The sequence below is a fragment of the Acomys russatus genome, chromosome 26 (assembly GCF_903995435.1).
Source record: "Acomys russatus chromosome 26, mAcoRus1.1, whole genome shotgun sequence".
In the NCBI taxonomy this organism is placed as follows: domain Eukaryota; kingdom Metazoa; phylum Chordata; class Mammalia; order Rodentia; family Muridae; genus Acomys; species Acomys russatus.
Window position 1 is genome coordinate 30,072,514 of NC_067162.1, and position 103,773 is coordinate 30,176,286.

A 103,773-nucleotide genomic window follows, 5' to 3' on the forward strand; every position below is an offset into this window, starting at 1 on the left:
GCAAACCTGACATCCCTCCAACCCTCGGTAGTGCAGAACAGTTCATTCCCTCAAGGCAGCACAGCATTGTTGTCACAACTACTCAGGCAAGCCTTCCCCATATTCTCCTAAACTAGGGCCACTTTCCGACCCTCAGACCCCAAAGTTAGATTCCTAATCCTGGGCATCAACTCCCGCCATTCGACAGGCTCCATACCATAGTCCTAACTTCTGTGGCAGGCGGACAGGCTCGTGACCAGTCCTCTAACGGCTCCTAGACAGCAGCAACTAGTGGAAGGGGAGGGGCCTGAGCCTGGGGCGGGGCCTGGCGCAAAGGGGCGTGGTCTGGCGAGCGCGGGGCGGTCTCCCGAGCCGCGGCAGGTGAGCGGCAGGCGCGAATGGCGGAGCAATGGGATCTGGACGAGGAGAGCCTCCGCCGCCTGGGGGCGCTGACCCTCGAGCAGCCAGGTAGGGCCTGGAGGGTGTTGATCTGGGGCGTGGCTCAGAGGCTGTGGAGGAAACCGTGGTGGAAGCCTTGGGAGCCCGAGGTAGAGACAAGGCAACTGCAGAGGAGCGGTTCCTGAGACGAAGAAAGAGGAAATTGTGGCAGAAGGGTTACACTGAGGTGCAGAGCCGGATGTAACGGGATAGTCTGAGGGAGAAGAGAAATCGGAGAGGAGTGTGAAGTGTTGAGAAGGGCAGCTGTGGTGGTGGGCACTCTTGGGGCACAAGGGGTGTTAATTTTTGCAGTTTCTTAAATCCCTGCCCAGGAGGACTTTTACAAGTTGGATGCGTTGGAAAAGGACACCCTATTCAGTCATTTTTTGTAAAGAACTTCAAGAACTAGAGTTCTTTTTAAGGCTCCAAGTGACTTTATGTGAAATACTAAGCAGTCCACCAGTCATTTAGTTCAGTGCTCCAGCCTTGCCTTCATCCTAGAGGTAATACTGAGTGAAGCCGAACCCTGCCTTTGACAGGTCTGACGCACATAGCTTGCTCTTTGAGTCTCTTAAGAAGGAAGAAAGCTGGGAAAGGCTTCGATATTCCTAATTAAACTCTTACCTCCCTCATAAGTTAGCGATATCATTATTGTCACTCATTGGGTTAAGTGCCTTACCTGCATTTAATCTGTTATGCTATTAGGGTTCCCGTTTTACAAATCAATAAAATTAAGTTAGAGCCCTGAGTTACAGCTGGTGGTACAGAGAGGGTTTTAAAATCCAAGACTGGGGCTGGAGAGATGGCTTAGGGGTTAAGAGCACTGGCTGTTCTTCTAGAGGTCCTGAGTTCAATTCCCAGCAACCACATGGTGGCTCACAACCATCTATAATAAGGTCTGGTGTCCTCTTCTGACCTGCAGGTGTACATGCAGGCAGAATACTGTCTAAACAATAAATAAATAACATTAAAAAAATAAAATAAAATCCAAGACCAATTCCAAGGCCTGTGCTATAACCATAACAAATACTGATATGTCAGCTATTACATGAATAATAAGGAAGGTGCAAATCTGTCTTTCTGTAATCAAAGATAATAATGCAATTAGTATATAAATTAATGCTATATATGTGTGTGTATATATATATATATATACACACACACACACACACACACATATATACATACACAAGGTCTCATGTGGCCCAGGCTGGCCTCAAACTTAACACTATGCCCAGTTTTATGCAGTTCTGAAAAATCAACTCTAGGGCTCAGTGCATCAGGCAAGCATTCTACCAATTAGGCAACACCCTCATATATATTTTCTTTTTTAAAGCTACTGTACACGCCCCTATTTTATAAGTCAGATAAAATAAACTTCATTGTCTTGGTACACATCTGTGTCTTCCCTTCCATTAAAATATTTTGGTTAATTAATTAATTGGTTTTTGTAGACAGGGTTTCTCTGGGTAGCCCTGGCTGTCCTGGAATTTGCTCTGTAGACCAGGTTGTCCTCGAACGCGTGCGCACGCACACGCGCGCGCGCACACACACACACACACACACACACACACACACACACACACACACACGAAGGAGAGATAAACCTGTTTTTCGGATCCCAACTGTGGGATTGGAATGGTCTTGTGAGAGAACAGGTGAAATTAATTCACTAGAAGAGCAACCACCATGTGTGGGAGCTTGATTGTTGCCAGCTGAAAAGATCCCGTGACCAGCCTCTGGGAGGAGATATATAAATGAGCCCAGAACTGGAGGCAGGGCTTTTTGGAGACTTCAGACAGTTTTGGCTTTTCATCGCTGCACTTCGAGACGCTCCTAGAGAGAACTGCTCAAGGGAAGGCTTTGGGGCTCCAGCTCCTGCTGAGGTTCCGGGTTCTTGTTACACCAGGTTCCAGCAGAAGAAATCCTGCTGATTACTCCAGGAGAATCACTCCTCGGAACTGATATCCTTACGGTTCTGTTACTGTGTTCCTTAATCCTCTTGTACTATTGTTTTGGTTAGTCGGGTTATAAGTGACATACGCTCGGTTAATAAGTTCTAATAAAATATTTTGGTTAAGGAAATTGAACCAGCTGGGCGGTGGTGGCACACGCCTTTGATCCCAGCACTTGGCAGGCAGAGGCAGGTGGATTGCTGTGAGTTCGAGGCCAGCCTGGTCTACAAAGCAAGTCCAGGACAGCCAAGGCCACACAGAGAAACCCTGTCTTGGAAAAAAAAAAATTGAACCTGTACACACACACACACACACACACACACACACACACACACACACGCACTTAAAATATTTCTATGTAATGATTCACCTTGATATTGGGAGTGGAAAGGAACAAAGCTAGGTGTAGTAGTGCATGCCAGTACTCCCAGCAACTAGGGAGGCTGAGGTACAAGGGCTGAGTGAATCCATAAACTGGAGATCTAGGCTTAAAAAGAAAGAAAGAAAAAGTAATGATATTTGAGGAAAAGGGCATATACCCCTTCTAGTCCCCAGCTAGAAAAATATAGGGCAGCTAAACCTTTTTTTTTTTTTTTTTTTTTTTTTTTTTTGCGGGGGGGGAGGCGTTATTTGAGACGGGGTCTTTCTATTTAGACTAAACTTGCCCAAACTCAGAGGGATCTGCCTGTCATAGGATCCCAAGTGCTGGAATTAAAGGTTTACACCACCAAGCCCAGCCAAATAACAATTTTAATTCTTTAATAAGTATACAAGAGATTAGATCAATGGCCTGTAGACCGGCCCTTTGTGCATTAGTGCATTAGTGCATTGTGACAACTTACACAAGAACGGTCTCAGGAAAGTAGGAAGGAAGGAAACCATATTCAGATAGAATGAGAAGGAAAAAAATATGTTTGAGAGAGGAGTTAGTAAAAGAATTGTTTATGATTGTAAAGAAGAATACAAAAATAAAATAGTACCTGGGGGGGCATGATATGGGGTCAAGAACAGAGCATAAACAAGATATGCTAAAGGGCATGTTGTAGGCTGATGATGATTATTTGGCAGAGAAAGGATATGTAATTATGTAGCTTTTAAAAAAGACTGTTAAAGTAACTAATTTGGTATACACCGGTTACAATAATTGTTAAGCAAAAATTGTTAAGTCTTTACCTTGCCTGTCTGTCTTATAGGCCTAGTTCCTCTTCCTAAGGGCAATTACTGTTACCAGATTTCCAGAAGTATCTTCTCTCTATATAAGCATTTTATATTTATTTACTTGTTTGTTTGTTTGAGACAGGGAGTCACTGTGTAGGTCTAGATGTCCTGAAATTCACTATGTAGATTAGGCTGGTCTCAAACTCACAGAGATACACCTGCGTCTGCCTCTTGAGTGCTAGGATTAACGGCATATGACTATGCCTAGAAATTTTATAATTTTTATGACTATTTTCCATTATATAAAAAACAAAAATAGCAGAATAATGAACTTCTCTCTCTCTCTCTCTCTCTCTCTCTCTCTCTCTCTCTCTCTCTCTCTCTCTCTCTCTCTCAGATTATTTTATGTATGAGTGCTCTATCTGCATTTACACCTGCATGCCAGAAGAGGGCATCAGATCACAGTATCTGATGGTTGGGAACCACCATGTGGTTGCTGGGAATTGAACTCAAGACCTCTGGAAGAGCAAACAGTGCTCTTAACCTCTGAGCCATCTCTCCAGCCCTAATTCCTGTCTCTTTACCTCAACTACTGTCAATTTATAGCCAATCTTTTTTTCCCACACATACCCCTCCTTCTACTCCTGAGCCTCTGCACCAGAGCAAATCCTAGATACAAAATTTCATCCATAAACACCTCATCACGTATTTTCAGAGGTAAGAACTCTTCAAATAATGAGCATGGTGGCACACACCTTTAATTCCAGCACTCAGGAGGCAGAGGCAGGCATATCTCTATGAGTTCAAGGCCAGCCTGGTCTACAACTCCAGTCCAGGACAGCCAGGGCTACACAGAGCAACCCTGTTTTGAAAAGCAAACCAACCAAAAACAAAAACCCCTCTTCAAATAACCAAATATTCAATCTAAAATATTTAACAGGAGCTTTGTTCTTTCACATCTGTGTGGTGTATGAGCATGTCTGTGGAGGCCCTAGTATAACATTGGGAATCTTCCTCGGTTGCTCTCCACATTGAGCTGGTGTCTCCGTTGAACCCAGAGCTAATGAAATGGACGAATCTATCTAGATCATTTGCTCCTGGAATCGCCTGTCTCTGCCTTTCCAGTGCTAGAATTACAAACAGGCCACTCCATCTGGCCAGCCTCTGTGTGGGTACCAAAGATCCAAAGGCCAGTCCTCATGCTTATTCAGCAAGCTTTTAATAAACCAAGCTCTCTTCCCAACCCATAATTTATTTTGTTTTAAAAGTGTTCTGTTCATCTTTATTTGCCTATTTAATGCCCTTAAATGTAACCATATTGCTACATTTTTTTCTCCAGAATACATTTCTGTGCCACTCCCATGAGTAACTGTATGTGTGTGTTGCTCAGGATTGAATCCAGAGCCTTCTACATGCTAGGCAAACACTTTACCACTGGGCTACGTCTCTAGCCCCAATAATAACTTCTCTTGGGGGAGAGCAGGTTGAGACAAGGTCTCACATAGCCGTGGCTGGCCAAGAACTCACCAGGCAGAGTAGGCTGGTCTGGAACTCATAGAGCTCCGCCTGCCTCTGCCTCCAGAATGCTGAGACTAAAGACATGGGCCACCACACCCAGCTATTGTAACTCCCCTAATGTCAAATATTCAACTAGTAGTATCATTTCTCTGATTAGGCCATACTTTTTAAAAGTCTATATAAAGTACATATGCCAGTTTATTGATATGTTTTAAATCTTATTTGATCTAAATGTTCTCCTCCTTTTTCCTTGAATTTTCATCATATTTGGGGAAATTTGTTCTGAAAAGTTCATTACAGAATCTGGATTTTACTCATTATATCCCTAAGATGTTTGTTATTTTTTTCTTGTTTGTGTATTGCCTGTGAACTAGTAGTTATGAGGGTTGATTAGGCTGAGGGTTGGTTTGCGTGTGCCTTTATCACAAGCTGCTCCTTGATAATACTGTATACTTCTGTAAGGAAGTTCTTCGTATTTGGAGTAGCCATTGAACACGCTTGCCCAGGTCTGTTCATTCACTAGGCATTACAGAAATTCCACTGTTCTTTATTATCTCAGTAATTCTATAAAGACAAAAATCTCCACACCAACCATTTGTTGTTACAAGGTTTCAGTTATGTAGGAAAGGCAGGACTGAAGTTTGATTTTGGTGGTGGTGGTGGTGGTGGTGTTTCACCCAGTACTTATCAGTTTCAAAAGCGAGTTTATTTCTTAACATCCTTTAAAGGTGACTTATGAGGGCTGCTTTACTTTCTCAGAATCTTTATAAACTCATTGACTCAACACTATTTGGTGTGATCTAACCCATCCTGATTTTTACTTTTTTTGTTGTTTGTTTCTTTGTTGTTTTGGTTTTGTTTTTGTTTTTTCGAGACAGAGTTTCTCTATATAACAGCTCTCGCTGTCCTGGAACTCTCTCGGTAGTCCAGGCTGGCCTCAAACTCACGGAGATCCACCTGCCTCTGCCTCCCAAATGCTGGGATTAAAGGTGTGCGCCACCACTGCCCAACCCTTGGTTATTACTTTAATTGATGCTAATGGGAGATCATTTTACTTTGATTCCTGAGAACATTTTTTTATTAATTTACTCTTGTTACATCTCAATGGTTATCCCATCCCTTGTATCTTCCCATTCCTCCCTCCCTCCCATTTTCCCCTTACTCCCCTCCCCTATGACTGTGTCTGAGGGAGACTCTGAGAACATTTTTAAAGCTTTATTTGCTTGAAATTATTTTTTTTTGTCATTAGAAACAAGCTCTATGATAGGTTACTAATTCAATTTCCAAGTGTAGTTATAAATGGCTTTCTTTTTTCTCTTTAGTTTTATTTTTTTTATTAGTTTCAAAAATTAGAAGAGAAAGTATCTGGCTTTGTTAAAGCATTTGCATCCAATGTTTCTTTGAGTCCATTTCACCCATCCCCGTGCCTGCCACACATTGACCCCCTTCCCTGCCGAGCAGCTCCTCTTCCTGTTGTCATGGTTATTTAGAAAGCAGTAACTTGATTTTTTGTTTTTACAATTAAAATGAGTTTTTGCCCATTGGGGCATGTATTATCTCATTTACATTTTGTTTCTGTGTGTATGAATTCTTTGCCTGCATGTGTGTCTGTGAACCACATGTGTGCCTGGTGCCAGAGGAGGCCAGAAGACGGCATTGGATCCCTAAGAACGGATGTTAGCTGTCATGTGGATACTGGGAATTGAACCTGGGCCCTCTGGAAGAGTAGTCAGTGCTCCTAACCACTGAGCCATCTCCCCAGCCCTTATTTTATTGCTCTTTTTTAATTAAATATTTTAACATTTGTGTTTATATTATTACACATATATACAATAAACTACCTACAGCAAGAAGAACCATGAAACCATCAGGAATTTTATACATATATATAATGATATATTATATATATCATTAATAGTGTTTTGGCTATTTGTATTTGGTAGCCTTAAAGAAAACATCTTTAATATCTTGGTGAGTCTAAACTATTCTATTGTTCTTAATATATATGATAGCAGAATTTGATTTGTTCTTTGATCTAACACTTTCTGTGTGCTGGCACCAAATACACATGTTCTTACAGCCTTGCACCTCACGCAAATCTTCAGAGACTACCTGTCTCTGTGACAGTGTATTGGTTGAATGATAATCCTGGTGTCCTCTTGTCTGTTCTTCAAATGAGGATGCCATGAAAACCGTGAGAAATCCTGCCGATCGCTGATGGAACCACTAACTGCCCTTAGTTTTTGCCCAATAGCAGAATTTTAGAGTATTAGATTATTATGTATCACACAGTTACCAGTGCACTGACATCAAAGTCAGGGCAAGTTTTTTGATACTGTAAAAAAGATATTTACATACTACAGAACTCAGCATTTTAAGGTATGTAAGTTAACGTCCTTTAGTACATTTGCAGGGTTATATAACTGTTCTAGTTTGCTTTTTGTTGTGATAAAATATTGTGGCCAAATGTAACTTAGGAGAGGGTTTGTTTGACTTACACTTCCAGGTCACAATTCATCATTGAGGGAACTCAAAGTAGGGACCTGGGGGCAGGAGTTGTGGAGAAACACAGCTTAGTGGCTCACTTCTTGCTTCTCTAGCCTTTTTTACTCTGCCAAGGACAATCTGTCTAGCGCCTTCCTAGGCTCATTAGTAACCAAGAAAGTCCTCCGCAGACTTTGCACAGGTCATTCTGATCTAGACAGCTTTTTAACTGAGGCTGTCTTTAAATTGACAGATAATGCTAACTAGGACAACAACCATTTCCACTATCTAGTCCCAGAATGTTTTCATTGACCTATTAGAAAAACCGCTCTGGTTTTCCCACTTTCCATAGCTGCTGGCAACCACTAATCCAATTTCCATCTTTGTGAATTTGCTTCTTCTGGATATTTCCTACAAATGGATTAATATGTATCCTTTTCTGTCTGGCATATTTTGGAGGTTTATCTATATTTTAGCATGTATCTATAATTTATTACTTTTTATTTAAAAACTTTTTAGGGCAGCTTTAGATTTACAGAGAATGTGAGCATAAAATGCAGAGTTCCCACACACCCTTGCATTTGTCTCCAATCCTCCACCTTCCCTGATTAGTAAGAATCTTTCAGTAATACAGTTGTTATAATTAAACTAATATTGATACATTGCTAGCTGAGGTCTATGTTTTATGTTAGGGTTCTGTAGCTAATGGTTGCTACTATGTGGGTTCTTCTTTTTCCTATCCTTCATTCCCCTCCCCACTTCCCACTCCCAACACTAGATAGGAGAGAAACAAGGATAGAGGGGAGGGAGAAATTTGGAAAATCCCTGAGTCTAACTTCTTGCCTTTTATTTCTTCTTTGACTATGGCTATTGGTAAACCACAACCAACCTCCCTAAACTATCAACAACCATCTACCCCTCCCCTCACCTTTATGTACCCCCTGAAAACTTCCCAGAATTCCAAATGGTACACAATTGTCTGAGGCTGGCAAAACCATGCCTCTGCTATAGCATGAGGGAAATCATAGCTGCTGCGGACAGTCTGAATCAGTCCTGTATTCACACATCTGGGATTAAAACAAAAACACATTCTTGTAATATTTCTGCAGTTGTTTTGTTTTTGAGGGGTTTTTTGGGGGGGTGGGGGACAAGAGGTTGAGACAGGGTTTCTTTGTGTAGTCTTGGCTGTCCTAGACTCGTTTGGTAGACCAGGCTGGCCTCAGACTCACAGTGATCCACCCGCCTCTGCCTCCCAGAGTGCTGGGATTACAGGTGTGTGCCACCACACATGGCTCATATTTCTGGTTTTTTTGTTTTGTTTTGTTTTTGTTTTTCGAGACAGGGTTTCTCTGTGTAGCCTTGGCCATCCTGGACTCACTTTGTAGACCAGGCTGGCCTTGAACTCACAGCGATCCCCCTGCCTCTGCCTCCCGAGTGCTGGGATTAAAGGCGTGCGCCACCACGCCCAGCTTGTATTTCTGTATTTTTAAAGAAACCAAATTTCTGAAATTGTCACTACAGGGTTCCCTCTGTATTGTATAGTTGCGTGAGTTTTGACAAATCTAGAATGTCCTATGTCTAATATTACACTATTAAACAATGGTTTCAATACCTTAAAAATCCCTTACTGGTTTGGGGATACAGCCTAGTGGTGGAGAGCTTGCATAGTATGTGCAAAGCCTTAGCTTAAGTTAACAGTACTTTAAAAACTAATAAGTAGGAGATGGAGAAATTGCTCATGGTTCAAGAGTAGTTACAGGTTGCTCTTAAAGAGAACTCAGGTTTGATTCCCAGCACCCACATGACAGCTCACAACCATCTACAGTTCCAGCCCTAGGGGATCCGACTCCCTCTTCTGGCCTCTGTGGGCACTGTCCACACACGATATACAGACATACATGCAGACAAAATACCCATATTTTTAAAAAGCTAAAAATAAATGAATAATTGCTGGGCCTCACGCATTTGTTTCTTCCTTACCCCAAGGTCCTGACAGCCTCTGATCTTGTTTGCTTGCTTATGTGATACAGGACCTCACTAAGCCCAGACGATTTTAAGCTGAATATATATATAGCCTAAGATGGTCTGTCAAGCTTGTGATCTTCCTGCCTTTGCTCCCAGGGGCAGACATTATGTCCTTCCCTACCACTGATGATTTCACAGTTGACTTATTCAGAATGTTACAGAGTTGGAATCACACACTTTGTCACCGGCTGGTTTCTTTCACAGCAGCTGTGGATGGTGGCACACATTTCCAATCCCAGCACTGGGGAGATGGCAGAAGGAAGCTCAGGAGTTCAAGGCCAGCCTAGGCTACATAAGACCCTGTCCTAAACAAAGACGATAGAGCACTTGCTCAGTGTGCTTAAGACCATAGGTTCAACCTGAGTGCTGCAAAGAAAAGATGGTTCTCCCGTGTCTTTGCGTGTTTTGGTTACTCATTCTTCTTAAAGCCGAATGTGTTCCACTGGGCAGATGTGCCATGGTTTGCTTATACACTCACCTACTCAGAACATCTTGGTCACTTCCAAATTTTGGCAACCATGAATAAACTTGCTCTAAAGACCTGTGTGCAGTCTTCCTATGGATATACACTGTCAATTCATGTGTGAGTGCTAGATGATATGGGAAGGAATGCTCAGCTTTTTAAAGTGCCAAACTGCCTTAAGCTGTAGCTGCAGCATCGCATTCCAGCCATCAGTGAGGTTCCGGTTGCCCCATAGTCTCATTAACATTTAGTGTCAGTGCTTTGGATTTTGGTACTTTTAATATGCACTGGTATCTCATTTTTTTCAATTTGCTATTTCCTAGTGACTTATGATGTTGAACAGTTTTCATTTTTTTTGCATTTGTGTATGTGTGTGTGTTGGTCAAGCATTTGTTCAGGTCTTTCTACTAATTTTTCAAAGTGGATTGTTAATTTAATTAGTGTTGAATTTGAAGACTTTTTAGTGTACTTTGGATAGACTCTAATCCTTTATTGGAGAACATAGTTAGCAAATAGTTTCTCCCGTTGTGTTAGTTAGCTTTCCATTACGTATCAAATAGTTAAGATAAATCAACTTCTAAGAAGATAAGGCTTGTATTAGCTCATGGATTCAGAGGTTTCAGGCTATGAGCAGGGGTCCTATTGCTTGGGGTTCTTGACGGTAGTCTGTGTGCCATGTACAAATAGGATGGTAGAGTAAGCGTTCAAACTCATCTGTGTTACAGCATATATCAGAATTTCCTTTGTTTTCACAGCTGAGCAAGATTTCTTTTTGTGTTTATTACATATTTTGCTTATATGTCCATGGATTAACATTGTATTGTTTTTACTTTGGGGCTAATTATGAGTAATGCTTCTGTGAACACTGAGATACTAGTGTGTGTTCAGTCCTGCTTTCAGTTGATTTGGATAAAAAGTATACTCAGAAGTAGAATTTACCTATTTTTACTTTTTCCTGTTCCTGTTTTCATACTTTTCTCTTTTTATGTGTATGTATGGTGTACAGGTGTGCTTGCATGGAGGCCAGAGGTTGACAAAGGGTGTCTTCCTCAAGTACTCACTTTTTTGAGACAGGGTTTTGCACTGAACTTGAGTCTTGCTTATTCAGCTTGGCCATTCAGCTTGCAAGCCCCAAGGCTTTTTAAATTTTAAACTTTATTATTTAAAAAAATTAAGGATAAAAAGTCAAACATAATTTTTTAAGTGTGTGCATGTGAGTACAGAAACTCTCAGAGGCCAGAGGAGTTAGATGCCCTGGAGTTGGAGCTACCTGTGAGCCCCCTTAAATCGGTGCTGGGACCTGAACTCCAGTTCTTTGCAAGAACAGTACATGTTTTAATGGCTGTGCTGTCTCTTTAATCCCTTAATCTAATATTTTAATGAAAATCACCTGCTTTCTAAAATTAAAAAATCACAGAGTATTAAATATACACATATATATTCTTTAAAAATCCTTAATATCTGATTTAACACAGGCAGCCTCATTCTCTTATTTGCTTCATTTTAACTTCTATTTTGATATGTTGTTTTATTTAAAATATATTTTTTTAAAACCTGGCATTAACAGTACATAGTTGCAAAAGGGAGGAATATTTTCATAGTCTTTGTAAGGATTGTAGATATTTTTCTTCTCTGGTAAAACATAAAAGTTGGAAACTAGTAGTTTCTTGAATTTTAGTTGTGTAGACTCCAAAGTTATATAAATGAACTTTTTTCACTTTTTTATAGTGAAATCCACTGATACATCTTGTATTTGAATGGAACGCCATGCACTGGTCATTTAGAAACACTCAGCCACTGAATTACATAGCTCTAAATACTGACAGGCATCCATTATACAACCCTGTCTCAGCATTGGCAACTCAGCATTTAACTGGGAGCTTGCTTACCGTTTCAGAGGTTTAGTCCATTATCAACATGCCTGCACCCAGGGCACTGAAGCTCTAGCTACATCCTGATCCTGCGAGAGAGACTTTGAGCCTAACGGGGGTGTGGGTGGGATGGGGGGGCTTTTGAAACCCCAGTGACATACTTCACCCAGCACCTTTTGGATCCTTTGAAATAGCGCCACTCTCCGGTGACTAAGCATTCAAATATATGAGCCTATGGGAGCCATTCTTACTTAAACCACCACAAACATAGAAAAAAATTTCAGATCTTTTTCTAAAGATATATTTATGTATATTAGGTTTTTTGTTGTTAGTGGTGGGTTTTTGTTTTTGTTTTTTTCGAGATAGGGTCTCTCTGTGTAGCCTTGGCTGTCCTAGACTCACTTTGTAGACCAAGCTGGCCTCAAATTCACAGTGATCTGCCTGCCTCTGCCTCCTGAGTGCTGGGATTAAAGGTGTGCGCCACCACGCCCAGCATGTCTGCATGTGTCTGGTGTCAGCAGAGGCCAGAAGAGGGTTTTAGATACCCAAACTAGAAATACAGATGGTTATGTGGGTCTTGAGAATTGAACCCAAGCCCCATGCAAGAAGAGCAAGTGCTCTCAACTGCTGAGCCATCTCTCCAACCAGATCTTTTTACTATTTCCAAGAATCTCATTAGAAAAACAGAAATATTGGGAAGTATTGAGTTCATGGTGAACATAGACTTCTTTGAGAATTCTATTTTAGGGAAGAGTGTTAGGTATCAAACCTAGAACCATGTACATGCTAAACCTCTGTTCTACTGAGCTACATCTCTAGTGCCTAAATCATATTTGAAAAGAAATTTTGGTAACCGAATTATTATCATAGACAGCAGTGACTACCAGTTGCTTTCCTGAAATGACAGGCTTACTTTATTTTTAACACAATGTTTACTGTCAGGCATGTGCCACACATCTGCGGTTCCAGCATGCAGGAAGTAGAAGCAGGGTGATTACAAATTCAAGGCAAAGCCGGGAGTGGTGGCGCACGCCTTTAATCCCAGCACTCGGGAGGCAGAGGCAGGTGGATCACTGTGAGTTCGAGGCCAGCCTGTTCTACAAAGCGAGTCCAGGACAGCCAGTGCTGTTAAAGAGAAACCCTGTCTCGAAAAACCTAAAAAAAAAAAAAAAAAATCAAGGCCAGCCTTGGCTACAAATTAGTCTGGGACCAACCTTGGCTACATGGGACTCTATCTCAAATTTTTTTTAAAAAGTAATAAAGCCTCTTAGATATCTAGTTGAGATAAGTGTAATTTGTTAAGATATTTTTCCTAATAAAAATGATGTTTCACTAAAAAGTAACTAAGGGGCTGTAAGATGGGTTAGTGGGTGAAGATGCCTGCCACCTAGCGTGACAACTGAGCTTAATCTCTGGGACTTGTAGTAGAAGGAGAGATTCTTCAAGATGTCCTCTGACCATCACATGTGTGCCATAGCATGTACACAAGAGCGCGCGCACACACACACACACACAGAGGTATGCTAGCAAGTGCACTTACACATACAAAATAAATGAAATAAGTGTCTAGGTGAGCTTGCACACACTTTCTTCAGTGTATACATAAGACATTAATTGAGATATCACTCATGAGTCGTGCATTTTGGGGACAAGGTACCTGGCAAATACTGTGTCTTGAAGCTACCCACTCCCGATGGGCACTGTCCTAAACTTTATGAATACATTAACTTAATTCTTACGTTTTATGAGTTAAATACATTACTTCCTTTCATTTCCAGATAGGAAACTGTTACACCAGGAGGTTAGGGGCCAAGCACATGGTCACAGACATTGTACCTCACTATGTAGACCAGGCTGGCCTTGCACTCACAGAGATCCGCCTGCCTCTGCCTCCCAAGTGCTGGGTTTGCAGGCATGCACCTCATTCTTTGTATTGTTGTGTGTTATTTAGGTGGCCTGATTCTAGCTTCATTTGAAGAATCCTTGGTGGTCTCAACTTGCTTGCTGCTTTTATCTGAAAACCTCTCTGGAGCTGACATTGTGTGCCATATAGTATAAATCCTAGAAAAATTCTGAGAATATTTTCTAAAAAGCTGAATTCTAACAGTGCAAAGTTGTTTTCAAATTTTGTTTTGCAAGTGTGACTGGCTCGTGCCTGTAATCTGAGCATTCAGGAAGATACAGGAGGAGTACTTGGAAGCTTGCGGACAGCCTGGGCCACCTAGTAAGACCCAGCCTCAAAATTAAACTGGGCTGGAGAGACGGCTCAGTGGTTAAGAGCACTGCCTGCTCTTCCAAAGGACCCGGGTTCAATTCCCAGCACCCACATGGCAGCTCACAACTGTCTGTAACTCCAAGATCTGACACCCTCACACCAACACACAAATTAAAATTAAATTAAATATTTTTAAAAATAAAAAAAATAAAACTAAACTAAGCAGACCAAATATCAAAAATCCAAATGAATCAGTACATTTTGTTTTGAGAGCTTTTAGGGACTTGCACTACAGCTTTCAGGTAACTAGGGAACCCAACAGCTGTTAGACTGTGGTTTTGTATCACTGTCTTTGGCCATATGGACATCTCAAACAGAGGTGACTTTTTACAAGTCTTATCTAGGGTCCCTTGTTATTTTTCCTAACCAGACATGTATCCCTGCCCAACAAACACAAGGCACACAAGCAAAAGCTGTGATCTTACGAGGCATGGGTGGAAGGCCTTGCACACGCTCCTACAGGAGGAAGGAGAGCCTGTTTTCACTGGCTGCCGTTTACCCAGCAGAGATTGTAACGTGTCTACTGATGATCTCTTTTCAGAACTGGTGGAGTCTCTTTCATTGCAGGGATCTTATGCTGGAAAAATCCATTCTATTGGTGATGCCTTCAGAAATTTCAAAAATCTCCGGTCCTTAGATTTATCAAGGAATTTGATTACTAGCCTAAAGGTAGGTTCCATATTCCACAATCAGACAGGTCAACTCAGTTTATAGTCTCATGAGAAGAAGGGATACAGCTTGGGAAGTACAGGATCTTCTTTTTAGCTGTCCCTAACTACATTTTATCATGTTCTATAAATCCTTTTACCTTTATGCTTAAGATTGTTCTTATAAAATACTAGGTAAAGCTGGGCAAGGGTGGTGAATGCCTTTAGTCCCAGCACTTGGGAGGCAGAGGCAGGCTGATTCTTGAGGTCAAGGCTAGCCTGGTCTACACAGAGTTTAGGTGGCCTGATTCTAACTTCATTTGAGATCAAGTTCCAGGACAGCCAAGGCTACACAGAGAAACCCTGTCTCAAAAAAAGAAATATATATACACACACACATACACACATAGACATAGATATATATATATATATATATATAGATATATATGGCAAGGTTTATTCTGTACTCAGGGAAAACTATGACATTTGCATTACCAAGAGCAACAGTACACATTTCAATGCATGTTAAAAAAAAATCAGTCTGACTTGCAATCATACAGATTCTTAGTCCCCATTCTAAGAGAAATACCATGTGGGTTTAAGACATGCCCAGGAGATTCTGGTAATGGTGGTACATGATACACATGGAAAAACACTTGACTATGTTGTCACTGTGGACTTTTTTTCTAGAAAAATCAGAAAATGGTGATCTCAATTAAAAAAAAAAAAAAGTCCAAGTCAAGGGAGCAAATGACAATACAAGAGGAAGAAGGGCTCAGTTGGTAAAGTGCATGCTGCACAAGGCATATGGTTCTTATTCTAGATCCAGAAAATCATGAAATCCAAGCCGTGGGGAAGCAGAGATGGCATCATGCCTGGGGCTTGCTGGCCAGCAGTCAGTAAGCTACCAGTTCAGTGACAGACTCTTCTCAAAAACAACAAAACAAAATAAAACAAAAAACCAAAGTAGTGCCGGGTGCACACCTCTAATCCTAGCACTAAGGAGGCAGTGGCAGGAGGATCTTTGTGAATCTGAGGTCAACCTTGGCCCATATAGTGAGACCCAGGACAGAGTTCCAGGGTCGTCATAGCTAGACAGTGAGACAATGTCTCAAAAACAAATGGCAACAAAATTAAGGACGTGAGAAACTGAGGAATGTCATCCTTTGGCCTCCACATGTGAACACACACACACACACACGCACGCACGCACGCACGCACGCACGCACGCACGCACGCACGCACACACACGCACGCACCCATGCACCAGGGAGGGGTGCCAGAGGGAGAGAGAGGAAGGGGCAGAGAAACAGTCTTGAGCAGTATTTCTGAGGATCAGCAATGTACAGTTCCTTAATGTACTTTTTCTTTCTTTCTTTCAGGGCATCCAGTATTTATGTTCACTCCAAGACCTAAACTTGTATTACAACAATGTCCCTTCGTTAGTGGAGGTGTCCCGACTACAGCCCCTACCCTTCCTCAAAGAACTAGATTTGAGACTCAATCCTGTTGTGAGGAAAGATACAGATTATAGGCTTTTTGCTGTGTACACACTGCAAACTCTGGAAAAGCTGGGTGAGACCCTCCTCCTCTTTCATTTCTCCTCTGAATCCTACTGAAATAAGCTGCCTCTCAACCTTTTGGACTTTCCATCAAAGCGTGCACTGGCGGAGACATTTGTTTACTAGTCAGTATTTATGTAACCCTTTGTGTTGGCAGGATGTATGACAAGGACCTTTATTGTTTGTTGAATGACCGTCGATGATTTTATCAGTTACTTCCCAGCTTTAGTTTTCTTCAGCTGATGGTTTATCCACTACTTCCTCCTCAACATAAAATTTCCAAGTTGAAACTTATTTTTCCAGGTGTTCAGCTCTATAAACTACAGCAGTAATAGAAATCCAATGCAATTCATTGGGAGCTAGTTGAAAAGGAAAAAAAAAATCTTCAGAACAAGCTGGTCTGTGTTTCCTCATAATTTCCTTGTTTAATATATATTTCCTATTGCCATAAAATTTAATTTTGCATGGCCCTGGAAAAGTTATTGTTAGGAAACTAAGTTAAAAGTTACTTTAGAAATATGTGGCATTCAGCCTTAGTATGAGATTGTTTGCTGTCCAAGCTTCGCTTCCCCAAAGGAGTAGTTGACCTGGTGGCAGTTGTTGCTATGACATCTGAGTTACTGCTTGCTCCAGTGACAACATAATAGAATTGTGCTGTGGCCTGTCTAATGCATGAGAGGAGCCTGGTTCAGTTTTTCCTCTGTAAATATGGTTTTCTGACTTACTACTATTGACTGTGAAAAAGAAATATGCTCAGACCACGATTTTTGCCTCCAGATGACCGAACCGTCCGTGACAGTGAGAGGAAAGCGGCCAAGCTGCATTTCAGTCAGTTGGGCAACAGTGAAAATTTTCTTTTAGAGGTGGACAAAAGGTAAGAAATTTTTTCTAATTTTTAGTTTGGTTGAAGGGAAATTCTAGCTTACTTTCTTCGTTTTCCAGCAGAATTTTCAGATCTGGAATAAAATTGTATTTAAAAACAGGTCCTGACTGTTGTTTCCTCTGGTTGTAACTGTTGGAAATTCGCCAATGCTGTCGTCACAGCTTATCGACAGGCACACTATAAGTTTTTCATTGCATAAATTTTTACCTACCCTCTCTGGGTACCATCAGTGCAGTCTTTTCTCATGGCACTAGGATTTCATGACCATAGGCAGGACTTTTGTTGCTTTGGAAAATTTCTAACAAAACAAAAACTACAAAACAAAGACTAAAGAGACCTTGAGGCTCTCAGGTATCTGAATGGTAGAGTTTCAATTTTCTTGTAATAAAATCCTATTGAAGGGAGATATATACTCTAAACTAAACGCCTACTTTTAAAACTTAGCCTTGCTAGGTGGCAATGGTACACACTTTTAATCCCAGCACTCAGGAGGCAGAGGCAGACAGGTCTCTCTGAGTTTGAGGCTGGTCTATAAAGCAAATTTCCAGGAGAGCCAGGGCTACACACACACACACACACACACACAACTCTGTCTCAAAATTCAAGACAAAATAAAAAATAGTTATCCTTGTTAAGGCTGGCGAGACAGCTTAGTGTATGTCGGTTCTTTCCTCCAAGCCTGACAACATGAGCTCCATCCCTGGACTCACAGGGTAGGAGGGGAGAGCAGCCTCCCGCATGTTCTCTTCTGAGCCCTGCACATGCTGTGTGGTACGCATCAACACACACACATCACAGGAATGAACAAATGAAATTTGAAAGTCTTTAAATTAGCTTCATTAGGTTTTTGTTTGTTTGTTGTTGTTGTTTGGGTTTTTTTCAAGACAGGATTTCTCTGTGTAGTCCTGGCTGGCCTAGACGCTCTTTGTAGACCAGGCAGGCCTCAAACTCATAGAGAGCTTTGTTAGCTTTTAAAATTAGAGCTTCCTCACAATGTAAAAATAATTTTAAAGTCAAAATCACTCTACATTTTGCTATTGCTATTTATTTGTAATATTTTTCTGTGTATTCTAAATATACATGAATGTATTTATTAGTCTATTCATTTGGTCTAATGTATTACTCACCACACAGAAATAAATATATTATGGGTGAGGAGGTGACTCAGTCAGGAAGTGTCTGCTGCATAAGCATGTGGACATTAGTGTGGAGCCCCAGAATACACATTAACAATCAATCAGTCAATCAAAATAGGCATGGTGCACGTGTCTGTAACCCCAGTACAGAAGAAGCAAAGACAAAAGGATCTGCAGGCTCAATGGCCAGTCCGCCTAGCCAAAGAGATGTGCTCCAGGCTCCTTGGAAGATTATGTCTAAAGAAAACTAGATGGAAAGTGATGGAGGAGGACATCTGACATCAACTTTTGACCTCCACATGCACACACTCACACAAAATAAATATCCTACAATTATTAGATATATGTGTATGTTACATGTGCATGTGTGACCTGTGTGTGTAATATGTGTACATATGCATATATGATTTTATGGTAGTTTGCTTCCTACATATACAATATTTAAGATAACAGGACATCATGAGCATATCCACATTATTTTTTCCATTCTTCATCATAAGCCTTTTATTTATCTATTTACCTTTAGTTTTCTTTTGTGGTACTGAGGATTAAACACAGGTCCTTTGGCATTTTAGGCAAGTCCTCGTCCACCTGGCTATTCCTACAGCCCCCATTGTTTGCCTACTTATTTTCTTCCCCCTCTCTAGAATATAAACTCATGAGAATAAGGACCTTGTTTACTGTGGTATCTGTAGTGCCTATAGCAATGCCTGATACATAGAAAGTGCTAAAAAAAAAATGTTTAATGATGAAAAACGGGGCTGATCAGATGGCGTAGTAGGTCTAAAGGTGTTTGCTATGCAAGTCTGAGACCTGAGTTTGCTCTCTGGAACCCACAAACGATAGGAGGAGAGGGGAGGCAGAGGCAGGTGGGACTCTGCAAGTTCGAGGCCAGCCTGGTCTATGGCGAGTGGTCCAGGACAGCCAGAGACACACAGAGAAACCCTGTCTTGGGGAGGAGGGGGGAAGATGGGAGAAGAGAAGTTTCTCCACAAAGTTGTCTTTTAACCTCCAAACACATACAGTGACATACCTGCTCATTCATACGCGTTGTGCACATCTTCATCATCATCAAATGAAGCCAATACCTGTAAAGCTGACATCTTCTTTTCCAAGTCATTTTAGCCATCTTTGTTCTGATCTTTGTTTCATAGTGTAAACTTTATAAAATATCCTTAATTTTCTATTTTACCCTTGGATTTTTTTTGTTTTTTGTTTTGTTTTGTTGTTTTGTTTTGTTTTGTTTTAATTTATTTATTACATTTTTTGCCTGCATGTACACCAGAAGAGAGCACCAGATCTTATTACAGATGGTTGTGAGCCACCATGTGGTTGCTGGGAATTGAACTCAGGACCTCTGGAAGAGCAAGCAGTGCTCTTAACCTCTGAGCCATCTCTCCAGCCCCTTGTTTGGTTTTTTGAGACAGGGTTTCTTTGTGTAGCCTTGGCTGTCCTGGACTTACTTTGTAGACAAGGCTGGTCTCAAACTCATGGAAATACACCTGCCTCTGCCTCACAAGTGCTGGGATTAAAGGCATGAGCCTCTATGCCCAGCTCCTATTTTTAAATATAATATTTATTATGGTTAATTTACATAGAATAAATTTTACCTTACTGTAGACATAAATGGAATAATTCATTTAAAATATATATGTAGCATTTATACAGTAAACGAAATCCTATTTTAAATATAGTGTAATTTCCTGCTTACTACAGTAAGAGAGATAAATCAATGTATAACTGGATAAAATTTTTACTTAGATGAAGAATTCCATTATTAAGCTGTTTAAGTCCCTTTAAGTGACTGCTAAGTCAGAGCTTAAAATGTTCTTATAGCCAGGTGGTGGTGGTGCACCTTTAATCCCAACGCTAAAGATAGGAGGATGGATCTCTGTGAGTCTCAGGCCAGTCTGGTCTACAGAGTGAGTTCTAGGACATCCAGGGCTACACAGAGAAACCCTGTCTTTAAAAATGAAATAAAGTTGTTCTATGTTCAGTCTTACAGTGTCTTACAGGTCTCCAGTATTAGATGAAGTTTTTAAAGCTTCTCTGAGTCCCAGTTTCCATACCTATAAAAGGGGGATAATAGGTAGTAAGAAGCTTTTAAAAAATTGTTAAATTTCAGTTAAGAAAACAAATTCTGGCTCAGAGGTTAAGAACACTGACTGCTCTTCCAGAGGTCCTGAGTTCAACTCCCAGCAACCATGTGGTGGCTCACAACCATCTATAATATGATCAGATGCCCTCTTCTGGCCTGCGGGTGTACATGCAGGCAGAGCACTGCATACATAGCAATAAATAAAGAAATCTTTAAAAAAAAAAGAGCCTGGCATGGTAGCCCAGGCTTTTAATCCCAGCACTGGGGAGGCGGAGGCAGGCGGATCTCTGTGAGTTCAAGGCCAGGTTGGTTTATAAAAGCAAGTCCAGGATAGCCAGGACTGTTACAAGGGGAAACCCTGTCTCAAAAAACCTAAAAGAGAGAATAAAAGAAAGAAAGAAGAAAACAGAAATTCTGAATTTTATGGCTTTCCCACTTAAAGGTTGATGTTCTTTTTATCATAATTTTCTGAATAAATACTCTGAATTTTTAAAAATTATGACCTCAAGTTAGACAATGGTGGCACACATCTTCAGTCCCAGTCAGAGCGAGCCAGGTGGATCTCTGAGTTTGAGGCCAGCCTGATCTACAGAGAGAGTTTCAGGACAGCCAAGGCTACACAGAGAAACCTTGTCTGGAAAAACAAGAAAAAACAGACCAAAAAAAAAAAAAAATCATGGCCTTACCTGAGATATCTGTAAAGCATAGTAATATTATTATGCCCTAGAGCATTTGGGAGAAAAATCAAGAACTAATATTTTCTAAGTAGCAAAGACCAGTGGTCTCAGAAGCTTTCTTTTGAGTTTTAACTAAATCCTTCTCTGTGACAGCTCTAGGGAGAAGACACTGAAAACCTGTGTGACAGATGAGGGCTCTGCATCAAAAGTTAACCCTGAGGTTGACACCAGGATGGAAACAGGTCAGCATTGTCTCTGTAATCATAAAATAACCGAGACATCAGTTGTCTTTGCTGCCATAGCCAATCTTGGGTGGAATGAAGACAAAAGTGGTTGTGAAAACACAGATTTAAAGCCCAATATTTTTCTGGCTGCATTCCCCCGCCCCTTCTCTCTCTCTCTCTCTCTCTCTCTCTCTCTCTCTCTCTCTCTCTCTCTCTCTCTCTCTCTCTCTCTCTCTCTCCCGCCCCCCCCTCTGTTTCTAACTGCCAGAAGGACGCAGGGCCTTTCAGAACACAAGCTGTATATTCAGAGAATTCCGTTTCATTTACATCACCTTACATCATTTGTACACCATAAAATTACATTACCCATCCCCACAGGCTCCTGGGCATTGATCGCTAAGATAATTGATTTCCTTAGAGACTGGTGACTCAGCTGCATCCATTGTTGCCAACACCCTGAGCCTCCTAGGATTCCCAACCAAGCACCTTCTCAGCTGCAGAATCTCTCGTGTTTGCAAAATGGAACTTAACTGCCTCTTCTCGCATGAACTGACTTAGTCTCCACTAATATAATATTATTTCATTAGCACAGACAAAAAATTAATTCCAAGAGTTAAAGTGTACAATCTCTATTGAGAATAAACTGCCTTAGTAGACAGCCCATTTTCTTTTTTCTTTTTTAAGATTTGTTTATTTATTATGTATACAGTGCTCTGCCTGCATGACAGAAGAGGGCATTAAATCACATTATAGACAGTTCTGAGCCACCATGTGATTGCTGGGATTTGAACTCGGGACCTTTGGAAGAACAGCCAGTGCTCTTAACCTCTGAGCCATCTCTCCAGCCCCCTAGACAGCCCATTTTCGAAGAGTTTTGGAAGCACCACATTGGTAGTCCAGTACAGTTAAGGTGGTCATGTCTCAGACAAGGAGAAAGTTTTCCATTGTACCTGATACACCCTGGTGCATTAGCCTGCCATTCTTGTGCCATCTAAATCAGATGACCTTCACTTAAGAGAACTTCATTTTGCCTCAAGTTTTCTGTCCCTTTGAAAGACCTATTCAGTTGTACTCAAACTCTAAAAGGCAGTCGATTTTCCAAAGTTCCAGAAAGAACTGTAATAGCAAAGGATTAGCTGTGTGGTTTAGACAGTAAATGTTTTCAGTTGCTAATGTATAACGGTTCATTTTCCTGAATTTTTAATCTGTTCATGTGGGCATTTATTAAGTCGTTTCCACAGAATTTCCTTCCTCTTTTTTTCCGTTCATGTTTCAGTGAATATAAAATACAGGAGCATGGGTTGCTTGGTTTTGAATCAAAAAAACATTTTTATATTTCAAATAGATGCAATTTTTAAATAGTTTTGGTAAATCTTGAAATGCATGACAAAGATTCTGCTTACTTGGAATCTTACAACAAAGGAGATAACTACGTTACATAGCCTAGGTTTTTCCTAGGCATACACTTACGTATCCATTCTCAGGTGAGAAAGGCACTTTGAAGCACACTTGGACTGCCCCTTACTTACATAAGCTGAATTACAGCAATGCATCATTAGTGCATGGGAGAACTCACTCCCTGAGTTACAATGTCTAAGTTTACAGTCTGTTCTGAGAAAACACGGCTGCACTAGACAGCCCACTTGCGAAGGTTCTTTGAGGCACCATCTGTTGTCTAATTTTTCAATATAAAATTTATCTTGCTGCTTTGAGACATTAAAGAGCTTTGTTTCCCACTGCAAATTGTGTTTGTGCTAGGTCCTTGGGGAGGATGGCCAGTAAGCACTGTGGGTAATGCAATATGATTCATGCGGTTATGCCATATGAAGGGTCATGCCTCCGGCTTTCCTCCAGTACAGCTCCCATCAGCTCAGTTGTTCAAACAGTGCTTTTGAGTAAGCAGGGAATTTCCCCTGCCTTGCATTCTTGTCCTGTTCTCTCGAGCACACAGTCTTTGACACTCTTCTCACACCCTCAAAATAAGCAACTCAGGCTGTATCTTTAAGCCCCCTCTTAGTTCTGCCCCCACTGTCCTTGTTGATCTAACCCATTTTCACATTTTATTTATGAAATAATTATATTTATTATGTTTTCTATTTTCTAAACTATTAGTCTAGTTTGGCAGCTGTGTCGGTGCCTCTCTGCACCAATCCCTCATCTCTGTTACTAAAATCATCTCAGTCTAACTTTCCAGCCCCTCAAGCTAAATGTCCCCCCAGAGCAAACAAAGCCTAAACAGTTCTTGTATTTCATGGGAATCATCCCAACTCTGCTATTATCTTGGCTCAGAATCACATGGGTGTTGTCCTAGTTTTCCTTGTATTGCTATGATAAACACCACAACCAAAAGCAACTTGAAGAGGAAAGGATTTGTTTGCTTTACAGGTCCTAACCACAGTCTATTATTGAGGAAAGCCAAGGCAGGAACTCAGTTAAGTAAGGCAGAACCCTGTAAGCCGGCACTGAAGCGGGGACCATGGGGGAACACTGCTAACTGGCTTCCTCCCCATAGCTTGCTTAGCTCGGGTTTGTTTTGTTTTTTGTTTTTGTTTTGTTTATTTGTGGGTTTTTTGCTTGTTTGTTTTAAATATAACCTAGGACCATCTTGCCAGAGGTAGCAATGCTACAATAGGCTGGGCTCTCCATATCAATCGTCAGTCAAGAAAATGTCCCACAGACGAACTGTTAGGCCAGTCTGAAGGAGACATTTTCTTGGTTGAGGTGCGCTCTTCCCAGGTGACTCTAACTTGTGTCAAGTTGTCAAGCAAACAAACAATAACAAAACCTAACCAGAGTTTGCTGCTGCCGCCCCCTCTGAGCTCTGAGTTCATATTGTTCAGTGTGATGCTGAGCCCTCCTTCCTGTGTCTTAGCAGTCTCTGTGTAACAGGTCTGCTTAATATACTGAGCACAAATTCTGGCTGAGGTGCTGTCCGTGATCTCATCTAATCCTCACAGCCTTGAAGGTGGTTTGACAGCTGAAGAAATTGAAACCCAGAGAGGTGAAGTAGCCTGGCCTACTTATACCTACTTATACAATAAGAGGCAGAATTTGGGTGCCAAATGCAGTCTATATATCATCAAAGTTCTTCCTGTGGCTTTTTTTCATTAATTTTGTACTTTGATGCCAGATTAATTCTCTTAAAACACAGCTGAGATAATTAATTATATACTTCCACTGAAAGGTTTGATGGCTCCCACCCAGCTGCATTAATCTTAAACTCCTTAACCCTTATACAAAGTTCCCCAGGACCTGGGCCTCAACTTTTCTTCAGCCTCTCCTGAAGCCTTATCCCCTGTTTCTCCACTACAGGGTGCAATGCTCCACCTCCCCTGTGGAGTCCTTCCTCTGTCTCTCCTCTGCAAACTAATGTCACTCCTCTGAAAAGCTTTCATCAAACTCTACTTGTCTTTATGACCCAATTCAAAGTCTTTTCACTTAGCAAAACCTTTAAAATTAATCTATAAAAAGACTGTGATTTTTTTAAAAAACTGAAATGCCTCTTTTGTATGTGTGTGTACATGTATGTGAGTGCATGTGCACATGTGTGTGGAGACCAGAAGTTGATGGGTCTTTCTCAATCATTCTCTACCTATTTTTAATTTTGCATATGTGAGTGTTGTACATGACTGTGTGTACATATTTAGTATGTATGTGGGTGCACATGTTTGGGCAGAAGCATAAAAACAAGCTGAAGGTTGATGTCAGGTGTCTTCTTTGACCATATTCCATCTTGTTTATTAATTAGGTAGGGTCTCTCACTTGAACGCAGAACTTGCCAATTCAGCCAGCCAACCTGCCCCTTTAGGATCACAGGCGAGCTTCTGTGCCCACCCAATTGTTATGTAGCTGCTAGGGATCTAAACTCTGGTCCTCACGTTTGCACACGATGTGAAGGTCAGAGGACAACTTGAAGGTGTTGGTTCCCTCCTTCAACCATGTTGGTTCCAGCAACTAACTCAGGTCATCAGGCTTGGCAGCCATCGAGTTCCAAGGTCGTCCTTATCACTCATTAAAATCTATCCCATTTCAACTTGTTGATTCTCATCATCTCAATTTAGCCACGATGGTGTTTTACCTGGATAAAAGTGAGCAGGGAATGGCAGAGACTTCTCAAAATGCTGCCTTAAAACGAGACAGAAGAAGCCCACTTCTCTTTCATATAGAAAGCTTTTCAAGGCTGTTGTGAGATCAGGGACTTTTACAGTGGGATGATAAGTGCAGGGATTAGTAGCGATCTCTGCTACAGTGCAGAGGAGAGCAATTGAGCTCTGTGTGTCTACAGGACAGAACTTGCGTTAGCCTAGCAATAGTGTCAGATCTTCTTATACACCCAGTCCAGAACAATTTACACAGCTAATTAGGTCATAAGTCAGGCGGAGACAAGAATACCACAGTGACAGAGAAGTGGAAAGGAAGAAGCAGCGCTCCAGCACTGACTGGGGGCCTGGGGAAGGTTTCACCAGATGGAGGTGCTTGAGTAGGGCACTCAGTGCACACAGAAGAAAGAGTTGTCAAAGTAGAGAGAAAAGAAACTGCAAACTCACATCTGAGAAGTGAGGCAACATATCAGCAGCACCCCAGGTATGTCAGGTCAGCCAGTATAGCGGTGGCAGATAAGGACATTGGCTTGGCTTGTAACTGGCACGAAGACCAAGTTGCAAAGAGCCTCGTTACTAGTAACTGTTCATTTTTATGTTCATGTGAAAGTGGGTAGCAGTTTGTTTTTAAAAAGAGGCATGATTATATGTGTCTCTAGAGAGAAACTCAAGCTAGATTCAATCAAAAGAGGACCCATCTGAATAGAGCAATAATAGTGGGACTACAGAAGACGAAGTACAGCGGATAAATCCTCAAGAATGAAAAGAAAACCTGGAGATAAGCATTGAGGTGTTGTTGTTGCCGCCTGTGATGTTTTGTTATAAAACTTAAATTTTAAAAGAATTGAAATTATGAATAAAATATTCAGGAGCTATTGAAGAGATAAAAGTACAAGGATACTGAAGTTACAATTCGTGGGCAATCTATTACGGCAGAAAATTTTTCTTCAGTGATTGTCAGTTAATGTGAATGTTATTAAAGGGGATATTAGAAGTTTGAGGAGACAGAGAGCCTGCTGTGGAGGAAGACTTGCTCTTCAAAGTGTCTCTACCAGCCAGGCCCGGCGGCGCATGTCTGTAATCCCAGCACTAGGAAGGCAGAGGGTTGTACATACAGCAGAGCGACATAAATGAGAGACCCTGCCTCCCAACAAGAGAAAGGAGACTCAGCTCCTAAGTGCTGCCTGTTGACCACCACGGTCTCATCTTGGCACCCACACAACCACAATCAATACTCTATTTTTTAAAAGATTAGCAGCTAAAGCCAGGTGTGGTGGTGCATGCCTTTAATCCCAGCACTCGAGAGGCACAGGCAGGCAGATCATTGTGAGTAGCCAGTAGCCAGCCTGGTCTACAAAGCAAGTCCAAGACGGCTAAGATAAAGAGAAACCCTGTCTTTAAAAACCAAAAAACAAACAAAAAGATGAACAGCTTGACTAAAATGTGGGCAAATGATTTAAATACATGCTTCTCAAAAAAAAAAATCATATGCAACTGACCAACAAGCACATGAAACACCACTAACCACCAGGGAAATGCAAACCATAACCACTTCATACACATTAGGATTACAAGACTCAGAAGGACAGAGAAGTAAAAGCAAGGATGTGGGAAAATGTGATCCTTCATACATTGTTAATAAGAGAGTAAAATTGTACATCATCTTTGGAAAGTAGCTTAGCGACTCCTCAAGAAGTTAAATGCAGTTATCAGAAATTCCACTCTACTTCTGTGAACTGAGAGAAATTGAAATAGAAACACGAGTCTATGCAGACACTTGTACAGTAACAAAGCAGCATTATCCATAATGGCCAAAAAAACTATTGGCTGATTAATGAAAAATCAAAGTATGGTATATCCATATAAGGAGTAGCATTCAGCCAAGGAAGGAAGGAATTGCTGAGATATGCTATAGGCTATATCTCGAAACCATCATGCTAAAGGAAGGCCGTATGCAGAAGGCCATATTTGTATGATTTCATTTATATGAAATACGTAGAACAGGTAAGCTTATACAGACTGACAGTGTCTTGATGGGTTTGAGGGGGGGGCAGGAAAGGGAGACTTGGTCATAACAACTATGGGGTTTCTTTTTAGAATAATAAAATGTTCTGGAATAGCATCACGGCGATAGCTGCTCAGCTTTGTGAATATACTAAGAGCCACTGAGAAGGATTCTGTTAGGATGAAAGCAACAGTACAGTAATTACATCTCAATCAAAAGGAAATTATCCTCTAACCCCAAGAAGAGTGATTCTGTGCCATTTGATGACTGACTGTGATTTCAGTGTGAGAATCCAAGAACAAGTTTCTGTTTTGAGGGGTTGGTTGAGGCAGAATGCCAATGCCCAGATTGGAGAGGTACCAACAGGAGAAACCTTAGAAGTGAAGATAGTAAGTCTGCTTACAAATGCTGCTTGTGTATGTTTGTACTTTGATGGGGAACTCTGTTCAGGAAATTTGTGGCTGGGCATTAAAAGAGATCCGAGCCCAGCGGTGGTAGCATATGCCTTTAGTCCTAGCATTCAGGACTAAAGAGGCAGGTGATCTCTGGATTCAAGGCCAGGACTACACAGAGAAACCCTGCCTTGAGAGGCAGAGAGACAGAGAGACAGAGACAGAGAGGGGGAGGGAGGGAGAGAGGGAGAGAGGAGAGAAGAAGGAGGAGGAGGAACAGGAGGAAGGAAAGAGGAGAGAGAGAGGAAATTAGTATTTAGTAAAAAAGCTCAGACTATGGAGGATTTGCTTAAACCGAAAATTAGGTTGAAGGAAAGAAAAAGAACCCATAAGGCTGCAAACCAGTGTTAAGTGCTGCACAGAGTCATCTTCTGCAGGGTAAGGATGAGAGGAGGCTGAACCTAAGCCAGTTTGCTTTTCTCCAACACTCAGGCTGCAGCAACCAGTCTCTGGTTCGCCTTGTTTTGTCCACAGTGCCACAGTGAAAGCTTAACAGTTTCATATTTTCAGAAATGTAGTTTTACCAAACTCAGTTATCCTGTATTTACAGACAACATTTCAAACCCAGAAGGCAACTCAGAAATAGGACATATCTCAGAGCCCCAAATGGACTAAGGGCGCTGTCATTCTGTGCTTTCATTCACACTGGCTCTTCATAGTTTTCTGATGCCAGAAAACTTGCAGAAGAATGCATTGCTCGAAGAAGGACCAAATTTTTGAAATTGCTTTGATTCTTGTACAATCCTGCTTAAAAGAAAATTTTTCCTAAACCAATGCAAAGTACTCATTTTCAAAAGTTCTTCCAGAAGATAGAGGTCAGCCTAGAACTTACAAAGACCAAGCTCAGGAGCCTCTTGCCTTTCTCACACTGGGATGACAGTTGTGTGCCACCTAGTTCAAACGGGAGCTTCCAGAGTGTTTAACACTAGAAGGTATATTTTTTTTTCATTTTAAAAAATTATTTCTCTAATCATGTGTAAGAAATACTAGAAAACCTAAGAGTTTAGCATTCCTTATGAAATAGGTTCTGATTAGATTTCTCTTCTTACACATAAGGAAACCAGGGCAGAAAGAGCCAGGCTTGATGATTCAGTGCAGTGCGGTCTGATTAGAGCCCTGGAAATGTGTATAGAGCAGAGTCTGTTCTCGGCATCTGCCGTGGAAGGAAGCTCTTGGACTGATGTCAGACTTCATTACTAGCTCAGTAGGAAGTGTGCAAAGTGCTGTTTACCTTCTGACTGTCTACAGAACACCTCAAGCGCAGGAGAGCGTTTCCTATCCATGACCTTGTTTTTGCCTCCCTTCAACACTGAAAGACAGGTAGTGTAAGTTTTGTCATCGGTTGAACTAACCAAGTAAGAGAATTCAGAAAGCTGAAGCAGTTTGCCAAGTTCACATGGTTTCTAAGCAGTGACACCATGAATTAATCCCCAGTCATATGCTTTTCCCTCCAGTATCTTTCTGTAAGACATGCTGCCTTTGAACTCTGTAAGGACTTCATTGTATTCCTTTCTTTTGATATAGATTCAAACAAAGGACTTTTTATCCCCTTCCCCAACCGGGAAACAAAGGATTCCCTAGGCAGCCCTTCTGCAACCCAGGCCAGCAGCAACCCAGCTCAGAAATTAGACGTCTTTCCACTGGGGACACAGGTAATATATTCACTCTCTTGATGATGTGTTAACTAGCCAGTGACTAGTGCCGACGATGGAGTGTTGTCTTTATTTATACATGTTACCCTGGCACAGTGTTTGCTCGGTGTTGGTCCTCAAACAGGGATGCATCTGTTAATGGCTCAGAGCTGGTTATAATGTTAACTGTTCGGAGCTGGTTATAAAATTCCTTCTCTCTGCCGGGCGTGGTGGCGCACGCCTTTAATCCCAGCACTTGGGAGGCAGAGACAGGCGGATCGCTGTGAGTTCGAGGCCAGCCTGGTCTACAAAGTGAGCCCAGGACAGCCAAGGCTACACAGAGAAACCCTGTCTCGAAAAACCAAAAAAAAAAAAAAAATTCCTTCTCTCTACCAAATACCTCCATCTCTTGTTCTCGGGCCTCTTACATTTCCTCCCTCTACCTTTAATTATCAAGTCTTGTGTATCAAAGTGGCTTTCCCAAAAGCTGCCTCTTCTGTGTAAAAGACAGAAGAATAGGGTAATGTGCACAGGAGGGGCAGGCAGTGAGAAACTGGAGATAATGCAAGATTTAAGAAAAATAAAAATAGCAAGTTTTCAGAGGGAAAAAGTGGTGATAGAAGTCATGTGTCATTTTTATTAAAGTTATCATGTGTGAGCAAATATGACCTAAAATAGAACTGATGGCTTCTCCCTTTGCTTTGGATTTGATACTTTTGTAAGCAACAAAACTGTAGACGACAGCCACCCAGAAGGAGGGTTGATGGAGATGTGAATGGTCAGGCTGCTCTAGGGAGGAGGTAGACAGTGAGGGGGTTTCAGTCTCTGTGTGTGCTGCAGAAAGCCTTCTGATGTTAAAGGCGGATGAGCACATGTTTCTTTGTTTTTGGAGATTCTACATGGGTGCTAGGAAACTATCTCTGTTACCATTTCTTTTTTTAATCTTTCTATTTACTTACAAAAACAGAGACAATGTCTATTCCAATTTACAGTTAAATACTATTTCTCAGCTTAAACAAACAAAAACAAAATAAAACCCTCTCTAGAATTAATTCCTGACATGAGAAAAAAATGAATAACTTACTATCATGCTTAAGTTTAACATAAAGAAGTGCAAATTCTTTTTCTGCTAACTAAATTGTGTGTGTGGGTGCTAGTATGTGCTGGAATAGAACCCAAGGCCTTGGGCTAGCACTGTACCGCAGAAGTATATTCCTAGCTAAGATACAGAATGTTTTCAGATTTTTAAAATATATATTAGATGGATTTCTTCTTGCTTCAGTTCTTACCTAGTTATGAATCAGATTAACTTGCAGCTTCTTAAAACTCTAGCAGTTGGCTGACACAGTGGGCACCTACCTGTAATCCCAGGATTTAGGAGGCAGAAGCAGGATTGTAGCAAGTTTGGAGATATCTTGATTAGACAGGGAGCTCCAGGCCAGGTAGGCTATACTGCAAGACCCTGTTTCAGGAGAAGAAGAAAAAACTCTTTTTAGTTCCCGTAGCTAGTATTCAGCTTTATCAGAAAATGAAATAAATAGAAAAGTCCTTTAAATAGAAAGGATAAAATTGGAAAAATTGATCTGGGCTGGGGAGATGGCTCAGTGGGTAACATGTATGCTTCAGAAGCCTGAGGAGCTGGACTTGGGTTCCTATGTAAAAGGCATGTATGGTTTCATGTATGTGAAACTCCAGTGCTGGGGGTACTAAGTGCAGCAGGCAGGCCCCAGGGCCGGGGCTTACTGGCCAGCTGGAATAATCAAATAGGCGAGCCACAGTTAATGAGAGGCCCTGTCTGAAAAGTAAGGTGCAGAGCAATAGAGGAAGGTGTCCAACACCAACCTCTGATTGCTGGCTCACCCCCACATGGGAAAAGAAACAGTGACCGTATCTAATTTGTTTGTAGCCAAAATACAGTATTTCAGTGTTTGGTATGTCTTTTACCTTCTAAGGATAGTTTGTGCTTTCAAGGAGTCTCCATCCCTGCTCTGCAGCAACTCTGGAACCTCCTTGTGTTGTGACTGTTTTTAAATGGTCAACCCTGAACCCTGCTGGAAGGTCTGTTTCCCCCCCTTCCAGGGATGGGTGTCCTCAGTTAACTGGGATGCACTCTGCACTCCCAGTCCCATGAGCTATGTCTTAACACTCACAGATGCCTTTCTTCCTCAAATTTCAAACTTTATTTTTTAGATGCAAGAAGCAACAAGGAGGCAGACAAGTGACCCCCACCAGGAAGATGGTAAATATTTTACTCACTGGGTACTCAGTGAGCTCTGGATGGGTTGGAATTGGAAATGACAGTGCAGAAGCTCTGCATCTTCTGGTCAGCTGACCCTTCTTCTGTTTTCCCCCAGAGACTTCCCCAAAAATGCTTCTGGGAGGTTTTTCTGCTTGAAGAGTGAAGGTTTCCTTCTGCACTGTCTCCTTTTCTTACTTTTCTTGCCTTCTTTTAGATTTGTTATTTTTCTCTCTACCATATTTAAGTTCTACCATTTGTATCTTTTTAGTATTATTCCCCAAATGACAATATTTTTAACTTACACAATTTACAATTTGTCAATATCTTAATTTTTTTCTTCTTTTAAGTTTTCTCTTAGGTAAATTAAAAACCATAAATGGCCAGGCATGGTGGTGCACGCCTGTAATCCCAGCACTCTGGAGGCAGAGGCAGGGTGATCTCTGAGTTTGAGGCCAGCCTGGTCTACAGAGTGAGTTCAGGGACAGCCAAGGCTACACAGAGAAACCCTGTCTTGAAAAGCCAAAACCAAAACAATAAAACAAAGCGAAAACCATAAAGAGACTTTTCTCCTTTTAGTTCCCCATGCCCCAAAAGTTACTGCTCCTACAGAGCTCTGCTTCCATGACTTGAGCCTGAGACTTCATGTGTGCTGCGCAAGTGCTCCGCCCTGAGATGCATCCCCCATGGAGTTCCTGTGGATTTCTAGTCTTCATACTTTTTAAACCCCACAGATATTTTTAATACAGTTTTCATTTAAATTTATCTTTGTTTTCATTTCTTTCTTTAGCCCAGCTTCCCATCACTTATGAGATCATTTCCTCCAACTTATAACTACATCCTTCGGCGTGGGCCTTTGGTGATGAACTCTCTGTTGTGTTTGTTTGTTTAGTGCTTCCGTTTCGTCGCTGTGCTTGAAGGGGATTTCTGATGAGTGCAGGGTTCTAACTGTCAGTGGCGTCTTTCAGAACATTGCTATTATCCCACTGTGTCACCTCTTCTCGGGCTGATTTTGAGAGCCTAGGTGGCTGCTTGTAGGGGGATGGTTGTCTTTGGTTTTATGCAGGGTCACTATGACGTCCATATTTTTGTTGTTTTCCCTGTTTGGTGTTTATTCTGCTTCTCAAATTCATGAACTTTATCTCATTAGTTCTGAAAAATATAACTATGGTTTATGCACTATTTTTTGTCTCTCATTTTTCTGGACTTTTTTTGTTTTCCCGAGACAGGGTTTCTCTGTGTAGCCTTGGTTATCCTGGACTCACTTTGTAGACCAGGGTGGCCTCCAACTCACAGTGATCCACCTGCCTCTGCCTCCCAAGTGCTGGGATTAAAGACATGCGCCACCACCGCCCAGCTTGTATATTTTCATAAACAGAATAGACTTATAGCTGTCTGGTATATATTATTTATAATATCAGATCTTTGTAGGTCTATATGTTTTCATTCATGTTAACACTTTGGTTTTTGTTTGTTTTGTGTGTTTGCTTACTCTTATATTTTAATAATTATTTAAACAATAATTATTAGTCTTATATGTATTTGTCTTTTCCAGAACAAATTTTCATTTGATTCTGGCAAGTACTTAGAATACTATGAGTCTAGGACTGCTTTAATCCCAGCACAAGTCATTATCAGAGATGGCTTATTTCCAGCTTATCTTTACCCTTAACACGTATCCTTTTCCTTACAGTATGTGGGGATACAGTTGTCATGCCATTTACCTTTGGCAGAACCTGTACATTTGTTCCTTTCACCCTAAAATAACTTGGGGCAAAAGTACTTTTATGTACTAATATACCTTCAAAGGTTTTTTTGATTCCTACTTTAGGCCTAGAAATAACCCACAATCTTGTGAGCTCTTTGTTGGGTTTATACCATTTCATAGCTTACATGTTTCCAGCAGGAAGATTGGGGTATCTGTTTACTGTTACTTAAAAAACAATTATTCTTAACCTTTAAAAAATATTTATTTATTATTTATACAGTATTCTGCCCACATATCTGTCTGCATACCAGAAGAGGGCACCAGATCTCATTATAGATGGTTATAAGGCACCATGTGGTTACTGGGAATTGTACTCAGAACCTTTGGAAGAAGAGTGGTGCTCTTAACCTCTGAGCCATCCATCTCTCCAGCTCTTAAAAAAAAAAAAAAATTCTTTATGCTTAAGTTATTCTTGTTACCTAAATAAAGATACTGTTCTATGGCCTTTACCATGTTATATATGTTGACACTGGGTAAAACATTGCTGGTCTGTAGGTCCTTATGAATATCAGGGTTAGAAGAGTTAATGTGACAAATTCTAAAATAACATATTTTATTCGTAAGGAAGCCCTTCAAACATAAGAAACTCTGAAAGTACCAAGGAGCACAGAGCCTGCTCCTTTCTCTGCTGTCCTACTTGCTAAACTGTGCAACATGTTGGATAGCAAACATAGCTGGCTGAGAGAAATGCTTTAGAGCTGAGTTAGCACCTAGGCCTGGGATTTTCATACATTTTGCATTCCCTACTGTTTAACTGGCTTAGGTATCAGTTCCAAGTAAGTGAACTAGAATCTCTGGGTGGAGTTTAAGAGTGAGCAAAGGCAAGGAGTCTATGAAATCATAGACCATCTATTGTCTATAAACGGAATATATAAAGCCATAACTATTGTCATGTGGAGGTACACTAACTTTTTATATGAAACTGCTGTCTGGAAGCCATGCATGGTGACACACATCTGTAATCCCGGAACTTGGGAAATGGAGATGCAGGAGGGTTGTGAATTCCAGTCTAGTCTGGGCTATATAGACAGACCTTGTCTCAAAAGATAAAAGAAAGCAAAAACAGTAAGTACGTAACAAGCTCTGAAATTACAATTTAAGTGAATATTCTTAAGGTATTCTATTAATATGAAGTTCATCCCCAGAGTGATTCAGATTCTTTGTTTAAAAAATGTCCCACGTGTCTTGTTGTCATCATCCCTGTGGAAGTCCAAGGTTATCAAACACATAACAGAAGTTCTGTCATCATTATCCTATTATTTATTTTGGTTTGATTTGGTTTTGGTTTTTTGAGACAGGATTTCTCTGTGTAGCCTTTGCTGTCCTGGACTCACTTTAAAGACCAGGCTGGCCTCAAACTCACAGCGATCTACCTGCCTCTGCCTCCCGAGTGCTGGGATTAAAGGTGTGCGTCACTATGCCCGGCTCCTATTATTTATTAGAATTATTTTAAAAACCACCTCTTTTGCCAGGCAGTGGTGAGTTTGAGGCCAGCCTGGTCTACAGAGTGAGTCCAGGACAGCCAAGGCTATACAGAGAAATCCTGTCTTAAACACCAAAAACCAAAACCAAAAACCCACCTCCTTCTAACACCCTTTCCTGTCTTAGTGAGCAGAGGTCCCTGCTGGGCCAGGATGAATCCTCATCATGTTTTGTTTTGTTTTGTTTTACTTGATAAGGATTAGAATTCAGACACTACTCGCCTCGTCAATCCACAGTCTGGTCTCCAGAGAAGATGGCTAGAGATGGATACCGAGTATCTCTTTTAGACACCAAGTCTTCAGGCTCTTCTCCAGAAAAGGACTTGACACCAAAACCCGATGTGTACCCATGTACCCGTGATGCCTCGCTGGGTAAACGCCTGGATGTGGGTGACTCTAACCTGATCCTTCCCTGTCAGTTACCTTCTGATGGTTTTCTGGCCCAATATGAGAATCATTATTCTCAGACTCGTTCCCTGCATGGAAGTCTTGCCAAAAAGCCTCCAAAGAGCAAGTGCTACCGAGAACATAGCATGAAGCCTTCACATGACATAAAGGCCACCTCATCCCATCCCTGTGGAGACTTACTGACATCCCTGTCAAACCCTGACTCCAGCACAGGAAGGCTTCTGAAGCTTAGCTCAGGTAATAGCTTCCTGTCAGCTTGCAAGTCTTTTTAAACTCGTTAACTTTGGAACTGTCATTTTTTACATTACACTCATATTTCTTAAATTGCTTATTAGGGTCTTTTGCGGTTCATGGAACTTCCAGATATCTATGTAGAGGGTATAAGTGCAACTTGGACAAGTTAGAGAAAAAAATATAGAAATATGAGTCTCACAACTACATGTTACTTTAGTTAAGCACCATCCCAAGACCTGTTCCCAGCTGCGTCTACTTCCCTCTAGTCACCATCACCAGCCTCTGGCCCCACATACATGACCACATATGAATATGTACAGGGACAGGAGACCACATATGAATATGTACAGGGACAGGAGAGCAAGAGCTACTCTGGGGGCTGAATTGAGAATGGAATAGGAAACTTTACTCTCAAAAGAAGGTACTTTCAGGTAAGTTATAGAGACTGGTCTTCCGCTATTAATTTATTCAATAAAGCTTATTAAAATCGTACTATGTGCCAGGCACTCTTCTAGTTCTGAGGTAAAGTAAGAACAAAACCAAATCATAAACTTTAAGTCTCTATTTGTATCCTAACAAGGTAATAGAAAAAGTTAATTATATAAATATGTCAATTTATAAATGTTATGATAGAAAATGGCATAATCTATAAGAGTAATAAGGAAAAAAAGTAATAAGGAAGAAGTGATATTTCAGATTGAATGGTTAGGACAGATTTCTCTGATGGAGCATCATAAACATGGGACTTGAATGAAATGGAAGCACAAGCCATGTAGACAGCTTCAGGGAGAGCTTTCTACAGTGGAAATAGTAAGAGCAGAGTTCCCAAGGCCACGTTAAAGGAACAAGGAACCTGTATGGCTATAGAAGAGTGACGGAAATGAAGTGTATAGATGAGGTCAGAGTGATGGCCAAACATCTGTTCTGGGTGGGATCAGAAGTAGTTGGAGGATTTGTAGCAAAGAAGTAGCGTGTTCTCACTCAGGAATTACTCTGAGGACCCAGGGAGAGGTTAAGTTAGTAAAGGCTTGCTGCCCAAGCATGAGGATCTGAGTTTGGATTCCCTGATATAAAGCTAGGTGGGGTGATGGCTCCTGCAGTTCTAGTGCTGGAAAGGCAGAGGCAACAGGAACTGTAGGCCTTCTGCAGCCATTCCTGCCCATTTGGTGAGCTCTGCCTTCAGAGAAAAACCCCATCTCACTGCAAAGGGACTGAGAAAGCACATAGGTTCACATGTAAACATGTACCTACACATGTATGAGATCTAGAAGGAGAGAGGCACACACACAAAACAAGAATTACTCTGTGTGCTGGATTAGGGGTGAAATATGGGGGCAAGGATGGATATAGAAAAGGCCATTTCAGAGGTTAAAATCCAGATAAAGGTTGCTATACTTGAGAACAGTGGAGGCCGTGAGGAGATAACAGAGTCTGACTATGTTATAAGAAAATTACCCTTTGATTTGCTGATGGACTGAAAATAATGTGGGAAAAAGTCAGTGATCCCAAGCTTTCAGCCTATACTACTAGACAAGCGGAGTTATTACTTACTGATATTAAAAAAAAGAATAGAATAGGAGAAACAAGTTTTAAGATAATTACCAAGACTTTGGCTTTAGACAGCTTAAGTTTGAGATGCAGTTAGAACTTCTCCAAGATGACAACCTAATAACTTGACATGATAGATGAGATAAACTACCATGAAGAGTGAAAGAAGAGGAGAAAGCCAAGGATTGTGACACTGGCATCCTAGTGAGGTGTGTTAAGAAGGAAGAAGTGACACGGGCGTGGTGGCGCACACCTTTAATCCCAGCATTTGGGAGGCAGAGGCAGGCAGATCCCTGTGAGTTCAAGGCCAGCCTGGTCTACAAAGCAACTCCAGGACAGGCAAGGCTACACAGAGAAACCCTGTCTCAAAAAAAAAAAAAAAAAAAAAGAGGAAGTGAGCCACTCATGGTGCATATGCCTTGGGGAGACAGAATCAAGTGGTCCGGTCTTCTGTAAGTTTGAGGCCAGTCTAGTCTACAGAGTGAGGTCCAGGACAGCCAGAGCTACACAAAGAAACCCTGTCTCTGGAAGAAGGAAAAAAAAAAAAAAAAAAAAAAAGGAGGGGGAGTGATAGTTCTGTGTTGGAGGCTATAGGGAAGAAGCTGGGACTGGCAGATATTTGGAAATACAAAAGAATTAATGAATAGCTTCAGGGAATACATTAAAATAAAAGCTCCATTGAGGTGAGTTAAAAAAAAAAATAACAAAACCTTGGGCATGAAGCAATAGAGTACTAAGTATATACACCCTCTTCAAGGAGTTTTGCAATAAGAGGGAACAGAGAAATGAAAGAGGGTATGGAGTCCTATAAGGCTGGCAAAAGTCTTCAGTAGAGGGAGCATTAATGATATAGCAGAAAACAGAAGAGCTACAAGGAAACACTCCTGTCTAGTCCAGAAGAGAGGAAGTGTAGTCGACTGGTAGAGAAGCTGGCTACAAATGACGCACCAGCAGCTCATCTGCAAGGAGGAGGCAGAGGGTGTATTCAGACAGCTGATAAATGTTGAGTCAGCTGATGAATTCAGCGGTGAGATGGCACGCACCTTCTGTTTGGCTGTCTCTGTTTTCTCAGTGAGATAAAGGAGGAAAGAGATGATATTCAAAGTTTGACTGGGCCCTTGTTACAGCTGGGCAGCATAAAGGTCTAAACAACCTAGCAGTTATGAATCAAAGTGAGAGAAGTCAGGACAGATGTTCCCTGTTCCCTAACCACTGCTAGGAGTGTATAGTTTGATTTAGTCAGAATTGAAGTTTTGGCAGGTAGAGGGAGACAAAAAAAAATGATTCAAGGAGTTAACAGTGTGTGCTGCAGAGTAGTGATCATGACGACACCAACAGATGAAGGTGTGAGAGCCGAAAGGCAGGTTCATTTCCCAGGCTGTTTCCTCCACAGAGCTCTATGCCACAACCCGTTTCAACAGTGACCCCGCTCTGCTGGCCAGCGTAGAGCAACAGTTATCCAGCAGCCTCAGTGATTTTGCACCAGCACCTGGTTCTCTCCCAAGCAACCCTGTTCTAGGAAACTCTGTGCGGACACTGCTGCTGCCTCCCGGGACTCCAGGAAACAAAGAGATTCAAACTAAGAGGGCATTAAGCCCTTCAAGGAGAGGATTCAAGCGGAAGGACAATATCCTTGCCAACCTGAACCTGAAGCATGGTTTCCAAGATGCTACAGGCAGCGAGGTGCAAGTACTGACTTGTTTGTGTGTATACAAGAAACAAAGGCTCAAGAACAGAATGTGCTGCTCTTGGGGTTTGGGGTGGTTCCCGCCAATAGCGCTAGAAGTTCTAGAGGATTTTTCAAAGGCCTATGATCAATATTACCAGGATAAAGCCTGTGATTCTTCTGCCTTTAGGAAGAGCTATCCCCCTACTGCCAGCTTTCTAGTTTTTCAGCTTCCTATCACAAAGGAACTGGCACTGACTTACTGTGAGAGCACACGCATGGCACATGGTAGGGAACACTTTAATGTACGGCAAGACTTTGCCAAGAGGAAGCAATAAAAATAGTTGTCACAAATAACTAATTTACTTGAAAGAGTGTTTATAAAATATATTTTGAGACCTGGTCTCACTGTGTAGCCCTGGCTGGTCTGGAACTTATTTTATATAGAGATCAGACTGGCCTCGCGAACTCAGAGATCCACCTGCCTTAACCTCCTCCATGCTGGGATTTAAGACCCGTATCACCATGCCCAGCTAAAAATCATTAATTTGCTTTCTTGTACACAAACTCAAATGGCTGTATATTTTTCCCCAAAGTATCTACAAACAAATGAATTAGATTATCCAGAGGAACTGTCTTTCCTAAATGTCATTTTTTTTTTCCTGCAGATCTTATTGCCATCAGGGAGCCTTCAGTTTAGTTTGAGGAACCACAACTCTCACAGTCCATGACCCCTTGTCATGTAAACCATGTGCCAGTCATTTACTGCCTTGTAAGGAAGCAGAATATCTGATCAAAATGATTTCTAGTCATCCTAAGTTCCAGTTATTGGGAATCTCTTTGCACATTATGATGCTTTCACAGAAATTGTCTGTTTCTTGACCCTTTGAGTCCTTCCCAGTTTATTTTCAGATCTCTAAAGGCGAGAGCTGGGATGCAGTTTTCCTAGTACGTATGAGGCCCTAGGCATAATTTCACATAGCACAAGTTAGGAAAAGGAGGAAAACCGAGAGCCTCTGGAGACAGTCATATTTTTTGTGCACTAAAGGGGGCAGTCTTGTAATATTTTCATTAGTTTTTGGCTTGTTTTACATTCTCAGTCCCAAATGCCTATTTTATTAGACAAAAAACACTAACGGTGATAACATGTTTAGGGTGAAGTCCCCAGGAACACTTAAGGTATTTGGGATGCTAAATATAACTAAACAGCCTAAGAGAAGAGTTTTTACTTCTGTTTCATATCATATTATTAAAAATCCCAATATTTTTGGACTATCTTTCATATTCCCATTTTTTTCCTCCTAAACATTGTTTTTTCTTAATATGGAAAGATTTCTAAGTGCTGATTTAATATAAATATAAAGGCAGACTTATTTTAGTGGGTGCTTAACATAGAACTCAGGGCCTTCACACATGCTAGGTCCTTGACTGTAAATTATATATGTGCTGTTTGGTTTCTGAAGTCTGTAATTCTCAATCTAAAAAGAAAAAAAGCATTAAACTAGGCATGGTGGAGTATACCACCAGCACTTGGGAGGTAGGAGGAGGATCAGGAGTTGGAAGCCAGCCTAGGCCATGTGAGAATCTGGCTCAACCAACAAAGAAAAAAAAAAGTTTCTAAAAAAAAAAAAAAGTTGAAGAAAACCATTAACAGTAAATATTTATTTTTTAATAAATTTCCATGCAGCAGCCTTTTGCTGTAACTAGACCTTTTCATGCCTTCACTCCAAATCAGGTTAACTTCCCAACCGATCCCATCTGCGTCCTTCATGCGCCCACAGTCTGTGCTGAGTACGTGTTTATCCCAGCTGTAATGCTGTTCCCTCCCAGCCATAGGCCACACATGGGACTCAGCTCACGTCACCGTCCTGGTGTTGTGTTTCATTAACTAATTAATCAGCCTTAGTTTTTTATATCAAACAATCCAAGAATTGAGAAAGAATTTGGCTGTCTTTAAATCAAAGTGTGTGTGTGTGTTGCTGGTGATAGAACCCAGGGCTTTGCATATGCTAAGCAAGCACTCTACCACTGAGCTACATCTCCAGTGTGTATTTGCTTTTTTGAAGTTCACAAAACTCTATAGAAAAGACTAGGAGATAGACTTACATATTAAATACACAATAATATGCATGTCAGGTTGGAATAAAAAAAGGAACTATGAATTTTACAATATAGATCTATCTGATTTTTTTCTTTTTCTTTTTTTTTTTTTTTTTTTAATTTTTGGTTTTTGATTTTTTTTTGGGTTTTGGTTGTTCGAGACATGGTTTCTCTGAGTAGCTTTGCCTGTCGTGGACTGTTTGTAGACCAGGCTGGCCTTGAACTCAAAGCCTGCCCCTGTCTCCCTGAGTGCTGGGATCAGGTGTGAGCCACCATGCCCAGCTATGATTTCTTTGAATAAGAAAATATCATTAGTACTTGACCTAACAATGATATTTAACTTACATTCTTAAAAGGTTAGAGGACATTTATGGGTTTTGGTTTTTTTCCCCTGGGTTTTTTTTTGGGGGAGGGGGGGAGTTTCGAGACCTGGTTTCTCTGTATAACCTTAGCTGTCCTAGACTCGATTTGTAGACCAGACTGGCCTTGAACTCAAGCAATCTGCCTGCCTCTGCCTCTTGAGTGCTAGGATTAAAGGTGTGCGCCACCATGCCCGGGTTGGACATTTATGCTTAAATAGAAATTTATTATGATTTTTTAATTGAATTACTCTCAATTTTATTATATCATAAAAGTACTATTAATTTTTAAAATGCCCTGTAGTTTAATCTTCTTTTTGTATTACATAGTATATTGAACTATATATGTAAGTACTAAATAATATATTTATTGTTAAATTCTAAAAACGTCCATGGACAAATCATGAGAGAGAATCTACTACTTTTAGAATTGTCCCTGAGGCTCAGTGGTAGAGCACTTGTCTAGCATGAACAGGATCCTGGGCTTAATCTCCGCACCGCCGAAGAAAAAACAACCGTGAAATTGCCCTGTGCTTCATTCGAACACAGTAATAAGAAAGTCATATCTAAACCAAAAGATGGAGGTTTCTCATTTTAAAGAATTATTAATGCTTTAAATGTCTGGATCTTACTTTCCTTATTGTGTAAGAATGACACAAATGGTACTGGCTTTTGTTTTTGTTTTTGTTTTTGTCTTCTTGAGCCTCTCTCCACTGACCTGGGCAGTTTGCATGGTTTACCAGGAAACCATAGTCCCCCGATCTCTGCCAGAACCCCCCATGCGGCCACTGTCCTCAGGCAGCTGCTGGAGCTGGTGGATACACACTGGGATGGCCCCGGCTCCCTCCTCCTCAACAAGAAGTTTCTGGGTGAGTACATAGCTCTCTGCTTTAGGTGGGTGGGGCCTGGCTTCTGCTCTGTGGGTACCTCTTTCTTTCTTTTTTCTTTTCTTTTATTTCTCTTCTTTCTCTTTTCTTTCAACGGCCATCTAGTTCTCTTAGCCTGCAAGGAAAAGTGTGTATCACTCACCAAAATTTCCCAGAAACACCATAATTAACAAATCTACATTTTTGTCACATTTGTCTTCCTTGTTTTTTAAAAATCAGCTATTTTTCCAATTGCCTTGTAATGACTGTTTTCTTCTTCCTATGCTGTGTCTGTGTGTGTCTTTGGTAATATTTCGCATGAAAACTATTTAATGATCCTTTGGAAGTGCCAGTATTGAATACAAAAGAAATTGGATTTGATCATCAGAGCTTTGCAAAGACTGTTGAAATGTTGATTTAAAAAACTTAAATGAGTTAATATTCTTGGACTCTTCTTAGGAATTAATCTTTAGAAACATGGGCAAACTGTTTTACAAATGTTGGTTCCAGGTGCTTATTGTTTAATGGAGAAAGAATTCAAGGAAGTTTTACTTGTTAGTAAAGCTTTTTTTTTTTTTTAAAGATCTATTTATTTATTTTACATACATGAGTTCTCTATCTGGAGGTCACCTGCAGGCCAGAAGAGGGCATCAGATCCCAGTGTAGATGGTTGTGAGCCACCATGTGGGTGCTGGGAATTGAACTCAGGACCTCTGGTAGAGCAGACAGTGCTCTTAACCACTGAGCCATCTCTCCAGCCAATTATTTTTAACTTCTAAGGGCTGAGAGTGAGGTCCAGTGGTAGAATATCTATCCAGCGACACAAACCCCATTCCAGCACGAAAAAACACTCTATAAAGATTTTAATTTAGTTATGTGTGTGTTAGTGTTTACACACACAGATAGGGTCCCTCAGAGACCAGAAGAGAGAGTCAGGATCCCTAGAGCTAGACTTACAAGAAGTTGTGACCCACCTGACATGGGTGCCGGAAACTGAACTCCGGTTTTCTTCAAGAGCAGCAAGTACTCTTAACTAATGAACTATCTCTCTAACCTCCACACCAATTTTTTTTTTTCCTTTTTGGTTTTTCCGGATGGTTTCCCTGTGTAGCTCTGGTTGTCTTAAACTCACTTTGTAGAACAGGCTGGCCTTGAACTCATAGAGATCTGCCTGCCTCTGCCTGGCTCACATCAAAATTTTTAATTAAAAAATTATATGGGAAGAAGACAAAAGAGGGCAATATATGTCATATATGTGTATGAAACCATCATGATAAAAACCCACTATTATGTATAATCAATATATGCTAATAAAAAATTTTAACTCTAAAGGGACATAGAGGAGGAAAAAAAAATCAGCCTTCTTTTCTATGTTGAGTGACTGTTGCCATTTTGTAGGAAGTCCTCCCTTGGAGCCATCTCTGGACCATCCAGGGAGGGCTGTGACTTACCCTCCACAAAGGATGCGGGGTATAGCACCTCAATACAGCCACTTAAAATCCATGTCAAAGGCGATGATTAGACTACAGAGCTGGCAGTCACTAATTTGGAACTCTGTGCTTTAGTTTTTAAGATTGGCCCATGTACCCAATCTGAATTTTTGGCAGGTCCTGCCAGAGACTTGCTCCTGTCTTTGGTCGTGCCTGCACCTCCTCAGCAGTGGTATCGCTCACAGCTTGAAGACAAGGCAGGGAAAGCAGTCCGCTGGAGGGAGAGTGAGCTGAAAGAAGCGGGGCAGCTGGTCCCTAATGACGTGGTATGGCCCTTATCTTTCTTTCTTCCTCTTCCTTTACTAGAAAAGACACTAACATCATGACTAGAACAGCCCAGGACCCAAGGAGCATCACTGCGGTGGACATTTAGACACTCCAGAAGCAAAATATGAAAAAGTCAGGCGGAACAAATCAGGAACTCAAAACTTGTTAGGAGGAAACATGCAGATTCTTCAGAGCTGACTCCTTCATCCCATCCCGAATCCAAAAATCCTAAAGAAATACTTGAAAGGGAAAGGTGGGGAAGCAGACAAAGACTCTAGGGGGAGGGTGTAGGGTCACACTGCTTGAAGGCCATACTGCGGTCCCAATGACGGGAGGCAAGTGCCATCTCTTTCCCCTCAGCTGCAGCAGAAAACCTCGTGCCAGCAGCCATATCTGAGTATCTATCTGGCTGCTGGCTTTAGGAGAGAAAAAAGGAACTCATAGTCCTCAATTCCTGTTTTCTTAGCTTCAGTGAGTTTTTAGGCACCACTTTCGGGCCTAGAAACTTCAGATTAATAACCCATAATGTCAACCCTTTGCAAAGCTACCACTGTTCAGTGAGAGTTGTGGGTTACCCACAAGAAAGACTGGGATTACACTGATCAGTTTGAATGCTGCCCCTGAACTGTGTTTACTATGAATCAAACTTCTAGAGAGGTCACACAGCTCAGTCCTGTCACTAGAGGAAAAGGGGCTCCCCAGGAATCCCGACTCTTACTGTGTGGTGCATTGTTTTCTGGTCTAAAGGAAAGTTTGAAGCAAAAGCTGGTCAAAGTGCTGGAGGAAAATCTTGTATTGTCAGAAAAAATTCAGCAGTTGGAGGGAGCTGCTGCCACCTCACCTGTGAGTGGGCACCCACCTCAAACACATGGTAAGTTAGAAAAGCCATGTGTAAAATTGCCAGTGATTACTGTTATAAATGACCTGTTTAATGAACTCCATCAGCCGAGGCTCTCATGGCTGCCTTTGCTTTTCTTTGGCCATTATTGTTCAATGGGAATTAATAGGGAATATGATCTTACCTCAGAGAGTTATTTCTTTGTTTATTTTTGTGGGGCTAGGACTCCAACCCAGGCTAGGTCCCTAGCTTCTGCTTCAGAGAATTGTAGTGCAGGCGTCCTTAATTTACCACCTAAAGCTTCGTGTCCATGTGAAACATGTATGGGTGATGTTTCTAGAATGACACTGCTTTCCATCATTACAGTAGGAGAAAATGTATAAGGAAACACAGCTATGACTACCATCAGTATCCCGAGTTATTTCTTCCAGTTTACATCCATATGATGAACACTCAACTCAGAATTATAAATTATACCCTGATCTTTAAAGATAAATTACATACAATGAGATATATTCATCTTAAGTTTACTGTAATGAAAAAATTTTTAAATCTATAACTCCAAAAAGCTTCCTATATACTTGTGAGGTCATTTTCCCTCTGTTACCCCAGGCAACCACAGACCTATTTCTACATCCTCACCTAATGGCACAGGCAACTCCAGTGTTGACCGAGTAGCCCTCATTTGTCTGCTGAATTCTCTAAATTGTTGTTTCTAATATTTAATAATCCTAAAGGTGCCTTTGCTTATAATATGACTATATAATATGGAGAGAATGTTGGTAATTCTAAAGAGTCTCCAAATAGTCTAAAGAAAGACCAAAGGTAGAAGAAAGCCTAAAGTGAAAACAGTTCTCTGAGACCACCTCTCTTCCTGGTGATGGAGCTATGAGTCCTGATACTTTGTGTACATTTCAGACTTTTTTTTTCTTTTTTCTTTTTTCTTTTTTTTTTTTTTTTTTTTTTTTTTTTTTTTTTGAGACAAGGTTTCTCTGTGTAGCCTTGGCTGTCCAGGAACACATTCTGTAGACCAGGCTGGCTTCAAAGTCACAGATCTGCTTGCCTCTGCTTCCTGAGTGCTGGGATCAAAGGTATATACCACCAGTGGCCTTCTGGCATAAGACATTTTTGAGGGTTTTTTTTTTTTTCTTTTTCTTTCTTTTTTTTTTTTTTTTTTTTTTACATGTTGCTAAATCTCTCCAGGGAAATGTGGTTTTGATTAATCACATCAGAACTCATGCATTCAAGTTACTTTTTTTTTTTTTCTTGGAGGCCCTCAAGTTACCTTTTCACTCCATCTTTCCAGATGTTACTTTTGTTTGTCTGTTTATCTTGTTTTTGCTTTTTGAGACAGGGTTTCTCTGTGTAGCCTGGCTTGTCCTGGAACTTACTCTGTACACCAGGTTGACTTCAAATTCATAGATCTCCCTGCCTCTGTCTTCCAAGTGCTGGGATTAAATGTGTGTGCCAGCATGCCCAGCTGCAAACGCTATGGTTTTTTTAGGTTTGCCATTGAGATAAATGAAAAATAATACCAAGTATTGGTTTCATCATTAGCATAGGCTAGCCTGTATTGTAAAGTCTACCCTCAACCTCTAGCTCAGCTTTTATAAGGAAGTGCAGGCACACAGATTGCTGTGAGGACCTTGACATGGAAGTGCTGAGCCTCCACTGTTAAAACTCAGCAGCACCTGATGGATGGTAGGCACAGAACCCAGCCTTCTCCTTCCTACTTTGAAAAACAGTCCTTTCATTCAGACTTAAGGAAGGCCTGGTTCTGCAGGTGGCTTTCTGGGGGTTAGGGCAGCTATCGTAGTCCTGTTTTTCACCTTCTAGACCGTGCCACTCAAAACGTGAGCCATGGTAGCAGCACCTGGGAGCTTGTTAGACAAGGGAGTGTTGGCCCTCTCCGCAGGCCTACTGAATCAGAGTCTATTTTTAACAAGATCCCAGGTGATTGGTAAGCATATTAGCATTTACAGAGCGTTATTCTAAAACACTGGCTCTTATAGGACCAGAGTTCCTGTGCTTTTGGCTACCTCACAACTGCAGGAAGTGCTGGAATATTTGGAGAGGCAGGTCTTGGCTATCATTGAGATGCTGCCATCTATTAGTTTTATAGATTGACACAGCTCTCTCTGTTTTCACAAACTAGGTAGAGAGAAAAGGGCACCCATTTCCAAACCAAAATGGAGAGTCGGGAGACTGAATATTTGTTTATTGGGTACAGAGTGAGACACTGGACCCTCATGGTGGTACTATGGGCCATGGTCATTAGCTCTAGGGAAACTCAAAAGGTGGTCTGATATGTGCAACTGTACATGGCTGGACTGTAATTCAGATCCATTGCCAAATGCCATATTCTTAACAAGTAACTCCTGTCTCTGAGGTAGGGAATGGTGGGCATGTGGAGGTAGGTGTGGGACAGGGTGGGGATGGGGCTCAGTCAAGATGTTCCCAAGTATTTGATTTCTACTCCAAGATGAGCTTGGAGTCCTGCTCACTCCTGGCTATTGTACCTTTTGTAGATGATCTTCTCCGCAAAAACCAACAGCTGACCGTCCAGGTGGCTTGCCTGAACCAGGAGCTGACTCAGCTGAAAAGGCTGGAGGAGACAGTTGCCCTTCTCCAGGAGAGTCAGAGGTAGGAGCAGGCCTGGCTGGCTGCCTGGGTAGCATGTGCTCACTTTTCCTTATCGCCTCTGCTTTTCTTGGAAACGAGAAAGCACACCTGTGTAAATTAGTGCAGTCTGTATGTAAATCCCCTGTACTTGGCCGGTTAGCCAGGGATCAAAGGACTACTTTTACTGCTTTTGTCCACCAGGGACAGCCCTTTGCTGGCTGGCGGTAGTGGGTGGCAACTACTCAATAATTAGTTTTTCAATGCTGTAATGGGACTCTAGGGTCATTACAGACCCCTCAGATCAGCCATCCGGCTCCTCTGGAAAGTGCCTGTTTGCTGTTGGGCACAGGAGACTCACCAAGAGCACTCAGTCGGGAGTAATAGGGAAAGAATGCAAAGTACACCACAGCATCAGCCTCTTCACAGAGGTGCACCCTCAGGGTGCAGACTGCAGACACGTCGAGGGGGGGGGGGGGGGGGGGGGGGGGGGGGGGGGGGGACCTTAAGGCAGCTGTCGGTCCAAGGGAAACTTGAAATCTTGTTGATTTGCCAATCTACTTCTGCCAGCGCTTTCACTGATGTTTACAAAAATCAAACTACCTTCAAACCCAGACCTCACCATTGAATTTCAGTAGAGTAGTATTAAAACCAGAGGGCCGGATCCAGGCCCTTTCCGGGTTGCTAAAAAAAAAAAAAAAAAAAGAGCAACAAAAAAAACCACAATTTTTCAGCTGGGTTTGGTGGCACATACTTATAATCCTGGTTTTTGTGGTAGTAGGAGGGTCAGCACTTCAAGGATAGCCTCGGCTAAGTAGTGTTTAAGGCTAGCCTGTGCCACCTGAGACTCTAAAGAAAAAAGAAAGCAACAACAAAAACTCTTAATTATTTCAAGCTTTACAGAGTAAAGAGAATAGCATCAAGTCATGGTTCTCAAGCCCTGGTCTGCATGGGAGTTACAGGAAGGAGCTGTTGAAATGCAGATTGCTGGGCCCCAGCCCAAAATTCTGCTTGGCACTGTTGGCTGGGAACTTTTAAGCCTTTGCGTTTCTGGTGTTTCCAGGCTGTGCTGTGGGGCTCATACTGTGCGTGTGCTCATTAGAGAGCTGCTCTCTTAAGGAATGAGCACACAGAATACCTACCTCAGATTCACCTTAAACAACTGTTTTCCTAAGCCCCTCAGCTCATGTGTTTCGTTTTTACTGTGATTCCTAGGGAAATCTTTTGGTTTATCTTGTATATGTAGTTTTATAAGCCATTTATGTCATCCCAAAGTCAAATTCATAAACAAGGTAAACCCTGAGGGGCTAGTTGCTCCCTGTCTCCTCGCTCCTCTCCTTTCCTCTCACTGTCCTACAGTGGATGCTGGTGGTGCGGCTATTGCTCATGGTTTATGTATAAAAGGGGGCACAGTAAAAGAATACAAAAAAAAAAAAAGAAAAGAAAAAGAAAGAAAAAAAGAAAAGAAAGGGGGCACAGGTGTTACTTTTTTATTCATTTTCTTTTTTTTTTTATTTGTTTGTTTTTGTTGTTGTTTTGAGACAGGGATTCTCTGTGTAGCCTTGACTCTCTTGGACTTTGTAGGCCAGATATCCTCTAACTCACAGAAATCCACCTGCCTCTGGAGTGCTGGGATTAAAGGCATGCACCACCATGCCCAGCTTCGTTTTTATTTTTAACTTAAAAATTGTTTAATTTTATGTGTGTGGGTTCTTTGCCTGCATGCATATCTGCACACCACATGCATGCCTGATACCCATGGAAGCCAGAAGAGGATTCCAGGGTCCCTTGAACTAGAGTTACTGATAGTTGTGATGCTGGGATTTGAATTGGAATCCTTTGGAAAAGCAGCCAGTGTGCTGTGAGCCACCTCTCCAGGCCTGCTTAACATTTAAATTATCTATCTATCTACCTATCTATCTATCTATCTACCTACCTACCTATGTACCTATCTATCTATGTATTTGATAAGGGAGGGAGACCTGAATATGCTGCAATATGTGGAGGTCACACATCCCAAAATTCAAACTCAGATTGTGAAACATGGCTGCAAGCACCTTTACACACTAAGGTATTGCTCCAACATTTTTGCCTTGAAAAATTTGTTCACAGTGGTCTGAGTTAGTTCTCAATGCTTTTACAGCTGCCTAGTACTCAAGTATGACTACACCTTTTTTTTTTTAATTAGCTCTCTATTAATACCAGTTTAGATGAACAGTATTTGACTGCCAAAAACAGTACAATGTCAATGGCTATGTGTGTACCCAGAAAGTGTGAGGTACTAGGTTTAATCCCCAGCACCAGCCCCCACAACACAAAATAGTACTGTAATTAATACTATGTATATATTTTTTTTGGTGGGGGTTGTTTGTTTGGTTTTGTTGTTGTTGTTATTGTTTGTTTTTTGTTTTGTTTTTTGAGATAGGGTCTCTCCACATAGCCCTGGCTGTCCTGGAACTCGCTCTGTAGACCAGGCTGGCCTCGAACTCACAGAGATCCACCTGCTCTACCTCCTGAGTGCTGAGATTAAAGGTGTAAGCCACCACACCTGGCTGTACATGTCATTTTGTGTATGTGTGCTGGAATGTGGATGGCTCTTAGTGTAGTGTGATAACTCAGAGTTCAAGAATGCAGTATGAAGCCAGCCAGTGGTGGCACTTGGAAGGCAGAGGCAGGCAGATCTCTGTGAGTTCGAGGCCAGTCTGGTCTACAAAGTGAGTCCAGGACAGCCAAAGGTTACACAATAGAAACCCTGTCTCGAAAAACCAAAAAACAAAACAAACAAACCAAAAAAAAAACCCAAGAATGCAGTATGGCTGTACCATTCGTTAGCTACAGAGGCAGGCTATTAAAAGAAGCAGTGATTTGGAAGTGGGGACTGCAGGACTGACCAGAGGCCAGTGCCCTTACCTCATCAAGAAAGTGCTTTGGAAAGAATAAAAGAACCACTCCACAAAATGTGAAACGTATTATCACTTCAGTCAGTCTGGAACACAATCAAATGAATTGTAACAAAGGAACCGTAGGTCTGCTTTTAAAATAACCCACTCACAAGCTGGACAGTTCTATTGAACGATGTCATTGTGCATTTGTCTTTAGCAGCCATTGCCGACCTGAATGGCATCTACCTTGCTTTTGTGATTTCATGACTGCCTTTTCCCCCTGGGCCTCAGATCCCTGGTGGTAACTAATGAGTATCTGCTGCAGCAACTGAATAAAGAGCAAAAAGGTTATCCCGGGAAATCGCTCCTGCCTCCTGAGAAAAGCCATCCTCTGGGGAGATCGTCGCCCTTTGGGAAAAGCACGTTGTCGTCCTCACCGACGGCACACGACACGGGTCAGTATCTAATACATAGTGTCTCAGAAGCTGACCCCGAGCCTAGTTTGTGGAGCTAGCACTGAATCCTTCACCACCAGCTCCCTTTGACCCGTGGAGGGCTCTCAGTGTCATTGTCACGGTGTTGGGTGGTGGCATTTACCCCCAAAGATTAAGAAAAAAAAACTTATTATGCTTACTTTATAGTGTCCCTCTTATTTTTCCATTTATCTCCTCCCATCTGGTCATTCTTTCCATCTGCCCACACAAATTGCTGGCACTTAGTCCTAGGCACCATTTCACACAGAAGCATTTGATTGAAAATGTCAGAAAGGAAAAAATAGTGGACACTTGTCAGTGTCATTTGAGGCTGTGGTGGAACGCTACAAAGGAGCACCCATCACTGTCTTTTATGTTTGAAGAATTTCCAGAGACTCTGAAATGTTTGGAGTCTCCTCCTGCCATAGTGCAAAGGTGTCCACTCTGGAGGAGCACACAGCCTGGTAAGACTCACGATGGACCTCCAAGGTTGGTCTAATAAGAGCTTGGAATAAAAGGGTGTAGTGGGATGTTGGGGTTCCATATGGGATGCTCTAGTGAAGTCTTCATATGTAGATGGGTCTCACGGGGCCTCCTACACTAGGACTGCGGATCCCGGGGCGTCAGGGATAGAGTGAGATGTGGTGCCACAAGCGTATGTGACGGAGCATCAGTCCTGGCCTGGAGAAGGCAGTGTCAGTAAAATGTCCCCAGAGGACAGTGCCCCAAGACCTGAGAATAAGCAGGTTACTAGGCAAAGCGTAGGACCAAGGGCAAGAACAAGAGGAAAGTTGTAGCTTTGCTGTGTCACAAAAGGAGTGGCATCTATCCAGGGCTGGGAAGGCAGAGGAACTTGGCTGCCTGGCTCCTTGCAGACTTTCCACTACAGGGCAGAAGAGTAGAGCGTGCATTTCCAAGGCTTCCTCTATGAGGACGATGGGTTACAGTGGACTAGGATGGGCCAAGCCCAGAGAAGCCAGGCAGGCAGCAAAAGCAGCAGGAACAAGCCCATGAGCATGCCTGGGTTCAGTGTCCACTCCACACCTGAGGTCTATACATTCTGCGATCCTGGTTGATGAGTGGATCTGTTTCTATGACTGCTTTCTCCAGAGCAGCTAACATTGCCAGAAAACAAAAGGCTGTCACTCTCATACCTCTTCATCTACAAAATTAGGTCAGGCAGAGAGGCATGGGGAGAAGACATGGGTTCATGTCCCTGACTCAGATGCCAGGCAGGGAAGGAGCTCTGTGCCATACTGTGAGCAGTGAAGCCCTCATGTTTCTTAGTTATAAATAAATCCACAATTATCTGGGTTTATCTGGCTTTTCAAGGAGAGCCATAATGTATTTTTTGTCTTCATGCTCCACAAGAACCACTTTCTCTGTCTCCTCGTTCCATTAAGAAATCTCTGTTCAGTCGGGCGTGGTGGCATATGCCTTTGATCTCAGCACTTAGGAGGCAGAGGCAGGCATATTGATGTGAGTTGGAGGTCAGCCTGGTCTACAAAGGGAATCCAGGATAGCCAAGATAACATAGAGAAACCCTGTCTCAAACAAACAAACAAACAAAAACAAGGCTATACAGAGAAATCTTGTCTAAAAAAAAGAAAAAAAGAAAAAAAAAACTGGGTTTTGATGGTGAACGCCTTTAATCCCAGCACTCAGGAGACAGAGGCAGGAGGATCTCTGAGTTTGAGGCCAGCCTGGTCTACAGAGTGAGTACCAGGACAGCCAGGGCTATGCAGAGAAACTGTGCCAGAAAGAAAGAAAGAAAGAAAGAAAGAAAGAAAGAAAGAAAGAAAAGAAAGAAAGGAGAAAGAAGAAAGAAAAGAAGAGAAGGAAGGAAGGAAAAATGAGAGAAATCTCCATAGAGCCTAAGCCTTGTCTAGACAAGAGTGTCTGAGCTGTCACATTTTAGAAGCACAGCTCTGCACCAGCTGTGTGACCATGATAGCCACCCCTTCCTGCTTCTAGCATGAACAAACATGGTGGCAGCCCAACATCTGCTCAGAGCTCCTCTAAATAACAGCGAACAACCTTGCACACTAAGCCACCTTTGTTGCTGATTCCATGTGTCACAAGAAGTGGCTGGTCCTGTCTCAGGCCAGCAATTCTTGGGCTGCTGGGCACTCCTGGGTAAGTTATTTGAGATTCTGATTTTTCCTAATGTGTCAGGTAGTCCTGGGACAAGAGGTCTGTATTACAATGTCGATGGAGAGGCCACTGTTGTCACAATGCAGGGCTAGCTGGACCCAACTTGGAGGGCAGAAAAAACCCTCTGGAGCAGAGGAAAACAAGTAGAGGCTGCACTGCAGGGAAGAGAAGGAAGCAAGGCTGATGTGCAGCCAGTCCTCAGGGAGCTCTGCCCAGAGGGGTTTAATGGGGTGTCCTTGTCAGCCTGGCCTTGCTAGAGAAGGTACTCACGGTTTTCAACTACGGGAATCTCCCTAATTCTAGTGGACCTTGAGCTGTTTCGGGCTCTGTGTGGCTTTTCAAGGAAAGCAAGAGATTTTACTCCTACCAGGTGGAGTTTGGAGTGAGGCAGTCAGACAGCTCTCTCTTTCTCTCTCTCTCTCTCTCTCTCTCTCTCTCTCTCTCTCTCTCTCTCCCTCTCTCTCTCTCTCTCTCTCTCTCTCTCTCCCTCTCTCTCTCTCTCTCTCTCTCTCTCTCTCTCTCTCTCTCTCTCTCTCTCTCAGCCATCCCATCAGTCTTAGAAATGAACAGACTGCTGTTCCTGTCCTCATTGGCCATTTCCTCCCTCTGCAGCTCTAGTTGAGAGTGAGGCCCTTTCAGTAAGTGGAAGCTGGAAGGATTTGGGTTTCCCATAATGCTCACTGAGGTGAGGCTAGATGGAGGGTCCACTTCATTACTGCTGGGGAGGGAAAAGCTGAAACTCTTCCTAGGTAGCTTGAAAGGACAGGGACAGCCCAGTGAAGGAGCCAGACTCTGGCAACTGGGAGGCAGGGGCCAGCTTGTGCCTCTGCTTTCCACTTGTTTGTCCCTGTCCATCTCACACTGTTTGTCCACATCTCTCATCCCCACGTGGTTGGGCTTAAGCCCAGAGTGAGCAGAACATCCCAGGACAGCCTGTGGGGTCATGGGTACACAAATTACATTTCTTCACTTGTGCACAGGTCAGAAAAGACATTACTGGTTAATATGAGCCTCTGAAACTTTCTAGAACACGGCAGAAGCTGCCCTCTCATGGACAGACCCTGAGTCCACCAGGCTCCTTGTCACCACAGCAGGAAGGGGAGTTGGCAGTGAAGACTGAGCTCAGGGACAGCTCTAGCCTGACACCAGGGACTCGGAGCACTGGTGATCTGGGAGGGAGCAGAGCGGCCCCACCTTCCGCGTCAGAATGGTGAACAGATGGGAGTGATCAGCCAGAAGTCCCTCACTGTGGAACACAGGCTCATCCCTGGCCATTACGCCCCATTTTGGAGAAACAGTGTTGGGGCTTGCTGAGCCAAAATGGGGCTGGCATGAGGACAGAGGGTTATAGTGTAGGACTCATCTGCAGAAATCTTTCTTCCCTGGTCCTCAGTCTCCTCTGCCATGAAGTTAGTGAACCAACTGTTTATTCTGTCAGGTTCCTTCCAGCCCTGAATATTCTGAGATCATGGGCTAGAGCCCAAGGTATCCTACCCTAGTAGCCCCCCCGTTGGCAGCCAAAGTGCTGCAGCCTGGCGCTGGGCCTCAGCCAAGGCTGCTGCTTCCTTCTGCTGTGCAAATGCTGAGCACAGACTGAGGCCCTTATTGATAGGGCAACAGGCTATGATGTTGTCACTCTAGGGTCAGGGCCCAGTAAAAAGCTTTGCTGCATCCCCCTAAGGCTATCTTGGACCATCTGACTCTGTTCTGCACTAATGGAGAGAGATCTCACCAACTCTTCTGGGCATGGCTGCCAGTGGGAAGGAAGAGCCCAGCAGGGTGAAGACAGTGAGAGGGGACTGCAGTGTGAACGCCATGACCCCATCACCATCCATATTGGTACAAAAGGTTCTTTATTGAGGTCTGGGTAAGAGTTAGGCACTTGGCCAGAGCAGCAGCTTAAATAGGAGGCAAGCAGGCAAAAGTCAGCCATGCCTGGGACCAGGCTGGGGCGGTGAGGGGATAGGCATTGACTCCCAGACAGAAGTCAGGGAGACAAGAAGGGGACACAGCAGTCTGGGTCAGAGGCCTGATGGGATGGCCCTGGGACTGGGCAGGAAGCTCTTTGTGGCAGATCCAGCAGGGAAGGAACCAGGCGTTCTTGCTCCACGTGACCCTTGACCCAGGCCTGAGCCTCCAGTGGAGCAGCCTCACTGGGGGCCTTCCCAGGGCTCACTTCTTCACCTTGGCGTCATAGGTTCCTGCATTCTTGTAGGCACTCACATAGCCACTGTCGTCCAGGATGTCCTGCCGTCCAGCAATGCCCTTGCCCTTGCCACTCTCATCAAAGCGTTCTTTGTGGGAACCCGTATACTTACTGGTGTCAGTCAGCCGGTCCACAGCACCACCCGTCTTTGCTTTCTGTTTGGACAGAGTTCCCACGGAGTCATCTAAGAGGGAACCTGACCCATCCCACCCACTCCCACTGCAGCAGAGATTTCCCACATCCCGCTCAGTGGCAGGGCTATCGGGGCACTTACCGTGACACCAAGATTGGCAGGCTCCTTGCCTGCTACCAGCTGGCAGATGGCATCGAAGGCCTCTTCCTTGCTCTTCCCCTTGAACCTCTTGGTTGCCAGCTCCTCCAGGGCCTTCTTGAACTCCTCATAGTTGATTACTCTCGCAGACTTCGCCCTGCCGGGCACCATGTGCACCATAAAGATCCCCCTTCTTAACATCCTGATTCCAGCCCCCCAACTCCCCACTCTCTGGGAACCTGAGAGACAGGGGTTTCCTGGCACTCACTTGACTTTGGAGAAGACGATGTCAACATCTGTGCCCGTCACAGCCTTCCCGTCAGCCACCTTACAATCTTTGCACAGCTTGGCCCAGTTCTTGCCATTCATCTCTTGTCCGCTGGCCTTGGGGTCACCATGGATGGCGAACTTCCGGAAGCTCTCCTCCAGCCCAGCTACGTCGGTGCTCGCTGCCATGCCACCCTGCAAGGATCCACCTCAGTTACCTGCCAGCCAAGCTGCTTCCACCTCCTCTAGACTCAGGATGTCCCTACGGCCATCTCAAGATCTGCCAGGTCTGAGCTGGGAACACTTCAGTCCCTCAGTCAGGACTGGGTTGCCGGGGGCGGGGGAGGGGGATGGGGGAGTGGGGGAGCATTAGCACCTTGTGTCTGTTTGTGCTCAGAGCTGAGGAAGAGCCATGGGCAGAAAGGTGTTGTCACTCAGTGCCAGCCCTGGTTCTCAATAGGGCTCAGAAGATGAAATCATGATGCCCAGACAGCACTGGGAACAGAGTGGCACTGTCCAGAAAGACTGTGAGGGTAACAGCTAGGGCTATGGCTTTGTCTGTCCCTGGCACAAAGCCTGGTTGGGTGGAAATGGGAGAAGGGGGTGCAGAAAGCCTCCCTGAAAATTCCATGTCAAGCTGGGTCAGTGCCAGGCAAGGCTGGTGTATGGGCAGGTGTTTAATGAGGGCAGTGTCTCTGTAGGGGTCATGAAGACAGAGAGGCCTAGCCTAAGCCTGACAAAGGAGCAAGAGCAAGGGCAGTGGTGCATGCCCTAGGCAGGGGCGCAGCTGGCCCAGCCCTGGCCTTGTTACTATTTGCTGTTAAACAAAAACATGAGGGGAGCAGGAACTTGGGTCTGGCCTGGCCACAGTTTGTGAAGCTTGGAGACAGTTGCTAAGGGAGGGTGGTGCTGCTTGGAGAGTGTTGCTAAGGGTAGGATGGTGTCAGGGCGGCTTCAGGGAGAAGCTCCCAGTGCTGCTGGGCTGGGCTGGGCTGGGCTGAGGATCAGGGGCCCACGGGTGGGGCATGCCAGCACTCCCTAAGCCTAGGGCACAACCGTGCTTCCTGGCCCCTTGCCACTGATTGAAGCCGTGGCTTCCAGTGTGTGGAGCCTAAGAGTGGGAAACTGGAAACGACCTAGTAGAAGCTTGTAGAGTAGCCCCTAAGCTCCTCCCTGGTACTAGTGGGATCATGAGCTTGGCGCTTCAAGCCCTCTCTGAAGCACACATCCCCCTCTCTACACTTCAGTCCTCCACTAAGGTCTTACCCCACCCTGAGCATGACCACCCCAGTCCGCATTCCCATAGCTCATATGCACTGAGCCCTGGCTCTCCACACCCTAAGCCTTTACCTGCTGACCATACCCACAGCCCTGCACTGAGGCCTCCTCCATCCATATCCAAAGCCATTAATTTGTTGACACTTTTTTTTCCACTTCCATCCCCACAAAGACACTAAGGGCCCTGGATTGAACCCCCTCCCCAGCATACCCACAGCCCTGCACTAAAGTGTATACCCATAGCCCCCTACTGCAGTCCACTGACCACACCCTTAGCTCTTCACTGCAGTTCTCTGACCACACCCTCCACACCACTCTAAAACTCCCTCTACGGATCAAACCTGTGCCACACTTGCATCTCCATTTTGCATCCTTTTAATTCACATCCTGAAGACCCCACCCACACTCACTGACCTGACTCCGCACCCACATCCCTTACAGAGGCTTGCTGACCATCCTCTCAGAGCATCCCCTTCCATCCATATACCTACAGCTTCTGACATATTCCTATCTTGAACCCCCCCCCCCCCCCCCCCCCGCCGACAGTATCCAATCTATGCAATAACATTTCCATATTCCCATGCAAAACGTTGAACACCTACCACCATGCACTTTTCTGACCACACCCTTAGCACTCCCACTTTATCCGTCTATCTATTGACACAGACCTAGCCCCCAAACCCCTCGGAGTCTAACCAACACTGTCATTTTCATACTCCTACATAATGTTAGGACACACTAGCCATCACCACACCCACTGCAGCCTCCAGACCACACCCTTATTCCCAGCCACCATCTTTACCCTCTGCCTCTTAGGAAAAAGGTCTCCAATAACCACAACCTGGCCCCCTGTACAGCTTTCCTCTTCTTCCATTACTAGCAGGTGGACACTGAAGGGCCCTTCCTGGTGACCACCACTGCTCATCCATAAGTTGCAGTTCTTAAGACTGAGAAACCAAGAGATCCTATAAGTCCCAGGGACCTCTGTAAGAACTGCACTCCCTTTGCCTCTCCCAAGGTGCAAGCCCTAACTGGGAACCCAAAGCCCTGCACTTGTCACCAAGGGTAAAAATGTCCAGGGGAGGTTTGGGTGATACATGATGCTTGCCTCAAGGGAATGGAAGGATTCTAGGCCTGTTGCTCACTCCTGTGTATGGGAAGATGGATTTGGGGTCTGTTCAGGTGGAGCAGAGTCACAGGCAGCTGCTCTGGGGTCTGCAGACCCTGGGTGGAGTAGCCACACCGTCTCTGAACTGAATCTGCCTGTCAGCTCCTGCTGGGACAGCTGCAGTCATCAATCAGCCTAGCAAGGAGGTGGGGGCAGGGGTGTGTGTGGAACGCTTGGGGCCAGGGCCTGGGTGCTCAGCTGGTATCCAGCTCACTACCTTCCGAGGTTGGTAACAGGCTGCTCCCACCCACCCCTCCTTGCGGAGGATATTAATGAGGGTGGTCGATGTTCAGTTCTCCTACCGGCTTCTATCTCTTGGCTGCTCCTGAGCGTGCCTTCCGATAGATAAGACACAGGAACTGATCCACAGATGCTGGAGTCCAGGAGGCTCCACAGCTCCGCTCCCTGCCGGCTCCCGGGCGGGACTGCAGCCGGGGCGGCTCTGTGGTATTATCCCCTGTTTCTCAGTCACCATAGAGACGGTGAGTCCCACCCCCTAGGCTGTCTCGGCGGGAGAGTGACCAAGGTCACGCTGGCTCCTCCCACCAGACCCCGCCCTATGTGCTCTGTAGGCGCTAAACCAGAGGAGTTGCAGCAACAGCCTTATCCTGCCCCTCCCCTTCAGCCGCGGTCCTCAGGCGGCCAGAGCTGCCCTCTGCAGTCCTGGATGTCCTAGGATAAGGAACTTCCATGACCAATAGAAAAACAACCCCCAAAAGCTCAAGTGGGGTCTCCAACCCTCAAGGGACTTCTGAGTCAACCTGAGACTGATTAGGAGGTGAATTGAAAAGCTCCCGATCCTGTCGCTCACTGACAAGGATCTACAACTAGCTCGAAGAAGACCGCAGCGCCGTTAAATGTGGCATCTGCCAGCTCCTCCTAGGTTCTCAGATTCTGGCGCACTGAAGTCCAGGGTCAAGCAGTGGAGCACCTGTGTCTAGCCCCCAGTGCTGGGTACTTGGAGGGTGCCTAGCGTCGGGAAGCAATTCCCAGACCTTGAGAGTGGCTGTCTCCTACCGTTCTCACCACTCCTCGGCCTCACGGCCCAGGTTCCCGCTGCTGCTCCAGAACCTGCTTCCCCTTCAGTCTTCAACTGCAAATACTGCTAAATAACCTTGCTGGGTATGGTGGCACACACCTGTAATCTGGGCATTCAGGAGTCTAACGCAGTAGGTTCAAGTTTTCGAGGCTAACCTGAGCTACAAAGGAAACAGGAGGAGGAACAGAGGAGAGGGGTGTGGCAGGGCTTCAAAAGGAACAAGACTCCATGTCTGATTCCCAACACACAAAAACCCTGTCCAGACACTTTTCCTCACCCACCCCACTCTCTGCCCAAGGTCAGCTAGCAATGGTGGTTCGGCTTCTGCAAGACCCATAGCTTTTTCCAATATGAAAATATACACCAAGTCCGCAAACGCATAAAAATGTTTATTGGAGCTTCAGGGCTGGTGGAGCAGATATTGCTGAGTCTTGGGCAAGGGAGACCGATCCCGCCGGCCTTGAGGCCCCTAAAGTGCACTCGTTGCGGCGAAGATGAAGTGTTGCATAGAGTCGGGCCAGACGTTCCTACAAGGCCCTCCTGCCTCTAGTCCTCACTAAGGCAGGCGCTCTTCACCACAGCCAGGTGTCCCGGGCTCGCCGCTGCTCGGGCTCACAAAAACAGCCGGTGAACGTGCCTGTAGCACCAGCCCAGACTCTCGGCTCCTGCCTCCAGGAGCCCCCAATGCGGCACTGCCCAGGCGCGTCTGGGCCACTGGAATCTCTTCCATGGAGTCGGCTGATGCCGGGTAGTAGGCACCTGCAGACCCAGCCACGTGCACTGGACTGGAACTGGTGGAATCCGATGAAGAGCTGGTGTGGCGGGCAGGTGTCCCAGTGCCTGAGCAGAGAGAGGAACTTCAGTTGAGGCAAGGGCTGCAGCTATGGCTTTCAACCCTTTTCCTCCTTCGAACTAACCAATGGAATAATATCCAAGCAGAGTGGGTACTCACCCCGTAGCCTGGGCAGCGGGAGCTCACCGTCCAAGACCCCAGACTTTGGCAATCTATACACACGCGGCTTCCTCTTTTTCTGCAAAGACAGAGGGAGTGTGGGCCGCTTCCCCAGACCTCACTTTGCCAAAAGCAGCAGAGGTACTCATCAGAGTTGAGCCACCTTTTCCATTTCCCTCTTCTTGGGCAGAGGTCCAGACGCAGTCCCTCCTACCTGGGGTTGGATCCGTGGAGGCAGAGCCAGTGTGTCTGAGGAGGAGGGCAGTGGTGGTTCCACTTGGCCTTGGGTGGCAAGAAACTGGGAAGGACTGAGGTAAAAGCCAGAGAGCAAGCTCTAGATGCTGCCCCAGAGTCAGACACACTGATCCATCCAAGACTTCGCAGAGCTGGACCCAGACCCATGTTTTGACCCTGACCTACCTCCCTTTCTCCCACCTCCATGGGGATAGCCAGGTGGCACACACTCACTTGGCATTTAATGCTGCTGGCCTAGCCTGACCCGAGGGCTCCGGACGCACGTGGCTGAAGGTCCTCATATAGAACTCCATCTCCTTGGGAACGAGGAATGGGATCAGGAAGGTTATGAGGCTCTGCGTGGGTTCAAAGTCTCCTAAGCCTGGGCACACCTTGTCACCAGCCTCTCTAGAAGCTTGGTGGTGTCATGTGCCAGGGGTCTAGGGCTCTTTTTCTGGTTTTCAGATGTGCCAGGAAAGCCCTTCTACAGGGCAAAGTTTCAAACACTCATTTCTAGATCTCACCTAGTCAAACTGCAGCTGTTCTACCTGAAGAAGGCTGCAAGCCCGTAGGTTTTGCATGCCTAGACTGGGAAGCTTGGCCAAGAGGTTCATGGAGACTCAAGGGCAGCCTTCCCCTGCTCTGGCTCCTCTTATGGCTCCAGCCATTGAACTAACTCATCAGTGGCCAGGAGACCACAAAGGTGTTCACAGGCTAGCTTGTGTGCTCCACACTGTGAACACTGAGGGGCTGCTCTGGCAGCATACTGAATATGCCCTCATTTTCACTGGACCAGCTATAATTTTGGCTGCTGGGAAGGAAGAGATGGGTGCAATCACTGTTTTCCCTGTTCTCAAAAGGAAAGGGCATCTGTGACGGAACAGTGCTGCAACCCTGAATCTTGAGTGTGATGGCAGTACACGTAACCCTAAACAAAAGGGCCGGGAGTGGCTAGGCTGGCACCACTGCATGCCAGATGCCCCCAGCTTTGCTAGAGAGAACTACAGGAGAAGAAATAAAAGCCCGGGAAAAGCCAACTGGGGAAGGGAGTGGGGCAGAGGGCAATGGGCGGGGCCAGTGAGCCAGAGGGAGCAACCAGACAGCTGTCGCCTACTAGGCAGTCGTTTCCATGGTGACAGAGGCGTCCTGACTAAGGCTGAGACGACACTGTAACAGAAAGCCGTCTCTAAAACAAGACTATGTTTTGGGGGCAACGGCTCTAGAGAGGGGCCCCTCCCAAATTCCTGCTGGGTGGGGGTTGGGAGGCTGCCTGCCAGGTCCCTGAGAGTTTTAGGGACTAGGACAAGGCCCAACCAACCACTGGCTGGCTGCACAGGTGCAAAGATTGAGGCCCCAGCAAAGCTCCAAACTCAAACTCCACCCAGGATGACCTTTGGGGAGGAAATGGGGATACCTGCCTAAGCAGAGCCACACAGGGATCAGGAGCTAGTCCCAAGTCCTGAGGCCTTAAGGTCATTTTCCTCACACTTTCCCCCTTCTTTAATAGGAAGTCAGCATACCACAGCACCCAGCAGAGGAGAGAGGCCACCTTGGATCCCCTAGACCCCAGGATAGGCTAGAAGTCAGGCCCTAGCCATCTAAAAGAAAGTGAACATATCACCACAAAGTGGCCACTCAGACTTTCCTTCTCTCTTCAGAACCATCCTCAGGATCCTTCCTCACCCACAACACTTGCACATTCCTGAATGGTACTTTGGAACCTCTCAGCCTTAGCTTTCTCTTCTGTAAAAGGTGACAAGCACCCAACTCCTACAGGATAGGCTTCTGCTCAAGTCAGCCAAAGACAAGCAGAATAGGGTTAAATGTCCTTGCTGCCCAAAGCCTAAGTGGGACAGAAGGTACAGAGGCCAGAGTCTGGGCGTCCCAGGGCAAGCCTTGCCTACTTGCTCTACAGATACTCTAGGATGGCCACGCTCTGTACAGCTCTGTGCCCAGCACTAGGGCAGGTACATGATGGTGTGTATGGCAGGGTTCTCTCCCAGCTGCCAGCACTCTTCAGCCTGGCCCACAGGAGAGGCAGGGTCCTCTTCCACCCCGCCCACCAGCCTGTGTTTGTATCCAGTTGCCATGAGGATTGGGATCCCAGGCTCAGCCTTCCCAGCAAAGCCTGCCCAGGCCCCTGCTGTTACAGTCCCGAGGGGCCTCCAAGGACTGGACCACCTCCATCCCCAGCTGCCGACCTTAGGAAGTCAGGGGCGTGGGAATTGGGATAAGTTAGTCTGCAGCTGGGCTGGCCAGGCCAGAGCCTAGGTTACATGGCTCCTGCTTCATTCTCTGTGTGGAGACCTTAACTCTTCCCAGGCCAGGCTGTTGTTTATACCCACCTCTAACAGGGACTGTTAACAGTTGCCCTAGTTACAGATGAAGGGGAAGGATGACTATGGTCTCACCCACCCAGCTCACAACCGATGACTGGCTTCCTCTCCTGCTTGTCTAGTGCCTGAACAGGAAGGTACATAGGACTGCATAAAACAGGACTCCTTTTGGCCATATTGGGCCCCGTGTGCCCAGGTTAGTCAGGGTCCTGATTCTCTAGGACCCTGACTCTAGCTGCTGTTCTAGGCCTGCTTCCCTTGCATGGTCTCCTAAATGGCTCTTGCTGCACAGCCCCAGTCCCCTTCACAGCACATACACTCAAGCCCAGGTCTCAGGGCCACCTCTATACCTGAATGGGCCGCATCTTGCGGGGGCATGACTCAAGCTCCTTGTGGGTCTCCTTTGCTTCCTGAGCCGGGCGATGCTGCACGATGTATTCATAGGTGGTAAGCTTGTGCCACACTGGTGGGTGTGGGGAGAGAGGGGTCAGTAGTGGAGAGGTGACCCTGGAACTTAGAGGGGAGGGCAGCCAGCACTAGGTTCAAATCCCTATTCACATTAAATATATCAAGCAGTGGGGCAAAACCAGGCCTACCACAAAGAACCAGCACTGGTAAGGTACATGATTTCAAGGCTCTACAGCCCAAAAAGGTACCTTCCTGCAGTCAAGACTCTATCCATCCCCTAGAAGGCAAACTTGGAGGAGGCACTTACTTAAATAAATGTGGAAGCAGAGCAGGTGGCCAAGCAGAGCTGTAGAAAGCAGGCCCAGAAGGATGAGCAGGGCAGCCAGGGCTAGGATGGCAGGAGCCTGGGTCTCCACAGGGGCAGCAGGTAAGAACACAAACCACACATCTGTGTGATTCTTCAAGACTGCAAAGCACAGGCAGATTGTGCTTAGCCAAGGGTCTAGGATAAACTGATTAAAACAAGTCTGTGTCTAGAACCCACACCGACCTTCGAAGTGTTGGTTGGTACGAAGCCTCATGGGGTTGACAAAGAACTCCACGAAGACATAAGTGGCCACCAGCACCAGGAGCAGAACACCCAATAAAGCAGATGCCACACTGTGTAGAAAGAGCCTGGCCCAGCCACGGGCAGCTGTCAGCACTCAGGAGCTCTAGCTTGGTAAGAAGCCAGGCTCCTGACCCCAAACTCCCAATGCCTCAGAAGTCATAGTCACAGAGCCTGAAGATGGGCAACCACTTCTCAGACTCCCCCTCTTTGTCTGGACAAATAGGACGGGCGGCTCTGAACCCACCCTCCATCACCCCAAGTATCACCTCAGCATTCGTGCCCCTCCACTCATAGCTGTGTACCGCCAGCTGTACTGGCAGTCTTCAATAGCTGATTCTCACCGATAGTTCCTCTCGCCCACGCAGTTGTTGAGCCACTTGCAATGATGGTCGAAGCCGCAAACGCACTTGTTGCAGGCGCTGCAGTGTTTGGACCGGGCACTCCTGCGGAGGGTTGGGGTAAAAGGTACCTCATGGTCGGCCAGCCGGGCCAGCCCATCCAGCCCAGGCTGGAGTACCGACCTGAGTCAGGGCCTGGGTCTTATTTACCCACGGGCACCTCCGCCTCTCCGCAGATCCCAGCGATGAACGCACGCGCCCTCTAGCGGAAACACGAGGTGGGACCGCCCCCTGGAGAAAGTGCTGAGGTCATGGTTGAGGGAAGAGGGGTGCCTTGTGGGGTCCTACTCTTGAACTACATAGCTACGTAAAGTTCACATGAGAAGGAAATGAGGCATCCTTTCCAAGCAAGGACATCTTGTGCCAGACCACACACAGGATGCAGGTGTGGGACCTGAGGCAAAATGCATAGCTGCCTGACTGGTGCCTTAATTGCACTTCTAACATCTCCATTTGGGGTCACTTTCCTTGCCATCCTACAGGAAATTTTTGGCATTCTTCCAGAAGACCTGTGTGGGCTAACTACAAAGAAGCCAAAAGGAGAAGTGTTTTCTGTAATCTAGGGGCACTAAAGAAACTCATGGGCGGGGGCTGGAGAGATGGCTCTTCCAGAGGTCCTGAGTTCAATTCCCAGCAACCACATGGTGGCTCACAACCATCTATAATGGGGTTTGGTGCTCTCTTCGGTCAAACATGCAAACAGAACACTCATACAAATAAATAAATTAATTAATTAAAAAAAAAAGAATCTCATGGGCGCTGGGCAGTGATGGCACACCTTTAATCCCAGCACTCAGGAAGCAGAGGCAGGCGGATGGCTGTGAGTTCAAGGCCAGCCTGGTCTACAAAGTGATCCCAGGACAGCCAAGGCTACACTGAGAAACCTTGTCTCGAAAAAAAAAAAAAGAGGAAGAGGAGGAGATACTAGGATACAAGCAGGGGTCTCCCCGCCAGGAGGCCGAAATGAATATGGGGAGTTGCACATGATCTCCTTCCATCACTCATGAAAATGGAAAGCAACTGCCAGAGCCATTTGGAACATGAGCTGGCTGCTGCTTAGGGAATGGCAGCACACTCTCTGATTCCTGTAACAGACCCCTTCTAACAGGCTACTTTAGGCCTTCAGAGTCCAAGTGTGGAACTGGCCTTGGGCTACACTCTATCCCCCAAACCACCTGAGTCTGAGAGACTGCAAAGCCCCAGCAATATAGGGAGGAGTCAGTCCCTAGAAAGGTATTGGTTTGCCAAAGGAGAACGGGTGCCCCACATTCAGTCTCCTCACCAGCAGTAGGACCTGGAGCAAGCCATTTGGCCTCTCTGCCCTCAGATTCCTCATGCTGAGTGAGTGTGCTGGGGGCCAGACAGCTAATGTGGCCTTGACTCTGCTGCTCAAGAGCTTTGTGACTTCAGGACACTGCCCAACTCTCTGAGCAGCTCTTTGTTAAAGAACATAGTACACAGCACAGAGCACTCAAGCCTTAACTTCCCTGCTGCCGCTGCCTGGGTGCTTTTAAGAGACTAAAGATGTCACTGGCAGAGCCAAGCCATTTAGAAATGTTTGCAGTGCTGCCACATGCCTTCTGATTTTGCTATAGGAAATGTTATGCCTCGTCTTTTTTTCTAATCACTATCTCAGGTCACTCCACCAAACTTTTTGTTCTTGTTTTTTTGAATCTGTGTCCTACTATGTAGCCCTGGCTAGCCTCAAACTCACTGAAATCCTCCTGCCTCAGCCTCCCAATTGCTGGGATTACAGGTATGCACCACCATGCCCAGCTCCACCAAGATTCTTTTTGTTTTGTTTTTGAGACAGGGTCTTACTGTGTAGCTCTGGCTGGTTTGGAACTCACGCTGTAGACCAGGCTGGCCTTTAAACTCACAGAAATCTTCCTGTCTCTGCCTCCTGAGTGCTAGGGTTAAAGGTGTGTACCACCACGCCCACCCCCCCACAACTCTTGATTATAGTAAGTACAAGTGTTCAGAGGCGTAAGTATAACTAGCAAGCCTGGCGTGACCCTCTTTATCCTCCAGGCACACTGATGGCCCACACATGCACTCACACATCCACGTCGCACAGGTTGCAGTGCAGGTCTTCAATGACATGTGCATGTTGGCTGCGGTTGAAGATAGGCAGGGGCCCAGAATAGCTCTTGTCCCGCACATTGGCATCCGCTGGATCGATGGAGACAGCAGTCAGGTGCACCACAAGGTGGCCAGCAAAGATGGCACCCATGCACTAACCCAGAAGGTTAAAGACTCAGTCCATACTCTGCAAACCAGGAGTCCCACCCACTTCTGTGGACAGAGTACTTCTCCTGTCTATGCAGGTTTCCTTCCTGCAGAGACTCTGCCTGTGCTATGTTCTCCTGCCCACCAGAGTTCCTCACCAAGCTCTATCAGATCCTAAGCCCTCCACTGAAAAGGGTCAGATGATAATGGAGCCCAAAGGCCAGTACTACTTACTGGTATAACCATAGGGTCTTAGCCTTACCATTTCAGGCCTTGTACAGCCAGTTTCTGGTCTCACATTCCAAAAAGCAAAGGAGACTAAAAAGACATCACCCTCTAAGGACCTAAGCTGAAATTCTGAGCTTATTTTTCTTGCTGTCACAGGAAGCCACTTCAGAGACAGAAGCAGCTACCTCTTTCAACAGCTAGGGCCAGATGGAGAGCCACATACAGACAGGGCTCTTCTACCTGCAGCCTCCCGTGCCTCAAGTCTAGGTACTAGGCACTCGTAAGTTGAGTGTCTGGATGGCCTCACATGTTCAGGGCTAGCCAGGGGCAGTGTAGCTAACTCCTAGAATTGACATAAAGGTTCCCCAGAACTTACCTAAGCCAAATATAGGAAATGAGTATGCTGCTGACTGGCTGCAAAGTCTATACACAAATTCATCAGTAGGTTCCACCCAGGCACCTATTCGCCCATGGTCCTTCTGTATCTTCCTGCTAGCCAGGCAGATACCATCCTCTATCACTCGGGACCTGACCATCATTCACTCTTTCCCCATCAGCTGTCCAACATCCTTACCCTCACTCAGTGGCCAAATTCCTCTACCTGTCTGTATGGGCCAGGCTCTTCCAGAATGTGCTGTACCACAGCTCAAATAAGCCTAATGTGTGCTCAACATAAGCTCTTTAGCCTTACGGCCAACGCTATGGGTCAGCTCTTCACCTCTTACCTAGGTTACTTGAGAACATCACACTCATTTCCCCCAGGAGTAACCTTTCAAAAGCCCACACCCAAGCCTTCCCTGCACCAAGGCCTACAGTGGCTCTCTATGGCTGAAGTTCATGCCTTAGCCCAGGCTAAGCTCCCTTTGCTCTGGCTTCTCTCAACTCTACATACTCAATGTGGGCAAACATTTAGCTCCCTGCCTCCTCCCAGCTCTCTCCACCACTTCATTCACTCAACTGTTTGCACAGTTTTCCTTCGTGGCAGGCAGAAGGAATATGGAAAGGGTTGGTTCTGAGCTCTCAGAAGCCTGGGGCATGATGGGAAGCATGCTAATCAGACAGCAGGTCAGTTACATGGAAGGGTATGCATTTGTAACTGATGACTTTACCTAGTTCAACAGGATCTGGAAGACTTCTCTGAAGAAGTGTCATCTCAGCAGAGATGTGGAAAAGAATGAGTGACAGGCCTTGGACAGGAAGGCAGAGGGAAACGCACTGGGCTGAGTGCTATGGATACCAGAAATATGCAAAGTGTCAATCAGAGAGGTGGCTGGAATATTGTCCCAGCTCATGACTATCATATAAGAATGAGGGTCCATGCTGCCAAGTTTTGAGCTTTCAAAGAGAAGAAACAAAACAAAACTGGGTTTCCATGTGAGAAGTCATGGTTTAAATATTAAAGAAATAAATTATTTCAAAAAAATATGTAGAAGACCTGTGCATTCTGGGTATTAATCATTCCACACTTTTATACAGTTTGCCAACCAGGCCAGCCCATTGGGCTGTCAGTTCTTGACCTGTGGCTCAGCTAGGGGTGAGGCAAGGCTTGTAGGAAGAGATCACTGCTGTCAAATACAGCGGCAATGAAAGGAAGCCAAATAGATATACAGACTACACATGCAGAAAGCCATGCAGGCCTAATGAGAAGTTCAGCTTCATTTCTTTGTCTGTCTGTTCATCTGTCTGACTGCCTCTCTCTCTCTCTCTCTCTCTCTCTCTCTGTGTGTGTGTGTGTGTGTCTGTCTGTCTGTCTGTCTGTCTGTCTCTCTCTCTCTCTCTCTCTCTCTCTCTCTCTGTCTCTCTCTCTCTTGGTTTTTGAGACAGGATTTCTCTGTGTAGCCCTGGCTGTCCTGGAGTCACTTTGTAGACCAGGCTGGCCTCAAACCACCTGCCTCTGGCTCTCTCAGTGCTGGGATTAAAGGCGTGCACCATCATACCCGGCAGCCTCATTTCTTAAGGCAGGAAGAAGCTGCTAGATTTTGAGCTGGTGAAACATTATCAGGTGTGTGTGTGTGTGTGTTTTGAAAGAGTGATTTGGCTGCAGGGATAAAAATGGCCAGAGAAAGGGAAGGGGGAGGATGGGATGGAGGGAGACAGTGAGGGGAGGATGTGTGTGAGAGAGCTGTAAGGCTGGGTGCTCTGCCTGCAGCTGTAGTTAGCCAGGATGCATAGGGGAGACTTACTTGGAAATTAAACAGCCATCTAGGTCAGAGAGGCAGAGAGCAGTGGGAAGGAAAGGTGGGAAACTAGGGCAAGAGGTAAACTCAACAGTGCTGATGACTGTGTATCAGCAATGGAGGAAAGAGGAGCCAAGGATGTGAACAAAGCTGGGAGAAGGAGAGTTACAAGTAGCAAGTATGTGCCAGGCTGCTCAGATGACAGCACCCTTCTGTTCCCAGTCTGCTCTCTGAGCCCCTTCCTGACATTTACATGGGACGTGACCATGGTGTCCAAAGCATCCCCTCCCCCCTGGCCCCCTAAGCACGCAAAGCTCATCTCTGCATCCTTGAATCCCAGACCCATTCCCACAGTGGGAAATCAGTACCAACTTCATTCCTCAGGGGCCCTGAGTGCCTGCTTTAATGGAAGGAGACTTTGATGGAACCATACAGCCTTGGTCAGGCTACCAGAATAGGTGGCTCTGGGAGCTTCCATATGGTTCAAACCCTCAACTCATTCCATTTCCTCAGCCTGAGGCCTGTCTCGCCTTACTGGGCACCAGCGTGTGACCTCAGAAAGTCACTATCCTGTGTAAGCCTCTTTCTTCACATAGTCTTGAATAAGAACACTCGCCATATAGTCATGTATTTAAACACTTGTTTACCACCTGGTGGCGCTGTTGGGAGGTTAGAGAACCTTTATCACCAGCCTTGCTGGAGAAGTACATCATTGTGGGGCAGGATTTGAGGGTTAGTGTTCTACTTCCTGCTCACTCTCTCTTCCTGTGTGCAGTTGGGATGTGATCAGCCAGCTGCCTGCTCCAGCCTCCTGCCTGCCTACTGCCACACCTTTCCCACCATTATGAACATTATTAGCCATCTGGAACCATAAACTAAAATAAACTGTCTTCTATCAGTTGCTTTTGATCACGGGATCTCATCATAGCAACACAGACATCACTGATACACTTTGTTAGCGTGAGAACAGCTTCTTTACAGGGTTATCACAAGGACGAAGGAGACCATCCTGACAAGTGTGCGGCACTTTTGTTTACTGTTACTTGTTCTGACCCTCCTCACACCAAGCTAGGTGCTTGTGGTTACTACTCTGGGTTCCCAGGTTCCCTGCATATAGGTTACCTGGGTAAATCTGAGTCAGGGATGGAGCTATTGCAGACCACAGGCGAATGTCCCATGAAGTACCCTGCCTAGTCACACTAAGGCCATGGTCACCTTAAGAAAAGCCATTTCCATTCTATCACCCAGGTGATGATCTGGCCTTAGACTCCTGTGAACCAGGAAGCCCCCAATGACACTGCTAATGTCTGAGGACGGCAATCTTCTCTAGAGTCCCTTTACTCAACTGCTTTTTTCACTCATCAGCCCAGGGTTCTGGGGTCTCCCAAGAAAGCACTTACATTAATAGCTAAAGCCCTTTATGTTCATACACTTTCTACTATGTCCTCATTCTCAACTCAGTCTCTGGAAGCAAAGAGAACCCTCCTGTGTGACAGAAGAGACTCAAGCAGAGAGCTGGAGAAGCCGCTCTAATCAGTACATCCCAGAGGGGGCTGAGCCGAGGTCAAACCCTGTTGACATGTGCTCTCCTGCTTATTCCTAACTTCCCTCCCTCAGAAATCCTCTTGAGGAGGCTGGTGCAGCAGGCAGAATAGGCACTCTCTGGGCATGGGCACACAGAAGCCTGCTGCATCTTACACCCAGCCTGTAGCCGCACCTTCAGTCTTTGGGGTTGCGGTCAGGGCTGGGACAGTCACAAGAAGCTTTAGGAATCTTTGTCATATCCTATCTGGTATTTTAAGTGCTCTAAGGAATTTTGGGGCTGTCCACTCACTTTTACCAGAGGAGGAGTCAAGTTAGAAGTTCAAGCCTGAGCTGGGCTGTGGTGGCGCACCCCTTTAATCCCAGCACTGGGGAGGCAGAGGCAGGTGGATCCCTATGAGTTTGAGGCCAGCTTGATCTACAGAGTGAGTTTAGGACAGCCAAGGCTACACAGAGAAACCCTGTCTCAAAAAACAAAAATCGAAAAACATATAAGCATTAAAAAGAAGTTCAAGCCTGGCAGAAAATCAGCTGAGAAACCCTGCTCCACACCGCCAGATGTTCCCAGAGGCCTCGTGCCCAGCTCCAGGCTTCTGCCTTCCTCTATCTATCCATCTCCCCAACCTTTCTAGTCCCATATATTCCAAGGATACAGCATAGCCAGCGGGCACCCAGTGGTGAGGCAGGAGGGGAACAAGGACCCCAAAGCCAATCACTGCGAAGAAGAGGTAGAGCAGCCAAGCCACAATCTGGAGCGGGTGGGGGGGCCAGCTCCATCCATTCCGCCGAGACCGCTGGCCCTGCAGTTCTGGGGAAGGTCCACTGTCCTGTGAAGGCGCTGTCCACACACTCTTCTCGGGGGCTGTCTTGTTGGAGGGTTTGTTGCAGATGTTCATCTCCAGAGGGAGAAGATTTGAGAGCATTAGGCCCAAGAAGGCCCAGTGGGAGCCCAGGGCCCTGGCTGCAGCCAGGATATAGCAGGAGGGCAGGGAGCAGTACGGACAGTACACTCTGCAGGGAAAGCCAGGGCCCTAGCCTGATAGAAAAATGCAGTTGGGGGCAGATGGTGATAAAGAACTGCCCCAAATCTCAAGAGCAGACTCTGACCCCAGCTTGGCCAGGACAAAGGAAGAGGGTCCAGAGTTAGTCAGGACGGCGTGTGGCTGCCCGTTGCTCAAAGCGCTCTGTCTCCACAGCCATCAGAGGGAAACTCAATAAGACATGTTCTCATCTGGTAACAATATCAGGCTGGGGCCAGCGTAATGAGAACACATGCTGATTCTGTTAGGATTAGTCACCTCCGTCCTGAGATCCAAATCAAGTGTCAGAGGGGGCCCTTCTCCTCTGCTGAGGGAAACAGGCAGTGGGAGTGTCAGAAGGAGCTCTGGCCTCAGCTGCCTTAGGACCAGGGACTAACTGTTCCCTCTGTGCTTCAGAGGGGCTCACTATGGTACCGGTCTGGGGATCGGTTGCACACAGGGAAGTGAGGTTCTTCTTTAATTCCTTCCGGCAGAATAAATGAGCATGTTTCTGGCAGTCAGTCTGGGCCTGGTGTATAGATTTACTCAGAAGGGTGAAGGTCCAAGAAAGGCTAAGCCTTAGCCAGAGCCAGACCACCAGATGGCAGCAACTCCCAACCCTACCCTGCCTTGCTGCAGCCCAGTTGTTGCCCCAGACTCCCACAGAGCAGAAGGCTAGACTGTCCTAACAGGGGAGAAAGCCCCACCCACCTGCAGGCAGGCAGTGTCACACCTGGGGAAACAGGCCAGTTCTGAGCTCTTGATTGGAAGGCCCGGAGCTAGCAACAAAACCCAGGCAGCTAGACAGTCCTTTCAGGAGCGCCTACCCACAGCTCAGCAACTTCTAACATGGTTTGAATTGTCCCTTGTAGGCCCATGTTATGAACATGTGATGCCTAGCTAGAAGTGTTGGTCTGAAAACTCTGAGAGGCAGGGTCTCACTAGAGGAGATGGGCCACTGGGGATGGGCTTAAGGGTGTTATTCCTGCCTACTTCCTGCCTTGCTCTCTACTGCCTGGTCTGCTATGATGTAAACAGCTTCCACCACCATGAAATGAACTGTTCCACCATGACGGGTTGGAACCCTCTGAAACAATGAGGAAAAAAATCTTTGCTTCCTCAGGTCACTGCTATCAGATCCTGTCACTACAGCCATGCAAAAGTAGATAATAAACTTAAGCAAAACGGCACCTCAGGTAGTTGGTGCAACTGATGCCATAGACCACAAAATATAACTGGGTCATCCCTGTCCACTACAAGCATCCCCTGATACAGGAAGATTTTCCTGGGGTCCCACACAGAGTCAAGGGCTCTTGTGCTCAGTCTTTATTGGGACTGGGACTGCCGTTTAGAGTACTCTGCCATGCCCACGTCTGCCACTTTGCTGCACTAGCTTCCCTCAAAGATAGTGACCATGCTGCGCTCCATTCACCTCCACCACCCATGTCTCGGTCCCCAAGGATCAGGAGCCATACCTTGTACATAGCAGATACTCAGTGAATGTTCGCTGACTTGAAAACATCTGGAAGAAAAGCAAATATGTGTAAGATATCCTGGCCAATGAAGGCTGGAATGATAAAGGTAACATCATCTTTTCCTGACTCCATTATGTGGTTTCTTAGACAGTTCTCAGCTCTTTATCCATCCAAGAGTCGCATCTGACTCGGCAACACACTTGGGGTGTCTGTGACTCTGACCACAGTTCCAGATATATTAGCCAAAATAATTAATATTTATACTAACTTAAACTAAAATAGCTGAAGATATAAATCAAATTAGTTGTCTTGTTCTGTCTGAAATAACTACTATGTTCTCCTAAACAAAAGTCACAAGGTTACTCTGACCCTCATCAAATATTGATGTAATTGTTGGGGGGGGGTTTGCCTTTAAAAACACTGTACCCCAAACTTTAGCACTAAGACACTTTGAGCCATGAACTCCCTTTTTGTTGCCGACCAGGGTTTCTCTGCATAGCCTTGGTTAGCCTGTGCTCTTTGTAGACCAGAGATCTACCTGCCTCTGCCTCCCAAGTGTTGGGATTTAAGGCCTGTGCCACCATGGCTGCCTTGACTCTTGTTCTCTTAATTGGCCTAATTAGCGTGGTTATTTGTACCTTTCTTCTTCTTCTTCTTCTTCTTCTTCTTCTTCTTCTTCTTCTTCTTCTTCTTCTTCTTCTTCTTTTCTTCTTCTTCTTCTTTTTTTAATCTGTACTTTTCTTAAATGGAACTATTAGAAGGCCAGTTGGCCTGCTCTGCTCTGCCTTCAATCCTGTCTCACTCTTCCACACAGCCATGACACTTCCTCAGTGGCCAGCCTTTGCTCCTACTTCTGCCAACTGGCTGTCACCCTGCCGCCTAGACATTCACTCACAGCCACGATTTCCCTCAGCCCTCCTAAGGCTTAGCGACTCCTTCAGGTCAACCCTGGCAGCACGTGAAGTCATCTGTGAATGGTGTCATCTCTGAATGGTGTCATCTCAAAGCTACACAGAGTGAGCTTTGTTTCCTGAGAGTTAGGTCAAGTCCTCTGATCACTTACACAGGAGCCTGGTGTGATGTCACACGCCTTTAATCCCAGCACTCAGGGAGGCAGAGGCAGTTGGATCTCTGTGAGTTCAAGGCCAGCCTGCTCTACATGGTGAGTTTCAGGGTAGCCAGCGATGGTGAGACCATGTCTCAAAAAAAAAAAAAAAAGGTAAAAATAAATTCACACACACAATGGGAAAATGGCCAATATCTGATTTCTCACCATTTTTTTCACTCATAATCATACTTTTATTTTTATTTTTCTGAGACAAAGTCTCTCTGTATAGTCCTAGCTGTCCTGAAATTTGCTGTGTAGATTAGACTGGCTTTGAACTCACAGAGATTAACCTACCTCTGCCTCCCAAGTGTTGGGATTTAAGGCGTGTGCCACTATGCCTGGCCAAAATCATACATTTTGATACCTTTTGATCCTGTTTAATATTAAAAAAAAATCTAGCATTCAGAATTATCAATAATAGGAAAAGAAAAAATTGTTTGAGGCAAGCTCTTACTCACTATGTAGACATAGCTGGTATGTTCCTCCTCAGTACTGGGATTACAGGCATGTGCCACCACATCCAGCTGAAAAAAAAAAGGCAATGAAATATTTTCCATCATAATAGATTCTTCTATGTATATGTGCATCCATGTGTGTACATGTTCATGTATGAAAGTGCACATTTGTGTGGGTATTTGAGTATGGAGACCAGAGGACTGCTTTGGTGTCATCCACCCTTATTTACAGCATGTACGTGCAGTGTGCATGTGTGCAGGTTCCCAGAGTCCAGAAGAGGGCATCAGATGCCCTGGAACCAAAGTTATAGGCAGTTATAAGCCATTTGGTTTAAGTTCTGGGAATCAAAGCACCTAAGAGAAGCAAGAACTTCTAGGGGATCTGACATCTTCCTCTAGTCTCCAAGGGCTCCAAGCATGCACATAGTATACAGACATACATGTAAGCAAACCACCCAGACACATAAAACATAATGATTTGGGGTTTTGTTTGTTTGTTTGTTTGTTTGAGACAGGGTTTCTCTGTGTAACCTTGGCTGTCCTGGAACTATCTTTGTAAACCAGGCTGGCCTTGAACTCACAGAGATCCATCTGCCTTTGCCTCCCAAGAGCTGAGATTAAAGGTGTATGCCACCACGCTCAGGTGAAACATAATGATTTTTAAAACATTTATTTCTATATTTATGTACATTTTAACTACATGTGTATGTATTTAACTACATGTGTACATGGAGAACAAAAGAGGACATAAGATTCCCTGAAGTAAAGTTACAGATAATTGTGAGATGGGAATTGAACTTGGGTACTTTGGAAGAATCACCAGTACTCTTAAACACTGAACTATCTCTCTAGCCACGGTCCACTTTTTTTTTTTTAAACAGGGTTTCTCACTGGCCTGGAGTTCAACAAGTAGCCAAGGCTGCCTAGCCAGTGAGACCTAGTGGTCCACTGGCTCCCCCTCCTAGCACCGTGCCTGACTTTCCCATGGATTCTGGGGCTCCAACTCAGGCCACAGGCTCGAAAAGCAAGCACTTTACCAACCCAAGTGGATTCTTTTTTTTTTTTTTTTTTGGTTTTTCGAGACAAGGTTTCTCTGTGTAGCCCTGGCTGTCCTGGAGTCACTTTGTAGACCAGGCTGGTCTCGAACTCACAGCAATCCACCTGCCTCTGCCTCCCGAGTGCTGGGATTGATTACAGGCGTGCGCCACCACCGCCCAGCCCCAAGTTGATTCTTAAGCATGTTCTCCACATATGTGCAAGTTGCTAAATGTTTGGCATGGATAGTATACAGCCAGGGTCTTCAAAAACCTCAACTACATAAGCCTCACTTGTCTCCTATAAAGCACCAATAGCTGCACTCTAGCATCACAGATCTGTTTCGAAATCTGTGTGTTTTACACGTGTGTACGTGTGTACGTGTGTGTGTGTGTGTGTGTGTGTGTGTGTGTGTTAGAAGAGTATGTTCTCTCCTTCCACCATGTGGGTCTTGGAGCTCGAACTCAGGTTTCCAGGTTTGGCAGCAAGTGCTTTTACCCACTGAGCAATCTTGCTGGCCCATGTTTTAACGTGTTTAGCAATGTCTCATAACAGATGCTAGAAGGAGAGTTTGCAAAAAAAAAAAAAAAAAAAAAAAATCAGTGACTAGTTGGGTGATAGCATCTAACTTCACTACTACAGGAAGAGACCTTTAAAAATGAGGTTTCTTTACCCCCAAGTAGAGGGTACACTCTTCCAAGTGCCTTTTGTAGCCAATTTCCTGGGCGCTGTGCCTCCAAAAGCTTTTGGTTTGCAGCAGTTTGCTTTGCTCAAGCTATGGACCGAATAGAATTCATGTCTGCTTCTCCTTCCACCCGGCCTGGAGAGCTAGGCACTGGAGAGTAGTTACTGCCTGATTGTGAGCACAGTTTTGAAGTTGGCTTTTGCTTTTGTTTTTGTTTTAATATCTGGACCATAGTAGTTTCCCCTCCTTCCTCTCTTCGCAGTCCTTCCCCACTCCCTCTGGCCACCCACCCCCACCCACTCTTCAGAAAAGGGCAGGCCTACCATGGATATCAACCACACATGGCATATTAAGTTACAGTAAGACTAGGCACCTCCTCTGTATTAAAGCTAGGTGAGGCAGCCCAGTATGAGAAAAAAGGTCCCCAAACCAGCAAAAGAGTAAGACAGTCCCTGCCCCTACTGTCATTAGGAGCCCCACAAGAAGACCAAGCTACACAACCATGACACACATACAGAGGGCCCGGGTCAGTTCTGTGCAGGCTCCCTGGTTAGTTCTGTCTCTGTGAGCCCCTGTGAATCCAGGTTAGTTGATTCTGTAAATTTTCTTGTGGTGTCCTTGACCCCTCTGGCTCCTGAAGTTGCTTTAAGTGGGTAACCCCAAGGAAGAAACACATTGCCATTCAAAAAAAATAAATAAGATCTCACTCTGGAGCCATGAGTACCCTAAAACTCATTACGTAGCCTAGGTTAGCTTAAACCCTTGGCAAACCTCCTACCTGGTCCCCTTGAGAACTGAGAGTGCAAGTGTGAGCCAGCATGTCCAGCTCAAGTATGCTGACATGCAGGTTCTCTACCTGTAGTTTCCCTTTTAATTTAGTTGAAGAGATTGGGTAATTTGTTCTTTGCTTGTTTGTTTGGTTGGTTGGTTTTGGTTTTTTGAGACAGGGTTTCTCTGTGTGGTCCTGGCTGTCCTGGACTCACTTTGTAGACCAGGCTGGCCTCGAACTCACAGCGATCCACCTGCCTCTGTCTCCCAAGTGCTGGAATTAAAGGCGTGTGCCACCACGCCCAGCCTGAGATTGCATAATTTGACTAAGAGATTTTCCATGTATCTCAACTTGATGTATAGATCAGGATAGCTTTTAGATTTCAAGAATATGCCACTATGAGCCAGGTATGGTGGCACATGCCTGTGATCCCAGCACTCAGGAAAGCTGAGGCAGGCAGATCTCTGTGAGTTCGAGGCCAGCCTGGTCTACAATGTAAGCCCAGGACAGGCAAGGCTACACAGAGAAACCTTGTCTCAAAAAGAAAACAAAACAACAACAACAACAACAACAAAAATCAAAAAACAAGAAAGAAAGAAAGAAAGAAAGAAAGAAAGAAAGAAAGAATATGTCACCGCATTGTCTTGAACTGACATTCTGATCTTCTGATCTTGTCACCTAGAGATGCCTATGGACATTACCAAAAAATAGGGAACCATGAGCCACATGTCTCTGCTTCTCTCTTTGGAAACTGCCTCAAGGTCCAGTGCTGTTTGGTCATGGTGATAGAAAACAGACAAGTCAGGCTTGGAGTCCAGATTTAGACCAAATGTGACAAAAGAAATAAAAAACTGACAAGATTTTCGTTGGAACATTCCCAAGTGAGTAAATCTTTGTGCCCGGTTTGTGGAAATAAGTAAAGGTCATGAGGTCAAGCCCTGTGAATACAGCTGAGCTCGTAGTTCTCTGAGGCAGATCTCTGTGGAGTGCACAAGGGCTCAGAACCAGCACCATCAGGGCAAACGGTCTGCGGTACTGAGGACGGAACCCAGGGCCTTGCATACATCACAGAGGCGCCATTTCCCTGAGCTTTATTCCAGCCAAGCAAGCAAGCACTTTGAAGAGAACCTATGAATTTAATCCCAAACCCTGGTCTTGGCTTTGTCAACCCCACAACTAGTCCCTAGTATTAAATTACCCCAGAGTCCTGAGTCAGGAGGACTCACATCCCAAGACGGCGGAGGCTTGCTGCATAGCCCTGCGGGGAGCTTTGACTCCCATAAGAGTGCTGTTGGTGCCATCTGCCTAAGACTTCAGCTGCAGAGATGAACTCCTGCAAAGCAGCAATACTCAGGACGCTGCCTGCCCCAAATCCTGAGAGCGCCAACTCTCAACTTGGTGATATTTTTCTATCATTGATTTGAAGACCACAACTTCTTTTTGGCCCCAAAGATTTTCATTACAAGAGCTGGGAGGACAGGTCAAATCCAAAATGGGGCCCACAGACGAGACAAAGTATTGTCATCAGGTTTGGGCACTTTCTCCGGCTGTCCCTTCCCTCTCAACAGCACTCTGGGAGTCCAAATTGATAGCCATGTGGCTCTGCTCCCCCAAAGCATGACCAGATGATGCACTCAGGCCTGGCCAAGCAAGGCTTACTGTGGCCCAGGCCTGTGTGCACTGAGGGTATAAACACAGATGAGACTAGGTTCCTGACCTCTCCAACTTTCTTTTCTGAGGCCCAGAGAGACACAGAGCCAGCCATTCTGATGGAATATGCCAGGGAGCAGTGAAAAATGAACGCTGAGTGGCCAAAGGACTGAGATCCCATAGGCCTAGGTGGGATGCTCTAAAGATACCACGGGAAGTCATAGCAATTTTAAAGCAGAATGTGACACACAGCTTTGATTTCTAGTCTCAGTGGAAAAGAAGGTATAAACAAGACCTGAAAGGACATAGGATGAGATAACACCACAGGAGGCTGTCCTAGGAGAGCAGTGGCTCAGCAGCCCTGTACTTTAGGAGGAGGTGGCTAGAGGGTTAAAGGTCAGGTGCACAGCTCCTCCTTGCCCATACAGTGGGCCCAGTTGCATAGCTAGTGGACCGAGTAGTATATAGACCTTGGTAAAATAGTCTTCATGTGCCTTCTGTTTAAAAAGGACAAAACAGAGCCGGGTGCGGTGGCGCACGCCTTTAATCCCAGCACTCGGGAGGCAGAGGCAAGCGGATCGCTGTGAGTTCGAGGCCAGCCTGGTCTACAAAGTGAGTCCAGGATGGCCAAGGCTACACAGAGAAACCCTGTCTCAAAAAAAAAAAAAAAAAAAAAAAAGGACAAAACATACAGATGCTGGTGAGGATGGGAGGGAGAAAGACAAAGCAACACACACAACTGCCAGAGGCACAAGTATCTGCCACCTAAGTCAAGGGCTTGCTTGGCTTGCTTGACATCTATGGAAGACTGCAGTGGCTATGCAGGTGTTCCCCTTGTCCCTACAAGGTGAAAGCTATTGCCAGTATGACAATAATCTTTCCTATTTAACATTCTTGCTAATATTTTCAAAATAAAATTAGGCTTCCTAAATTTATACGCTTAAATGAAGAAAACCTTAGCTGGGAGAGGTAGCAAATGACTCTAATCACAGAACTCTGGAGGGAAAAGCAGGTGTATCTCTGAGTTTGAGGCCAACCTTGTACTAAATAGCAATATACAGGCCAGCCAATGTTAGTGAGACCCTATCTCAAAATAGCCAAGAAAGAAAGAAAGAAAATGTTAACATTTTGAGTTTCATGACTAATCTATTTCCTGCCCACCACAGCTCCAATAAAAAAACAAATAGGCTAAGGCAGAAGATCAGTTAGCCCACAGGTTCAAACTTGGGCAACACAGCAAGACACCGAGATCCTAGTTCAAATAATACTAACAATAGTTGATACTGGCAATCAATTCAGAATGTTCTGAAATTCATACATGAGAGAGCTAGAACAACCAGAATGAAGTGCAAAGTCCTGGCCCTGGAAAGCCTGTGGGCAGCAGCCCTGGGTACCTGAAAGATGTCTGAGGACTTCAGAATCAGCCAATAAAGCGGGATGTCAGAGGATGCCAAGAAACTGAATGGTAAGATAAAAAAGTAACATGAAGTCGGGTGGCATGGTGCAGCCTTTAAATCCCAGCATCAGGAGGCAGAGGATGGAAGAGCTCTGTGAGTTCAAGGCCAGCTTGTTCTACATAGTGGATTCCAGGCCATCTGGGGTTCTGTAGCAAGACCCTGTCTCAAAATGGGGGAAGCTGGAATGGAGGCTTAAAGAGATCAAGAATCTAGGCTATGGATGGAAACAGGAACCCAGGCTACTGTTCATAGTTCAAGGAAGCTGGGGGCAAATTCCACAAATCTCACTTCTTTGGTGTCTTCTTTAAATTTGAGGTTTCAAAAGTTAGCCAGGGGCTGAAGAGATGGCTCGGTGGTTAAGAGCGCCTAAGAGCACCGCCTGCTCTTCCAGAGGTCCTGAGTTCAATTCCCAGCAACCACATGGTGGCTTACAACCATCTATAATGTGATCTGATACCCTCTTCTGCAGATAAAGCACTCATATGCAATAAATAAAATAAATCTTTAAAAAAAAAAAAAAAAAAGTTAGCCAGAAGGCAATTTGGCAATGTCTATCAAACCTGAGAACACATTAAACTTGTGGCCCAGACATTCCATTTCTGTATATATCTTACACTCTCCTAACACACATAAGTTCACTGCATTGTTCCTTATAATAATAAAGAACAAAAACAAATATAAACATGCTATGGTCTGTGAATACATAGTAAGGGAAGTAGGATAGCTCTGTGGAAAGGCCTGAATTTAATCCCCAACAACAAACAATTGAAAGGATGTCACCTCTAGCCCTCCTCAGTACACTGTGCTGCCATGTGAACCAAATGAACTTCTGTGAGATGGAGGTTTATACCAGGCCAGAAAAACCAGGCCTTCCTGCCTAACAGCCGTTTGACAGTGCTGAAGTGCTTTCTTACCCTTGGAGGCACTTCTGAGTCACTCAGTGCTGAGGAAGCTACACATGACTTCCTCGCACTGTTAAGGGTCTTGTCAAAGTTGGAAACAGACATCAGGCATGCAGCAGACCTGCTGGACAAGACACTGGCCTAGGCTTTAATCAAGAGCCGGTTAGTGCCTGTGGCCCAGAACAAGGCCAAGGTGTACCCCACAGGAAAGATGCACCCCTAAGCTCTCCTTGCTCCTAGAGGCTTCACTGTTGTCTTTCGAGATTTCCCTGAGTAGTTCTGCATCACTTTCCAGCCGTTCTCCAGGATCTGCTTTTAAAATCATTTTGCCTGAGATCTAACGCGCCTCAATTTAGACCACATGAAGAGAAGCTGAGAGAAAATGCTTTGCAGACACACTGGTTTACAGCGCAGAAAGTCATTTATAAAAGACTTCTAGGGGCAAGTATGGTGTTTATTAAACCTCCCCACAGGTGCCAGAAAACTCTGTGGTCTTAAACATTCTGAGAAGTGGCTATAGTTCAGCTAAGGGCTACATATCACATCATTTCCAGAAAATAAGCTAGAACTTAAAGCTGTTCCCAAAGGTCTCTCTCTCTCTGGTCTCCAGTCTCAAATAATGCGGCTGGGCCTTTACTTTCTCTCTCATAAACAATATGCTGAAATCAGTTGCGTTGGCAAGAAAAACTTGAAATCACTCCTGAGTTGACATACTGTGCAAACATTTCTTCATCATTTGCCTCTTGCAGCAGCCACCACAAGCTCTGGGATACAAGCTCAGGAAAAGAAACAGAGCAACAGTAGACAGAAACACAATCAAGGAAAGGAGGCAGGGATTGTTGTTGTTGTTTGGTTGTTATTTTTAACTAGGAAATCAACTAGAGATTGTAGGAACTAGCCTTAGGAAAACACCCACCAAGAAAGTCATTAAGAACAAAGTGTGACATTCCCGGCATGGTGGTGCACGCCTTTAATCCCAGCACTTGGGAGGCAGAGGCAGGTGGATCGCTGTGAGTTCCAGGCCAGCCTGGTCTACAAAGCGAGTCCAGGACACCCAAGGTAAGGTTACACAGAGAAACCATCTCGAAAAACCAAAAACCAAAAAAAAAAAAAAAGAAAGAAAGAAAGAAAGAACAAAGTAAGAAAAACAATAGAGAACATAAATCGGGCTAATTAAACACCACGGTTGCTTTTACCGCAGCTAAGGGTGATTATCTGTATATAGCTGGTCTCCCACAGTTCCACAACATCAGTTCCACAAAAGGAGTGACCACCCTCGTCTAACCAAACTCTCCATCCATCAAGAAAGTGAAGCCACCCACTTTTTACCACCTGTGCTGCCCTAACCATTACAGCTCCCTTCCAGCGTCTCCATGATCACGACAGCATCGCTGTCTCTTACAGTAGCCCAGGCGCTGTCTGAAGCGCTTCCACGGAATTCGCTTACTTCAACACTCTGAGGTAGTCCTGTTATTTCAAACTGTTCCCACGGTCTCAGATGTGGAAGCCTCACTTCCCTCGTAAACATGACAACAGCTTTCCCTGTGCACAGTTGAGGGCAGGGAGAGACTTGTGGGTTCCTGGAAGCTCAGCCACACCAGCGAACTATGGTAATCTGATTTCTGCTCGGCAGCCAGAGTATAAATAAAGCTCTTTCAAAAACCTGAAACTCATCAAACGTCAGAGGCTCCCTTCGCTTTCTGGGATAAAAGGTGAAACCTGTCAGCGCGAACTTGAGGAATTGCCTCGCGTTCTCTGCTCCACACTGGTACTCCGCTGCCTGGACTTCTGTGTTTGCTTTTCCCCCTTTCAGAAACACCCCCTTAGACGCAACTCTGCCTCCTTCCCAACCTCCGCCTTTTAGCTTTAAAGTCACCTTTAGGGCCCACCGGAGCACTTCATGCGACCCGAAATGACTCTAGTCACGTGCCTGGCGCCTGCTCTCCCCTCCCCCCGACCCCCCTCTTTAATTCTCTGTGGGTTCTGCAGACTGAAGGCGTCTGTTGTGAGGCCCGACGCCTGGCACACAGCCTGGCACTCGGGGAACGCTCAGTGCAGACCTACAGCCCTGATTAATGATAAAAGGAAGTGCCGCGCTCCGCCGGGTCGGGGAAACCCAGCATCCCAGACGGCCCCCGAGTCCTGCCAGGCACCGGCACGGCGCGATCCGGTGGCTGGGAGGCGAGAACACCGCGGCCGCTCCTCACCTGCGCGTGGTGGCGGCCGCGCCAGATGCGGCCCTGCCAAGGTCAGCCAGCGGCTCGGCCCCGCCCTGCCCGTCCACCCTCCCCAGGGCGGCCGCACTTCAGACTGTCCAGGCAGAGTCAGTGCCCCCGCACACGGGGGAGACGCGTCCCGGAGCGAGGCTCCATCCCGGACCGAGGTCGGGCCTCAAGAGCCCTTTCTGCCTTAGCTCAGACTCGCGGGCGCTGCAGCTGTGCCAGGTTAAGGCCGGCTGGGCCTCGGCCGGCGCGGGATCCGTTCCCTTGGCAACAGTGCGGGCTACGGCGCCCCACAGCGGCCAAACCGCGCCGCGTCACTTCGCCCGGGCATCCTGGCTCTGGGCGGAGTTTGCCAGGGTCCTCAGGCTCTGCAGCATGCCATTCCTCATTTTAACCCCTAACCTTTCATTGAGAAAATCCGCTCCCTTTCACCTCCCATCCACAATTTTTCTTCCACGAATCCTAGTCTCCTTAAAACACGTCCTGTATCTAGTTCCTGTCTTCCTCCCCCCCCCCCACCCCCGCAACAACACACAATCTAGGCTCTTTGCTAATTTTCTTTTGTTTATTTTGGAAGTGGAGCGGGGGAGGCAGAAGGGGCCAGAATTTGAAAGAGGGTCTCAGAATGGCCTCAAATTCTCCCACCTTTGCCTCCTGAGTGGAAACCGCACTCTCAAAGTATGTGTTAGGTGCCAGGGACACCATAACTAGTACTCAGGGATTCCTGCCCTTGAAAGAAACAACAGGTTGAAGGAGAGGCAGGCCTAGACAAATGCAATCACACAACCGAAAAACTGAGCAACACCTACAATATAAGGCGCGAAGTGTAAGAAGTTAGTATTGATAGTACAAATGTGCCGGGGTTTTTTGTTCAAATGTTTGTGATTTGTTTGTTTGTTTGTCTTTTCCTTTTGTTTTTCTTGTGTTGGGAGTGGGGGGGGGGGCGTTAATTTGAGACCAAGTAGCCCTGGCTGCGCTGGAACTCACAACATAGACCAGGCTAGCTTCAAGCTCCAGAGTTTTGGAATTAAAGCATGTGCCAGCACACCAGGATTTTCTTTTCTTTTTAAAGATTTATTGGAGAGGGTGGGGTAGGGAATGGAGAGATGGCTCAGCAGTTAAAAGCACTGAGTGTTCTTCCACAGGACCCAGGTTCAAATCCCAGCAGCTACATGGCAGTTCATAACTGTCTTTAACTCCAAAATCTGACACCCTCACACAGACATACATACAGGCAAAACAAAAATGTACATAAAATAAATAAATGACAAGACTTATTTGGGGGCCAGGAAAGGCGGTTCATGACTTTGATCCCCAGCACTCATGAGGCAAAAACAAGAGGATCTCTGTGAATTTGAGGCCAGCCTAGTCTACATAGTGAGTTTCAAGCCAGTTAGGGCTACATAGTTAGATTCTGTCTCAAAGAATACAATTATTATTATTGATTATATGTGTTTGTGTCTGTGCTCCAGGAGACCAAAGATGTCAGGTCCATTTGGAGCTAGAGTTACAGGTGGTTGAGAGCCCCCAGACATGGGTGCTGAAAACCAAACTCCACTCCTCTACAAATAAGTACACACTGTTGACCACTGAGCCCCAAAATATCTAAATTCTTTATTGCCCTTAAACCAAGCACAATTCCTTTTGGCAGCTCCCACCTTCAGCAAATCAACGGCTCCTTTCCCAGATTTCTCCAAAGGATTTGGAGACACACACATATCCACTCTCCTGTCAGGACTCCTCTCTGCTACTGACACCATAGCTAGTGCTCCAGGCCACAAAGATTTTCAAGTTGGGACTGTGGGGGCTCCTTCCGGAACTGCCAAGGGACAGAACCTTTAGTCTCTCTTCCCTTTGAGGGACCTCCTTGTTACATTGGATTCCTTAGAAATTCTCTCTCCCTGCTGAGTGCGGTGGCACATGTATCACTCCCAGCACTGGAAGGCGGAGGCGGGGGATCTCTGTGAGTTTGAGGCCAGCCTGGTCTATATATCGAGTTCCAGGACAGCCTCCAAGACTCTAAAATGGTTTAGGTGGGGTGGCTTCCTCTCAGCCTGGGCACAGAGGGGATAGAAAGCATATCTATCGCTAAAAATGTGTAGTCACATGCATGCAATAAATGTGACATAACTCTGCTCTGTCATGTGTCAATTTAGGTCCTTTCGCAAGTTAACCTCTCAATAATTGAAATTCTTGCTCAAATTTGAAGATCGTATCAATGTTACTCAGGCTTCAGAGACACATATGACTCCTAGGTCATTACCTGGAAATGGAGGATCCAGGGTCAAAGAGAGAAAGAAGATGGAGGATAGGACAATGGCTGTCCCCAGCAAGGAAAGAGACTCAAGAATCACAGCCTCCTCGACCCCAGACTCTCCTGCCTCCGGAGTACATCTCCTGCACAGCTAAAGCGTGTCCTGCACGCAACAGATCCGTACAGTCACTCTTAGTTTTTGCTAAAAAGCCCGCTTTTTCTAGCGAGCACCCACCATCCACCTCAATGGCCCATCTCTACGTAGGCATCTTCACTTATATTTTAGTTACTTTCTGTTGCTGTGCTAAAGCACGCGGCCAAAGGCAGACTACAGAAGCGTTTATTTAGACTTACGGTTGCCAAGGGACAAATCTGCCCTGTCAAGGGAAGCACAGCGGCAAGCAACAAGCACAGCAGCAGGAGCAGGAAAACCGAAAGATCACACCTTTTACTGCAAGCAGGTAGCAAAAAGGGCAAACTGGAAGGACAGTGACATTATGACCTCTCAAAGCCTGATCTCAGTACTTCTTTCAGCAAGGCTGTACCCCCTAACCTTCCCCAAACAGCGCCATCAGCTGGGCCAGCAGCCTTATTACAATGCAAAATGCTTCTAAAGTCTCCATAGTCTTCTGCAGTCTCAATACTGTTTAAAGCCCAGAATCTCTTCTGAGATTCAGGCAATGCTTTTGTTTGTTTGTTTGTTTTGTTTTGTTTTGTTTTGTTTGTTCGTATTTCATTTGTTTTTGTTTTTGAGACTACATTTTCCTGGCTGGCCTGAAACTCATTATTTAGGCCAGACCGGTTTCAAACTTACAGAGATCCACCTGCCTCTGCCTCTGCCTCTGCCTCCCAAGTACTGGAATTAAAGGTGTGTGCCACTACATCCAACCTTCAAGGCAATCTCTTCATTGTAACCCTTCTGTAAAATAAAAACAAGCAGAGTACATACTCCAATGTATACTAGCACAGAATACACATTATCATCTCAAAAGGGAGAAGTGGGAACATAGTGAAGAAATGCTGGACCAAAGCAAGACTGGAACCCAGCAGTAGGAATAGCAAATCTCATAGCTCCTTGTCTGGTATCAGAGGGCATAGATAGCTGCCCCTCAAGCTTTGCATCTCTCCTGGGCTGATTCCTCTACCTACCTGTAGGTTTCCTTGGCAGGTATCTCATAGCTCAGGCACCTCCAACCTCTTGACACAACCCAGGCTTGACTTTCACAGCCTCAGGTAATGGTTTGTCAGGTCCCTCTTTCCTCTTTCAAGGCCTTTACATGGGGACTCTCTCTGCCACATGCTGCCTGGCCTCAGCGGCTCTCTGAAATTGCAGAGAAGGAATTGTGCTTGGGAGGCAGAGGCAGGCAGATCACTGTGAGTTCGAGGTCAGCCTGGTCTACAAAGCGAGTTCAGGACAGCCAAGATAACACAGAGAACCCTCCTTGTCTCAAAAGACCTAAAAAAAAAAAAAGTGATCTTTCACTCTTGCATCCTTCATGCCTTTAAAACCAGAATGTTCCTGCACCCCGTGAACACATTAGCAGCAACTTTCCTTGGCAGCTTATTTCTAGGAGCAGAAACATAGCTGACCTTAGCAATTACAGTCTCTCTCTTTCAGCAAACACATTGGCTGTAACATTAAGTTTACTGGGGCTCTTTTCTCTCTAAACTGTACATTTTCTTGTTTTGTTTTGTTTTGTTTTTCTACCCACTTATTCTTCTTCATTGCAGACCTACGTAAGCATTGACAATAATAGTCACACTGCACACTCAACATTATTCAGTCTTGAAATTTATCTACTAAAGAAACTAACCAACTGCTTTTGAGTTTAGCCTCAGCCAAGTTCTTAGGGCAAAGGTAGAAGGCAGCTAGATTCTTTGTTAAACTATCATAGGAATGGCTTTCGGGCCAGTTGCTGTTAAAGTCATTGCTTCACTTTGAGACCTGAGGCCTCTACAGTCCACTTTGTTCTCAGCTGGACGGGCTTCCAGGCTCCTGCTAGGACAGTGTGTTAAGTCAGTCTTCAAGCATTAAATGGCTTTTCTAGTTCACTGTTTCAAAGTCTTCCATAGTCATCCACAGAAGCTATGCTCAGGTTCTCCCCAGCAACACTCTCGGCATCACCATAGGTTCTTTTTTCATTGTGTTCACACGTCACAACTAAAGGTGGTTTATAGAAAGGAGCTTGTTTGAGCTTTTGGTTGCAGAGGAATAAAAGTCCATTATGGCGGCCATGCACGGTGGCACACTCCTGTAATCCCAGCACTCGGGGAGGCAGAGGCAGGTGGGTCTCTGTGAGTTCGAGCCCAGCCTGGTCTACAGAGTGAGCCCAGGACAGCCAAGGCTACACAGAGAAACCCTGTCTCCAAAAAGAAAAAAGAAAAGAAAAGAAAAGAAAAGAAAAGAAAGAGGAGTCTTGAGTCAAGAAAAGAAGGTTCTAGAAACCAAAAAAGACAAGGAATCAGATTCACCCCTACAGCCTCCAGGGTAACCAGCCTGCTGTCACCTTGCCTGGTGAAAACCATTTTAAACTTCTAACCTCCAGAATTTCATGATAATAAATTCATGTGGTAGTAAGCCACTAAATTTGTGGTAATTTGTCATGGCAGCAATAGGAAACAAATAAAGTGAGTTTCAAATAAGGGTAAGCACACATATATACAGCCAATTATATGTTTTTATATAACTGACAGATGTTTTTGTTTAAAACAAAAGCCCAAGTAATAACTCAGATTCCCCTGTGTCCCCATAAATGGGACTCTTAGAGATTTGTGCCCATCCAAATCTGCTTTCTAAAGGCACCAATGGTTCCACAATGTTCTTTCTGAGTTGTCCTTAGCCTCAGATCTCAGTCTGGTCACGAAGAGTTCATTGTCTGAGAAGGGCCAGAGAGAATTCTCCCTGCTGTGAAAACAGCATCCTGCCAGGCGGTGGTGGTACATGCCTTTAATCCCAGCACTTGGGAGGCAGAGGCTGGCGGATCGCTGTGAGTTCGAGGCTAGCTTGGTCTACAAAGCAAGTCCAGGATAGTTAAGGCTACACAGAGAAACCCTGTCTCAAAAATAAATAAATAAATAAATAAATAAATAAGAAAGAAAGAAAGAAAGAAAGAAAGAAAGAAAGAAAGAAAGAAAGAAAGAAAGAAAGAAAGAAAACAGCATCCTGTCCTGGTGAGGTGGCTCAGCAGGTAAACTGCTTGCTGCCAAGCCTGATGACATGAGTTCAATCCCCAGGCAAGCCAATTCAATTTCTGCAAGTAGTCCTCTGACTTCTACATGGGGGTGGGGATTAAAGCTGGGCTACATCAGGAGACCATGTCTCAAAAACAAAAACAAACAAAAAAACCCAAATCACCAAAATCCTCCTTCTGCCTTTGGGATCAGTGGGAACACTAAAGCATGACTGCCGAGGCCCTGCTCAGGCAACCTCTGGCCACCGCCCTGGTGTGTGAGCCCATTCTTGCCCTCTGTTATGAGAAGTTCCCCTGGAGCCAGCAGCACTACCTTCACCCTCGTGCCTTTTCTAATAGGTTCCTAGGAATGGTATCCTACCTTCTCTCTCCCCCCTCCCTGGGGCCATTTTCTGTGAGAACAGGTGACCTGTGTCCTTTCTGGGTCAGAAGTCTTCCAGCTGAGTCCTGTCACGTTGCCTCTAACGCATAAGGCAGGAGGTCTTCCCATCACAGGAAAGTCCTAGCCGTGGAGGAAAAGGGCCAACTGTGTGTCCAAACTGTTTTAAAGCCTGGAACACACACGATGAGAGGACCGCGAGCTGCCTACCCAGACTCCTGGGAACTGTGAAAGGACACCCGATGGAGACAGTGGCTTCCTTCTACCCTGAGTCAGCGGAGGGGGTCTCAGTCAGGGCCGTGTGCTCACAGGCTTCTTGGGACTGGACTCCTGTCTGTCTCAGGGCAGATGGACGGCTGCTTGTTTCCACCTCAGCTCCGCCAGTCACCAGCTGGTGACACAACTTCCCAAATCCCGGTTTGCTGTGATGTGAAATGGGGCTGCTAATAGCTGTGATGAGACCTGAAAGGTAATCATGCAGCAAGTGTCTGAGGGGTTATGGTCAGTCATCGGGGTGTGCCATCCAGACTCTCCTTTCCATTCTTCTAGGACTTATCACTGTTCATTTCATCAATGATCACAATTACATTTAATTATCGAGTTATCCTGGGGTAGGAGGTGGCCAGACAGCGTTCCTCCTGTCTACAACCACTTTCTCCAGGTCACGGTCCCCTCCCCAGTGGATCTCAGAGAGTAAGCCCATCCATTTGGCTTATCCACCTGGCCGCTAGCATCTCCTCCCTGAGGAGCACAGCTGCCTACTAATTGGCCTTCCTGCTTCCCCTGGGAACCCATCCCCACTTTATCTCCTCACGGTCTGTGGAGACCTTAGGAAGGATGAGGGGGAGCCAGGGAGATATCAAGTGAGTTCCATCCTCAGCATCCATACAAAGGCTAGGAGGGTAATCCCAATGCTGGGGAGACAGTCAGGAGAAACCTCAGAGCTTTCTGGCCAGCCAGTCTAGGGGAGCCAACAAGCTCCAGATTCAAGAGAGACTCTCCCTGTCTCAAAAATAATAACCGGGCTGACAAGATGGCTTAGATTAAACCCTTGAGGACCTGAGTTTGAACCCTCAGAACCCACATAAAGATAGCAGGGAGCGGAGTCCATAAGGATGCCCTCTGACCTCCACGGGTCCACACATACTCTGTAGCACATATGTCCCTCCTCGCATCATACACACATCAACAAATAATTTTTTTTAAAAAAAAATTTTTTTTTTGAGATAGGATTTATGTAGCCCCAGCAGGGCTGATCAAGGCTGGCCTCAGACTCAGAGAGATTCACCTTCCTCTGCCTCCTTCCCCAGTGCTGGGACTAAAGGTGTGCGCTACCACACTCAGACAAATTTTGTTTGTTTGTTGTTTTTCAAGACAGGGTTTCCTCTTTGTAGCTCTGGAACTCATTCTGTAGACTAGGCTGGCCTCGAACTCAGAAATCCACCTGCCTCTGCCTCCCTACTTCTGGGCTCAAAAGTGTGCGTCATTACTTCAGACAGTTTTTCTTTCTCTCTTTTCTTTTCTTATTTGTTTTTTGTTTTTTTTGTTTGTTTGTTTGGTTGGTTGGTTGGTTTGCTTTGCTTTTGGTTTTTTGTTTTTCCAGACAGGGTTTTTCTGTGTAGCCTTGGACTTGCTTTGGAGACCAGGCTGACCTCTAACTCACAGAAAACTGCTTGTCTCTGCCTCCCAAGTGCTGGGACTAAAGGGGTGTGCTACCACTGCTTGGCATGACAATATTTTTTAATTAAAAAAAAAAAAAAAGAGAAAGAAAAAAAAGGGCCAGGAACAGTGGCACAAGCCTTTAATCCCAGCACTGGGGAGGCAGAGGCAGGTGGATCTCTGTGAGTTCAAGGCCAGCCTGGTCTGCAAAGCAAGGCCAGGACAGCAAGAGAAACTCTGTCTCAAAAACAAAACAAAAACCACAAAAAACAAAAAAGATAATCTATAGGTTCCACATGCACACTCATCTCCACACATACATGATACAAGATGGGGGTGGGAGAGAGAGAGAGAAAAGAAGAAGAAGAAGAAGAAGAGGAGGAGGAGGAGGGAGAAAGAAAGAAAGAAGAAGAAAGGTAAAAGCAGACTATTTTTGCTTACAATCTTTGATTCTGTCTTCTCCCAAAGAAGCTGTGTTTCCATTAACTGTGAAATTGGAATTGAAGCCATCAGTCTCCAAGACCTTTCCTGCCTGCTGACTGCAGCTGACCTCTGTGCTTTACTGTTTGCCCTTCCTTTCTTGGAAAGACGGCTTCCCTCCACCCTAAGCAAGCTCTCCTGGCTCTGAGAACTGTCAGAGGAGCCTCCTGGGTAGGGGAGCTCATCCTACCTGGGCCTTAGCCAGCAGAACCTGAACTTGTGGTAATATCACTTCCTCTAGAAAATCTTTCTCCAAGCCTCAAAGCAGAAGAGGGCCTCAATCCTAGAGCATTATGGGACTCTGCTTTCTAGTTCCTTCTGTCAGTAGCTCTGCTATTCCATAGTGATCTGATTCTGGCTTGTTCCTCCAGCCAGATCACAGGAAGGGATCACCTACCTCTTGCTCACAGCTGCTCCCCTAACAGGTGACAGTACACAGCTGCTCCCCTAACAGGTGACAGTACACAGCTGCTCCCCTAACAGGTGACAGTACACAGTAAGCACACAGGAAATGCATGATAAGCTGGGTATGGTGGCACATGCCTATCATCTCAACATGCAGAAGGTGTGTAGGAAGACAGTAAAGCAAGTAGACAGTAGCTTTGAAGTCATCTTGGGCTACATATCAAGACCCTGTCTCAAACAAATAAACAATAAATGTTTACATTAGAAAAAAGGGAAGAAAAGGAGGGAGGAGAGAAAGATGGTGGGTTTTGTTTTGTCAAGGCAGGGTTTCTCTGTGTAGCCCTGGATGTCCTGGAACTCACTCTGTGCCCCGACCCGCAGGGGTTCTACTAAAGCTCGGGAGGAGATCCACCTGTATGAAAATAAAATACAAGACACAAAGAAAGAGAGCAAGTCTGAAATATTGATCAAGCTCTCAAATTTTATTATTCAGGCAGCAGCTTTTATAAGGCAGAAGGCAGGGAAGCATATTGCTATAGCAACCCAGCTGCAGACTATCCCAAAACACAGGGAACTCCAGGCAGGGTCATGACATCCTGCCACACAGAATATCTTGCTCTATCTTTGTCTGGTCTAACTGCTGAACCATAACAGGGTCAGCTAATTTCTGGTGAAAGGCAACCTCTGGGAAAAAGAGAAACTTAAAGGTGTAGGCTCTGACAAGATGGCTGAACATTGGCCATATGGTCTATTGTCCTCAACACTGTAAATCAGGCTGTCCTGGAACTCACTCTGTAAATCAGGCTGGTCTCAAACTCAAAGATCCACCTGCCTCTGCCTCTCAAATACTGGGATTAAGGGGTGTGCCACTGCTGCCTGTGATGCTGTTACTTTTATGTGAAGCCTACTATAAAGTAAAACTGGGAAGCTTTAATATAATCTTAAGAGGAACCAGGAAATCACCTTTTATAGAGTTAATAAGCACTCATTGAATCATTTTTATATAAAAGTTGGTTTTCTTTGACTAGGGATGTAGCTCAGCGGCAAACCACTTGCCTGGCATGCATGAGGCGCTTGCTGAGTGCCCAGCACTGGAAGGCAAGGAAAAGGCACATACTTCCGGTATCACCATTCTTTCAACGTAATGCACTATCCCTTCCCATATGCCTTGTGGATTGGGGGGAAGGGTGGGATACTTCTTTGTTTTGGTTCGTTTTTTTATTTGCTACATTCAAGACATTTTGCACCCATTAATTCTTCCTTGTTAAGAGGTTTTATGACTGTTCTGTGCTTTAAGCCAGAAGTTCCAGCATCCAGTATTTAAAATAGTCTCTTAGTGTCCTCAGTGTGAGTCTGGCATCCCTCCTCCCATTGACTATAGCTAGTGAGGCTTGGAACACAATGTCATCCTTCCAGAACTCTCCACAGTGCTAGATAAAATTTACTCTGTGTCTTTAGTTGGGGACAAGGTGTTTGGAACCAGCCCCTTACACAACAGAACTGCTGGAGGGCTGCTCCTAGCAGGCAAATTAAATAAAAATCATGGTGTGTGAAAAATGTGCCCACAGAGTCCTAGGAACCAACAGTTTTAAGACTTTGGCTGCCCATAATTCAGTTTTTATTTTAGGTTTCTTGGAAAACTAAAGGCTTGTGTTTACTCTCTCTCTCTCTCTCTCTCTCTCTCTCTCTCTCTCTCTCTCTCTCTCTCTCTCTCTGTGTGTGTGTGTGTGTGTGTGTGTGTGTGTGTGTGACCTAAGATGTAGAAAAGAAAGCAGACGTGGTGGAGGAGGGTGAGCGAGGGGGGAAAGGAGAGGGAGGAGAGTGGGGGAAGAGATGGATCCTGGTGTGCTGAGATTTTCGAGCTTGTGCCAGGCCTGTTCTGCTGCTCGCTCTGCAGCTGACCTCCACTGGCCCTACAGGGCTCCAGGGGAGGAGATTTCCTTTCAGTCTGAAATCCATCTCTCCGCTTGCTTATGTCTATGGGGAATGGTGCATGCATGCTAAACTGTTGGCTGCTCTTGCTTACTTTATTCCGGAACTGTGCGTGGCTGAAACACCTGAATCTTTACCTCCTATACTTTCAAACAAATTGTGTGCTGGGCCCTTTCAACCTGCTCCTGGTAGAATTTTCTTTGAGCCTTCGTATCTCAAAACCTTGTGTAACCCGACACAATTATCTGAAAAAAGCTCAGAATCCAAAAGAACAACGTTCTGAGCTAGGAATGAAGGTCAGCAGTGGGAAAGAGTGTTTCCTTCCCTGCCTGGGGACTGCGTCCTGCCTCACTATGACAATGCCCAATTCACGTTCCAAAGAAAAACTGCTAACCCCCACACAGGGGCAATCGCTTAATGATCACATTACAAAGCTTTGGACCTGGCTAGCAGTTAAAAATACTTCAATAGGGCTGGGGAAATGGCTCAGTGGATGAAAGCTTTCCACACAAGCACGGGGACCTAAGTTAGAATCCCCAGAACACACATAAAAGTTAAACATGTAGCACAAATACATGGAATCCTGGTGCTCCAATGGTGGAGACAAAAGAATCCATGGATGCTTGCTAGCCAGCTAGCTAGCCTGTGCAGGGGTGGAGGGAACCAACACCCAAGGTTGTCCTCTGACCGTCTCACACACACACACACACACACCCCTCTTCAGCCTTTGGGTATGGTGGCACATACATGCCTGCAATCCCAGCACTAACAGACAAAGGCAGCCATCACAATATTGAAACCAGTTTGACTTGCATAGCGATTTTCAGGCTAACTGGGATGATAACAGTGAGAGTCTGTCTCAAAAATAAATGAATAAATAAATAAATAGTTTTAGCCAAACATGTTGGCACATGACTTTAATCCCAGCACTAAGAAGGCAGAGGCGGGCATGGATCGCTGTGAGTTTGAGGCCAGCCTAGTAGTCTACAAAGCCAGTCCAGGACACCCAAGGCTACACAGAGAAACCCTGTCTCAAAACACCAAAAATAAAATAAACACTTTTAATGATTACCTTGATGCCTAGCCTTCCTGGGACAGAAGCAAGAGTGGCTTTGAGAACTCCATTAAGGGTCCCTACCTGCAAAAACTCAACCCATCCTGAAAGTTAGGGTTTGAGGCTAAATGGGGGTGTATTTAGCTCTCTGGAGTTCATGTTTTTAGCAAATGATTGGCTCAGGTCATTCTGACTCAAACTTAGTTAGCCCCACACTTTCTCCCTTAGATGATTCCAAGCTGAAGAGGCAGGACCCGGAGGGAGGGCACGGAGGAGAGGTTAGAGCAGAGCTGGAGCAGATGACCTTGCATTCCAGAACAACCCAGGCCACAGAGCAGCCCCCTTTCTTAGAAACACCAGTCTCACTCATTATTTACATACCAGTGGTGAGAGACCTCCACAGAGAAAGGCACCACTCATAGGTGGCTGCCTTTTCAGGGAATTCGCTGGAGAGAACTGGAGGCAAAACTGTGAACAAAACCCCCCTCCATCTGGTTTCAGTTTGCTTAAAAAAAAAGAAAAAAAAAAATGCCAAACACATACAGGCCGCCCCACCAGCAATCAGAAGGCTGCTTGAGCTTCCCCAGGGTCGTATTAGGCACCAAGGGTGGGGCGGGATTATGTATATGCAAATAAACGACACCAGCCAGCCAAGCAACCAAGTTTTGTACCTCTTGCAGTTCTTCTACCAAGCAAGGGCCTGAATAAGGGGCCATGGAAGCTGTGAAGGAACAAGGCTTTGGAATTCGTTGCAAACATCTAGTTGCCTTAATTCGGCCTTTGGGGGACTTGTTTCTGATCCAGAAGGGGGAATAAAGTTGATAGTCTTTCTTCTGGGGACTGCTCACTGAGTAATCTCATCTCCTAATTAAAGGCCCCGGGGAGCAGGGGTGTTTGGGGGTTACAGGGGTAGGAGGTGGGGGTGGAGGTCGGGGGGGGGGGGGGGAGCAGGGTTAAGACCTAGGCCCAGCTTCTCAAACTATAGGTAGAAACTCCATATAGGGTTGCTGAATGGAGGACTGAAACAAATTTGACAATAGTAAAATGCTGTTTGTTTTGTTTTGTTTGAGACAGGGTTTCTCTGTGTAGACTTGGCTGTCCTGGACTCACTTTGTAGACCAGGCCAGCCTTGAACTCACAGTGATCCACCTGCCTCTGCCTCCTGAGTGCTGAGTGCTAGGATTAAAGGCATGCAGCACCACGCCGGGCTAGTAAAAATGTTTTTTTTTTAATACACTCAGAAGTACGCATGTGCACACAGTGACTTCAAAATCAAACATAATGAATCTGAGGTAGTTCTGGAGCCCTCACATGTGTTACAACCTGCAAACTCACACAGTCTTGGTTTGGAGCACTCGACATGCAAACCCTGCACGGAGTATGCCATCATGCCATGCTGCAGGTACAGAAGACGCCTGAGATGCCCCACTTTAGGTTTGAGACTATGTGTATCAGAGATTTGGGATGTTTTTCTGTTCATACAGGGTTTTGGTTTTTTTTTTGTTTTTTGTTTTTTGTTGTTGTTGTTTTGTTTTGTTTTTTGTTCTTATAGAAAAGACTTCTAACATTTTTACTGTTACTCTTCAGTGTGTACCAAATTTATGGACTTTTTTTTAGATCATATTATCTTAGAGTGTCTTGTTTTTTAAATTGCTATTTAATTGTTGGCTTAAGTGTCATTAGAAAAATCATTAAATGAAGGCTGAGCATAGCAACACATGCCTATGATTCCAGTATTTTAGAAGCTGAGGCAGGAGGATTGAGAATTTGAAACCAACTTGGGACTATGGGAGACCTTGTCTCAAGGCTGGGTGTGGTAGTATATGCCTTTAATCTTAGCACTTGAGAGGCAGAGACAGATGGACCTTTGTAAGTTGGAGGCCAGCCTGGTCTACAAAGTGAGTTCCAAGCCAGCCAGGAAAACACAGTGAAATCCTGTCTCAAAAAATATTTTTTTTTTTTGTTTGTTTGTTTTTATTTTTCGAAACAGGGTCTCTCTGTGTAGCCTTGGCCATCCTGGACTCACTTTGTAGACCAGGCTGGCCTTGAACTCACCAGCGATCCGCCTGCCTCTGCCTCCCGAGTGCTGGGATTAAAGGTGTGCGCCACCACGCCCGGCTTCAAAAAATATTTTTAAAAGATTTATATATTTGTTTGTTTGCTCAATATATATGAGGACTGTCTGCATGAATGCTGTAGGTCAGATGAGGGCATCAGATGCCATTATAGATGGTTGTGAGCCACCATGTGGTTGCTGGGAATTGAACTCAGGACCTCTGGACAAGCAGACAGTGCTCTTAACTGCTGAGTCATTTCTCCAGCCCCCTGAAAAAAAATTTTTTTTTAAAAGAAAGAAAAGCAAAACAGTAGAACATCAGCAAAATCTTTAAATGAATTTTGCTTTGGGATTAGTATATAATTTCCAATAATTTCTGAAACATGCATCTCCGTTTTTTTTTAACTACACATTTATGCAAAACAGTTTTCCTAGCTTTAACACATGAAACCAAAATACTGATAAATTCAGAGGAACACTGAAGATGTTCTATGTCATACAAAATCAAACATTTAACCAAAATGAGCCTGGTGGCCCATACCCATAATCCCAGGACTTGGAGGCTGAAACAAGAGGATTGTCAAAAACTCAAGGCCAGCCTAGGCTGCTGCACAGTGAGATCCTATTTCAAAACCCAAAAAGAGCATGCAAGATGGCTCAGCCACACAAGCCTGGCATTCTGAGTTTGCCCCTCAGAGCCCACATAAAGGTGGAAAGAGAAATCTGAGTCCACAAAAATGTCATTTTTCACCTGTGCTGTGGCACTCACACACTTCAGATATACGTAACACACACATACACAAAGAAAGATAAATAAGATTATATATATATATATATACACACACACACAAAAGAATTTAGCTGGGCATGCTGACTAGACTTGTGAGGAGGAGGAGGAAGGCAGATCTCTGTGAGTTTTGAGTCTAGCCTTGCCTACAAAGTGAGTCCAGGACAGCCAGAGTTGTTGCACAGAGAAACCCTGTCTGTAAAAGCCAAACAAACAAAATCAACCAAGATTTAATTCTCTATGTAAAACTTAACAAGTATATATACTCCTTAGGGGACAAATTTTCACTTCTCTTTAATAAAGAATACACCAAAGAATTCTTTTTTTTTTTTCTTTTTGGTTTTTCGAGACAGGGTTTCTCTGTGTAGCCTTGACTGTCCTGGACTCACTTTGTAGACCAGGCTGGCCTCGAACTCACAGCGATCCACCTGCCTCTGCCTCCCAAGTGCTGGGATTAAAGCCAGCACACCCGGCTCAAAGAATTATTCTTTAAATTTTTTTTCGAGATAGGGTTTCTCTGTGTAGACTTGACTGTCCTGGGCTTGCTTGAGACTGGCTTCAAACTCACAGCAATGATCCACCTGCCTCTGCCTCCCTGAGTGCTGGGATTAAAGGCATTTGTTACCCGCTCAGCTCCTTTGTTTGTTTGTTTGTTTGTTTAATGTGCATTGATGTTTTGCGTGCATGTATGTCTGTGTGAGGGTGTTGGATCCTGGAGTTACAGACAGTTGTGAACTGCCATGTGGATGCTGACAATTGATTGAACCCAGGTCCTCTGAAAGAGAGGTCAGTGCTTTTAGCCACTGAGCCATCTCCCCTGTCCCAAGTATACCTATTTTATATGCCTCTACCTGGTATCACATTAAAAGAAAATTTGCACAGCTAAAAACAGTGGTCTACACCTTTAATCCCAGCACTCGTGACACTGAAACTGATGGATTTCTATGAGTCCCACTCCAGCCTGGTCTACACAGCAAGCTCCAAGCCAACCCAGGCTACATAGTGAGGCCTTGCTGTCCCCCTCCTCCCCAAAACGTTTTGTCCTTGAATAAAGGAGGCTGTAAGTGAAAAGGTTTAAGAAACCCTAAGAGCTGGTCATGGTGGCACAGGCCATTAATCCCAGCGCTCGGGAGGCAGAGGCAGGCAGATCTCTGTGAGTTCGAGGCCAGCTTGGTCTACAAAGTAAGTCCAGGACAGCCAAGGCTACACAAAGAAACCTTGTCTCAAGAAAACAAAACAAAACAAAACAAAAAAACATAACACTAAACTCTTCTTGAGTCCATGTCTGCATCAAAGGGAGGCTGGGAGAACAGTAGATGGATGAAGGAAGTACAAGCTGAACACAGGACTGGCATGCAGTAGACACAAAATAAATGTCAAACGATTACAGATAAATCACCCCAAAAGGTTTCTGACTCAGAGTCTGCTAAGTAGTCTCCCAGAGACCTCTCAGCTAGGCCTTGCTTTTCCTCTGGGGCTGATCCAGAAAATTCTGCACAGCACAAGCTGTTTCCCACCTTCTGGGACCCTACTCTCTAAACATCTGCCTTCAATCTGGGAGGCCATAAAATAATTCAGGAGAGAGTCACAGAAACCGTCTGGGAATCCAAGGGATGCTGGTGTGTCCTGGATCGTACTGCCCCTCCCCCAGATAACCAAAGGGCAAGAGCTCCAGGTGCTCACCTTAAATGGAATACCTCTGAAAAAGGAGGAAGGGTTTTGGCCCCCATGCGGGGGTATCTAGAAATCAGTTAGTACTCCCCAGGGCGTCTGCCTATGCCACATTAGCCCACAAGCAGCCCTCGCATAGAGCTGCAGACACCCTAGGCTCAGTTGGTCTGTGTAAGACAGCTGTTCCTGTCTCTTACCTGGCTGCAGCAACAAGACTCCAGACACGCCCCTTCTCCCAAATCTACTTCCTGGCTAGCTGGGACAGATGTCTCCTTTGCTCAAGACCACACCACGTTCTCTTTTGCCTGTGAAGTGGAGCCCATGAGGCCACATGTGGCAAACACAGCTCAAATTGACACCGTTCTCAAAAGCACAGATTTTGCACTTAAGCCAGAGTTTAAATGTTGAGGCAGGGTCTGAGAGTGCTCGCGGACTCTCAGTCTCTGAGACCCTCTTTTCCTCTGAAGGTAAAATAGCAATAATCTGACCTACTAAAAAAAAAAAAAAAAAAAAAAAAGGGCTAACCTAAGGCTTCTACACCAAGCCCAGAGCTCAAGCCCAGAGCTCAGAACACACAAAGTCTGGAGGCCAGTGTGTGTGGAATGAAGGCCGTGCTCGGAAGAAGACGTCTGCCAGGACTTAGGAAGATGAGGAGACCAACTTTGGATATGTTAAGTGCAAGTGGCTTATGGTGTCCAAGGGAGGCATCCAGGGCAGCTGGATGCGTGGGCTTGGAGTCAAGAGGGAGGCCTTGGCCGGAGAGCCGGAGAGGGTGGGTGTCGCCAGTATGTGAGTAGGAAGATGAGCTCATGGGTGGAGGAGGTGAGTAGGAGGCCTCCACAACCCCATACTCATCCACAAGGAAGACAAGTTTATGAAGAAGGGTGAAAACAAGGCAGGGAACTGGGAGAGGGGAGAAGTGAGCAGCACAGCTTTACCAGCATGAAAGACGGATAGAGCTGAGGCCATCAAGAGAGGCGTGGTGGCGCACACCTGTAATCCCAGCAGTTGGGAGGCAGAGGCAGCCAGAGCTCTATGAGTTCGAGACCAGCCTGGCCTACAAAGCGAGTCCAGGACAGCCAAGGCTACCCAGAGAAATCCTGTCTCAAAAACAAACAAACAAACAAAAGCCAAATAAAGCAAAAGGAAGCCAACAGAACAGAGGCTTCAAGGAGACCATTCAGTTGAAGACAGAAATGGGTCTGAGATCCAAGGGATAGGGAGCCTCGTGAAGTCAGGAGTAGGAGCTGACCCCTGGGCTAACCTAGGGAAATGGAAAAGAACAGTGGCAACTAAAATAACTTGGGGGTAAATGTGGGAAAGAATAAGCCTTGTCACAGGTGGGAGCAGTCTTGGCGGGCTTTACCCTTGGGGCACCCCATGAATACCTTGTGACAGACTGAGTGGAGCCATCCTGGGTCTGGAATTCAGGAAACAGACCTGGGAACCCCACCTGGACTGTTGTCTTTCTAATTGACCCTCACCAGGAGAAGGAGACGTTCCTTCCCACGTGACTCAGGCAGTTGGGGAGGAGAGAACAACAAAGTCAGCTGGGCGAGAGAGCGTGGGGAGCAACAGGCTGGCTGGACCAGCACGCGGGCCAGAGAGACACCTAAGGACCCGTCCTGTGGAACGGATACCGGAAGGTTCACTCTTTTGTCCCTTTAACCTTTTTCCTTCTTGTATAAGCTAGTTGGGTTGTATAATAAAGTTTAATTGCTAAGAAACAGAGTCAACAGGTAAATGTGGCTGAGAAGAGAGAGCACATGAAAACAATGGGTAAGGACAAGCATGCATGATTGAGGTTGCGGATGAGAGAGGATGCTGGGAAGCGGTCAGTGGTTCCTTGGTCCACCTGCGGTCCAAGCATAGCACCTGGAACCCAGTAGGAAGTCAATAAAAAGTTGGGGTAGGGGGATGTCCCTGTGGGTAAAGTGTTTGCTGTGCAAGCATGAGGGCCTGAGTTCAGATCTGCAGAACCCACATTAGTGGGAGCCCATCTGGAACTCCAGTGCCTAGAGGGGTGGAGACAGGTGAATCCCAGGAGCTTTTTGGCTCAGTGAGAGACTCTCTCAAAACATAAGGTGGGAAGTGGTAGAGGAAGACACCCACTATTGACCTCAGGCCTACACACACACACACACACACACACACACTTAGAGACTGAAGATGTTACCCAGTATTAGAGTGCTGCCTGGTATGCACAAGGCCCTGAACTCAAACACCCAGTGTGAAAAGAAATTTGTTCTCTTTTGAGGATAGAGTGAGTGAAAGTCTAGAACACAGCGGAAGAACTAGTCGTTGACAGGAAACAGAGTCCCCCTGCCACCTTACCAGAGGAGAGAGAGCATGAGTATTTTAAGGTTAGGGCCCCCAGAATTGGGCTCCTTCTGAGTCAGACCACAGAGTGCTGAGTGATTACCACTTTTACAGATGCACCCTCTCAGAGAGCCAGCAGATGGTGGTAGAGTCACTGGTCACCAATGCTGAGCGCTGAGGGCTTAAAGTTCCGGGCCCTTGGTCCTCCAGAGCCTGGGGCATGCAATGGTTGGCTAACCAGGGTTCTGATCTAAGGGGTCTGTGTGGGGTTGGGAGATGGGACAAAGGATTAAGACTGTGGTCTGAGTGCTAGGGACCAGGTGGCCCCAGCTCTTCTGGTTACCCCTCATTAACCTGCCCTTCTCGGTCCTGCCTTATCTGTTAGATCTCCTGCCCTCTGCCCCACACCCCTTTCTTGCTCTCCTGCAGAGGCCCCCTACCAGCCCAGAGTCCTGATTCTGACAGAAGCCGGTTCCCTACCCCAAGGCAGGCTCAACCTGGCACAAGGCCTCAGACAGGGCTGGGCCAGCCCCTCCCAGTTATGACTATCTGAAACACTCTCCACTTCTAGAGCACTTCCACCTGATGAGGGGAAAGGGTCAGTGGCTGAGTAGGCCGCAGGGAGCCTGACTCTAGATCCTAGCAGGGAGAGACAGCCACGGTCTCCTGACATAGGAAATGGGATGTTCAGGGAGGGGCGTCACATAAATGTGGAGGTAATCCAACCTCATCAAGACTTAGACTAGTTCCACCTGAAGTGGTGTACCGATCTAGAAGCATTCTGCCTAAAGAGAATCCCCCACGTACCTCACAGGACCAGGGTAGGGCCCTGCTTCCCGGTTTCCTCACCTTGTTTTCTTGCTTCCATTTCTCTGCTCATCCCCTGCTCTGAGTACTGGCACTGTGGGGGAGACCTTGCCGGTCCCTTGGGACTCTGCTTTCTTTCTCCTCTTTCTACGACAAGGAAATTACTTAAAGGGGCAGAGACTGGAGAAACTTTAGCTGGATCCTAAGGAAAACAGCCAGATCTGGGAGAGCTGATCGATGCAACTTTTTTTTTTTAATGTTAGTTTTGCTTTTATTTATTTACTACGTGTGTATACAGTGCTCTGCCTGCATGTACATCTGCAGGCCAGAAAGGGCATCAGATCTCATTATCAATAGCTGTGAGCCACCATGTGGTTGCTGGGAATTGAACTCAGGAACCTCCGGAAGAGCAGTCAGTGCTCTTAACCTCTGAGACCTTTCTCCAGCCCTCGGTGCAACTTTTAGAGTTAAAGCAGGCAGGGTATGTCGTTCCCTGCTGGACTTGGACAATCAACCCAGGACAACAAGAGTCAATGGGGTTGGAGAAGAATTGTTTCTCTGAATTTCTTCAGGAAAGATGACCCAGATAGAAGGGGAGCCACAGGCGACACACATAGCATAGACACACACTTATTAGCAAGCACACATAAGGTCGTGACAAACGGGCACAGAACCCCATGGACTAGAGTGCTTATAAACCAAAGCTCAAAGCTGCATACCCAAAGCCAGGCACACACACCTTACCCAAGCCAAGTCCTAACACCCAGGCCAGGGTTCCATCATTGTCCATATTTATAGAGGGAGGACAGGTGGAAACACATGCATGGCTCGGAGTGGAGATGGAGTCTCCACCCAGATTTCCTCCTCTCCAGCGGGTCTGGACTCCAGCTTCCACCTGGGTGGAAGAGAGGCCTTTGAAGAGGTGTTTTCATGAAACCCTGGAGCAGAGTCTGAACATAGGGGAGAGAATGAGGCACAGGACAGAGAGCTGTGAGAAGGAGTCCATGTCCTCTCAGCGCCTAGAAAGGATAGAGATGAGGCGCTGGGCAAGGTCTGGAGGTCACAGAAGCTGGGATCTCCACTGCCGTGGTTTGTATCTACTCTTAGCATAGGTGCCCAGCTATTGGCACTAATCCCCAGTGCCTGCCAGAGGCCTGGCATGTGTGCCAGACACGGGGGTGGCAGGGGGTGCCAGGCCACACACAGACACACAAACAAGGACCTTCATACACACAGGGAGGGAAGTGCACCCACGCACTACTTATTTTATCCCCTGGGGACTCAGAGTAGCAGATCAGGGACCACCCTGCCCTGACTCTTCTTCCATATGCTCGCATTAGTTGGTTCTTGGGGAGGGGGTGGGTGATGCAAAACTAAAAGGAGACTTTGACGCTTCTATTGACTTCTCGCCTGTACCCACACAAGTAGCATCCCCAGTTCTAGACTCTGGATAAAAATGAGGAGGTGAAACAGAAACTCCCAAGGATCTGTGTGGTCATCCTTCTCTCCTAGCCGTGGCTGAGAACTGCTCAGGCGAGAGGGCACATTTGGGTGTGTATCCCAGGCACCTAAGGCCATGGCCGCTAGTGCGGGTGCAGGTGTGGCCGGCGACAGACTCTGGCTGTTTCCACGCAGTGTTCTGGAAGTCATGGCAGTCACAGTGCTATGACTGTGGAATACTTGAACGAA

At 45.3% G+C, this 103,773-nt stretch overlaps 3 protein-coding genes across 4 annotated transcripts; 1 reads left to right on the plus strand and 2 right to left on the minus strand.

Annotated features, from left to right (window-relative positions):
• Window positions 1-329: 329 nt before the first annotated feature.
• Window positions 330-50,955, plus strand: Lrrc36 (leucine rich repeat containing 36). 2 transcript variants are annotated; one of them, XM_051168832.1, is made up of 14 exons: window positions 330-447; window positions 14,708-14,835; window positions 16,196-16,388; window positions 17,153-17,249; window positions 21,323-21,411; window positions 29,475-29,602; window positions 31,772-31,820; window positions 35,265-35,711; window positions 38,650-38,945; window positions 42,085-42,250; window positions 43,855-44,003; window positions 44,752-44,875; window positions 47,371-47,485; window positions 50,635-50,955. In XM_051168832.1, the coding sequence occupies exons 1-14, from the start codon at window positions 378-380 to the stop codon at window positions 50,855-50,857; spliced, it is 2,274 nt and encodes a 757-aa protein (XP_051024789.1). In that variant the 5' UTR covers window positions 330-377; the 3' UTR covers window positions 50,858-50,955. The 2 variants fall into 2 exon arrangements, with proteins under 2 accessions (XP_051024789.1, XP_051024788.1); XM_051168831.1 differs by having other exon boundaries at window positions 35,271-35,711; window positions 38,650-38,939.
• A 3,827-nt stretch (window positions 50,956-54,782) lies between these two features.
• Tppp3 (tubulin polymerization promoting protein family member 3) lies at window positions 54,783-58,628 on the minus strand. The gene is made up of 4 exons (XM_051168987.1): window positions 58,463-58,628; window positions 55,716-55,909; window positions 55,451-55,604; window positions 54,783-55,331 (listed from the first exon to the last, which is right to left on the minus strand). Exons 2-4 carry the CDS (start codon window positions 55,901-55,903, stop codon window positions 55,143-55,145), a joined length of 531 nt encoding a protein of 176 aa, XP_051024944.1. The 5' UTR covers window positions 55,904-55,909; window positions 58,463-58,628; the 3' UTR covers window positions 54,783-55,142.
• A 923-nt stretch (window positions 58,629-59,551) lies between these two features.
• Zdhhc1 (zinc finger DHHC-type containing 1) lies at window positions 59,552-83,265 on the minus strand. Its single transcript, XM_051168692.1, has 13 exons — window positions 83,076-83,265; window positions 74,374-74,439; window positions 72,808-72,854; window positions 70,967-71,209; window positions 66,198-66,373; window positions 64,081-64,182; window positions 63,680-63,804; window positions 63,437-63,595; window positions 63,072-63,184; window positions 60,620-60,702; window positions 60,366-60,459; window positions 60,152-60,230; window positions 59,552-60,039 (listed from the first exon to the last, which is right to left on the minus strand). The coding sequence occupies exons 3-13, from the start codon at window positions 72,814-72,816 to the stop codon at window positions 59,756-59,758; spliced, it is 1,467 nt and encodes a 488-aa protein (XP_051024649.1). The 5' UTR covers window positions 72,817-72,854; window positions 74,374-74,439; window positions 83,076-83,265; the 3' UTR covers window positions 59,552-59,755.
• Between the last annotated feature and the right edge of the window lie 20,508 nt (window positions 83,266-103,773).

Bases quoted from the DNA above. Each gene is read 5' to 3' on its own strand.
- Lrrc36 (XM_051168832.1), top strand. From the start codon at position 378: ATGGCGGAGCAATGGGATCTGGACGAGGAGAGCCTCCGCCGCCTGGGG. The intron at 42,251-43,854 runs GTGAGTACATAG...AATTTTTGGCAG, and splicing joins CCTCAACAAGAAGTTTCTGG to GTCCTGCCAGAGACTTGCTC. The intron at 47,486-50,634 runs GTAGGAGCAGGC...CCTGGGCCTCAG, and splicing joins CTTCTCCAGGAGAGTCAGAG to ATCCCTGGTGGTAACTAATG.
- Tppp3 (XM_051168987.1), bottom strand. From the start codon at position 55,903: ATGGCAGCGAGCACCGACGTAGCTGGGCTGGAGGAGAGCTTCCGGAAG. The intron at 55,605-55,715 runs GTGAGTGCCAGG...GGTGCCCGGCAG, and splicing joins ATCGTCTTCTCCAAAGTCAA to GGCGAAGTCTGCGAGAGTAA. The intron at 55,332-55,450 runs GTAAGTGCCCCG...CTGTCCAAACAG, and splicing joins CTGCCAATCTTGGTGTCACG to AAAGCAAAGACGGGTGGTGC.
- Zdhhc1 (XM_051168692.1), bottom strand. The intron at 60,460-60,619 runs GTGAGTGTGTGC...CTTTTACCTCAG, and splicing joins CCAGCAGCATTAAATGCCAA to TCCTTCCCAGTTTCTTGCCA. The intron at 60,040-60,151 runs GTGAGTACCCAC...CTCTCTGCTCAG, and splicing joins CCCGCTGCCCAGGCTACGGG to GCACTGGGACACCTGCCCGC.